This window comes from Mesoplodon densirostris, chromosome 18 (assembly GCF_025265405.1).
Source record: "Mesoplodon densirostris isolate mMesDen1 chromosome 18, mMesDen1 primary haplotype, whole genome shotgun sequence".
NCBI lineage: Eukaryota > Metazoa > Chordata > Mammalia > Artiodactyla > Ziphiidae > Mesoplodon > Mesoplodon densirostris.
In genome coordinates this window covers 54,872,955-55,014,528 of record NC_082678.1, presented here as the reverse complement: position 1 = coordinate 55,014,528, position 141,574 = coordinate 54,872,955, and the positions used below count along the sequence as shown (strand labels likewise).

Genomic DNA, 141,574 nt, shown 5'->3' with positions numbered 1-141,574 from the left:
TCTAATGTCTGTAGAAAATGTAGTAACAGTCCCTCTTTCATTGGGCCCCTTATACTCTCCCAACTTTTTTTTTTTTAACTAAAGTCCTTGCCTCTGACTTTTCTGGAAAGGTCAGGGATGGACCTCCTAGGCCTGTCAGTTCTCACTCCCTACTTCAAAATGTCTTGTGCTTGGGCTTCCCTGGTGGCGCAGTGGTTGGGAGTCCGCCTGCCGATGCAGGGGACACAGGATCGTGCCCCGATCCGGGAAGATCCCACATGCCACGGAGCGGCTGGGCACGTGAGCCATGGCCTCGGAGCCTGTGCTCTGCAACGGAAGAGGCCACAACAGTGAGAGGCCCGCGTACCGCAAAAAAAAAAAAAAAAAAAAAAAAAAAGTCTTGTGCTTTCTTTCCTCCTTCCCTCCTACCTTAAAGGAAGAATTGTCCCTGATTTTTCCCAGCCAAACTCTCCTCTTATGTGTCTGACTCCAAACCCACGTTGTAAACTCCTATCTCCTTCCCCTTCAGGGTTCCCACATCCCAGCACAACTCTGTTCTTGATCCTTCCCTCTTTCTGTATGATGGCCCATACTGCTGTCCAGCCCACGGTCCCTTGAGGCATCTCCAGCCTCAGCTCTGGATCTGAGAGTCCTTAGTATCAGAGTGACTTATTAGTGTAGAACATGGCATGGCTTTTCACTCGCTGGTATTTCTCTCATGCTTTTCCTTCCTACGGGTATGTTTCCCCCAGTCTTCCTGGAGAACATCTACTCAGTTCATGAGTAACTTCTTCTTTGAAGCCTGGTGAAATCAATCACTTCCTTGTTCTGCAGCTACTTGGACAGATACTGTGGATAAAAGTACCTGTTATGCTTGTTGCATGCATTTGGGATGTCTTTACTTCCCCCACTGACACTACAAGGTCCTTGGGGGGCAGGAACCATATCTGTTCATTTTTTTTTTCCTATTTTTTCTTGCTTTATTTTTCTCCTTTTCATTTTGGCACATTCTTTTTTTTAATCTGCAAAAATACTCAACAAAATACTAGCAATCCAAATCTAACAATACATTAAAAGGATCATACACCATGATCAAGTGGGATTTATCCCAGGGATGCAAGGATTCTTCAATATCCACAAATCAATCAGTGTGATACGCCACACAACAAATTGAAGAATACAAACCATATGAGCATCTCAACAGATGCAGAAAAAGCTTTTGACAAAATTCAGCACCATTTATGATAAAAACTCTCCAGAAAGTGGGCATCGAGGGAACCTACCTCAACATAATAAAGGCCATATATGACAAACCCACAGCAAACATCATTCTCAATGGTGGAAAACTGAAAGCATTTCCTCTAAGATCAGGAACATGTCTATTCATATGTATATTCTTAGTGCCTCATGCACTGTAGGTGCTCTAGATACGTCTGTCAACTGAATAGGGAACATTTGCATTGTATGAAGGTCGGGGGTTTCCACGTGGAACCACTCGCCCGTTTCCCCATCAGTGGCTCTTGTTCTGTCAGTCCCCCTGCCTTCCCTACAAGTGTGGAGCCACTGTGAGTCCTTGCTCTTCTCCTTGAATTACCAACTTTGCTCTGTTGCCTCTTCCTTCAGGCTGCCCCCTTTCCTTTTTCTTCCTTTCGGTCTCTCTTGTCTCCGTTAAATTTTGAAGCAGCATTGCCTACTCATGAACCACTATCTCTAAATCGATCCCTTGGCCCTAACAAGTACGAAGCACTGGGGAGACCACCAGAGCGGAGGACGAGGATGACATGATGATGGTGATGGTGATGGTAGCACATGGCTATTGGGTACTTGCTCTGTGCCAGGTTCTATCCCAAACACTTTAGATGCGACATGGTATTCAATCCTCACAATAACTCTATGAGGTGAGCACTGTTATTAGCCTAATTTTACTGATGAGGAAATTGAGACACAGAGAGATTAAGAAATTTGCCCACGATCACACAGTAAGCGGAAGACCAGGAGCCAGTCGTCTTGGCTGAGTCCAATCCAAACAGCTGGGAGCTCCCATTCCTTTGTAGGTTTCCTAATTACAGAATACTAATAATAACTTATCAGGTATTCAATATGGGCTAGGTACTGTACTAAGCACTTTAGATACATTGCTTTGCTTTAATCCCTTCCAGAAAATCTTGTAAATCTGGTATTATGCCTCACATTTCACAGATGAGGAAATAGAGGTTCAGAGGAAGTTAACTTGTTTAAGGTCACACAGCAAGTAAGATGCAGAGCTGGGACCTGAGCCCAGGTTTGTCTGACTCCAAAGTACACACTTGTAACCACAATATTCTTCTGCCTCTGCTAACACAGGATATCAGAATTGAAAGAGCCACCCTCAGAAGCTACCAGGCCCAGCCCAGTTTGAATGCTTCCAGGGCTGGGGAGCTCACTCCCTCCTGGGGCAGCCCATCTGTGGTTGGACAGTGCTGATTGCCAGAGAACTGTTTTTTTCTAAGGAGCCCAAGAAGTCGGCTTCCCTCAGTTCCCCCAGCCAGTGACCTCTAGAACTGCCCCCCCTCACCCCCTCAGGACAGATCCTGCGTTCCTCCAGCTTTGCCTGCGGAAAGATTGAGTCAAATCCTCTGGCCAGAGAGGGGCTGACCTGCCCAAGGTTGTGCAGTGGGGCTGGGGAGCCGGGGAAGTCACAGGCATCCCTGGGATGTACAAATGTTCTGGGTCTTTTATCTTAAGTGGTTTCTGATCTGTCTGGCTGAGTGATTGCCTGGAGCCACCCCGTTTAACATTCATGTAGATTCTGGGCTGGGCTGTTACAGGAGTAAATCACCCGTGCCTGCCTTCACCCCCCACCCGATCCCCAGCCCCCCAAGACAAGTGGCTCCCTGGTCTCCACGGCAACAGGCCCATCTGTTTTATACGGCTTCCCAGGCCAGGAGAAGTTCATTCTGTCCCAACTCTGCTAAGTTCTGGGCAGTGTGGGAAGAAGCAGGAAAAGGAGGGGGACGAGGTGGGGGGAGCGTGAGCCTGTGCAGTCCTTCTGATCCCGTTTAGAACAAGGCAGCCTGTCAGAGCTGGAAGAGCCCTCAGTGGCCCACCGGCCCAACACTCTCATGTGATATGTGAGAAACTGGCTTCAGAGAGGAAAATTGGTAGTCCACAGTGTATCAGTGACAGAGATGGGTCTAGTAGGCAACCAATAAACATTTCTTCAATGAATGAATCATAGACTCCTAAAGAGTTAGAGGCAGCCAACAGATTATGCCCAAATTCCCATCTAGTGCATGAAAATGTCTGGAAATCATACTCTACAACAGATGGTCATCCAAACTCTACTTGCGTGCTTGAACTGTGCTAAATCACTATCTGAGCTGCTTCCATTGCCGGGCACTTTGAATGTAGAAAACTCTTTTATACACTGAATGTAAGCCTGATCCCCTGTAAATTTACCCATTGGTTCAGATTCTGTCCTTTGGAGCCACAGAGATTCCAGTCCTTTACATGTATTGTCTTGTGTGACTAGCTCTGGGGTAGGTCTGAGAAACCATGATTCCCCAACTGACAGGGGTCTGGAGGGGTGAAGTAATTGACAAGAGCCAGGTTAAGAGCCCAGGTGTCCCGGTCCTTGGGTTGGGTGGGGGGCAGTTTTTTCTTATGTCCTCTGGGTGCTTTCCATTCTCCTCCCATTTGGGAGACAGGGGCTGGCCCAGCCCTTTTCTTGTCTGTACCATCTGGGGAGTTAGTTCCTGAGATGCCTCTTTTGCCTGGCCTGCCCCTCCCTGCCCAGACCTATTGTCTCTGTAAGGAAAGAAAGCAGTTCCTCTGCTCAACTTCAGGCCCAAGCTTTGTGGGTGGATGAAGACGGTGCCAGGCCCTGTCTCCCCAACCCAGCCATTGCCCCCCAGCTCCTCCATCACTCCTAGAATAGCCCTCATGATCCTAAATGGTGTGAAGGCTGGAGAAGTGAGGAAGGGTCAAAGTGTCTCTCATCTCCCTGCTGGTAGAGACTCTGCTCTTTAATTTTTGGAGGGCTACTAAGCCCCTCAAACATTTCCCTTTCCCTTCCTCAGTGTCCCTTAGTGCCTTGTATTTCCTGCAAGAAGCTCCAGGTGGGGGAGGGTCTTTGGGGTGGGCTTTTGGCACAGTGTCAAAAGGGTGGTGGCCTTGGCACAGAGGGCCAGAAGAATAGGAGTAGTTGGGGCAGGATGCAGAGTTAGTTAGGGCTGGGAAGGAGGCACTAGAAGGTGACCATTTTAATTCTTTCTTCCCACCTGTCTTAAATTCCACCCCTCACTTCTTACAATTACTCTGAGAAGCCCAGAACAGTAACAGACCATCCTTCCTAGGCCTCAAAATAAACAGACTGCCATTGGATGGATGGACACTTGGATTCCCTCTGCTTTAACTGGGAGCTTACTTTCTACTACAGGGGCTGTGGTTTAGCCAATCAGTGCAGGCATGCAAATGAGAGAATCCTGAGTAGCCTTTTCCCTGGCCATTCATCAGCTGAGCTAGAACCTTGGCTCTCTGATTGGTCCATCAGAAGACTGGGCTTGGGTGGTCAAGCTCAGTTAATTTCTTTAATTGTCCAGTGGGCAGGGGAGAGAACAAAAGCGTAGATCATTAGAAGAACACACACACACGCTTTCAGTTCACTGGAATGCATTGCATCAAAATTTTGCAACATGTTTGACTTCAAAGAATATTAATAATTAGAGACTTCTGGACTTCTCTGGTGGCGCAGTGGTGAAGAATCTGCCTGCCAATGTAGGGGACACGGGTTCAAGCCCTGGTTCGGGAAGATCCCACATGCTGTGGAGCAACTAATCCCGTGCGCCACAACTACTGAGCCTGCACTCTAGAGCCCGCGAGCCACAACTACGGAGCCCACGGTGCCACAACTACTGAAGCCCGCGCGCAACAAGCCCGTGCTCCGCAACAAGAGAAGCCAGCGCAACGAGAAGCCTGCGCACCGCAACGAAGAGTACCCCCACTCGCCGCAACGAGAGAAGGCCTGCGCGCAGCAACAAAGACCCAACACAGCCAAAAATAAATAAATAATATAAATAAATTTAACAACAACAAAAAAAATAGTGACTTTTGCTAGTTGGAGGATGTGAGTGTTTGGAGAGGGTTGAGAAAGGCAGACCGGGATGAACATGGGATGGATAGGGTAGCTACCTCCTTCCCTCTCTCCCCCTACCAGTTACACTTCACATTATATTTTGTCTCGTTTTTGATGGTGTCATACCCCTTTCCTTTGCCCCCTCCTCAGACATGTTCACCCCGAGCTCTTCAACATTTAGCACCAAGGCCTCTGGGCGTGCCTGGAGCAGGGTTCTGTGTGCACAGACCAACATGAAGATGGATTGTTCCCTGCAATAAATATCGACTGATTCATAAATCTGGTTGCCAGATTCGATCAAAGTCGCTGTCTGTATAATCCAAGAGTGGGAAGATGCCAGCTAATTCTGTGCTGGGCTGGCTGATTCCCAGTGGAAGATGTTGCATAAACGTCGGTGTGTCTCAGCTCTGTGCAACTTGGGGGCTGTGTGAGGGGTTGGGGAGAACAGATCCTTCCAGCTGAGGAGCCAAGTGGCAAAGACTAGAGTGAACCAAGGGTCAGAAGGTTCCTCAGGGCAGGACTGTGGCCCCTTCTCCCCAACTGTCTCCACGCCCCCTCCCCCCCAGCTTGAACCTGTCTCTACAGCAACCATAGTCGGGCTGAACATCTGGACGAAAAGCAGAATCAGCCAGCCCGTCACCCAGATGTTTCTAAATACCTAGAGCTTTGTACAGAGAAAAAACACCCTGACAATGAGGATTTTTCACTTTTCATCCAGATGTTGGATGTCAGGTAAATACAGCCTTGGGGGCTCTTCATTGCTCTTTCCTAGAACTTCCTTACTGACTCAGGTACCACAGCCCCTATGGGGAATTTACTAGAAGGGAAAAGGCAGTTGTTTTGCTGGCACATACCCTTTGGGTGCCGTTGGTCTGTGGCTGCCTGTTGACTCTGAATATGTTTTTCTAAAAACTTCTCTCTCATCTCTCTCTCTCTCTCTCTCTCTCTCTCACACACACACACACACACACACACACACACACACACACACACCCCTTAGTGTTGGTCTAGACCCTCCTGGTTGAATAGAAGCAGATGCTGCAGTGGAGAGAAACGAGGCTGTAATTACATGATAATTGGGACCACACGGTGGAAATTTCCTCCCTGCCCTGGCTGGCCTCCCACTGCCCTCACTTGCACACTCGTTCACAGTTGGGTAGTCTTACAGGTGCCTGGATGTGACCAGCGGTTGGTGTTTGCCACTTCCAAACATCCACCCAGACTGTGGCCCAGGTGATGCCCATTTCTGCCTTTGGAAAGTTTAAGACCTCATTCAAGGACGATGCATGTACACGCAAGGCACTGTTGGAAACTCCAGGAAGAGAGCAAAACAGACAAAATCCTTGCCCTCACAGAGTGTATGTGGGACAGACAAACACATACAGGCATCCATTAGGACAAAATATTTTATACTAGACGGCCAGAGGTATTAAATAGAGAAGGTGAGAACGGGAGGGTAGGCAACGGTGAGCTGACTTGCGATTCTAGGGAAGAGATGAGTCAACCGTGTGAGGTCTGGAGGAGGTGCAGGCAGAGGGACCTGCAGTTGCAAAGGCTCCGGGGCAGGACTGTGCCTGGGGTATTTCAGGAATAGTGAGGCGGCAGAGGTGGCTGGGGAAGAGCAAGGACCGAGGACAGAAGAGGGCATGAGGTCACTGAGGTCACAGGTCATACAGGGCCCTGACGGTCATCTCAAGACCGTGGGCTTTTACTTGGGTGAGCACCAGTCCCACGGAGAGTCCTCCTAAGACCCAAGCACTAAGGAGAGAGCAGCTTCATTTTTCTACTGCCGGAGGCTTCTCCTTCTCCCCCTCCTCCACCAGTGCAGGACTTCCTGGAATGGGGGCGGGTCCTTCCACGGCCCTGGCACAACTCGCTTCCATCTAAGTCTCCTTTGATGCCACCCACCCCCATGGTCCAGGGCCACACCCCTGTTCAGGTACAGGTGTACAGGTATCTTAGCCTTGGAATGGCCTTGGAATGGCTGGCCTGTCCACACAGGCAGGATCAGCCTCCAGGGGAAGAAAAGAAAGGCCTGATCCCAGGTGAGTGTCTGATCCGCTGATGCTGCCGGCTGGGGTCCACCCTGGTTGGCAACAAGGTCAGCCATCTGCTGATTTGCATGGCCCCAGGCACTCATGACAGACAGCATTTTTTTTTTTTTTTAATTAGTGGATGGAATGGCCCTCAGTCCTACTCTGGTCCTCTGCCCCTGGCTCCTTCCCAGCCTGTGGAACTTCAAAAAATCTAATCTGAGGGGCGTAATGGGAAGAGTGTGGGCTCTGGAGCCAGACAGCTTCTGATCCCAGATCTACCTTCTATCTGCTGTGTGACCTTGAACAAGTTGCTGGGTTCCTCTGAGCCTCAGTTTCCTCATCTGTAGAGTGGGTATAGTGGAATGGTGGCGGCCTCGCGGGATTGTTGCGAAGGCTGGATGTGACCGTGTGGGTGCAAAGGGCCTGGCACCTAGCAAGCCCGCAGTGAACCTCGAGCTCTATGATGACAGCAGCCAGAACAAAGGGTAGATCCTGGGATCCCGGCCTCACCTGGAGTGTCAGGGAAGCAGAGGCACCAGGGCCACTATTTCTTAGTGCCCGAGGCCCTGCTTGGGGGCCAGGGGGCTCTGGAGGCAGCTGTGTTCTAGCACTGCCCACCAGGCCCAGCCGCCAGCTCTGTGGTCACACAGCGATTGTCCTCATAATTGTTCTGGTCTGTGCTGGAGCTGGTTTGTCTTCTGCCTTCTCTCAGGTGATGCTGGCTGATCTAATTCCCTCCTGTCTTTCTCTTTAAGCACATAGTTGCTGCAAGTTAGAAAAAATGACCATCTGCAGCAGAGTGAAAATAGAGGAGTCCAGAGGAGGGGCATCAGGAGACCTGGGTCCTCAGCCCACCTGCACTCTGTGACCTTGGGCGGGTCGCCTCTCCTCCTGGGTCTGAGCAATCATTTTTGTAAAGGCAAGAGCTCGATCAGGATCAGGGGGTCCCTCTGGCTGGGAAAAAAAAAATCTATTCTGAGGATCAAAAAATAAATATATCAAACCCCAGTTCTAGTGCCAAAGTTGAAAGCTTCTCAGCTGTGAAAAGAGGATTTAAATTACCCTGTGTTTAAAAAAGAAGAGAGGGGAAAAATTTAATGGGGCTTAGAATGGAAAGTCCAAATCAGACCCTGCTCTACAGACAAAGGGGGTGAAGAGGGCGGGATTATTATCTTCAGCATCTGAGCATTTTGACTGTGAGCTCTACTTTAAAAGATTTTGCAGGTGTGGGAGGGGGTGGAAGAGTAACCCGCCCCTGAGAGTTTCAGATAAGGTGTTCAGAAGGGGGGGAGATGGGCCCCAGAATGGGAAACTTGGGAAGATGGGGGACTCAGGGGGAGTCTGGCCGAATAGGTCTGGTCTGAGGGTGTGGGGTTAGCTTGGAGGCTGGGCTGGCAAGGAGACATTTTCTCAGGCTAGAGGGGGAGTCAGCTTGGCTGCGGAAAAGCCTGGGTTTTCTCAGTGAGTTAGCCTCACTGTCCTGATTGGGTCTGCAGAATATGCAATTGCTTTTCCCCTATTCAGTTTGTTTGAACATCAGTGCAGGGTAAGGGGTAAGGATGTTGTGCCTGGGCAAACTGCGGCTGGGCAGGACCAAATCCGTGTGCGCTGGGGAAGAGCCCAGATAAACCAGGAATGAATCATTGGAAGAGGCCATGGGGGGAGAGGTGGGGTAGGGGCCCAACCCAAGATGTTGGGGGTAGGGGCTTTACCCAGCTGGGGGACTGGAGAAATCAAATAACTTGCTCTGGACCACAAAGGACAGAGATCTGTGGGCAGGTGTTCAGGCGGAGGGACAGCAAGAGCAAAGGCTGGCAGGTATAGGTCTGTTGGAGGATCAAGAAGGGGCCCAATGTCAACCGTTGTTCTAGGCTCACTGCTGGCTCTTAGAGACCCTGAGCCCTTAGACAGGACAGTCCTATGTCCAAAGAACTCCATCCCTTGTCGGCACAGCTGACTGGACCAGACGTAGAGCCCTGACCTATGCTGAGCCAATCAGAGCCCTGCTCCTGGGAATTTGAACCCTGAGAACTAGTCAGATGGACGGTGGTGAGCAGGTGAGGGGATAGGAAGCTCATCCCGGAAGCGGGAATTGGTGCCAGCCCACATTATGGAGCTATGGGTAGGCAGAGAAAGCCGGCGTGCTTGAGGAGCAGAAGGGAGCAGAGAGAAGCCTGGGGCCCCAAGAGGTGTCCTGTGTGCTTCCCTTAAACCCCCTTGAGTGAGTATGAGTAGCTTTATGTTCCTGACCATCAACAATCCCTGCATGGAGACCCCTGGCTTGCTGTAGGATGAGGTGTGTATGCTGGGAGGTGCCAGGTGTTAGAAAGTGAGCCTGAAGAGTTTGGGGCCAGGCTGGGCAGGGTTTAGAATGCTGGGCTGTGAGACCACAGATTACGTGTGTGTATATGTGTGTGTGTTTGTGTGTGTGTGTGTGAGAGAGAGAGAGAGAGAGAGAGAGAGAGAGAGAGAGAGAGACTGAAGTTTCTGAGCAGCCCTGGCAGCCCCAGTGTAGTGGAAGGGAAGTCCCTGAAGTTTACGCCCCGAGTGTCTCCAGACAGAGAGCCTCAAGGGCCAGGGGGCAGCTCAGACAGCCTTGCTGGGTGCTCCCTGCAGGGCCCGAGCCCAGATCACATGCATGAAGGGGGCACTTTCGGTCTGATTCCCTAGCAAACCACCTCCTTCCAGTACGGTCCGTCTCAGGTAGCTGCCCGCCCCACCCCAACCACACACCCAGTGGTCACCAGGCATCCACAGCTTCACCCCTGCCCAGCCCACAAAAATAAGACCCTTCTCCAGTCTCCAGCATGGTGGCCTCAAAGGAGCTCAGGATTTGGATTCTGACAAATCTGAGTTCAAGTGACGGCTCACACTTAGAGTGGTGTGACTTTGAGCAAGCCCTTGACCTCTCTCAGCCTCCCAGGGCCCTCATCTATAAGTCATGTTCGATGTACTTCTTCTTAGAGTTGCCATGAGGATTAAACGATACGGTGAATGTAAGAGGTCAGCGTACGCCTGGCACCTTGTACATATTCAGAGAACTTCCTTCCCTCCCTCCCCTTTCCTCCTTCAAGGGGGAGGTCTGGTCAGGCGGATGCAGCTCTCATTGCTGCCTTGTGAGGTCCAAGAGCGCAGGACCCTAATCCATCACGTTCACTCTCCCATCCCACGGAAAAGGGAGGGCCTGCCTTTTGCATCTGGCAAAGCTGGCTTCCATCCTGCTCAGTGCTGGCTCTGTGGCCCCAGGCAAGTTCACTGGGAGCCTCTATGACCTCAGCCTGGATATTAGGCTTCGACTTTCCAGGTGCTGAGAGTGAGTGATGCTGTGTATTCAAGGCCAAGCCCAGTGGCTTGGATCCGTGCTCCACAGAGGGGTTTAACTGGAATCGCAGTAGCAGCCCCTGGCTACAAACACCAGGGTGGCCCTGGTCTGCAGCTTAGAGCTGTGGCAGCCTCCAGCCTCCCTCCTCTGTCCCCCGTAGGGTGACAGGTGGGAGGGGGACCTGATAGCCCAAGTGGGAGAAGAGCCTGCCCCGGAGAAGATCAGATGGCCCTGAGCAGCATGCCCAGCCCACTCTCCAGCACCTGCCCCTCTTCTGGGAAAGAAAAGACCCAAAACAAACCTTGCTGTCATTAAGCAATTAAGTGGAAATCAAATAAGCCCAAGAACAGAAAAGCCAATTAATAAAGGAGCAACAAAAACTAACAGAATCATGGGGGCTGCGGGAAATACTGAGAAAACACAGACAGGGCCGGATGCTGGAGGCTGTTGGGAGAGGGCTGGGCTCTGGGCTGTGGCATCTGAATGCAGAGGAAGCCCTGCAGGCCCCTGAAGATGCTCTGACAGGGAGGATGCCCTTGTCCGATGGGGGAGACAGAGGCTGGCCCGTGGGAGCTCCCGGACTTATGGAGGAGACAAGGCCTCTGCCCTGGAAGTTAGGGATTTCAGTTTATTAAGCTGCTGTTATATTTCAGTGCTTGTGCTATGTATTCTTACACAATATTAATTCTTTTTTTTTTTTTTTCTTTTTGCGGTATGTGGGCCTCTCACTGTTGTGGCCTCTCCCGTTGCGGAGCACAGGCTCCGGATGCGCAGGCCCAGCGGCCATGGCTCACGGGCCCAGCCGCTCCGCGGCATATGGGATCCTCCCAGACCGGGGCACGAACCCGTATCCCCTGCATCGGCAGGCGGACTCTTAACCACTGCGCCACCAGGGAGGCCCCACAATATTAATTCTTGAAAAGTTCTTACTCTCAACTTGACCATCTCATTTGATGTAAAACCCAAAGTGCCCCCTATGGCCCACCAGGCCCTAGTGACTGTGACCCCCATTGCCTCTCCAAAGTCCTCACAACTTGCTTCCTTTCACCACCCTGGTGTCCTTGCCCACTCCTCACTCTCCAGGCACACTCCTGCCTCAGGGCCTTTGCATGTACTGTTCACATCTGCCTGGAATGTCCTTCTCTTGATATGCATTCACAGGCCTTGACCCATCCACTCACTTCATTCAGCTCAACTGTCACCTCTTCAGAGAGGCTTTTCTTGACCACTTTTCCTAAAATAACCTCTCACCCCACCCTTCAGTCCTTTTACCCTTCCCCTGCTTATTTTCCTCCATAACAATTATTCCCACCACCTGACATTTAATATATTGATTTGGTTCTTTTCTAGCTCTCTCCCACTAGGAAGTAAGTTCCATGAGAGGAAGTCCTTGCTTTATCCCCTGAACTTAGACTCATTGTATAGTAGGTGGTCCATGCATAGTTGTTGAATGAATGAGATAGCTGAAGCACAGAGAGGTTAAGTCACTTACTTAGGGTCATCCCAGCATTGAGGGGCAGAACAGTTTGTGAGCTGAGACCTCCTTACTCTCCAGCCCATGCCCTTTCGCCCTCAGTACGCTGCTTCCCTGGCTTCCGTGGCTGTTGGCATAATGTGGTAGGCAGACAATGGCCTCTCAGAGACATCCACATCCTAATCCCTGGAACCTGTTAATATGTTAGGTTACGTGGCAAAGGAGAATTAAGGTTGCAGGTGGAATTAAGATTGTTAATCAGCTGACCTTAAGGTAAGCAGGGTGTCTTGTATTGGGTTGGCCAAAAAGATCATTTGGGTTTTCCCGTAAGATGTTACAGAAAACCCAAATCAACTTTTTGGCCAACCCAATATTATCCAGGTGGGCCCCAAATAATCACAAGGGTCCTTAAATCTGGAAGAAGGCAGAAGAGGCAGAGAGGATGTGATGGCAAAAGCAAGGTTGGAACAATGCAGTGTGAGGGGCCACCAGCCAAGGAATGTGGGCCGCCTCCAGAAGCTGGAAAAGGCGAGGGAACAGATTCTCCTCTAGAGCCTTCAGAAGGAACACAGCCCTGCGGACACCTTGACCTTAGCCCAGCAAGACTCATTTCACACTTCTGGCCTCCAGAACTGTAGAGTAATACATATGTTTAAGCCACCAAGCTTGTGGTGCTGTGTTATTGCAGCAATAGGAAAAAAACACATACAGTGATCTCAGGGTGGGAGCCCAGCCACAGGACAGAGACAGAAGGGGTGGTGGGACCTGGGGGCAGCACAGTACACAGACCTTCAGTAAACCTGACCCCCTTTGGGTTTGGGGAAGGCAGCTGGGAGAAGGGGCTGCCTGGGCTGCGGTGGAGGGGAGGCCCAGCAGGAGGGCATCTCAAGCCTACATTCTTGATGATGATCCCCCTGCCAGGACTTGGGTGGGGTAGGACCTGGCTGGGTGGAGAGGTTTTTTCCAGAGCACCATGAAGACACACCACTGACCCACAGTCCCTGTGTCAGGGCAGGGCACTTTGCCCTCGTCCCATCTTCTCCATGCCTGCCTTTGGCTCACAAGTAAGCACACACATGCCCCCATGGGTACCAAGCTGTAATGGACCTTTGACTCTGGCCTGAGTGAGGCCTGAGGGATGGGCACTGTGTAAGGAAAGGGCCTGGGCTGGAGAGAGAGGCCAGCGAGGAAGGCAGGTGAGGGCAGCAAGGACAAACCCCTGGATCACTGCGAAAGTCACTCCCCAGTCTGGGACTTAATGCCTTGTTCACAGACATTAAACCTCCCCAGTTTGCCCCTCGGAGATTACCGCGTTGGTAGAGGGGACCTGACATGAAGACACTGGGTAGGAAGCAAGAGGCAAAATCACGTACTGATCACTCCAGAAGGTGAGGTGACCACACAAGGACTCAGGTCCTGGACGCAGCAGACAGACCTCAGCCCTGCTCCCACTGGCTGGGCGTCCTGGGGCAATGCAGCCTGAGCCCAGCTTCCGATGCCTCACCTAAAAAATGGGGATGGTAATTCAGGTCCACCTGCAATTCAGGAAGCCAACAATGTCAGAAAACTGAGTTTTGTTTCAAAACTCATTTGGTGAAAAATTTGACCTGATGTGAGGCTGTAACCAGAGAGTTATCACGCGATTAGCCGCAGATGCATGTCTCGGATTATGGGGTGCGCCCCTGGAGGCATCATGAAATAAACAGAACATGCACTGAACTCCTTTTCAAAAATCTGGTTCCAAGGATTCTTGAAAATCGATCTGAACCTGCAGCATCTACTCTGTGGGGCAGAAAAGAAGCAGTCCTTTTGTGGCTCCTGGGACTCAGTGGGCCCTCAATAAATGCCCAGATGACCCCTGTAAGGAGGCGGTGGTATTCTCATTTTACACATCAGAAGATAGAGGCTCAGAAAGGTTAAGTAACTTTCTCAGGGTCACCCAGCAGCTAAATGGCAGAGCTGCAGTCCTACAAAATTTACGATCTTAGACACTATGTAAGACACTCAATTATGCTGCCTATTGTCAGGTGACTTGTTTTTCCCAGAGCCAACCCAGAATGAGTTCTAGCCAGTGACTTGTGCACTGCCCGCCCCCCTTGGCCCTTGCCCCTACTGGACACAGGACTCAGGGAAAGGCCGGCTGGAGTCCTGGGCTCCTCTTCTTTGTCAATTTGACGCAGGTGGAGTTTGGGAAACCACAGCTACTGCATCCCTGGGTGACTGTGGCCTTGTGCTGAGAGCTGTTAAGTACCAGCACTGGGAAACAAGCTGCCATCCAGTAGCCTCTCCTCCCGTGGCCATGCTTACCAAGGCCTCCGGACATCGGAAGGTCAGGCTCCTGCTTCGTCACAGCTGGTGGGAGGGTGCAGCCTCCCTCTTTGTTATCTGGAGCTTGTGTGGGCTCTCCGTTTATGGAGTCAGAGAACTGTGGGGTCAGAGATGGCTGAATGGAGGTGCCTCAGCACCAACAGACCACCTTGGGCCATGTGAGCCCCGTCCCGTGACGCCAGGATCCCGGCTCTCTGGCACAGCTAGGCCACTATGTGTAGCGTGAACGGGGAGCTTGATGGCAGTGGGCAGTTCAAAGAGCCAGAGCAGCCCACACATGGATCACCACTGAGGAGCAAGGGGAGAGAAGGGTGCCTTGTACCCAGCAACACCCAGAGTGCCCCCAGAGTGCCCCTGGGCCCATCCCCGGAGACTGAATTGGGACCAGAAGGGATTGCGAATAAGCTGGGTGATGCAATCAGGATCTAAGAGCATCTCTGTTGATTGGAGCAAAGACCAGAATCTGACAAGATGAAGCTTAACAGGGACAAAGAGGACATCCTGCTTTGGGGGTCCCAAGAGCCAAGGCTGGGCCAGCAGGAGTGACAAAGACCTGGGGGTTTAGCAAGTAGTCAGCTGATACCAGGCAGCAGTGATTCTTTTTTTTTTAAATTGAAGTATAGTTGATTTACATTGTTGTGCTAATTTCTGCTGTACAGCAAAGTGACTCAGTTATACACATATATACATTCTTTTTTAGTATTCTTTTCCATTATGGCTTGTCTTAGGAGATTGGATATAGTTCCCTGTGCTATACAGTAGGACCTTGTTGTTTATCCATTCTATACGTAATAGTTTGCACCTGCTAATCCCAAACTCCCAGTCCGTCCCTCTCCCTCTTCACCTCCCCCTTGGCAACCACAAGTCTGTTATCTATGTCTGTGAGTCTGTTTCTGTTTTGTAGATAGGTTCATTTGTGCCATATTTTAGATTCCACATATAAGTAATGTCATATGGTATTTGCCTTTCTCTTTCTGATTTACTTCACTTAGTATGATAATCTCTAGTTGCATCCATGTTGCTGCAAATGGCATTATTTTGTTCTTTTTGATGGTGAGTAGTATTCCATTGTGTGTGTGTGTGTGTGTGTGTGTGTGTATCACATCTTCTTTATCCATTCATCTGTCAATGACATTAGGTTGTTTCCATGTCTTGGCTATTGTGAATAGTGCTGCTATTCATAGGGGTACATGTATCTTTTTGAATTATAATTTGGCCAGGTATATGCCCAGGATTGGGATTGCTGGATCATATGGCAGTTTTATTTTTAGGTTTATGAGGAACCTCCATACTGTTCTCCATAGTGGCTCAGGCAGCAGTAATGCTTTTTAAGGAGCTGGCAGGGAGAGGTACCTATACCCAAGCAGCTAACTTCTCCTGGGCTCTGTTCATACACAACAGCAGCCAAAATAAGGGGCAAGCTTGTTTTTCTCTGGGCAGGTCCAGTTCCACGTGAAGATTTAGGAAGGATATTGACAAGGTGGGCCAGTCCAGAGGTAGGCACAGGAGGGGCCTGGAAACCTATTTGAAAGGAGGGCCTGGGACTGACACTAGACATTGAGATTTAGAGTCAGGGATAGAAACTCCCTCTCTGAGAGGTCACCCAGTCTGTTTTTAGGCAGGGGGGAAACCTCAGGTCTAAAGGCTGGAGGGCATGGAAAACCATGAGGGACTCAAGCTAGAGACAAAGGAGAACTTTCTAAATCCATAGGAACACCAGTGCTAAGGTTTCACCTCCCTCAGGCTGCTGTTAAGAATAAGATGCGGGCTTCCCTCGTGGCATGGTGGTTGGGAGTCTGCCTGCCGATGCAGGGGACACGGGTTTGTGCCCCGGTCCAGGAGGATCCCACGTGCCGCAGAGCGGGTGGGCCCGTGAGCCATGGCTGCTGGGCCTGTGCGTCCGGAGCCTGTGCTCCGCAACGGGAGAGGCCACAGCAGTGAGAGGCCCGCGTACCGCAAAAAAAAAAAAAAAAAAAAAAAAAAAAGATGCTCTCCATGTGTAGGTGGGCTGACTCAGTGTGGGTCATTGGCCGAGGTGTGGCCCTCCCATGCCCAGGGTGTGGCTATGAGCTGGCACTGAGCCAGGAAGAGAGGAACACGGTGGGGAAGCGGGTGAAGAGCCAGGGACCCGCTCCAGACCGGCAGCCTCAGCTGGCTCCCAGGCCCGCAAGGGAGGAGGCGGGCAGGGCACTAGCAGGCACAGGCTCCCTGTTAATTACCCCTCAGCCTAATTAGTCCTCCAGCCTCCCCTCCCGCTGCTAGGAAAAGGCCTTTGTTTGCTGTCTGCATGTTTACCAAGCAAATGGTTTTTAAAAGCTTTCATAGACACAGAGAACCCATTTAGGAGGCTCGGTGGATAAAATTATTTATAGAGTTTAATGGTTATCGTTCTCATGCCTTTAGGAAATCAGGAGCCATGTGGGTGGTGGGTCTGGGGGGCCAGGCTGCCTCTGCCCTCCCTCCTCCTCTTCCTCTCTTCCGGACAGTCCTCTTGCTCCCGTCCTTTCTCTGCTTCTGTTTCTTCTGCACCTTTTCTGTCTTCCTTTTGAAATCACCCTTTAGCTCACTCTGTGTCTCCCCTCCTCCCTTCCCTTCTTCCTCTCTCTCTCTCTAGCTGTTAGATTCCCTGTTTTCTCACTGCCTGTCTTCCTCAAGGTCTATATTTGGATTTGTAGGTGTATCTCTGTCTTTCTCTCTGTGTGTTCTCTGTCTTGGTGAATCTCTCTGGCTCTCTGTCTTTTTCTCCGCTTCTGTCTTTGTCTCCATCTCTGTCTCTCTCTGTCTCTTCTCCATCTCTCTCTTTCTGTCATTTATCTCCCCCATCTCTTGGTCTCTGTCCCCGGCTTTTTCCCTCTCTCTTCATCTCTCCACCTGCATCCTGTGTACTTTGTCCAGACAACCGCATGGGCCCCAGGCATTGGTGGGCAGCTCATTTCCATAAGGGCCTTCCACACGTGTCTCCTACCCTAGTGCGAGAGCATCCAAGTGGCTGGTGGGTTGGGTTCCTGAGTGTCCTGGGCCCACTGCCTCCGCTGGGGCGGGTCCTCTCATGGGTCAATTTGTGTGTGGTCTTGAGGGTGGGACCCTCTTCTTCTCCCGCAGGGACAAGGCCCAGAGTGGAAGTGCCTGCCGCCCAAGGTCCCCCAGGGGTGGACGGGAGCAGAGAGAGGTGAGACTGGGAGCCAGTGCACCCTTCAGGCTGAGACCGTGAGACAGAGGGTAGGTCATAAGGGGGGTGTAAGGGACTCCCAAGGGTCAAGGATTCCAGAGGAAGCTCTTGGGAACTGGGTAGAACTTTGAGGTTCCTCTGAGATCAGGTCCGCGGAGGCCCACCCCAAGCAGGTCTCTAGCGACCTTCCCTCCAGCCTCTGATACAGACCTTCGGGGATAGGAAACTCCCTACCTGTTAGACAGCTGTGCCCAAGGAAGCATCTTCTCTACGGGGAGTCCCTCCTGACTGCGTCTGTGTGAGGAAGTTCTGGAAGTGGAGAGGCGACAGGCCCCTAACTCTGGCAGCACCTGGTCTGATGGGGAAGATGTGGACTCCACATGTGCAGTGTGTGTGGAGTCCTGGAAAGCGGTCTTTGGAGTGTGGAGACAGACATGCTGGCATGGGTCCTGATTAATATACTACTAACTGTGCGCCCTGGGCTAGTCACTTTGCCCTGAGGGCCCTGGTTTCTTCTTCTGGAAAATGGGATTGGCGATAACACACCTACGTCTCAGGGTTGACGACAATATGACATGGTGATGGAGAGCCCGAGCTTAGGGTACGGGTGGCTAATATGAATTAGCCCTGCGTCCTAATTCACATTCTCCCTACTTCTTAGCTGTGTGGTCTTGTGCAAGTTACTTGACCTCTCTGAGCCAGTTTCTTTCTCTATAAAATGGTGATAAAAAACAGTCCCTTATACCACTGATTTGTTGTGATAACAATTCAATGAGGTGCTGCATGCCTAATGCTTTGCTTGCACAAGTGACTGAACCTCTCTGTGCCTCAGTTTCCTTATCTGTAAAACGGGGATGATAATACTACTCACCTCCAATGGTGGTTGTGAGGACTGAATGAAATAGCACCTGTAAAGCATTCGGACCAGTGTCTGGTACAGAGCAAGCACCACATGAGAGTCGCCTATTGTAATTAGCACAGTCTTAGCCCATAACAGGGTATGACCTCATCCCTATGGACTCTGACAACCTCCTCCTACGCCCCTCCTTGAGCCCCAACATGTCCACCATGGGTGGTGGGGAGAGAGTGGGGCGGGGAAGTGGGACTGTCCTCTCCTGGGAAGATCTGGCTCCACTCTCCTGTTCATCCATCCATCCATCTTGCAGTCGAGCCTCCAAAAGCTCTTTAACGAGCCTCCAAGGGGGCTTTCAGATCATCTGCTTCCCGGGAGACCCGCTTGCATCTCGCAGCAGGGTGGTGCCCATAGCAGGAGGTGGAGGCCGGGTGGGAAAGCATCCTGAGCAGAGTGGCAGGTGGAGGGGTCTCCGCCTCCACACTCCCTGGCGGGGTTGCCTGGAGCTCTCAGCCTCGGTGCCAGGAGCAGCCTGCTGCCTACATGGCCCCGTTAACTACACCAAGGTAGACACAGCAAACTGGGCGCAGGACTCCTGGGACTTTGGTGGCTGGGCCTTTGCAGCCAGTATGATCCTTTGGCCCCACTGACTCATTAAATGGCCCTGTCCTTTTTCCTTCTGGGGAATTGATGAGGTGAATCCAAATTGGGGTGTGTGGGATCCCCAGTCCTTGCTTTCTGGCTTCGTACTTGAACTTAGATTTAGAGACATTTTGAACCTCCTTAACATCTGGATTTCAATTTGCCAGTTTATGGGATGGAATTAACAATGCTGACCCCACTTAGCCTTTTATGGGGGGATTAATAATTAATAACGACAATGATCGCAGCCGGCATTTATTCAGAACTTGCTGTGCACTCGGCCGTGTGCTGAGACTTCTCAGCGTGGTCCTAGTTCACGTTCACAGCCTCATGAAGTAGGGGCTCTTATGGTCGTGTCCTCGGTGTGGGAAAACGGACAGGGAACACCTCGGCATAAGGCCACTCAGAGAGTAACAGGTGTATGATGCGCTGCCCGCTGCTCTTTTCACTGACCCACACTGGGGCTCTAAAGACCCAGAGGTTTTGGTGAGGAAAACATGCCCATTTCCTCCCTGGGGAAGAGGCCCCAGTGTAAGGAAGTCTCCCCTGGGGGAGTGGCCGTTGAGGCAGATCAGCTGCCCAGGAGTCTGGGAGCCTTGCATCCCACGGGAGGATTTTTGGGCCAGGCTTGCTGGGCGGCTGGGGGTGGAAACATAGGGCCTCTCTGGTTCCTGAAGGCCCCATCTGAAGGCAGGGTCAGTTGGGAGATGAGTGACAGCAAGGCTGAGGCCTAGGGAAGGTGAGGGAGACCAGAAGGGGGAATCCTCCTGGTTGACTCTATTCTCAGAGCACCTGGCACATAGTAGGTGCTCGTTTAATGCTGCTTGAATGAATGTCTGACCGAGGAACCCAGCAAAAGATCTTGCACCCCGTTTTTCCAGAGCCCTCCTCTGTGAGCCCCATGGTCTGGGCACGACTGGGAAGAAGGCCCCTTTCTGCTCGGGAGGGAGCAACGAAGCCTTTCCACGCTTCTGTTAGCAAAAACTTAGTTAGTGAGAAGAATCTCTAGGACCCCTCCCTCCTCACCCCTGCCCGCCGCCATGCCCGATGACAAGGGAACAAGTAGCTGGGAGCAGCAGTGCTGGGGCCAGTCAGACATTTGGGGTCACACTCTTGCCACCAGGGGCACCCTGTCCCTAAACCCCCACCATCTTAGTTTCCAGATGCCAAGCTGGCCGCAGGAGTATTAAAGGATAGTTTATTTTGAATAAGTACCATCATGACTCTCCTACCGGAACAAAATGAACATGTGTCAAAGATTGTATTTAACTCATTAATTAGCTTCGGACCCCATGAGATGTTACAACCTGTTCAAAGGAGAATTCAAATGATCTCATGTATAGAGTCAAAGAAGGCGTCCTGAAATGAATTCACACAGAGTTGCGAAAACTGGCAAATCTAGTCTGTATCCACAGAACAACAATCAATGGCTCAATGGCGTTCCTCTGAACACAATTTGCATCTCTATGGGCAAGAATTATTTGCATTATTATCAGCTGGCATGTGAATGACAGCAGGGTATGGGTTTAGGGAAAGAGCTGAGAAGAGGGGCCCCGCATTTGCATGTCTGCATGGGCAGCCTCTGGGCTTGGCTGGTCCACTCCCAGTGAGGGGGCTTCACCTGCAGGGACTGTGAACTGCACACCTGTGCCCAACCCAGAAGCAGGCTGAATCGAGCGGGCAATCTGACACCTGCTTTTTTTTTTTTACTTTTTCTTTTCTAATTTCTTTTCTTTTTTTAAAATATCTTTATTGGAGTATAATTGCTCTACAATGGTGTGTTAGTTTCTGCTTTATAACAAAGTGAATCAGTTATACATATACATATGTTCCCATATCTCTTCCCTCTTGCGTCTCCCTCCCTCCCACCCTCCCTATCCCACCCCTCTAGGTGGTCACAAAGCACCGAGCTGATCTTCCTGTGCTATGCGGCTGCTTCCCACTAGCTATCTATTTTACATTTGGTAGTGTATATATGTCCATGCCACTCTCTCACTTTGTCACAGCTTACCCTTGCCCCTCCCCATATCCTCAAGTCCATGCTCTAGTAGGTCTGTGTCTTTATTCCCGTCTTACCCCTAGGTTCTTCATGACCTTTTTTTTTTTTCTTAGATTCCACATATATGTGTTTACCTGTTGGTGAGCAGTTCGTGACCTGAGCACTCTACGTGGAATAGTAAAATGATCTGTGCAGCGGCACCCCTGGCTGAGGAGGGTGCCCTCTGCATCACAGACAAAGCACACTAGAGGTGATGCAGGCAGCGAATGGAAGGCCGGATGTAGGAGGAGATGGAGAGAGGAGGAGCCTTGGGTGACAGGAGGTTGGCAGCCTCCTTAGCAGGTGGGTGGGGGTGGGGAAGGAAGGAAGGGAAGGTTTGCAGGGACTGAGGGGGAAGAGGAGGGAAAGGGAGAGCAGAGGGGAGAAACAGAGAGGTAGCTTGACATGGGAGCAAAGTCCCAGCCTGGAAACCCGGGGCTGGGGTCCCACACTCGGCTCTGGCTGCCTGGCCTTGGGGGTGGAGCCCTTCCGGGCCTCAGCTTCTTTCTGGTTAAGGGGGATGACACAAGAGGACCTGCATGGCACCATTAATTCTGACTTCTCTTGGGTCTGGCCACACTCGAGAGCTTGGTGCTCCCCAGACCTGTCATGCACCTCTGTGCCTCTGTGCCTTTGTCCATGTTGTTTCCTTTGCTTGGAAAGCCTTGCCTTCCTTGCCTGCCTGGCAAAGTCGTATTCATCCACCAAGGCCCGTCGTTGTTGGAACATCACCTCCCTTTAGCATTCAAGACTGTCCCAGGGGCTTCCCTGGTGGCGCAGTGGTTGAGAGTCCACCTGCCGATGCAGGGGACACAGGTTTGTGTCCCGGTCCGGGAAGATCCCACATGCCGCGGAGCGGCTGGGCCCGTGAGCCGAGGCCACTGAGCCTGCGTGTCCGGAGCCTGTGCTCCACAACGGGAGAGGCCACAACAGTGAGAGGCCCGCGTACCGCAAAACAAACAAACAAACAAAAAAGACTGTCCCAGGCGTTATGGACTGTTCCTCGTCCCTCCGCTGCGGTGATATAAGTAGCTTATCTTCACAAGCAAGGGACTTAAAGTCAGACAGACTGGGTCTAAACTCTGGCTCTGCCACCTCGTAGAGCAAGGATAGCCTCTACGTGCTCAAATCTCTAAAACGACATTGGGACCATTTCACTCAAGTAATGGCACCCACCTTCACAGTGCTGTGATGTTCCCAGGGGACGTACTTGCACATCTCTCAGCCCTGCCCCTGGAACCTGGGATGTGCTCAAAAAGTGTTGGCTGTTACTGTACACCTGTGAGGTATAGCACAGCGTTCTCGGGTCACTGGGGTCAGTTCTGTCCCGATGCCCCACTGAGCAGGTGTGTCTTACTCCCCTGTGTGTCACCCCTGCCTAGTGCAGCACCTGGACCTTAGCAGGCTGGCAGTGAATCCCCACTGGATGTAATGACTTTGGATGACATAAGTGGAGGGACAGGGAAGGACTGATAGAAGGAGAGAGACTTAGCCGGGCCAGGTGTGGAGGTCTGAGCTGCCAGGGATGGTGATACTTAGCTTGGGAGGGAGGGGAAGGGCCCCGCTAAGGCTGGCTGCTGGTAGGAGAGCTGGCATCTGGTTGGGAGCTTAGCCCTCAGGACAAGAACCCCCCGGACTTCCTCCAGGACACAGGAACTCTCCCGGGACGTCTCCGAGGACGGCTGGAGATTGGAGTTACGTGAGATTCAAGCCTCGGCTTCCTCTAAGGGCCAAGAAGAGAAACTTAACGTCTACCCCAGGCTGCTGCTGCTGGGAGGTGCTCTCTCCCTCCTCCTGGAGACGGGGATGCGGGCCAGGAGGGGAAGGAGCGCTACACTCGTCCTGTCCTAGTACTGCCTCAGAGAACTGAGGCACAGAGAAGGACAGCAACTTGGTTAAGGTCACACAGCAAGTGGGCCCACAGGTAAAATGCATCCTCTTGCGTGGTCTCATTTCACAATCACAGAGTCGTGGCAGGTAGGGAGGCCAGAGCTTATTCTTTCCATGTTATAGATGAGAAAGTGGACCTGGAGAAGGGATACACAAGCCCAGGTTAAAGAATGAATCAGCGTTGGAGCGGTGAGCTCAAGATCAAGACCCTCGCCCTGCCTTCTCTGTCTGGGTTGGGGGCTGCCCTCTCATACCCACAGTCGGGTGAGGAGACCGGGCTGGGGCTTTGTTCCAGGATAGCTTTTATCAATCTCTTTTTTTTTTTTTTTTTTTTTGCGGTACGCAGGCCTCTCACTGTTGTGGCCTCTCCGGTTGCGGAGCACAGGCTCCGGACGCACAGGCTCAGCGGCCATGGCTCACGGGCCTACCTAGCTGCTCCGCGGCATGTGGGATCTTCCCGGACTGGGGCACGAACCCGTGTCCCCTGCATCAGCAGGCGGACTCTCAACCACTGCGCCACCAGGGAAGCCCCAGGATAGCTTTTAGTCAAGTTTGGGAGCCTGGAGCCTGGTGATGGGAGGGACAGGGGCCTTACTCTCGGGGCTCAGGAAGGGGCACCTCAGCTTGCGGTGGCTGGCTTGGCAAGGTCCTGGACCCCCAGCCTGCTCTGGAAACGGAGGGGCCAGGGGCTGCCAGGCTAGTTGGCAGCGTGGCGGCCACTCCGGGAATGGAGAGAAGGTGGGATTTGGGAAGCGGCGTTGGGTGGTGCTCCAGCAGCCTGGACCTGCCCCTGGCAGTGCCCTCCTTGATGCCAGCTGCTCTGGGCCTGTCCTGCCACTACACAGGGTCCACCCTGGTGGCTGACTCCAAGCCCGGATGCTGCCGAGAGAAGCTGCCTCTTCACTACCCTTAGCCACATGCAGATGGGAACCAATCCAACAAATCACTCTGTGGGCCTCACCACAGTGAGGGGCCAGTGTGCCCCTCACTCCCCATTCTAGCTGCCTATCTGATCTGTCTGGCCTGGATGCAGAGGCTATAAGGCCAGGTGAGGATGGTCAACTCCAATTTTAAGAGGGTCCTGGACCTCTAAGCAAAGGGGGGAGGCATGGGGGTTGTGCAGGGACTAATATTTATTCAGCATCTATCTGTGCCATAGACTTAATTAATCCTCAGAAAAACTCTGCAAAGTAATTATCATTATTCCCAATGTACAGACCAGGAAACTGAGGCTCAGAGACAATAATTCACCTGGGCAACATTATAGAGCTTCTAGGTGGTGGAACCAGGTCTCAAATGCAGCCGTGAAGCACATCACTCTTTCTCCACTCCCCCACCCCTCAGTGGTGGGAGGTACAGAGGCAGAGACAAATGACCCCTAAAACATGACACATGCAATTACAGAAGTGTGAGGAAGGTGCCCTGGGAACTCAGGGGAAGGGGTTGAAAATTCAGATAGGAGACACCAGGGACGTTTTCGCAGAGGGGAGGCATTTGGAGTCGGGCTTCAGTGAATGAGCAGGGGCTTCTGTAGGTGGAAGAAAGAGCCAGAAGGGCTTCTCTGGCAGAGGGGGCAGCCGGAACAAAGGCTTGAGTGTCCGTCTAGAAAGTTTGGGCTAGATTCTGTAGGTTTTATCCCTCGTGGATGTGACTATTTGATTATCTCCTACCAATTTGTAAGCTCCATGAGGGCAGAGGGGACATCTGTTATTTACATTTCCTCCATTATCACCCTAAATCTTAGCACACCGAGGGCATACAACAGATGCTCAAGAAGTATTTGTCAGTCGAATGAGCAGTGCCTGTTTTAGCTCGGCACCTCAGGGCCCCTTGCTTTGCCCCTCCCTTCATGGGTCTCCAGCACACCCTGAACTTTCCACGTTTGAACTTGTCTCCTCTGTAAGGGATTTCTCCGCTGGCCCTCAGACAGCTGGAGCATCCTTTCAAAGGAAGCCCTGAGGCTGAGTCCCACCTGCCAGGCCAGGCTCCTGAACTATAGGAGGTGGAGGCTCCCCTGCAGCCCTGGCCTCCGTGCTCACTCCCTCCTCGGCCAGCCCATGCCTACCATCTGCAAGGCCCAGGGCAAGAGTGCAGAGGAGGCCCACATACCACACGTTTAAATACCAAAACGTTATTTATTCAGCTATTAGACTGGCAAATAAAATATGTTTTAGCCCCCTCCCCAGGCAAATACACCTTCCTAATGACAAAACTGAAAAGAATATATAGAGCTATGGTGGGAAATCCCAAAGAGTTTATTTATTACCGTGCATGTATGTCCCGGTGTCCCATTGGTGGGGGCCGATGTCTGGATGAGAAATAAAATAAAGACACATAACAGAAGCCAGATGCAAAAGCGATAATGCGTGATTCTGATGATGCGAAGTTCAAGAACAGGCGAAATGAACCTATGATGATAGAAATGAGAAAATCAGTTGCCCCTGGGATTGAAAGGATTGTGAAGGACCTGAGTGAGCTGATGAAGTTGTTTTATGTCTAGATTAGGGGGCTGGTAGTACGGGTGTTTACACTGATCCAAACTCATCCAACTGTATTCTTAAAATGAGGGCATTTCGCTGTATGTAAATCATACCTCAAATACAACCATAAAAGACTTGATAACATCAGAACCATGAGAAAATTAGAACAAATCAGTGTTAAAATCACGTAAAAAAAGATGTGCATCATGCTTAAATGATCACATATTTACTCCCTAAAATTTATCTTTTTTGCCATTATGTCAGCAAAATCACCAGTTGTGTTGTTATAATCAGGATTTTCATATAATTTGTGTTCTCTTGACAGTAATGATCTCAAGCAGCCCTGTCTGATAGAAATACGTGAGCCACGAATGTGAGTCACATATAGAATCTAGTCCATGTTTTAAAATGCAAAAATACGCAGGTGAAATTAATTTTAATAATATATTTATTCAATCCAAGGTGTCCAAACTGTTATTTAAACAGGTAAACAATATAAAACGTTATTAATGACATACTTTATGTTCCTTTTTTTCATATAAGGTCTCCAGAATTTTGTGTGGATTTTACACTTACAGCACATTTCTATTCAAACTGGCCACATTTCAAGTGCTCAATTGTCATATATAGATAATGGATACTCTATTGGACGGCTCAGCTAAAGAATTAAAAAATAAAATGCAATTTTATTCAAAGCGTACAAAATTCGAAAATATTTTCATTAAGCATTTAAGTTCAAATGATAGTAAAATATTTTAAAATGAACCCTTTTTCATATATGTTTCATCAAAGTATTAAAAATGATCTATTAAAATTAAAAGGTGCAATTCCCACTGTAATTAATGAGTATAAAATTAATAAAAATTATTTAACTAACCTGAAATTTTAAAAATATTTTGAAAAGTTATTTAAGTATTATTAAATATTTTTATTTAAAAAATTGTTCACACCTCTAGTGTTAAAAGTACAATTTTTTGTTAATGTAATGAATCAGTGTCATGCTTTTTACATCTAGACCTACATTTATACCATATGATTAATATGAATTGTTGAATGTAGCAAAATGTTCCTTAGCTGCTCTGTCAACTAGAGCAAACACTACAAATAAAAACTTGAGAATTGTGAGTACTTCCAGAACCGTTGATTGGAACAGTCAGACAGCTAGAAAAGGACACTTGGCATTGCTTGGAAAAGATACTTTGTTTTTCAAGAATCTTTTGCATTCATGCTATCTGAGAGCAAGGATTTGAAAAGCTAATTAACTCATCTTACCCAAGTGCTTCTGCGGCTCCTATGTGCCCCGTGTTCTCCATTCCATCCAGTGGAGCCATTTGTCGGCAGCATCAGGTCCCAGAAACATTCTTGGCATTCTGACTCTGTTGTCTTTTTTTTTTTTTTTTTTTTTTTTTTTTTTTTTTGCGGTACGCGGGCCTCTCACTGCTGTGGCCTCTCCCATTGCGGAGTACAGGTTCCGGTTGTGCAGGCTCAGCGGCCATAGCTCACGGGCCCAGCCGCTCCGCAGCACGTGGCATCCTCTCGGACCGGGGCATGAACCCGTGTCCCCTGCATCGGCAGGCGGACTCTCAACCACTACGCCACCAGGGAAGCCCTCTGTTGTCTTTTTATTCAGCAAACCCAGAGCAAAAGATGTGGAGACCCATTTCCCTGGAGCCTGAACAGTGTTAATTGTGAGAGCAGGGGTTTAGGATTAGGGGCTATACGTGCCAGCGCTGAACATAACAATCCTGAGTGACAAGAGATGCCCATGTGTTCTTTAAGGGGTGTGTGTGTGTGTGTGTGTGTGTGTGTGATACTTGAGTTCCAGCAGAGAGTTGCCTGGTTTTGTAAATAAAGTTGTATTGCTGCACAGCCGTGCCCACTTGTTCAGGTATTGTCTATGGCTGCTCTTGGGCTAAAAGATCAGAGTTGTTTTCACAGAGATCAGACCATACAGCCTGAAAGCCTGAAATATTTGCTACCTGCTGCTTTAAGACATTTGCCAACCAAGGGCAGGATCTTGCCTGGGTCTGAGTGGCTCCCCTCCTTGGGGCCTGTTGAACTGAGACCTTGGGTGCCATGGGGATTCCGTCTAGACTTCTGCTGCAGTTGCAAGCCCCTCAAAGGAGGAGATCTAGGGGGGTAGGAAGGTCCCCCGAAGCAGGTCCTCTAAGTTAAATTCTGAGGGCTTCAGTTGCAGACTGAGAGAATGGTCCTCTTCCCTTCCTCCCTTCTGCCAGCCCCTCCTCATCCTTTGTAAGGATAGCCATGAGGGAATTTCCCACAATCCTCTCCAGGAGCAGAGCTGGCACTAGGCTCTCTCTTCTGGCCCCAGTGTCCTGGACGGAGGTGGTAACTGCCAAGAGATCTTGGTGAGCTGGGGACCTTGTCTGCCTGGGCGAGCCCGAGTGTATGCCAGAGTGGCCGGAGATGGAGGGTAAGTAGATAAAGAGCAGAGTGTGGGCATGGCGGTGCCCACCCCTATTGCCTCCCTGGTCACAGTGGCATTTTGTTGGATTCTGCACCTGTCACTTCTACTAGGTGCATCATTCTTGGTCAGCCCCTTTGTGGCTATCCAGTGCTGGGCATCTGGTGGACCCACCATCAGGAGATGCGGTCTGCCAGGTTGGCATGTGCTCTTTGCTAGGCACAGGTCGGAGTTGCACAGATGAATGCAAACGGTCCATGCCCTCAAGTAGCTCACCCCCACGCCCGGGAGAGGCAGAGAGGCTGGCAGCTGGAGCCCTCACTCTGAGGAACAAGTGTATGATGCCTCGAGCAAGCACTCACTCTGATGGTTCCAAGCAGGACACCATAATTCAGCTTGGAGGGGTCAGGACGCTTCAGCAAAGAGGTGACAAATTGAGCTACTTGTTGAATGAAAGCGTGAACAGATGAGAACGAGAGCCTAATGCTGGGGCCGTGAACTCTAAAAATGTGAGAAGGGATTGCTTCTGAAGTTTTAAATGGAATTCATTTAAAATGTCCCTTGGCTGAAAGGGGGACAGGGGGAGAGGGCTGGAGGGAGATGGCTGCTGAGAACAGGAGGACCAAGGCCAAGGAGATGGAGCCTCCTGTCCAGGCTCTCACCCAGCATCCCTGCCCCCAACTGCTGGCCCAGGAACTCCTCGCTGCTGAGGAGAGAAGGATGAGCTGTCGCAGCTGGAGGACAAATCTCTTTTAATTTTGTTCTTCGGAGGAGGGGGTGGGCCAGCGTTGGAGCGAGAGATTGGCTCCGTGAGTAATGGTCCTGCCGGCTCCACTAACACCCCAGGTGAGGGATGAGGGAGAAACGCTCCCTCCCCTAACCTTTCCTTGGGCTTGCAGCCAGGGGACAGGGACTGCTCTGCCTGGGCGCACGGAAGCAGTGCGCCTCAAAGGGCTGAAGCTGGGGTCCTTAGGAACCATCTTACAAGGGCTTCTGAAGTAGTCTCCTTGGAGTTTTAAGGGGGAGTCCATGGGAGGGTCCTTAGGGGTTCACCACCCCTGCTGAGTAGTGTGTGAAATTTTGTATAAGTAGAAAAGCGCTGGGGGGAGGGTGCGTGGTTTTCATCAGCTTCTCTGAAGTGTCCGCACCCCCGACCCGGAGCTAAGATCTCCTGGATTCTTCCCTCTTGCTTAACAGATGGGGAGGGGAGGGACTCATCCAATGCCACATGGCAGATCTGTGGATCCTGGGGGCTCGGCTGGGTTGTCACCTCTCTACTGTCTCTATGGTCCAAGGTCCGGCTAAGAGGGGCACTGAATGAGAGAACCCAGTTCTCCCGGTCCTCCCTTGCACGCTCCTTCTCCTGGTGAAGGTCTGGGAGATAAGAGATGGGGGCAAGACCGGGAGGTTTAAGCAAAGTCTGGTGTATGTAGCTGCGTGGATGAGCTGCCCTCCCCGCTTCCCCAGGGGATCCTCGCGGTGGGGAGGGGGCGCGGACACTCAAGGAGGCAGATCAGAAGCATCTGCAAGGACCTCTCACCTGGGGCAGCCTAAGCCTTAACTCTGCAACACCCCCTCCGCCTGCAGCAAAGGACACCTACATGGGGCAGGGAGAGGGGAGGAGGGCAGCATCCCTGAGGGGCAGCATGACGATCAGATACAGATTAGAGGTGATTCTGAAGCCAAAGGCTGCAGTGGGGAGAGCTGGGCGGAGAGGCTGGGTAGGAGGGTGTCGTAGGGGTCCTGGTAGAAACGAGGGAGTGGGAAAATAGAAAGAGCCCTGGAGTTGGCCCTGTCCCTGCGGGTGACAAAGGAGCCAGCAGGGCCTCCCGATGGGGCTGAGAACTTTAAAAGTGTAGAAAGGGGGCCTCCCTGGTGGCGCAAGTGGTTGAGAGTCCGCCTGCCGATGCAGGGGATACGGGTTCGTGCCCCGGTCTGGGAGGATCCCATATGCCGCGGAGCGGCTGGGCCCGTGAGCCATGGCCGCTGAGCCTGCGCGTCCGGAGCCTGCGCGTCCGGAGCCTGCGCGTCCGGAGCCTGTGCTCCGCAACGGGGGAGGCCACAACAGTGAGAGGCCCGCATACCGCAAAAAAAAAAAAAAAAAAAAAAAAAAAAGTGTAGAAAGGGATTGCTTCTGAAGGTTCAGAATCAATCTAGCCCCAGTCCCTGCTTTGACTTCGTGTCACCGTGGGCAAGACTTGTGTTTCTATTGGTCTCAGTTTTCCCATCTGTTAAATGGAATACAACATTTGGAACCCATCTGTTAAATGAAATAATTATAGTTGCAGCCCGTCTTAGCAAGTGAGGCCTGGAGACAGGAGAGTGGGCATGAAAGCACTTTGGTGCCGAGAACAGATGTAGGGATCGTTGACAAGGACTTGAGAAAAGGTGGTACAGGAAGACATGATGGGGTGTGGGGGGAGGAGGAAGGGATGGGGCGGGCCAGGAGAAGGAAGGGTCAACCCCACTCGAAGTGTCTAGGTGTTTTCCTGGAAGCACAATATACTTGACAAGAGCATTTGATAGAACCTGCCAAGGGGTGGCCTCTGACCTGGGAGGGAAATGTTGAACTTTGGTTTTACGAGTGTTCTAGCTGAGTCCTTGATTACTCTGGAATGCAGATAACTCACTACAGGGAAAGCTGGGAGGATTAAGGCTCAGAAACGATATGGCTGTGCGTGGCAGAGGTAGATACAAGTTATTTGGTGACCTAAAGCCTACCTGAGATAGCTACTGAGCACTGAGAGATAAAGCTGGGAGGATCTGGGAAGCCTCCCTGGAGGAGATGACTTGTGAGCTGGTCACGGGTAGGATCCCGAGAGTAACACGAGGAGAGAAGCAGCCTAACACGGGAAGGCAGGGCTTCAGGAACGTGGGGGACCCTGGCCATTTCCCCTTGGATTATGAAATGGAATCGTGGTCCATCTCACTTTCTAACTTTTGGTTCTTGAAGGTGTGTGTGACTCCACCAAGGGTCCCACCCCGTAGGGCCACACTCAGGAGTCCTCCCAGCCTTGGGCACCCAAGGAAATGAATCCCGGCACTTCCTCCCGGCCTCCCAGCCCCCGCGGGAGGCCTGCTGAGCTAGGCTGGGCTCCAGGCTGCTCTCCGTGAGGCTCGCCTGTTTACCACTTTGCTGCAGAGCAGATGGATGACACAGAGGCCGCATTTTTCTCCCCTCGCTGCAGGAAAATGAATCTCACCAAGTGTTGCCGACACCATCCTACCAGGTTCCGCATCCATTGTGGACCGGGGCTGCTGACAGAGCACAGGCCCATCCCTCAGCCCGGCTCCGAGCCCAGGGGAGAGAGTGGAGACGAGATGAACATTTCGCATCCCTCTTTCCTCGGTGCCTCACCTCCTCTCCCCTCCAGATCCAACCACTCCGCCGAGCGGCCCCCGCAACACCCCCGGCCTAGGTCTTAACGGCACTTGGAAGCAGATGCTCCCTGACAGAGAGAAGATGGGGTTGTGATCAGGGGAGAGGTGGCGAGAAGGCATTGGATTTAGACCTGATAACTGACACCGTCTGAAAGCATGATGAGGGGCAGTCATTTCACCGCAATACCTGAAGGTCAAGTCTGCCTGGGAGTGAGGCAGCTGGGAAGATGGGACGGTGGTCGGGAGAACTGGATTCGAATCCCAGCTCCTTTATCAATGTACTCTAGGAATCTGGGCGAATCATTCCATTGCTCTGGGTCTTGTTTTCTTCCAAAATGGGAGTGGATTCCTTCCAGTGCTGGTAATGGGTCACGTGCTGGGAATTTAAAGACATGCTGGTAATATTCCAACATCTGTTGAGCACTTACTATGTGCCTTAAGACTGTGGGGAGAAGATCATCGATCTTCACATGAACCTTGGGAAGAGGCCCACTTCAGCCCCATTTTACAGACTGAGTAACTGAGATACTGATTTGAAGTGACTTGCAAGAAGTAAATGCCTAACCAAGATTCAAACCCACCCTGTTAATTCCAAAGTCCTTTCTTCTTACTAAATGATATGACTATCCCAGGACAAAGAGACTCTTGGGGGTCTGGACCTGAGGGGAATCTAGAGGAATAAATAATTGAAAGGAGGGATTTGAGAACCTCAAGAGAGCCGTTTGGGAAAGCATTTCCTTTCCTGGCCTCAGCTGACACCTAGCACAGCTCCATCGCTCATCGGGCCCCAGTCCTTCCTCATCCTTTTGCATCATAGCCGTCTTTCCAAGACCCAGTCTTCCTGGACCACTCTGTAGAAGTCTCCAGTGATGCACGTTGACCTTGGGATATAGTCCAAAGTCTTATTAGGCCATGTCTGCCTTCCCAGTTTGCTCACGTGCTCAGGGGGAGAACCCTGGTGAATTTCCAAAATCCCCAGGACCTTCTCTTGCTTCTGAGTCTTTGCTAGATTCTGAGTTTTCTCCCTTACCAGCACAAGTCCTCCTTAGGTTGTTTCCAGGAGAACGTTTTGACCTTCCTAATACCTTTTCTATCTATTTGGCCAGTTGGACTTTGTTCCTCCCCATGCTTCCATCCTACCCCCCGGGGAGACAGTCCAGGTAAGACAGTAGAACCTCTTTTCACAGGAGACTGAGTCACAGGTAGGGGTGAGCCTGAGCAGTCGAAGGTAGGGTTCTTCCAATCCGGTCTTTGAAGATAGCTCCTGCCATGCCTGCCTAGTGGCTGTGGGTTTGGGTGGGCCAGGAAATGCGGGAGTTGCCCACTGTATAGGTTGGGGACCAGCTGGGGCTGCCTTCCAGCCTCCGTGGGTCCCCAGTGGAGAAGAATCAAAGTTGTTGCCCTTTCCTTCCCTTCTAGCAGACGGCCCCAGAGTATAGAGCATCCCAAAGAGAATCACGTGCCAATTCATTTCCATTTAATCTGGGAATCCTTTGTGGGCCAGTTGGGGCTGGAGATTTGGTCCCATTTTATTTTGGTTGTGACCTCTACTCCCTGTTGAGATGAGTGGCTTCATTGACTGTAGAAATGCCCCCTTTAGGTGTGACCTGGGGAGAGGTTTCTGCTGGGACCCTACAGGGTGAAGGAGGGGTGCGTAGGGCCTGGAGTGATGACTTAAACTCTTCCCCATACCTACCTCAAGTTCATGTAGCATTTCAACAGGTCGTGGACTCCCTGAGCCCATCCACAAACCCCCAGCTAACAAGCCCGCTCTCAGGCTTGAATTCAGACCTCAGACCTGGTCCACCTCCCGTGAGCCGGGCCCTCCCTTCTCAGCGCCCCTTCTCCCCTGTGAGTTCCCCACCCTGCTCGCCCCACCCTTGCTGGGATCCTGGCTCCTTGCTGTTGCCGGCGGGCCTTCCATACCTGGGAGTACCCTCAGCTGCCTCCTACACCCAGGGCCACCCCAGGGTCAAGCTGCCCCTGGATGAACCTGGGATGCTGGATTGGAGGCTGGGAGGACGCCCGGAGCTTGTTACATTGAGTTACATTTCCACACTGGCAAGGAGACTCTCCTGGTGGCGGACCCTGGCCTGAGACAGTGCCTCATGGGACCACCTTGCTCCCTCTATCTGGGTGTCACGTGCAATAATTTATTTAATCCTCACGAGAACCCTCTGAAGTACATGCTGTTGAATCCCCATTTCATAGGCAGGGAACTGAATCAGGGTGGAGTCAGTTCCACTGCCTTCCATGCTAGGCCAGCTTGGCTAGGGTGCCCCCCAAGTCACCCGGGGTGCCCTTTCCTCCCAGCCAGCCTCAGCAGGGCTCTCTCCATCCACAGGTGTTGTAATAATCTCTCCAGGATCTCTGTCCCTTTCCTCCCAGAAATCTTCTTGGCTTCCATGCAGAGAATGTCAGCCCAGGAACCAGGGCACACCCTCTGAAGGAGGGCTTCTGGTTCTACCTCACCAGGCACAGGGCCCAGAACAAATCATTTCATTAGAGTTAATAACAAAGTCCCTTTAACTGCAAAGTGTTTCCAAATAGAAGGCCCTCCAGTCTGCTTTAATGAACAGGTAAGAATCTTTGTAATTAACTCAGCGATGGCTTGCATGTAAATGGGTATTCTTCAGAGTGCTGTGAGACTATTATTGTTTTAAGTACGGGGTAAATGTGCTCCTGACCCCTCCTTCCAACAAGCTTCTATACAAACCACCACCCCTGAAGGTTACTCACAGGATGGGCAGCTGCCCCTGTCTGCAGACACCCCGTGGGTACACTAGATCCCAGAGCGCCACCTGTCTTTATCCCACCCTCTCTGTGTTGGGTCCACCCATCCTTCACTCACAGCCCTGGACCTGGCCCCCAGCCCTGTGACCTCTGCCTTCCCTCCTGGCAGGTGGAGGGGCTGGGAGGGCTCTGCCCTATCATGTGATCAAGCACCAGCTGCCTCTGGTTATGACTGCACTGGGGCTGTTGGCTCCCACTGGCAGTGTACATGCGTATGTGTGTATGTGTGCATGTCGGGAGTGTGTGTGTGTGGGGGGGCATGCCCCTGCTTGTGCACACCTGTGAGGTTGGCAGGCGTGTGAATGAGTAGGGATGCTCGGAGAGAGTGCGTTTGTGATGCGCGCTCTGTGTGCGTGTAGGGAGTGTGTGCACACGTGCTCTATGTGCCCCGCCCACAAGAGCCCAGTTCCTCCTCTTCTAACAAAGGCAGCACTTTAATTGCTGGATGCATCTGGTGCTTTGTTGTGTCTGTTCCTGAAGCAAGGTTTGCTGGGGCGGAGGGTCACCCCGTGGCTCTGGCCTCCCTGGAGATTTTTCCTCAAGATGTTGCAGCTGCTGGAGCGTTCTCTCCTCGCCTCCTTTCCCTCTCTTCCCTCCCTGGGGGATGTGGTCCTTGCCCGGTGGGCTTAGCCACAGTCCAGCTCCCCTCCCCTGGGCCCGCCCCTTCCCTTGACAGAGAGCCATCTCACAGGGGATCTGGAATCTGGAATGGAGCCCGGAGGGGGCAGGGAACAGATTGTGGAAGAAGGACCCCGTGGGCAAGTGTGTGGGAGGGAGGAGGCCCTGGAACAGCATCCCAGCTTCTGTCAATGCTGATGAATTGCCTCCCATCAGGGGAGGGGTGGGCTTCACTCTCTGTGCCCCTTGGAGGGGCGGACTGTGTGCATCGAGGTGGCTGTAGGGTGTACGTGATAAGAAGGAGCAGAGAAAGGGGAGGCATGCAGGACCCCTCACTTGCTGCCTCCCACCGACGGCACCCTCCACCCTCCCTCCTCCCCGACGTGACTGGGGTGGGGGTTTGCAGGTGGAGTCCATTTCAGGGCCAGGGCTGGGCTGCTGGCTTTGGTGTAGAGTAGGAGCACAGGGGTCCACTCCCAGGACACTGCTCATTTTTCCTTTGCTCCCAATCGACTGTCCTAACTGGCAGGACCCCTCCTGATGGGAGAAGCTACAGGAAGCAGCCCCAGAGCCCCTGCCCCAGTACAAGTCATAGGAGGCCTGTTGGGAGCTTTTGCAGTGGAGGAGAAAGAAAATCATTCTAGAACTGCAGAAGGTCGGGAGGGAAAGGGCACCTCCAGCCCTTCTGTGAAGCCCAAAGAGGGCTGGGGGGCTGCCTGAGGTCACACAGGAAGAAGGCAGCAGAATTGGGACTCAAGCCCTTCTGATCTTGTTTTTCTTGGGAGCCCCATAGTGGCCTGCCCCATGGGGCTGGGAACTCCGCCAGGGGCCGAGGCCCCGTCTGTGCCTCGGGGAAGTCCTGGCAGGCACTTCGAGTTCTGTGTTTGAATCCACTTGATAGATGGGCTCACGGTTGGGCTCTGGATGGGGGCACAGAGGGTCCTCAGATAGCATCTGGTCCAGACCCCTCTTCTCACAGAGGAGGGCCAGAGACTCGTGCAAGGTCACACTGCAGCTGCGGGGGAGCCAGGGGACTGGAAGCCAAGCAGCTCTCTCCTAAGCAGCCCAAGGCTTCTCCAGGGTCACCTGAGGGAGGGTACCTTCCCCCACTTCCCACTCCTCTTAGCCGGGCCCCTGTGGGGCTCCATCCTCCAGCCACCGGGATAAATCCATCCCACCTCCTTACCCTCAACAGTTTGTTTCTGAATTCCTGGCCATCTGGTAGACCCTTCTGAATGCCTCCCCTCAACCCACCTACGGCCCTGGTCCAGGCTACCTTTCTGGATTAACTTCCCAGCTTCCACATTTACTTTACTTCTTCTGCTCTGTGGGCTAAGTGCATACCTAGGTTACTTTGCACTTATTAGCACCTGTTCGTATGTTTCACTGAATGCATGATGGCATTTCTTCGGGTGTGTCAGTCTCCCCCCTCAGACTGGAAGCTGCTATGGGACAGGGCCCAGTCCTCTTCCATCAGACTGGGAGCTCCCATGGAACAGAATCTGGGTCTCTTCCATCAGACTGGGAGGTCCCATGGAACAGAATCTGGGTCTCTTCCATCAGACTGGGAGGTCCCATGGAACAGAATCTGGGTCTCTTCCATCAGACTGAGAGCTCCCATGGAACAGAATCTGGGTCTCTTCCATCAGACTGGGAGCTCCCTGTGGGCAGAGGATCCACAAGCTGAACTTTCAAGCTCTGTCTTAGCCCTGAGACTCGCTGCTTCTCTGGCAGACACAGGGATGGTTACCGTTCCCATCCCCCCATGCTCCTTCCCTATGGATACCCACCCCCCACAATCTGGCAAAGTCCAAACTCATAGGAGCAGCTGCCACTGGCAGCATCAAGTAGAGGATGGCAGAGCTGGCAAAGCTTGGAGAACCGCTGAGGACCATTGAAACTGTTACCCGCCTCCTGCCCACAGCATCTCTAAGAGGGTGGAGGGTGGAAGGTATAAACTAGCAGGTCTGGACAGTGCCTTGGGCTTCACACCTGCAGACCTGAAAACCATTAAGACTGAGGGGGCCGTCTGGCCCTGGATTCTAGTTGAGGATCCTGGCTTGTTCTAGACATGGGCAGTGCCAGGCTCATGGCCACACAACTAGTCAATGGTAGAGAGAGAACCCCCACCGAGGCCCTGGACACCCAGCCCAGTGGGCTTGACACTGTCAGAATCATTCTCTGAACTCCCGGTCCCCACGGAGGAGGGCAGTGTGGCGCAGAGGGAAGATAGGAGACTTGAGCCAATGTAACCTGGGTATGAATCCTGGCGCCGCTATTTGTTTGCTGTGTGACATGAGACAAGTTACATAACTTCTGAGCCTCAGTTTTGTCATCTGTAAAATGGATATAATGATAGCACCTACCTTACTTGGTTATTGTGAAGACTCAGCGGAATGATGGATATAAAATGGTTAGCGTGGAGTGAGCTCTCAGGAAATGTTAGTGATGGCTATATAATCCTCCTGATTCCCCTGTGCTTGGCACCCTGACTGATCTATGATAAGGATTTAATAAACACTCACTGTGCTACCGTGGCCAGGGTGGGGGCCTAAGGGATGGCCTCAGCTTCCCAGTTTCTCTTGCTTGTACTCCAGAGGCTGAAGGGATGGCCAGTATCCCAAGGGAAACGGCAGGTGCAACTCACACCCACTTCCCTGTCTGTGCTGCCCGCTGTCCTAACAAGCCCAGCTCAACACCTTGCTCAGGAAAGCCCTGCTGGTTCTCTGCTCCAAAGGTGACCAAGAGAGGGTTGGATGGTTGTCTGTTGTGACAGTCAGCAGGGGGTGGAGCTTCTAGTAGGGGAGGGAGTGTGTTCCCTCTAAAAATGGGAGAGAGGCCATAGTGCTCACTCTGTTCCATCTGCACCCAACACTATCCATGGTCTATACCTTAAATGGGGGTCCCACAGCCTTGCCCCCATCACTTGAGCACATCAAATCCTTAGAGGCCCCTCTGTATGCCCCTCACACCTTCCGAACTCTCCAACATCATTTCCCTTCAGTTGCTAAGTTGCTTCAGGATGTAGCAGAAAGAGGGTAGGTTTGTAGCTGCCCGGAGGTTACTTCTAAGCTGGAGACCCTGGGCAGATTACCATCGCTCTCTGTGTGCCTGTCTCCTCATCTATAAAATAGGAGTTAGTAATTCCTATCTCCCTGGACTTTGGTGCAGTACAGGTGCTAAAACAGCACAGCCCCTTCAGAGAGGTCAGTGAATACTGTCTAGTAGCGGTGACTTCCATGTTTATACAAGTGAAGAAATGAGGGCCCAGAGCTGGTTCTGTGTTGGCTGAAGGTCACACAGCAAATGCACCGTCAGACCCCAGGAGTCCCTGCCAACCTGTCTTAGGAAATTTTATCCCTTTAAATGAGAGTTTCTTTTCCTGGCCCATATACTGTACTTCCCATGTTCTCAGCTTGGCTCCAAGTCTCTCCCTTTCTCCCTGAAGCCTTCTCTTAAGGGGGGCACAGTGCCTGGCACATAGTAGGTGCTTGTCAATATTTGTTGAAGACAGGTTTGTAGGCACGTCCTGGGTGGCGTGGGGGCGAAGCTGGGAGCCGCGCCGAGCACTGACTTCGGGCAGGGGACAGGCTCAAGGTGGCTTCTCCACACCCTGGCTCTGCCTTCGCCTGCTCCCCCGCTGTCGGAGAAATCTCATTTTGCCAGCAAGCTGATTCCTGGGCCTGGTTCCCTGGCGCTCCCTGAGCAGCTCTCTGTCAATAACTATTGTTTACAAGGTCCCTTGATGCGTTTTTGGGGCTGAAGACAAAGTTTTAAAGAGGACTTCAGCGCCAGGGCCATTCCAGGGGCCGTTAACTTAATGTCCCGCCTTGTTGCCTCCAACCTTCCTGCCTCTTGAACCGCGTGAGGGTCAGGTCTCGCCATTTCTAGCAATTGCTTCTGAGTTCTTGCCTTTGGACACGGGGTGAGGAATGAAGAGAAAGGGACACATTACAAGCCAGGGTGGCAGGCAGGGCTCTGGCCCTGCTGCTTGCTTCGCTGTGTGACTATCAACCAACTGCCCCCCCACCTCGGGGTCCTCGTTTCCCCGTTTGTGAAAGCATGGATGCTGACAACCACCATTAGGCCGGCTTCTGGGGTCTCCCCTGGAGCAGCGTGTTCTCTGAGGCTCGTTTGGGAAGGAGATCTTGGTGTCAGCGGCATCTGACATCCTCCCCTCATTCCCACGTGGGATAACACAGTTGGCAAATCCTGCAGTGAACGCTACTGGGTCCACCAGCTGTCTGTTGCCACTGTCCTTCTGCTGCATCCTCCTCCTAACTGGTCCCCTTGCCCCTCACACCCTTCCTTCCTTCACCCAGCAAGAGGGAAATGATCTGAACCTTGAGTCAAGCCTGATTCCCCAATCCATTTTGAACCCACCATACTCCCTCTGGCCTCCACTCTTCGGCGTATACATTTTGTGTGTTTCTCCATCATCAGGGACCCAAAGCCCAGGCACGGGGAAAGCATGTGCAGAGACAAGGCAGCAAAAGAAAGCCCCATGGTGTCACGTATGCAGCTTCTGGGCCTCCGCACCCACTATTCTCCCTTCCTGGAATGTCCTTGGCCTTGTCCTCAGCAAACTCAGTTTGAGTATGTCTCCCCCTCCCTTCTTTGTGCCCCACCAACCCAGGGCAAAGCTCTATCATCAATCATCCCAGGCGACCATGGCCAGGTGCTATGTTCATCTTCCCCCGCGGGGTTGGGGCTCCCTAGCAACAAGCCCACGGTTTTGCCTCCTCTTTTCCTGTCAGGAGCTGGCACACAGTAGGAGCTTAATGCGTTGAATAAATGAATTGCATTCACTTTCCAGCGTTCATACCAGCACCCCCGCTGTGCACACACACCCAAGCTGGGATGTTCCTCCTTCCTTGACACACACCTGTGTCCTCCTCATCTCAGATAAGTGGTGAGGTGGCAGACTATGGAAAATCCCCAAGTGAGGGATAACAGGGAAGCCATTGATAGTTTGCGTCTGAACTTGAGTTAGCAAATATTTGTTGAGCACTTGCCAATTCTGGGCACCACGGGTGATGAAAAGTGACTGAGGGCCCCCCTGCCCACCCCCTAGGGCCCTCTAGGAGGGCACCGTCAGAGCACATTTGAACAGCAGGTACCTGATGTCCTGCACACTCCAGGAGAGCCCTCACGCTCTGGCCTGCACGGTGTTCCAGCAGCTCCCGGCTTCCTTGCCGCTGAGCTACACTTATTCTCTGCTGCCAACACATCTTGGGCAGAGCTGGCCAATCTCAAGCCTTTCTTTCAGGCCCACATCTTACCTGAACATTAAGACCTGGATGCAACAAACTCCATTTACTGAGCATCTCTGTGTGCCAGGGTCTGTGCTGGGAACTTTGTCTGCTGCTGGGCACCGCGCACAGCACTTTACAGACACCATCTCATCTAATCCTCACGACAGCCCCGGGGCTGCCCCAATCGGTTGAGCAGAGGATCGTGACAGGCAGGCTTCCTTCTGTGGGGGGCGGGCAACAGCTATTTGGGGCAGGTGCCAACACAGCACTAGTCCTGCCCCTGGTCCCTTCTGGGGCAGATGCTGGTTGCTGTAGCCACCTGTCCAGGGCACTGGAGGCTGGCCAGGCAGCCTTGGCCGGGCTCTTCCTCCCCCTCAGGTCTCCTGTGGTCCCTGGGGCTGCTGCCTGTGCTGGGGAGAGGTCTCCCAGGGCCATGGGAGGCCATGAGGGGCGAGGGGTCAGCCCATGGCCCACCGAGCAGGGAGGAGCCCCCCAACAGCCATTGCCCTTTCCTGCCTGGCTTTCTGACTTGGAGACCCCCAGACTGTCTCCATCAGTCCCTGGAGAAGAGAGGCCTCCCTGGGAGGTGGTGATGGTGACGAGGAGGGATGCCCTCTGAGAGGTGGACTGAGGCGGAGGAGGAAACTGGAGTGAGCTCAGGTGTGCACACAACCCTCTCGCCTCTCTCCTTCTTTTCCTGTACCCTCCTGCCCTTCTCCTAGAGGAGGCATCTCTTTAGAAGGGCACATTTCTGGGTCAGCGAGTCCTCTATCCCCAGAGGTGAGCATGCCCCCAGCACCACAGGGTTTAAAGGGACCTGGATGTTGGAGGAGGAGCAGGACCGCAGGCGGCTCAGCCGTGCTTCCATCTCATGTCATTTAACGTGACCTCCGTGTGTGTGTGTGTGTGTGTGTGTGTGTGTGTGTGCATGCACGCGCCTGCACGCAAGGAAGAGACACAGAGAAGCCAGCCACCATGTACTGCCTGTTCTCCGGGAGCTGCTGCGCCCGCCCCACCCAGTCTGGTCGCCTCCATTTACTTAAGAAAAATCCGACACAGTGGTGGGTAGAACCCGAGAGAGGGGTGGCTGTGGGATGGGGTAGGGGAGCCGCGGGCTCCCTTCTGCCTTGCTCGTCCCAGGGTCCTTCCCAGCACTGCCTGGCGCCCTCTCCCCCTCCCACCTGATTCCACCTGGCAGGGGGGCGGGTGGCTGCCCCTGCAGAGAGGAAGGAGTGCTCAGCAGAGCAGGAGGGACGGCTAAGGCGTAGTGCTGATCTTGCTGAGGGGTGGGCACGAGGCACCCAGGGCTCCCGGGCACCCGGACCACAGTGCTCTGGGGTGGACCGAGGACTCCTCCCCCTGAGGGCCTGCCCACAGCCCTTGGGGGCACAGGATGGAGTCCTGAGATCTCAGAGAGGCGCCTGGCTTGGCCCCAGACCCCTCTGGAGAGTCAGCTCCCAGGTCCTGGGAAGGGACTGGGGGGCACCCAGAAGCCAGCAGATGCTACAAATATCCCCTGCCCCCCGAAATGTTCTTTCCACAGCAAAATCCTTGGCAGGGCAGGCAGCCGCCGCCTCCCCACCCTGCAGGACAGAAATCCCTGAATAGCGGTTTGAGAAAAGTCTTTGTGCAGCTTGTGACACAAGACCCCCCAGAGCCCCCCACACAGGGGGAAGCAGGGGACGTGGGGGGATGGGGCGGGGCAATGTGTGGACCCTCGGCCCAAGCTTGGCCTCCTTGTCCCCGTCTTGGGGGCTGTCTAAGACGGGAGGAGGGTTGGAAAGGGTGGAGCGAAGGCTGGGATTGCTCTCCTCTTAGCAAGCTCCAGGAGGAAGGCCCCTCCACCTCTGGGGGCGGAGGAGGGTAGGGTGCGAGGCAGGGAGGTGGCCGTCCGGGAGGAGCAAAGCTGCCGGGGGGCTGGAGCGTAAGATTCACTTCAGCCGGCCCGTGTCAAGTGTGAGCTGGGTCCCGGCTGCGTCCCACATGGAGCCCACGCCGTGGCGGGCAGGGGACGCACCTCTATGCCATGTCTTTGACTCCGCGCCTGTAACTGTGCAGGTCAGGGGGCGGGGTGGGCCGCGCGGTGCCCGCCGCCTCTGGGCAGCCCCATCCCAGGTCCTGTTCGTCCTCCTCGTCCTCCTCGCCGGCGGGCACCGAGTCGTAGGCCAGCCCCTCCGAGGGCAGCGCCGTGAAGGTGGTGAACTTGACCCGCTTGCGCTTGGAGGTGGGAGAGCTGGCGGGGTCTTCGGCCTGGTCCCGGGCCGAGCCGCCCGAGGAGCCGTCGCCCCGCCCGTGCACCTGGCTCTGGACGCTGCTCTGCGAGCTGCCGCTGCTGTGGTGGTCGCCGTGGCAGCAGGCGGGCACGGCCTCCAGCGGGTTGCTGGCGGGTGGCGACAGCTCCCCCTGTCCCCGCAGCGGCTGCCCGTTGCCCAGGAACACCCAGTGGTGAGAGTGGTCCATGCTGGTCTGGCCCTCGGGCGGGATGCGCTTGTGCCGGTAGCGCAGCACGAAGACGATGCAGTTGATGAGGAAGACCAGGATGGCGAGGCAGAAGACGCCCAGCAGCGCGTACATGCCGATCTCCAGGTCCGTCAGCCCCCTCGGCATCTGCAGGAAGCCGGTGGGCAGTGGCAGGAAATCTTCTGTGGGTGGCGCCGCCGGGCTGGCGGTGCCCGGGCCCACGGCCTCGGGCGGGGATCCGGCAGTGCCCGGTGCGCCAGCTCCCTGGGCCTCGTCCTCGCCCCCGCTGGGCCCTGGCTGGCTGGGGCCGGGGTAGTCGTAGGTGGGGTCCCCCTCTTCCCGCCCAAAGTGCACCCGTAGGCCTACAGGGGTCGTGGCCAGCACACTCTTGCGCTTGGTTTTCTGGCAGCTCTCGGCGATGGTGAGCTCCGCGCGGAGCAGCTCCCCGGCCCCCTCGGCCTCAGCCACCACCAGTGGGAAGGCCCGGTCCTGGGTCACTGTGGCCACGCGCTCGTCCAGACTGCTCACCAGCAGCCCATAGTCCTGGGGGCTGTAGAGGGAGAGTGGGGCCGTGGTACCGTCGCTGTAGGAGAGCCAGAGGCTCAGGAGGCCTTCCTGGAGGAGGAGGAGGAGAGGACAGGAATCAGAGATCTACTCCTGCTGGCTTCCCTGCTAGGTCCTGAGCTCTGCGAGGGCCAAGGCGCTCTGGCTCCCCGCTGTATTCCCAGTGCTGGAACAGTGCCTGGCAGGTGGTGGGTGCTCAGGAATGGTTATTTGAGGGAGAGTTCTCCCACTCAACTCAGTGCAGGGAGCTAAGGCCCCGCACTGCCCCGCGAACGTCCTTGTCCACTTCGCCCTTCTCCCCCGGGTGAGTTGATGGTAAATTCTGCCTTGGGTCCAACTCAGATCCCTTCTGCTGCAGGAGTCACACGGTATCTCCATGCCTGATCGCCCCCAGCAGACACGTGGAGACTGAGAACGCACATATACTCAACCCCAGCCTTGTCCTCTCTTTGTTAAACCTTCTGAGAGTTGACCTCCTTGCAGATGAAGAAGCAGGGCTCAGAGACAAGCAACTGGCCTGGGGTCACGGAGCAAGTTGGGGCCGAGGACTCCTGTGTCCTGACCTCTGGCTCGGTGCTCAGTGCCCACCTTCTCCCTCCCTGTGCCCCCCACCTGTAACTTTTCCACCTTTGTCCCATGGCCAGTGCCCTGGCGTGTCAGTGGGGGGCTATAGCTGGGGGTCCAGAGATGGGTGAGGGTATTTCCGGGGGGTGGAGGCAGAGGTGACGGGCCCTCTGAGAAATGCAGGAGTGGGAACCTTCAACAGGAGCATCTCACCATGGCAGGTGCAGGAAGTGAGACCTTGGCCAGACTCCCGGGCAGAAGGTGGGGCACAGGCCCAGTAGGGCAGGCGTACAGGGCACAAAGGGTAGATAGATCTTCCATGATCAAATCCCTAATCTGGGGGGCTCATGGCCAGAACCTGCAAGTCCTCCTTCCACACCCCAAGCCCCCAGGCTGGCCAGCTGGGCATCCAGTTACCTGCTTGAGGAAGCTGAGGGTCTGCTGGGCGGCCGTGGTGGCCAGGATGGTGTGGCTGCTCCCGGGGCTGGGCCGCAGGGAGAGGGCGAGGCTGGCCACCACCTGGGCCTGCAGCTGTGTGATGCTGACCTTCTCCTCTGTCACTGTCAGCAGCGTCTCCCCAAGCACGGACTCCGTCAGGGGGGAAACCACCTGAGGCAGGGTGGGGCGGGGATGGGTGAGAGCCAGGAGAGAAGGACACCCCGCCCCTCTCCAAATCCCCAACCAGGGAGGAATCTGAGTGCTGCTGGAAGGGAAGCCCAGGGGGTGGGGCAGATTGGGAGGCAGACTCCTGAGCTCTGCCTTAGGTCTGCAACCGGGAACCAGGGTCCAGAGGCCAAGCAATGGTCAAGGGCTCACAGGAGCCAGGTAGGAACACAGATGAGTGAGGTGGGTTGATTTTAAAGAAAACAACAGCCCTCCCGTAGAGTGATAAGTCACAATTGATGGTCAGCCTCAATGTCGGGGAGACAAAAGGGAGTGGTGGGTACTGGGGCAAATGGGAGAACTTGTGCTCATGTAAAAAAGGCAGCAGTACTGACTCCAGCTGATGATTGCCAGGCGGGAATGCAGACCCTGTGCTGCCAGATTCATATTTTCTAAAACCAGAAATTTACATTTTTTTAAAAATGAGAAACCTCCCCATTTTTAAATGGTTGGGTCAATCGTTTTACAAACAAAATATGTCTGCAGGCAGATTTCAGCCCATGGGTCACTATTTATAGTCTCTGAGATGGATGATATCTACCCAGGCACCCAGCTGTCAAGGAGGAAGGTCAAAGTTGAGTCCCTCAATCTCCAAAATTCCCTCTTCTGGCCTCTACGCTGGCTGGGCCCTCCCACCTCCTCCCCTCCTCAGCCACATCTCTCAGTGACCACACTGAGCCATGCAAGGTTCACAGAGGCTGATGAGGCTCGAGGCTTGGAGAGAGAAGCTTCGCCAAGGTTCCTGACCTTCGATGGTAGAATTTCAAGCAGAAGGGCAGGTGGGGGAAGAAAGTGTGTTTGCGGGGGCCCGTCTGGGGTTGCTCCCCGAGGCCGAGGCGCTGGAAATCCTGTCTTAGGAGCGTCTGTGTCAAGGCTCCCGGCACGCCCGCCCTGTGCTTACCTTGAAGGGGGTGGTGCCTGGCTCCAGCCCGGCCAGCGTGCTGCTGTCTACCATGCGTGCTACTCGGGGGTCACCCACCCGCATGAAGTCGCTGACCAGGTCGGTGACCTCCACCAGCCAGTCTGAGCCCAGCATGGTGACCACCTGGTCGGTGCCCTCCGCCGACGTCGTGTGGAACTGGGTGAAAACCTGCAGGGTGGCGTGCTGGTACTGCAGGGTGCAGCCACGGCTCGCGCTCTGCCTTCGCTCCTCCTCCTCCTCGTCCGCGTCCTCGCTCTCCCGGGCTGATCTGGGTGGGGGAGGCCAGGAGTCAGGGCTCCCCTCCCCGGCTCTGACCTGCACGAGTCCCTCCCTCCCTCTTGCCCCGCCAGCCCCTCCCCGGCTCCCGCTCCCATGGGTGGAAGGCTTTCCCTGGCCCACCCCTTCTGTCTCTGACAAGCTTGGAGCCCGAAGTCCCAGGTGTTCCTCTCCTAGAAAGGTACCTTCTTGACTCCCCACCCCACCTCGTGTCCCCTGCCTGGCTGCGCCCACACCTGTGAATAGCTGGCATCAAATCTTAGCAAACACTGGCTCTTTCTCAGCACTAAGCACTTGCTGGGCCCTGGGCTCAGCTCTAACTTGGATCAAAGGTGATCCTTGCTCAAGTGCCAGGAGGCCTAGCTGCGTCGTCGTGTCCTACAGCTGTGTGGCAGACGGAACTTGGATACTCAGCTGATGAGATTGCCAAGCAGAGTGTGGGAGGTGTGTCCTGGCTTCCTCTGGCTGCTCAGAGTAAAATGCAAGAGGAGACAGATAAATGGAGGGAGGAACTGGCAGGCAAAATGGAACCAGGACTTGACAGTTTGGGGAATTCTCAGCCTGTCCAGATTGCCAAAAATGAGAAAATCAGGAGATTCACCCAGGAGAGCGGGCTGTGGAGAGAGAGAAGGGTGTGGCCAGTGATTGGCTAGTGCTTCAGAAGGATTAAACCATCAGAATATTCATTCACATAGAGGGCTCTTTTACCCGTGTTAACTAATTTAGTCCTCACAGCAATCTGCTGAGCTAAGTGTTAACGTGCCCATTTTAGAGATGAGGAAACGGAGGCACAGTAGCCTAAGGTTACCCAGCTAGCAAACAGCAGTCAGGATTTCACCCCAAGCCATCTGGCTTCAGAGTTCACTATGTCCTTCACTACTCAAACCTCACTGGGAGCTGGCCTGAAATGCAGACTCACAGGCCCCATCCCAGTTTCACGGAATCAGAATCTGCATTTTAACACCATCTTTGGGCAAGTCGTGTGCAAGTTCAAGAGGCCCTGGTCTATGCGGGCTTGCTTTTCCAAATCTCCGCAGAACTGAACTGATCCCAACTCTCACTAGGCTGCCTGCTTCTCTCTCCAGCTCCGCCCCCCCTGCTCGTAGCTGCCTGTCACTCTGCCGCTCTTCTCTTCCCTGCTGGCTTCTCTCTCCAGCAGTGATGAGTGGGTGAGCGGGGTGTGCTGAGTACACATGGACCTGCCCCACAGATGGGCACCCAGGTGTGTGAGCCTGTATCCCAGCGAGGGAGCCCAGGGGGGGTCACCGTGTGCCTGGCTGATGTACTCATAAGTGTGCCCCTGGTGTGCCCAGGCTGGGGCACGCATGTACAGGTGTGTGAGCACCTGTGTGGGTGCTTCTGCTCCATTTTGTCTGCTGCTTGACTGCTCTTACCCTGTCTCCCTAGCCAACTCCTTTCCACTCATCCTTTAAGACTTAGCTCCTGAGTCACCTCTTCCAGGAAGCCTGCTTTGACTTCTTCTGGAGGAAGAGGTGGTTCTTTCCTTTGTGCCACTTGCTTCCCTGTACTCAGGGCTTCCTTCATCCACCACGCTCCATGGTATATATAAGACGGCTTCCTGATGGACCCAGAGCTCAGCTGGGTCAGGCTCTGGCCACATTTAACTGCTCCCCTCTCTGCCCCCATCCGTGCCTGGCACACAGTAGCTGCTCAATAAGTTTGTTGATTGCATAACCGACCTGCAGACTGTGTACACCTAGGGCCTTACACACACATGTAGATCAGACGTTGTGCCAGGGCTGTGTCACCCATGAGTATCCCCAGCATCCGCCATGTTTGGAGGGGCCGTACCTCCGGTCAGGAAGGATAGGTACCCTCCAGCCCTTCACTTGGCTGAGGCGGGCATCTGAGAGCTCAATGTGCAGGGGCAGCTTGGGTACCCAGACTGTCATTTCCAGGGGGGCATTGAGGACGTCGTAGCGGAAGGTGACCCTGGCGTTCATGGAACCGCGAGACTCCTTCCCGCTAACAAACACGTAGTCACAGCTGCTGGATACCTGGGGAGGGGGAGAGAGGTTGGTTGGCCTGTCTTGCCCTACAGGTCATCCTGTGGGGCAGTGTGAGGACTTCATTCTGACAAGGAAGGCCAGAAGTCCACTGGACAGAGAAAGTGCCAGTCACAGGGGGCTGAAGGGGAGGGGCTGGGTGGGAGAAGACCCCTAATTTAATTCCTCTGGGAGGTGTCAGCTTCCACTCCATTGCTCCAGAGATCACCTCTTAGTGGCTACCTTGGGAGGATTTTGCTCCCTGGCAAGGAGCCAGTGTGCCAATATTTTTGTAAGGGGCTGCTTTTGATGTGCCAGGCCACACCTTGGGGGAGTCTTCAGGCTGAGGGTCCCCAGCGCTGGCTTCCCTCCCCAGCATGACCGCCTGGGCTCTGGAGCATGTGTCTGATGGGTGGAGTCCTCCACAGTACACAGGGGTAGCCTGTCCTGAGCAGGACACTGGGGTGTGACTGGACGGGGAGGAGGTCAAGGTGGAGGGGGTGGGGAGAAGGGGCAAGCCCACAGCTCCTCCAAGGTGCCTCTGGCCCAGTGGTCCCAGGCAGATGGGCAGCTGGTTAATCTCCGGGAGGGGGCTGCTCTAGCCAGGGGTGGAACTGAGGGAAAGGGAGAGGAAATTTCAGGACCAGAGAACCCCAAGCACAGACAGGTGGACAACTGCCACCCACAGGTGCAGCTTTTGCAAATGCATGCCCACCTGGACACCACCTTGCATTCTTCACGGTTCCCCGGATGAGCATATGCTCACTGAACATATCTTGGTGGATAGCTGTGCCCACTCACAGAGATGTCCCTGCTAGTACTTCAGGGCAGATGCAACGGCTGTCGGTGTAAGTGCCCACGTACGCACCTGGCATACCTGGAGTGAATCCTGTGTGCAATGCATTTAGGTGCTCCTACTGGGACATGCCCCAGGGTGCACATCCTTGAGTTTGGAGGAGGGTCTATCAGGCAGTCTATGGGCTGATGACAACCTGAAGGCTCTCGTGGGGGTGGGGAGGGGCTGGGACTGTGGTTCATCTGTGCAGATGAGCCCCTGACGGTCCCAAACTCCTTCGAGCTCTCTTAGTCATCTCAGGGGGTGGGTGGAGAGGAGTGGGACAGTGGTTCTGCTAGAAATGTTCATTTCCCTGTTCGGAAGGCAGAGGATTCCAGCTGAAGGCTGGCAAATCCCATTTAGAAGGTTGGCAAACTCCCGAAAGAACCTGAGTGTATTTCGGTGAGAACGGAAACAAATTCCGTTTCGAATCTTTGCTAATTCCCTTTGGTATCTAAGCCACGGTGACTGCTCTGGTCCGCTCTGGGGTGGGGGTGTGGGAGTCTGGGTGGTAGAGGAAGGTGCTGGGTGAGGGCTCTTGGGAGCAGGCCCATTTCTCCCCGTCCCAGCCTGCCAGCAGTGGCAAGCCCCATGGGCCTGGCGAGGCTTCCAGTCCTCAGGAGGCCGTGGGTGTGTGGTACCAAGCCGTCTGCTCTGGCTCACTTGGGGGACATTCCTCCTGGATGGGGGGATGGAGGAGGTGAGCCTCGGGCTCCAGAGACCAGGAGGGATCCAGGGGAGAGAGAGAGAGAGAGAGAGCACACACTCCCAGAGAGGGAGAAGGACACCCACATCCCCACTCCCCCTGCTGAAGGATTTACAGGAACAGGAAACAGATTCTGTTGCCCAATCATTTGATTTTGGCACCAGCTGGAGGCTGGCACAGCACACAGCTCACCCATCTCAGAGGGACCAGGGCTGGATGCCCTCCTGCATCACTGCCCACCACACTGCCTCCTCCCCGCATCTCACCTCTGACCACTGTCCAAAGCCAGAGGAAATCTGGAGGCCCTCCTGGGGAGGTAGCAAACTGGGCCAATCAAGTCAGATCAACGTCCTGTTTGCTGGGCTGTGGAGGACCCACTGCCCAGAGGGGGCCTCTGGGGAGGAGCTCAGGGCAAGGCCTTTGGGAGGTGGAGGGCTGGGGTGGGTGCTCCTGGAGTAGGTCCTTTTACACAACCTTCACTCCTGGCCTAACTCATGAGCTTCTGGAGGCTTCCTCCCTGGGCTGGATCTCCTCCACCTGGTCACCAGCACCCAGGTTCAGGGCATGTCTCTGAGACCCCCCCAGGACCCCCTCCCCTATTGCTTTGCCTGGTGTCTGCCACACAGCAAGGGCTCAGTATGACTTGGGGATTGAATTCAAGTTGTCAATGCTGCTTTCTCCCTTCAGCCTGCCAGAAGGTCTCTTCCACATTTCTGCAGGAAGCCCTCCAGGACCTCCCCTTGCTCAGGCTGGACATGGGATGCTCTTCCCCTCACCCCCTGCCACTTCCCCTCCTCCTGCCTACCAAGGGGACCTGCCTGGGATGTGAATTCCCCTCTGGTTTGGGGTCCCACTCCCCTGGAAGGCCCGAGGCCTTCTTCCCAGGCTCCCCCACCTCCAGGAAGCTCACCTTGATGATGTCCTCATTGTCAGATTCGCATTCCACCAGGGCAGAGACATCTAGGACAAGGCCGGTCACCTCGATGGCGATGACCTTGACAGGGATGGCCACCGTCCGGCCAGTCAGGATGGCTGTGTTGATGATCTCTGTGTCCTGCAGGGAAGAGAGGAGGGCGGGGCTCTACTGAGCTGCTTGACGTCCCCTGCTCTCCCAGGACCACCAGCCAAGCCCCGGCAGCCCCCAGCTGTCCCCACTCCTCAGATGCGTATCCTTCCCGTGGGGACGTGGGCAGACAGATGCATCTACCTGGTCTCACGTGCCTTCTCAGACACTCTGCTCACTTGGACTCCCATGGTAGCCTTCAGGGTCTACCCCACTCTGCTGCTAGAAAACAATGCTTCCCCAATCCTCCACCATCCCCTCTCAACATCTTCCATGCTCCTCCGGACTCAGGGTAACATCCAGCACATTTGCCTGGCTATTCCATGTGCCCCTGGGCTGGTCCCAGACAATCATTCCACGGCACTCTTCCTAAACCCATAGCTCGTTTGAACAAACTATTCCCATTCCCATCACCACACCTTTGCCCAGGAGATCCTCTGCCTAAAGCACCTTCCTCATCTTCTCTGACTACTGTATGATCCCCTCCTCCATGGGACCTTCAAGGCTCCACTGCATGGTCACCTCATCCAGGAAGCCCCCCCCCACCCAAGTGGCCCCTCCACGGTGACTTCTCCCACCTCCGTGCCCCTCAGCAGCCGCCGTCCCACTCCAGCACCAGGTGCAGAGCTCACCTGCCTCCTGTGTGCACTCACCATGGCCAGGGGCAGGATGGCCTGCACATCCCGCTGGATGACCGTCAGCTCGGTGACAGCCCTCTCCAGGTCAGGCAGGGCACCGTGGCCGCGGTAGTCGATGTGCCACATGATCCTCCGCTTGACTGACTGGCTGGTGAAGTTCTCCATCTCAAAGTCCAGCTGCAGGATCTCCAGGGGCCCCTGGTCCTCCCTGCGCGGTGGGGGAAGGAAGGAAAGCCCAGGAGGAAGGGCTGGGAGCAGCTCAGGAGCTCCGAAACCCTCGCTGAGGACCCTAGCCCTCCTCAGTGGCCTTTCCCCGCGGCCCTCTGAGCCCTCCCCAGCCTGGCCTCCAGGGTCCCCAGAAAGTACGCCCCGGCCCTTCCGCCGGCCTGGCCTCCTCCGTCAAGAATTCCCCCACCCCTCCCCGGTGCTGTCCTGCAAAGAGGTGGGCAGAGGAGCCACCCTGGCTCACCAGAGGGGCAGCGGTGTGCCCTGGGCCCAGGACACATCCACGGTGGCTGTTGAATGCTTTGCCCCAGTCAGCAGCTCCGAGGTCACGTGCCACTGGCCACTCCGTGACTTGGTTCCTAGAAGGGTCACGCCCTTCTTGGCCTTCACTCTGGGACAAAGCAGGAAGAAGAAGAGGGAGGAGGTCAGCTTGGGGTCCAAGGGCTGCCCACGTGCCCACCATCCTTAGGCTGGGGCTGGGAGAAGGCGCGCAGGTGAGGAAGTTACCCTGAGTTCTAGACTCAAAGCCTGAAACGAATTTGGGGGATCTGGTATCATGTAGCTTCAACCTCTGGCCCTAGTGGAAGCTGTAGTCCCTTCTATTATATCTCTGCCAGGTCTTTACCTCACCTCTACTTGCATACCTTAGTGACAGGGGACTCACTACTTCTGCACACATCCCATTACATCTTTAGAAAGTCCCTAAAAGGAGAAACTTCTTCCCTGTATGTAGCTGAAATAGAACAGCCGTGGGTTCTGTTGGGGGAAGGGAGGACAACTCTCTTCCACCTGGGGAGGTGAGCAGGTGTCCTCTGAGTCTTCTTTTCTCCAGGCCTAAAATCTTCAGTTCCTCCGATTGTTGATCTTTTGCCATAGTTTCAAGTCGCCCATATCCTAGTCACCCTCCTCTGGACATTCTGAATACATAAGGTGTAGTGTCTTATACTAAATACAACACTTTAGCTCTAATTAACACTAACTAAAGCAGAATGATTATCACCTCCCGAATTCTACTTACTTTACTCCTTTTAACTCATATTCACATTCAGGTATTAATCGCTGAATTAGGTATGACTCTCTCCAGGAATACTTGAACTTTAAGGTAGTACATTCAGGACAGAAGGCAATACTTAAAGAAGTTGGAGGTTAATGGTGCTATTTCAGGTCCCATGTATAGTGCTTGGGTTGGTGGGGCCTTTCTTATATCCTCAGAATCACCCAACATGGCTCAAACCGTGGGTTGCTACTGTGAGACATCATTATATTTTGTGGGGATGTGATATGACTGAAGGCATTTCTGAATTTGTGAACTTATTCCTTCACAAAGAAAGAGCTAGGACTCCTGAAAAGATTTCTCCCCACTCCAGGATTAGACAAATGTCCTGACGGACACTCTCCTGTTCATCTGTTTTTTTTTTTTTTTCAGTACGCGGGCCTCTCACTGTTGTGGCCTCTCCCGTTGCGGAGCACAGGCTCCGACGCGCAGGCCCAGCGGCCATGGCTCACGGGCCCAGCCTCTCCGCGGCATGTGGGATCTTCCCGGACCGGGGCACGAACCCGTGTCCCCTGCATTGGCAGGCGGATTCTCAACCACTGTGCCACCAGGGAAGCCCTCCTGTTCATCTTTTGGCTCCCAGGCAAGGGGCTGCTCTCTGATCTCCATCTCTCCTCTTAGGCCTCAGTCTCCTCATCTGTAAACTAGGAGCGTTGCACCTGCTAATGTCTAAGGGCCCTTCCAGCCCCGATTCTATCATTCTGGATATCCGTGCTTGTGAAAATGGATGTTTCCTCTTCACCATGACACCACTTCTGTGAGGTAGGGAGGACAGGGCAGACATTTTCGTGGCCATCAGGCGGAGAACACCGAGGCTCAGATAAGTGAGCTGTCTTCCTGAAGCTGCTCAAGTGATAACTGGAAGAGCTGGGATTAGGATGCTGGATGGGCAGGTCTGGGCGAGCCCTCTACAAGGGGTCAGGTGTGCGTCTGACCTTGGAAGGGAAGCCAGACCCCCGCCCATACCCCCCTACCTGAGAGTGAAGTGCTCCACGCTGGGGCTGGAGGGAGAGGAGGAGTTGGGGGCCAGGTAGAGGAGGACGCTGAGCACGTCCCCGGGCTTGAGGGGCCGGTCGGGCAGGCGGATCATCAGGTTGCTGTCCAGCCTGTGCTCCTGCAGGGCCCTTCTGGGGGGCGGGCGGAACAGGCTGATGCTCCCGATGCGCAGCAGGGGGTGCTGGGTCGGGCTCTCGGCCCGGGCCCCGCCCCCGGGCCCGGCACCCCGCCGCGTGCCTCCACAGCCTCCCGACGCATCCGGGGCATGGAGAGTGTAGTAGAGCTCGGCTTGCTGACTCTCCCCTGTCGCCTCGGGCTCCAGCCCATCTGGAGACTTGCGGCGGGCAGTGGGTGGTGCGGCCGGGGCCGGGGGCCCGAACCAAGCCAGGGGCAGCTCGGCCCGCACGAGACAGGTGGCCAGACCCCCGCTGAGGCGGCAGGAGCTCTTGACCTCCCGGGCATCTCGGAAGACGTGCAGGCGGACGCAGGGCAGCCGCTCGGTGACGCCGAAGTCATCCCAGTCCCGGCCGGCCACGTAGAACAGCACCTGGGCCACGGGCTGCGAGGCAGGCACGCGGGGGTGGACGATGAAGGCTCGCACCTTCCAGCTGACCGTCAGGCACTCGGGGATGTCCAGGGTGCTGGACGGCTGCAGGAGCTCCCGGGCCACCACCTGGCTGGTGCTGAAGGGTCCCAGGGAGACATTGAGGACGGGCAGCTCCTTGGTCTGGAACACCACGAAGGGCTCGGAGCGCTGCAGGGAGCCGTTGGTGACCGTGGGAGGCGTGCGCCGTGCCTCCCGCAGGAAGAAGGCCAGCCGCGTGTGTGACAGGCGGTAGCTGACCGGCAGCACCGGGCTGGCCTGAGGCCCCGGAGGGCTGGGGCTGGCCGGGTGGGAGCGGCCAGAGGCTGGGGACAGACAGAAGAAAGATCCCAGAGTGGTCAGGAGAGGCTGTGCTGGGACTCCAGGGCACCCCAGCCTCCCACCCTTACGGAGGGCCATCCGCTCCCAGCCGAGCCCAGCTCAGCCCGGCTTTCCATCCTCCAGGCTCCAAGCCGGGCTCCAGCTTTGCTGGTGTGTTAATTGCCCTCTTGCTGCCGATTCATTTCTTTATCTGCGATGCAGGGGTAAAGCTAATGCCGGTACAAAGAGTCGTGAAGCTTTAAGGAGGTTTTATCCTCTGGCATCTTCATTTGTAAAATGGGTATAAAAATTGTTTCTGCCTCAAAGAGCTATTGTGGGGACTTACCAAAGTCACGTGCGTAGAGGGCTAAGAGCAAGTGTGATGCCGAGGCGGTAAGTCTTCACTGTTACCATTATTAAAGGTACAGTACAGATGTATTTAACGATTTAACATTGTTTATTAAAAGTAAACTATTATTCATGCGTTATTATGACAGGCAGTGGCTTATTTGACCCTCATCAAGCCTTTGAACCAGGTATTATTATGATCTCCATTGATTCACCCAGTTTTCTATCAGTAACTTCTCTTTTGGGAGAGCCTATTCTTACCTCTTACAAATGAAGGTGCCGGATGCTTAAATAACTTACCCAAGTCCCATGAGTGAAAGGGGCCAGCAGCTGGAGTTGAACCTGGGGCCACCTGGCTTTCAAACCCAAGTCACTACTCCTTTACTGCTCCACCTGCCTCAGCTGGTGCAGGGTCCCCAGGGATCCCACATCACCCCCCCCACCCCCTATATGTACTGCCCCACAAACACACACCGGGAAGTTGATCCTCATCCCCCAAACCCAAACGTGGGCCTTGGGGTCTCGGGCTTGACTTCTCCCTTCTCTCGGCCACTCACCCCATCCTCACAGGATTCCGCCAAGCTGTAGCAAGTCTACCTCTTGGCTCTCTGGTCTGTCCCCGGCTGCCCCTGACCTCCATCCCCAGGCCCCTGCTCCAGCTTTGGCTTCATTCCTGTCACTATGACAACATAACATAGTCTAAGTGGGTCTCACCTCTCCCCAGCTCTTCCCTTCCCTGGCATACCCTTCCCCCCTATAGCAGCCAGAGGGATTTGTTTCTCCCAGACATAGATGGGACCTTGTTGGCCCCTTACTCCCAGCTCAACACCTGTTGGACACTGTTAAGGAACAGGAAGGACCAAGATGGGGAGGTCTGAGCTTTGAGAACCAGTTCTGGATCTGCTGCTTAGAAAGCAGTTGGGTTGGCTGCTGTGCCCTGGCCCAGGTCATTACCCCAGATCCCACATGTGTGCCTGCAGCCAGCCTCCCTTCAGGGGGCAGGGACATGCTCTCAGAGACTCCAGTGGACCCCTGAGCCATGTTTCTCACCTTTAATGTTGTGTTGTCATTTGTCTTCGAGAATCAAGAAATCGCTCTATAATTTAGGTAACACAATGCAAACGTGTATTTTTAAAGACTCTCCCTTCTGCTTACAGAACTCACCTTGCGCCTGAGCGTGGCATTCAGGGCCCTCTACAATGAGCTCCAGGCTCCCCTTTCCCCAGTATTCCTCTTCCCAGGCTCCTTCTGCCAGCATAACTGGACAACTTCTGGCTTTAGCGCTGGCCGATGCTGCCTTACTGCCCCTTCTATGTTCATGCTGTGCCCTCTGCATTGGATTCTCTCCTATCCTATCTGCACACATCCAAATCCGAATCTTCCTCTAAGGCCCTGCTCAAATGCCACCTCCTCCACGAAGCCCTCCAAGATATGACCTCTACTCCTGGGAATTTCCTCAGAGCTTTGTCCTTCTCTGAGGGAACCTCTCATCCTACCTTGCGTGAGAGTTATCTATGAGGCCTTGCACTGAACAAGTCTTTAACAAATCACAGTTGATCTACACTGAGTGATTCACAGAGACCTCCGTCCCAAGGAGACTCCTAATCAGTGCTATGGTGGTTACTTGCCGCTTATGCATATTATCATGTTACCACCATCAATGAAACCTTGATGGTTCCGCAAATGTTCACACCCAATTCCTCATAAATGCGATGAACTAAAAATTCCCTGCCCTTGAGGCTCTGGTGTCTATGTCTGATGTTTTTAAATTTGTGGTTTAATTTTCTCATTTAACAAATGAGGCAATTGGCTTGGGGCACAACAAAGGCCCTGGGTCAAGTGTCCTAAGAGGAGTGGCACCTGGTCTGTGTGACTCCTTAGGGCCCCGCTTGAGCAGTCCTTAGGACCAGCTGGTCCCTGGTCCTCTAGGCAGCCCACGCTTTAACCATCAGACTGCTCCCTCTGTTCCCAGGAGAACTCTGTTCTCAGGCCACCCTTCACTAGACGTCCTGCAGCCCTGCAAGGTAAGCCAGCTGCCGATGATGGGGTAGAGATGGGCAGCCTGGTCCCAGATGAGAATAGGAGGCCGTTTGGAGAGACGGGAGCCTTTCCTGCTGCTGCATGGAATCCCTGCCCCACGGTTACCACTGGAGTTTCTGGGAAGGTGTCCCTGCTGCCGGGGCGAAGCTGGCCCAGGCACACATGTGGGGTCTGGGGTAATGACCTGGGCCAGAGCACAGCAGCCAACCAACTGCTTTCTAAGCAGCGGGAAGCAGGCAAACGGAGGCTTCAGGACTCAAGTTCAAGGCTTCTCCCTGCCATGCTCATGAGGCAACTTGCTTCCCATTTTGAGCCTCGGTTTCCATCTCTAAAATTGAGGAGGTGATATCAGCCCCCTCACAGGGATGTTGAGAGTAGCTGAAAGACCAAGGGGAGGAGGGGGCACTGCTACAGGTGGTGGGATGTCCAGGACCTGCAGGTACTGAGCTGAGATGAGGAGAGGCCACCGTGCTTGTCCTGCTGGGGTTGGAGAAGGGCACGCTGTCACTGAGCTGTAAGTGCTCAGGCCGGGTGGACAGGGTAGGGATGTGGACGTCAGAACCACCGGCCCTGTCTCGTTTACCATCCCCAGGAGACCCCAGAGGCTGCTAAGTGGCACTTAGTCCCCTTTGGTCCTCTCACCGTCCCAACCTCAGGCAGGGCCAGCCATCTGGACCCCTTGGAGGCACAGTGGGGCGGGGCCACCAGACAGACAGCAGACTCAGAGGGGCACGGAGAAAGGGATTGGAGAAACGTGCTCGCGTGCACCCTTCTGCCCTCAGATTTTTGTTGAATGAATGCAATTCTCTGAATGAGCTGCCCAGCACTCACTGGGATGCCATGGGCTAATGAAAGCGCCCTCCATGGGGCATCCCAGAGGAGACTGGATGGCCAGTCAGGGCAGGGTTGCTGGGCTGGGGGTCTTGATCCCCCTCAGCAACCTTGCAGATAAAGAGACTGAGTTTCTGAAGCAGGAAGCAACTTATATTAAGAGGGCAACTAGCATTTAGAAAAGGGAGCCAGAAAAGATGGTATTCGGGTACTACCATTTTTGTACTGATGTCATCGTGACACACAGCACCGCCCCCCATCACCACCCATGAATCATTCTATCCTCTGGGGCCCTGAGACCCCTCTGTGGGCTGAGCAGGGGCGGGGGTGTTCTTGAGACCCCAGCACTAATCTCAGCTCTATGGCTCAATTACTCTGGAGCCTAAAGGAAGTTGCTTGATGTCTCTGGGCCCCAGTTTTCCCAGGGAGGTAGGGGAGGCCCTGGAAGCCGTCTGGTGTGGTGGGGCTGCCGGGAGGAAGAGGAGACTGGGGGAGTTGCCAGCAGATCAAGTTTTTGGAGACACGATGTGTGAATGTGTGTGCACACGTGCGTGTGCTGAGCTGCACGCTGGCCGACATCTCACAAGGAGCTCTAAGCTCCGGGCATCACGGAGCGTGGAATGGGCTTGGGAAGGAAAAGCTGCTAGAAGGTTCCCTGAAGGAAGACGGATGGGGTAAGGGAGGGTCAACCCAGAGCCGAGCTCGGCCAGTTCCAGAGGTGAAGGAGGAGTGCTCCAGGGGTGCCGCTCGGGTGGACTTGCTGGCTTGGACCCGCCCCGCCTTGGAAACACACAACACAGCTCCCTCCAGTCTGAGGGGGGAGCGCGTGCGCACACACTCACACACTCATGCTCGTACACAGCCTGGCACACACCTGCTCGTCAGGCCCCCCACCAGGAAGCCCGTGACAGGGAGTTCGGAACCCCGGCTGCCCCCGGGCCTCTCACCTGCCCCACTCGGCTCTCTGGACCCCAGGCTCCACCTGCTGACTTCTGTTTCAGCACAGCTCACACTGTGGACCAGACTTAGTACTGCCTTCCTGTCAGCAGCCTCCCCTCTCCTGGGAGCAGTGGTCGGATTCTCCCTCCGTCTAGGTGGCCTTGGGCCGAAGGAAGCATTTGGGTCTGGCTTCCCTGCTCCTGTCTCCCTAGGGAAGGGGCTCTCCATGTCTCATGGTCAGCATGACGTGCCCCCCTTCCAAATTCATACGTCCAAGTCCTAACCCCCAGCACCTCCTAATGTGACTGTGTTTGGAGATGGGGGTCTTTAAAGAGGTAATTAAGTTAAAATGAGGTCATACGGGTGGGTCCTAATCCAATATGACTGGTGTCCTTAAATGAGGAGATTGGGACACAGACACACACAGTGGGGGAGACCATGTGAAGACACAGGGAGAAGGCGGCCGTCTACAAGCCAAGGAGAGAAGCCTCAGAAGGAACCCACCCTGCAGTCACCTTGATCTCAGACTCCCAGCCTCCAGAACTGTGAGAAAAGACATTTCTGTTGTTTTTGTAAAAGTCTCTGGGACTTCGCTATGGCAGCCCGAGCAGGTTAATAATAGATGGGGATGAGCTATTTCTGTCCCTCACAGCCTCAGTTTCCCCAGTAAGATGTGGAGATACCGTAGGGGGGTGGAGGAGGAAGACAGGCTGGGATCATGCAGCTTTTGTAGGCAGGGATAATGATGGAGGCTGAGGCGTTCCCAGCCCCTGCCCTGACTGTGGCTGGCATGTGACCCTTCCTAGCTGAGCAGAGCCAGCTCCTTCCTCCCTCAGCCCTGGAGGGCACATCTGGCTCTTAACAGCTTGGTAACTAAGGATGAGGTGTCTGTGGATGTAAGAGGTCTGAACTCCCATCTCCTCCACCTCCACCCATCCCCTCTCCCACCAGCTCCCCTGGGCCCTGAACCTGCCCACCTCAGGGACCCTTGGGAGCACCGTCCTGGGGCCACTTCAAGACTATGCTCAGCTGAGAGCCAGCAGGCTTCATCCTTCCCTTCTTGTTCCAGAACGAGACTAAGGCATGAAGAGAGGCTTCACTGGAGCTAAAGAAGGGCACTGGACCCACCAGCACCCAAGAGAAGATTTGCCCAGGAGGTGGGGTGTGGGAGTTCCCTCACCCTTCCATGCCCAGCTTAGGCATCACCTCCTCCCTGAAGCCCTCCTGGATACCTCCACTGCCACCACTGCTTTGTTCTGTCCAGCTCTGGCTCTGGCTGATCAGGAGCTTGGCCCTGGTATAAGTGATGCAAGTAATCAATCATCTGTCTCAGCCACTTCTGTGAATTTTTCCTGGGGGCAGGATGCTGGTCCATGGGCCCCTTTGTCTCTCAAGCCACCTCCAATCCAACACCAGAAGGCAGGTACTTGTTTATGTTTTTGTTTTTCCAGCTGGATTGGGATCTGGGCAGGCACTGGGTCTGGACCAGCTTTGCATAGTGCCCGGCGTGGCACATGGTCGGTGCTTAACAAATGTCAATTCTACCCTCTTATAAGGCTGGGGGCACCTGCTCAGGGCCATTGGCTGGAGAGAGGCCCTCCCTTTTCGTCTCAGGCTGGCCCTAGGTGTCTGGGAGTGCAGCAGGGGCCTTTGCCCAGCCCAGATAAGCTTCACACCTTCTCCCCAGGCACAGAGGCCAGCCCCTCTCCCCAAACTATAGAATAGATAAATGAATCTGTGTGAAGGCTAGGGCCAGGCAACCTGGGGGAGGGGGCGCCTCTGGCCACCTCCCTGCATCTAATCAAGATCAGATGCCTCCTGCTTCTATCTCTAATTGTCCCCAAATTAAAACTAATCGCTTGTAAATCAGAAAAAAATAAAAGATTATCATCAGCTTTGGTGAGTTTGAGGCTGAGGGGCACAGCAGGGCATGCCAGCAGGGCCAGAGGACACGGGGCTGTGCTGGGAGAGGGATTGGCCTGCTCACCTGTGTATGTGTGTGTGTGTGTGTGTGTGTGTGTGTGTAAGAGCCACACCCGAGGTCCAGTGCTTGGGGATCCTTCTGCTCTTACTCCTGAACTTGCCTGAATCTAAGAATCAGCCAGAGAAAACAAAAGAGCAATAGCAAACAGATTCTCGGGCTGGATCCAGGCAGACACAATCACAATGTCCGGGGAGAGACCTGGTAATCTGTGTTTATTAAGGATCCCAGGTGTTGATATTATCTTAGGAGTTTGGACCACACAGCGCTAAGCAGGAAGGGCTGGGAGATGCCGAAGGGGTCATGACCTGCATGGCATAACGTGGTGATGCTGACGGTGCAAGATGAAGCCCCCAGAGCCCAGAACAGTGCTGGGCACACACTGGTGCCAGTTCTACAAAGGGATGAATGAACGGGTGAGAGGAGGTGAGAGCCAGGTTTGATGCAGGTGGTGAGGATCCTAGTGAAATCGAGCAGGACCCTGGAGGGCCCTCCGGGGTACAAAAGCCTTTCCCTGTCCCCCATTTCTTGTCTGTAGGAAAAAGGCTTCGGTCTCCTAGGCCTTCCCAGAGTTCCACAGAGCAGGCACAAGCAGTTAGTGATTTGGACAATAGAGTCACAGGGCTCCTAACTCCTCCTGCAGGGGTGTAAATAACAATCTGATGCATACCTTTGAGTTGTTCGACTGAAACTAAGACCCCCACCCAGGTGGAGGGTGGTGCCTACATGCTGACCACAAGCACGTAGACCTCAGAATGGCTGGAACCAGAAGGTTGAGATTCTGGAAATATCACCCTGTTACCTCACCACCAACCAATCAGAAGAAGGTCCACAAGCTGGTCACGCATGCTCTGACCCTCTCCCCTGGCATCATCTTAAAAAACCCTCGCCTGAAAGCCATCGGGGAGTTCAGGTCTTTTGAGTACAAGCCGCTCGTTCTCCTTGCTTGGCTCTTGCAGTAAACCTTTCTCTGCTCCGAACTCCAATGTTTCTGTTTGTTTGGCCTCACTTGGCATCGGGGCACATGGACTTGGGTTTGACAGCACTGGGGGCCATGCGGTCCAGGATCAAGAGGCCAGGGATGGGCTATGCACAGTGACCGCTCCCAACCCAGACCTCCAGGCCCACAGGAGGGGTGTGACCTAGGGAGTACCCTCCCCTGGCCCAGGACAGTGGCAGTGGAGGCAACTCTCCACTGAGGACACTGAAGAGTTAGAATACGGCTCTCACTGGTAGGAGGGATGCTTGTGTTCCAGCCCTGCTCTTCCTTGGCTGATGGGTGGATCGGACCCAGGGCAAGCATGTCATTTCTGCACCCCAAGGCCCTGTTTCTCCATCAGCAAAGTGGGGAATTAGCAACCAATATACCAGTTACTCCGGAACGGGGTGCTGAAGTAGAAAAAAACTATGTCTGGAGAAAGGTTTTAGTTTTTAAATTAGTGATACCTGGTGTTAGTAAGGGTTTTAAGATATGGGGCGATCACATGACCTACTGTCGGAGGGTAACCTGGGCAAGCTTTCTAGAAGGCAATTTCAAAATATGCTTTAAAGGCCTTGAAACCATTCATGCTCCTTGCCCCAATAACTCTGCCTTTGGGAATCTAATAAGCAGAAATCGGCTCAAAGATTTATGTGGAAAGATATTCACCACAATGTTCTCTTTATTAGTAAAAAATTAGGAACAACCTAAATGTCCAAAGGCAGGGTATGGCTAAATAAAAGCAAATGGCTAAGCATGGAGGTTTCCAAAAATTTTTTACTCAGGTTGGAAAATGCTCCCAAAAAATATATATATATATATATTTTTGCGGTACGCGGGCCTCTCACTGTTGTGGCCTCTCCCGTTGCGGAGCACAGGCTCCGGACACGCAGGCTCAGCGGCCATGGCTCACGGGCCCAGCCGCTCCGCGGCATGTGGGATCCTCCCGGACCGGGGCACGAACTCGTGTCCCCTGCATCGGCAGGCGGACTCTCAACCACTGTGCCACCAGGGAAGCCCCCCAAAATAGTTTGAACTAAACAAAGGATGGTGAGAAACTGGCTACATGGCATGATATCAGTTTTTATGTAGACACTGGGAGGAAATACATCAAAATGCTATTGGTGGTTATCTCTGGGGGGGTGAGGATTATGTGTGATTGTTATTTTTTACTTTATGCTTTTATGTATTTCTAGTTGTCTGCAAAGAACACGTATTGCCTGTAAAATTAGAAAGAAAACAATAAATGTCATTAAAAATGAAGGAAAGTGTTTGAAGCTATTCCAAGAATTTAAAAAAAAAAGGAAATTTAAAAAAAAGAAAGAAAGGAAGAAAGAACCCGTGTGGTTTGGGAGCCACACAAATCATATACAAACCTCGGATCTGACACTTCTTAGCTGTGTGACCTTGGGCCAGTTACATAACCCCATCTGAGCCTCTACTTTCACACTTGTAAAATGAGAATAACAGAATCTATTTCATAGAGTTGTCATGACTAAATGAGCAAATTGCTTGGCGTAGTTCCTGGAACAGAGTCAGTGATCAGGGTTCATTCATTCATTCATTCATTCATCACTTATTGGTTATTTAGTGCTGAGAGGAGGGAAGCGCTGACCTGCTTTTCTCCAGCACTTCTTGGTGCATTGTTTAGCTCATGGTAGGTCCCCTGTCAAAGTCTGTTAAGTTAAATAGGACGAGTACAGAGGTGACAGGCACATGAAGCAGAATGTCCCAAGGACCTCGAAAGCAGCGCTGAGGCTGGAAGGAGGGCTAGTTGTTGAGGGCTGTGAAGAACCCAGACCATGAAGCTCTATGTGACCTTGAGCAGCTTCCTCCTCTCTCTGGGCCTCGGTTTCCCCATCTAGGAGAAGAGGCTGGTCCCTGCTCAGCCTGCCATATGTGACTTAGGGCTGGGCAGGGGCCAGGTGTGCAGGGAAGCCTGGTGGGTTCTAAAGCAGGCAGGGGCGGCTGGATAAAGGGGAGGTGACAGCTGGGCCCAGTGGTCCCAGACATGGCCCTCCCCCCGCCCCGCTAGGACAGGGCCTCTACCTACCGTTGAGCAGTTTGGATCTTGCACAAAAATGCTAAAACCCAGCCCCAGATCTGCTCACCAAGCCCGGCACCTCGTGTGGGGCTGCTTCTGTCTTTTTCCAAGCTAACAGAGATGTCGTATAGGCTGGTCCATACTGGCGTGTTCCCACCCAAGGCGGGACTGCGGTAATCCACCCCTTGGAGGAGGAGTCCAGCCGGTACTCCGCCCCTTGGAGGAGGAGTCCAGCCGGTACTCCGCCCCTTGGAGGAGGAGTCCAGCCGGTACTCCGCCCCTTGGAGGAGGTGTCCAGCCGGTACTCCGCCCCTTGGAGGAGGAGTCCAGCCGGTAATCCCCCCCCTTGGAGGAGGAGTCCAGCCGGTACTCCGCCCCTTGGAGGAGGAGTCCAGCCGGTACTCCGCCCCTTGGAGGAGGAGTCCAGCCGGTAATCCCCCCCCTTGGAGGAGGAGTCCAGCCTGTACTCCACCCCTTGGAGGAGGAGTCCAGCTGGTAATCCCCCCCTTGGAGGAGGAATCCAGCCTGTACTCCACCCCTTGGAGGAGGAGTCCAGCCGGTAATCCCCCCCTTGGAGGAGGAGTCCAGCCTGTAACCCACCCCTTGGAGGAGGAGTCCAGCCGGGGAGAGGGTGACTCCCGGACATCCGCCCCCTCCCTGAGCGCCACTGCATCTCCCTCCTCCCCCTGGCTCTGCTCTTTCCCAAAGCAGCTCCGGGCAGGGCTGCATGTCCCCCATCAACCCGGTCCTCTGGCCCCTGTGTCCCCAACACTGAGGGCCGCTGTGTGCCTGCAGCCTGGGCTGGGCTGCGGGCAGCAGGAACTGCAGGGGAGGACATCCAGCCAGTGAATATGTGAGAACTCCCTGCAGCGCGGGGGCGGGGTCAGGGCTGGCCACTGAAGGCTGCAGCCGTCCACAGCCCCCAGTGGCTCCTGCCGTCTCCTAGGAGGCTGTAAATCCTGGGAGGCAGCTTCCCCATACTGTCCCCATGCCCCACCCGGCTGGAGCACAACATTGGAATAAGTAAGCTGGGGGAGGGGCCAGCGGAGGGGTCCCCTTCCCCCACTTGGCCCTAAATTCCCTCCTGCCTGCTCACTGCCAGCAGCACTGGTGATTGGCCAGGTCATTTCCTCCTATCCGCCTGGGAACTCCCCATGTCTTAGCTAAAGGGATGGCAGGGTCCCTACTCCCACATTTTACCGATAAAGAAACTGAGGGTCTGGAAGGCTCCCGTCAGACTGGCTCTGCCAGTTATTAGCTGTGTGACCTTAAGCAAGTGGCTTAGCATCCTTCTACTGGGTTTCCTAAACTGTAAAAGGAGGTGATAGTGGCCCCTCTTTGAGAAGGTTGCTTTAAGAATGAAATGCTCATGTTATAAGATTACCTGCAAGGCACTTCAACCATGCCTGACACCCAGTCAGCCCTCTTTAAAGGTCAGCTGTTGTTTGGGTGTGATTACCACCATCATGAAACAGATCCCCACACAACCTCCTGAGTCATCCCTCTCCTGGCCATTCCTTTTGCTTCCTCAGCCTAAAATCCTTCCCTCCACTGGACCAGATGCTACGGCTCAGCTATGCCCCCTTGTCTTGTCTTGTCTTGGAGAACAAAGGAGGAAATCAGAGAGATGTAGGTGGAGGAAGAGAGGAGGGAAGGAGCAGATACTGGCGGATGCAAGAAGGAACTGAGCTCAGCTGACTTGGGAGCTAGGGATGCTTCCCGGGGTTCAAAGGAGGACCAGGGCACTGGAAGATCAGGCAGCCACGGGTCCCCAAGATGTTACTGCTGGGACAGCCCCGTGTGCTGGAAATGACCACCTAGTCTTGCTCCAGAGCACCTGGAAGGCCCCTGGGGTGGGGGTGGGGGGTTGGGGGAAGGCCTGCTGGGTACCCAGCAAGGTAGATCACAACCCACGGGAACAGGGCTCTCATTTCCCTGGTCATCCCAGGGGCACCTTCTTACCGTTCTGGAGCCTCGCTGCCAGACAGGGAGCCCGAGGAAAGGTCTCCTGGTCTTGAGAGACTGTTTGGGCTGGGGACCACTCCCTCCTCCTCCAGCTTCTGCTCTCGTGGGATCCTGTAAGCTACATGTGACACTGGGGTGCAGAGCCTCGGGGCCCGAGAGAGAGGGTGAGAAAGGGTAGCCCGGGAGGCGGTGATATAGACCTCTTGGGGGCGAGGACCTTGAGATGGACAACTCAGATGGTGTCCCTGGGCTGGAGGAGCCTGAGCTCAGAGGGAGGGCTCCTGACGGGGGCGGAAGCGTGGAGGGGGGCAGGAGAGGAGGGGCATCAGCTCCGGGGACAGAAGCTGTCCCTGCCCCTTCCAAGTGCACAGTGACCCTACCCTTGTAAGTTGTGAGCATGTGTCTGTCTGTTAGTCCGTCTGCATTTGTGATCTCAGGATCAGGACCAGAGGCTCAAACAGGCTCCTGAAGACAAGGAGGCCTTTATTTCCAGGCAAGCATCCCTCACCCCGGGAACATCTCTTTTATAATTTATTTCTGAAAATCTGGAGGGGCCTCATCTTCACCCCTGCCCCAGCAACAACCGGCAAGGCCAGGGCACACCCTTGGCCCCAGACCTCAGTCCGCCCAGCCTAATGGGCCAGATGTGAGGTCCCTTCTGTTATGCAGAAGGCTCAGGGCTCAGGGGGGGAGGGACAGGGTCTGGTTCATCTGCTGCCAGGTCTGCCGGTGGCTATGGGACCAGGGACAGAAGGCAGCTGTGGGAACAGCTCCTTGTCCCTGGTGGACAGATGGCCCTGCTCCCACAGCCCTCTTGGACCCCACCTTCACTCCCACACTCGCCTCTCATGGGGCCTGCTGCAAAGCCACCTGATGTGGTCTTTTGGGGAAGGGTCTTTTTGAGACAAAGGCCTGCCTTTGCCAGTCCAGTCCTCAGGCAAACAAGGGCCAGGGACCTCGGGCAGGGAAGAGGGGTGGACAGCAGCGGGGGATGGGCACCCTCCAAGGGAGTGGGTCTGAGGGAGGTCACCCTGTATAGGAGAACTGGCCCCTCCCCCAAGGACCTGGAAACCCGGGCTTGACCTACTCGGCTGACCTACCTAACCAGACCGCTGGTCAGGCTGCCAGGGAGGGCTTGAGGAGGGCGAGAGAAAGAGCAGAAATAGGCAAGGATGGGGGTGGGAACTGAGAGGTACAGAGGGAAAGGAAACAGGAGGGAAGAGTCGGGGTGGGGAGAGAGAGAGAGAGGAGGTAACCCCAGCCTGGTGGGTGGCGAGTGGGAGGCTGCGGGGGGGCCAGGCCCCCCAGGAACCCCTGTAAATGTGTACAGCCCAGCCTGGGAGCTGAGCGAGCTGCAGCGGGAGCAGCGGGGGAGGGGAGCGCGGGGGAGGGGCTGCTCTCTGAGTTACACTAAATGACTAATGTGCATTATCCTAATTATAGCGGAGCAAGCTGAGCCTTCCCACTGGCACAGCCGCCTGCATCTCCTAATAAACAATTAGCGGCAAACAACAGAAAAAGAAAGTGTGTGTGTGAGAGAGAGAGCGACGGGTGGGGGTGGGTTTTGAGCTGGGCTTTGCGGGGGGGGGGGGGTAGCTGGGGAACCACATCACTCTTCCAGCTCATTCCACCAGGTCAGGGGTCAGGGTTGCAGCAAACAGCAGGGCCCCAGAGGTATAGGGCAGGCCAGCTCATATTTAGAGGCTGCTTATGGGGTGCAGGCACTGGGCTGGATCCCACCTTCCCACCTTCCTCACAATAACCCTCCCAACTAGCATCCTTGTTTTTTTTTTTTTTTTTGCGGTACGCGGGCCTCTCACTGTTGTGGCCTCTCCCTTTGCGGAGCACAGGCTCCGGACGCGCAGGCCCAGCGGCCATGGCTCACAGGCCCAGCCGCTCCGTGGCATGTGGGATCTTCCGGGATCGGGGCACGAACCCGTGTCCTCTGCATCGGCAGGTGGACTCTCAACCACTGTGCCACCAGGGAAGCCCTAGCATCCCTGTTTTTGCCAATGAAGGAACCAAAGCTCAGAGAGGCTAAGGGGCTTGCCCAAGGACACACAGCTGGGGTTAGGCCCCGTCAGCCCTCCTGAGTTCCCTGAGCTCATTTATAAGGAGACTGGAAGCTGGGGACTGACTAGGCAATCAACTAAACTATGCTCCCAGATCAGCACTGGAGGTGGGCATGATTATGAAGGTAAGATTTTCTTGCTGGTCCACAGTGCGTTTTCTGTGAACCATCTCTGATGTTTTGACAACGGTCCAGAGACGGGAGCCTTCTTCCGATGCCCATTTTAACTGAGGCTTAGAGACAGGCAGATATTTGTTTGAGGTCTTGGAGGTGTAGTGGCAGCTTGAGGTTTGGAAGTGACTCCTGATCCTTGGGGTGGGGTGGGGTGGGGCCCCTCAGTCCTGGGCAAACTGGCACAGTTGTTCACCCTAGGATGGAGGCCAACCATCCCTCTCTCTGCCCACAGGGTGCTGATGGGCCCTGAAAGGAAGAACTGAAAGTGTGCAGGGGTGACTCTGAGGCCTGGGCTAGTTTCCCAGGCAGGGGGTGGGGGATGGGAGCCCCTGGAAGATGAGCTCTGCCTGCCCATTGGGGAGAGACTCAGAGGATCAAAATCACAGCCCTGGATTCAAGTTGCTTAATCTTTGAGCCTCGACTTCCTCATCCACAAAATGGGGCTAATGAACACAGGTGTCATGAAGAGTAAACGTGGGGATCCATGCAGAGAGCTTCACACAGACCCTGGCTCACAGGTGCCCCCCGTGTCCCCCGTGGAGCCCTCCCTGATCAGCCCTGTCCTGCCCTGCCCACCCCTCAAAGCCTAGGCCCTGTTGAAACTGGTTTCTCTTGGCATCACATTGATTGTCTAGTTGCTGCTCCGTTGGTATTTCTAACTCACTGCTGGACAGAGGTCTTCGAGACTCTGGTTCAAACCACCCACTTTACAGATGAGAAGACTGAGGTTCAGAGAGGAGAAAAGCCCTGCCCAAGGTCTCACCTCTCCCTCCTGCCCCCTTGCAGCCCATTCCTCTTGCCTGTGGGATGCTTGTTCCCATGAATGTTTCCTTCTTCCCACAGTGCTCTGCGCTACCTCTCCCCCCTCCCCAGCCCACACACCTGGGTCTGGGCGACTCCAGCCACCTGCCTTCCGTGCCTTCACACATGCTGTTCCCTCTGCCTGCTGTGCTGTTCCCCTCACACTCCACCTGGTAGGTGTCACTTCTCCTTTGACTTCTCCCAGGTGTCACCTCCTCCAAGAAGACGTCCTTGACCCTCCCCCAGTGCTGGGTTAGGCCCTGACTTCTGAGCTGCTCACATGCATCATTCTGTACTTTTTTTCTCTGTGCTGCCACCGTTGGTTTACAGAGTTTGCTTTCTCTTAGACAGAAGCCTTGCTGAGGGCAGGGAGCAGGCCTTTCACTGTGCAGCCTGACTGCCTAGTACAATAGTAGGGCTTGTAACTAACACTCAATAAAGATATTCAACAAATAAATATTTATTCAGCCCCTTCTCTGCTCAAGACCCTGCTGGGAGCTGCCAGGGAGACAGAGATAGAGAAGATGGTTTCTGCCCTTAAGGAATTTGCTGGCTAACAGGGAGACCAGACAAGTACATAAATAACCACATAAATAAAAGGTAGGAAGTGCTGTAAGGCTTTGGAGAAGAGTGGAGCTCCCCGGGTGTTTGAAGAAAAGCCAGATAACTACACAAGAAATGCTTGAGGAAGGTGGAGTGATGTGAGTGTAGGGTGTTGAAGAATGGGTGGAAATTCAACGGCTGCCTGGGTGTGATGGGGCCTAGGTGGGGGTCGGGGACCTTTCAGGTAGAGAGAACAGGGTGGCAAAGGGGCCAGGGGTTAAAGGCAGCTTTGGACTGAGTGGCATGTCACAGGGAGAGCTGAGACTGGATGGGCATCAGGGCACAAAGGGCTTCGAATGCCAGACGAAGGCATCTGTGGATTTTATCCCAGGGGTTTTCAAACTGTTTTCTGTGGAGCCCTGGGGCTCCATGGAAGTGTCTCAGGCCCAACAGGAGGAGGGTTCACAGCCATCCTGATCAGCTTTTGTAGTCACCTAGGCTTTTACACGAATAATAGCTCCTGTGCCTTTAAAAGTCTGCCCATTGTGCTATGGGCAATGGGGAGCCACTAGGGTTCTTGAGCAGGGGAGTGACGCCAGGAGGTGTCCTTGACACCTTGACAAGGTGGCCTTGTCTCCCTGCCCGCGCCCCCATACACACACACTACATACACTCAAGACTGTGGGGCAAAAGCAGGGGAGATGGATGAAGCTGCCGCTCTGAGGGGCTGATACATAGCGTGAGAAGCAAGTGCTGTAATTAATTTCCCTGAGCTTATGTTACCTCAACAACCTGGCAGGTCGGCCTGGGCTCTCTGCCCCAGGCTCAGCTCCTGGCATCCTAAGGTGCAGGGGCAGGAACCCCTGTCAGGCACCTCCCCCAGCTAAGCCCCGCCCCCACCTGACAGCCCTTTCTGCTCCCAGTCGCCTTCCTCTTCCTCCTTCCCCCATCCCCATCCCACTCCGCTTTAGCCCACCCCGTCCTCTGGCCTTGCCCAGCACCTGTTATGAGGTTATGCTGTGACAGCGGAGCAGCCGTAAGCCTTCTCCTCCAGCCCACGTGCAAAACGGAACACGGGATTCTCCCCAGACATCCCCCAAACTCCACACCTGGATCGCGCTTTCCCCACGTCTCACTGTGATTCGCACACCATTGAAAACGATCCTGAAATCCCACCTCTTCCAGGAAGTCTATCTGGGCTGCTATTAAAAAAATCTGAGCTGAGAATGATTCTGAATCCTCACTCAGGGGAAGAAGAGATCCATCATCGATGAATGATGTCTGCTGTGAGTGCCAGGTAGGAACTGTGGCTTCTGCATCACATCTTTATCGTCTTCACCCTCTTGATTCCCAGCATCAGATGGGGGTATCCAACTAGACATTTTTTTTGTGGTACATGGGCCTCTCACTGTCGTGGCCTCTCCCGTTGCGGAGCACAGACTCCGGACGCGCAGGCTCAGCGGTCATGGCTCACGGGCCCAGCCGCTCCCCGGCACGTGGGATCTTCCCGGACCGGGGCACGAACCCGTGTCCCCTGCATCGGCAGGCGGGCTCTCAACCACTGCGCCACCAGGGAAGCCCCAACTAGACATTTTTGAGGTCGCTACCGCCCTCAGATTCTGGAAGAGCCTGCACAAAAACAGAGGGTATCCTCTTCAATGCTGAGGCTACCTCCTCCCCCATCTCTGCTAAAAAGATCTGCATTAACTCTTCTGTGGTCTGATCACCCATAGCTGGGGTCTCGCTGCTGGTCCTCACTTCTGGGAGGAAGCAACGAGAAGACAGATAACAAGAGTCGCCTTCCCAGCAGTTCTTTGCTCACTCCAACTTGGGGGTAAAGTCCCACTTTGAAGGTCAAAGTTTTAACTTCAGGAGTGCAGACATGCCAAATGCTCATTCCATCTTGGGGTGTGCAATTAACAACAATAACAGCGACAGTACCATTCATGGAGCTCTTCCATGTGACAAGTGCTTTCTGTCCTCTACCTTCCATTCTTCCATGAGAGCATGTATCCATTATCCCAATTTTATGCAGAAGGATGCTACCGTCTAGCCATGTCTAAGGTCACAGATAACAGATGACAAATCTAGAATTCAAACCCACCATGGCATCCTGGGGAAGAGCTGTCTATTGCCCCTGAAAGGTTAAGTGTTCTTCCCAGGACAACCATGGATCCCCAACCTGTCACCTTGCACCCTTGCCTGCCTCCTCTTGTGGTCTGCAGCCCCTTAAGCATGTGGTCAGTGACTCTCATCTCTGTATCTCTAGTCCCCAACTGACACACAGTAAGGTTTCCCTAAATATTGATTGAATTAAGATCAGTGAACAGAATGACGGTGGAGATAGACTTGGAACTAAGAATGCATTGGTAATTTCTTGGGATCAGAGCTGCCCAGCAATAGAAGGGGCTGCCTTGTGTGGTATCCCCGTCCCCGAGAGGATCCCAGCCACCTGAGACTGATGATCTCCATCGAGGATGCTGCGCAGGGGCTTCTGTACAAGCAGAGGGTTGGCCTGGATGACCTTTCAACTGTGAGATTCTGTGAGGCTGCCGTCCTTAGGAATTGTCGTCTGCTGTGTGGAAGGCACGGGAAGAAAGAAGGAGGCAAGAAAGGGAGGAGAGAGGGAGGGGTGGGTGGGAGATGCCGAGCTGGGGAGAAGAGGGCCCCTGTGCTGTCCTTCAGGCAGGGCAGGTGTAGCCAGGGATGGCAGATGGGACTACGGCTAGAGAAAAATAGCCACATCTCTGCTCATTTGGAGAGGTCATGGGATTGGGGTGGCCCAGTCCCCGCCTCTTGCCAGGGGACACAAGCACAAACTTAGGGTATGAGGCTGGGTCCCATGGCTCCCCGGGCACCCCCTCCCAGGGACTGGGCCTCATAGAAGTTCCTGAGGATGGAGAAGCTGGGCCGAGAGGCAGAACCAATCTAGAACCCTGAGTATCCAGCTCTGCCCGGCCTCTGCTCTGTGACTTGGGCATGTCCTGTCTCCTCCCTGGGCCTCAGCTTCTATGCCTGTGGCCGCTCTGGCCCTTTCCACTTCTTACTGTGGACCACTCTCTTCCTGCATGGTAGACAGAATTAGCATCTCCATTCTTCTGGGCCCTGCCATAGTATGATGCAGCCACACCCCTGCCCTGGCCTGTGGTGGGTGGGGTCTACTTCCCCACTTCCTGATTCGGGGCTTGGTCATGGGGACTTTCTTGAGCCAATGAGATTTTAGCAAATGAAACACACATAGATGCTTGAAAGGTACTTGCAGAATTGGGCCTTTTCGCCAGGAGAAGAATAAGCCTCAAGTAGTGCCTGGTCCAAAGAAGATGCAAGAAACATGGACAGAAGGAATCAACCAGCAGCTTGGAGTCTTGCCAGCCAAGCCCAGTCCTGAACAGCCAAACCCCAGACACCTGCAGACTTGCAAGAAATAAATGCGCCATGTTTTACGCCACTGAATTTTGGGGCAGTATGTTATGCGGCATTATCATGGTCGTAGCTGACTAATAAATCTTTCCTGGATGCGTGGAATCCTGTGCTTTGAGGGGTTGTCTCAGCCCTTCTTCTGCTTGGAGATAAGGCCATAGCTTATTGGAGGCACGGGGCAGTTCCCCGCAGCCCAAGGGGGACAGCAGGATGGAGTCTGGCTGCTTTGAGGTTGGGGGTGTCTTTTGGGGAGGCTGGCTCAACAGGGCCTGCTCTGGATAACGAGGGAAGGGCTTCCATTGGCGCTGCTGACCCCACCACCGAGGTCAGGGTGCTGAGTACACCTGGCCTTCTTATTCCAAAAGGAGACACCTTTGCTGGGCTGAGCTTTGAAGAGCCACGTGCTTCTGGAGCTGTGCTGAGCCTCACTCATCATACGGTTCAGTTCTGAGGGCCGCAATTGCCTGTGTGAGAGTCAGGGACGAGGGACCAGAGTCTGCTCACTTAAGACTTCACGGCTGATTACATAAGGAAATACAAGCAGCTCTTCAGGCAGTGGGGGATAAGCACGTCCCTCTGAGTGCTGCCTTGGCATCTGCTGGCCCTCCAGGCTTGCCCTGGGACTCTGGGTAGCTGGGCTGTGGGCATTAGAAGTCTGCGGCTTAGCCTCCAGACTCAGATAAACCTGGCTTTGAATCCCAGGCCTGCTTCTTTCCAGCTGTGTGACCTTGGGCAAGTCGCTCACCCTCACTGCACCTCTGCCACCTCTCCTCTAAAGGGCCCACAACAGTAGTAGACATTCCACAGGGTTGCCATGAGGATGAATGCAAGTCCTGTGCGTGGTGCCTGGCACAGAAGTGATTGGTGATACAAGTGAGCAGGGCTATTAATAATAACTCATTCTCATTAGACTCAGGACTTTATCTTCCTCAAGATGCATTCATTCCTTTACTCGGTCCTTCCAAGGCTTTCCACGTGCCCGGCGGGGCACAGAGAGGTCACAGGTCGTGTCTGAGGGGGACGGATCCACAGGCAGCTGACTCAGATGCTGAGGGTGTGCAGAACCAGCACTATCATCCAGCCCCCTGCAGCTGCTTTGCTGTTTTGCACCAGCACTTCCGGAAAGATCTCCTGAGAGGTGGCTCTCATTTCTCTGCAGGTAGTTCACTTACTTCCCTCCCACTTGCTGCTTCCCCGTCTTCTGCCCTTGGCGTACATGATTCCAGTCACGAGACAGGTTAAGGCAGCCAACTGGTAGGGTCTGAAAGGGAAGCTCAGCTAATTGCATGGTGGGTGCTGGCCCTGCTCGTGCACGGCTCCCAGACTCTCTTCCCCCACGGACCTCTCCAGAAACGACTGCCCGGGCCGTGCCCTCCCTCTGTCCTGAGTGTTAGGCCCAGATTGGCTCCATGGGGATGAAGCCTGAGCTGCAGGGGACACTAGGGAACTCTGGGTCTTCCTCTTCCCTGCCGGTCTCCCAATGTGACAAGTGTCACCTGTTGGGAACGGAGATAGAGAGGGAGCACTCCGTTTCCCAGCCCCTTCCCCCTCCTCCCCCATCACCTCCAGGAGGACTCGTCAGAGGCCAGATGTAGGGTCCTATTGTAGGCCCTGCACTACTAGAGATGGGAAATTGAGGCCCACAGGAGAGAAGGGGCCTGTCCCAGCTCACACAGCTCAGGGTGAACAGAGCTGCGTGTCAGCCTGGGGATCGGGCCTCTGATTCAGTTCTCACCTAAACCGCTGCTGCCGCCGCCCCTTTTATGGGTGAGGCCAGGCCGGGGCACAGACTCACCACCTCTGCTCCAGAGACAGACAGGCCCTTGACTCACAGGGCCCGGCTTCCAGGCAGCACTCCTACCCCTGCTAGAAGACTGGCCTCTCCTTGGCTGGGAGGCCCAGCAGAGGCAGCTGGCTTCGTTCTGGAGACACCAATTTGGTCCCGCCTCCCTTTTCTCGTGGAAAGTGGAGCCTGATGGGGTAAGGGAGTGCTTTCCAAACTGTGTTCCTTGGAACCCCTTGGGGGCGTAGCAGCAGAGCTCCCCTGGGGCCGGAGCCCAGACTGAGCGCCTGGAGGAGACTGTAGAGTCCAAAGGATGCAGCAAGAGGGGTACTGGCCCAGGGCACCCAGTGCTGGGCTCAGGTCACTTCTCTTCCGCTAAACTGGTGCTTCCTCCTCCCTGGAGGACCCTCAATTGCTCATCTGCGGGAGGTTTAACCCCGCCGACCTGCCTTACGGGGCAGCTGCAGGGAGGACAGCTGTGCAGGCCCTCGGGCAGTGCCACGGCCGGCGCCACAGGTTCAGGAATGTCCCTGAACCCGGGGCTTGGGGACAGGGTGGGAGAGAGGCAGCCGTGTTGCCAGGGCACTGCCCCCTCCTTCCTTCCTTCCTTCCTCGGAGGCCCCAGAGCCATGACAGAGAAGGGACTTCAAGTCAACAAAGACAAATTGGCTTAATTGACCCAAATTAGCAGCAGGGAGGGCCCCAATGGCCCAGCTGCTGGTACATTTAATCACTGTCACCCCTGTGTGATCAGGGACAGCGCCCCTCCCCCAAGGCCGTTAGGGTCATCTCCCCTGTGAATGCCGCCTCTCTGGAGTCCTCCCTCAGCAGGAAGTAAGGCTGGGACTTCGGGGACAAAGACAGCCTTAGGCCAGAGGTCAGAGCACCCTGCAGAGCTGAGCCTGGCTTCAGGAGAGACAGCCTGATCTGGGAGGGGGGCAGCCCCGGGAGCTGGGGGCTCTTCCCAAGCCCCTCATTCTGAGCTCAATGGCCACCCCTTGGAGAGGGAGGGATCCACTGGGGCCAAATGACCAGCAAGGCTTCTCGGAAATGCTGCCCAGTTCCTGAGCTTTACAGAGGCTCACGGAAGGGAAGGTGCCCCCGGGCTCTGGACCGGCTTCTCTCCTCTCTTTCTGCTTTCCACCCTGATGACTGGGATGATGCTAGGGTGGTGATCAAATCAGGGTCTCCTGCAAACCCTTAGAAGGTTTAGAGCCAGAACCCTCCTTGGTTTCTGGTGACACCGTTACCAAGATTACTGTTGGCTGTTACTGCCAAAAAATCCTGTGCCGTGAGAAGGCAGGAAGGACACTCTCCCCCCACCCCACGAATCCCCTCCTGGTGTCTGCCTGCTCCTTGGTGGGGACCATCCCTCTCCCCTTCCCACAATACCCACTGGCAGCTGGGCCTGGGCCCAGGAGCTCCAGGTCAGCGGTCCTGTGACCTCAGGGCCTCCTGTGACCTCACCCCCTCTCCAGCTGCATCTCTATTTTTCCTGCTTGGAATCTTTGATCTGCCAGACCTGTCTTTGCATCCCCGACCAGGACCTGAGGCCATTCGAAAAGTACCCTCGCGCTCTGTGTGCTTCACTGACCCGTCCTGGCCCTGGCCGCACCCATGGCTCTGCCTGCCCTGATGCATCAGCCCTTCTCTGGGCTCTTCCCTCCTGCTTCTCTCCTCATCCACCACTCAGGCACCCCTCCCTCTGACCACGTTCCTCTTTTTGTCTCCATAAATGCTCCACTGGCTTCCATCTGGGTGCTGATATTACACAGTACAGACCCCCAAGGGTGGAGTCCGTGCTAGGTTCATTGAAAGCAGAACATTCTCTCTCGCTCCAACTTATAAATGGGCCACTTATCAAAAGTTCATTGAAAATTGGCTGTTAGGGGGTTTCCCTGGTGGCACAGTGGTTGAGAGTCCACCTGCCGATGCAGGGGACACGGGTTCGTGCCCCGATCCGGGAAGATCCCACATGCCGCGGAGCAGCTGGGCCCGTGAGCCATGGCCACTGAGCCTGCGCGTCCGGAGCCTGTGCTCCACAACGGGAGAGGCCACAGCAGTGAGAGGCCCGCGTACCGCAAAAATAAATAAATAAATAAATAAATAAAATTGGCTGTTCGAACTGGGAAACACATTTCCACACCTTTCTCTATAGAGACTATAATATCAATAGCAGTTACATTCCAGGCCAGCCCACCAAAGAGACGTTACCCATAATTAATTCCACAAATATTTATGGAGCACCTACTATGTGTATAATGAGACTGAATAGTGGTTCTAAGTGTGTTACCTTGAGTTCTGGGTCCTGAGACAGAGGACTGAGGGAGAGAAAGGGAACAAGAGAGAAAGTGAAAAGAAGTCTCCGTGCAAATCATTTAAAAATAGGCTAAGTCCAATCATCGAAACCTTTTCCACACTCCTCCTCCTTCCCAGGGCCCCTCTCCTCCGGGGCTTCCAAGTCTCCCCTCCCCACCGGGACTCCCAGCATTGGGGTGACCCCTCTAGGATCATCCTAATTCCAGGAAGCTTTATAGAATGCAGGTTCCCAGGCCCCTCCCCAGCCACACGAATCCAGAAGTTCTGGATGTGTCCTGAGAGGTGAATCTTACTCTATTCCCACACCCTCTACCATTTTGGGGGAGTTTTGCTCTAGCAGTGAGCCTCAATCATGGTTTCCCTTTAGAATCACCTGGGAGCCCAGACCACACCCCAGGCTAGGGAATCAAGAATCTCTGAGGCTGGGACCCAAGGCATCAGCATTTATTCAAAAAAAGATCCTGAATGTGTAGCCAAGATTGAGAACCACTGCCTGGGTTGTTCTATTTCTCACAAAGTTTTTCCTTCCCTGCCGCTGCACCCACAGATGACCAATCTCATACCTGCCCTCTCTCCCCACTCCCCTCCCCCTCTCTGTTTCTCCTTGGGACCCACGCTCGTGCCTCCACGGTGACACTCATTTCCATCTGCCTGGACTCGGACCAGGCAAGGGTCTGTGGGACCTGGGATGGCGAGTCCACATCTTGGGTCAATACAGTTTGGCTGAACGTGAATATCGGAGGCTGGGGGCCCTAGGCTGTGCTCCTGCAAAAGGGGCTGGACCAGACCGCCCTGCAGCTCTTCCCACTGTGGGGTTAGGAGCTCTGCAGGTCACCACTTCCCCACCCCATGGAAACCCTAAACTGCTGGGCCAGGGCCAGGTCCCACCCTGGGTCTCACAGGCTCCCGCTGAGCGCAGGCTCCCATCCCCAAGTTGGTGGAAGGTGATTTCACATTTGTAACACTTATTCACTTAACTGGGTTCCAATGAAATCGGAGAGGAAGTGGAGGGCGGTGTCTGTGTTTGTTCCCCTCCTTCCTTCTTCTGCACATCAAAGTGCAGGGAGGCTGACAAAGGGCTTTGTGGATCTGGAACAATCCCGCCTTCTGTACTGGGCTGGGCCTCACCTGCTGCTGAGCGGCTCTCATGCCTGCCTTTCTACTTGGGGGCTGGACTCATTCAAAGGTCCTGGGGGGTGCGGGCAAGAGCCAGTTCTTTTCACGGGCTTCCCCCGCAACTGGGAAACAGAGCGGGGTCTCAGGGAATCGGTGGCAGAAGTGAAGGGACCACCCCCCATCAACAGCACCACCCAGATTCCCCCAATGGCAGAGTGGCAGGGCCTCAGGGGTGGGCTAAGTGAACCCAGAGCTTGCCAGCTAGGCACACTGGGGGTCTCCAGGGCTGCCACGGGGTGAGAGGGTGGGACAGATAAGTCAGTGAGACACCGCTCTCCATTCAACCAGCAGCAGCTCTGCTTTGATCTGCATTATATATCATCTGGATTCTATATAACATATTTTGTATGCTATAATATATTATATAGTACATATATATTATGTATTTCTCTGGCCAAAAAAGAAAAAATAACAGAAAATCAGTGATTGAGTCCAATCCTATCACATCTCAGAAAGGGAAACTGAGACCCAGAAAGGGGAAGGGACTTGCTCAAGGCCACACCACCATTTTGGGGACTAGGTTGCTTGGATCGAGGTCTCCTGGCCCTGATCTCAGCCCCCAGTGGCCAGGAGATGGTGGAGCTCCATGGGCAGGAAGTGAGGAGGGGGCTGGACGGAAGGGTGAGCCAGGCTGGGGTCTTGTAGGAAGCACCTCCCTCCCACCTCTGGCCTCTGCTCTCCAAGAGGGACCCCTCTCTGGTCCACACTGAAAAGAGGCCAGGAGATCATGATGGTGACCAGGGGCTGAGGCTGGGTTCATGTCCACAGGGCCCTTTGGGTGGATGCCCTATCCCATGGAGAACCAGGCCATGTCTGGGGGCTCTGGTCACAGGGGTGAGTGCCTCAAAGGGGCCAAATCTATAGAAGGACACACGTCTGGTCAGCATCTGGAACACAGTAGGTATTGAGGAAAGCTGTGTAGAATGAATGAATGAATGAATGAATGAATGAATCAATAAAACAATCTCAGTTTAGGGATCAGGACCAAGATTTCTAATCCGGGGTGAAGGAGGTGAGGCCCTGTAAGGGAACTGGTTGCAGAACAAGGAAAGTTAGAATCAGAGGGGGCTGCTGAGTGCCCCCCGCAGCCCTGCCCAGAGAGAATCCCCTGACTGATGGGGCGGGCACAGTGTCTCCTGGGGAAGCCCGTAGTCTGATGAGAGAGGCCCAGTCTTCTCTGCAGGAGCCCCAGAGTGACGAGGGAGGCCCCGCTTCTCCTGGGACAGTCTGCAGTCTTGGGGCTAGGGAAAGGAAGGGAAGGATGTTGCTACCCGAGGGAGCTCCCTGTCTCATGGGGGATGCGCTTGACTTGGGCAGCCTCTTGCTTGAGAGAGGAGGCAAGGCTGGGTCTCAGAGGCAATGCACCCCTTCCTGGGTGTGGAGAGGGGCATGCGTCTGGGTGCCCAGCAGCAAGGACCTGGGAGCTGCGGCCAGGCAGGAGGAGAGCCATCGACATTCTGGTCAGGCAGCCAGTCGCTGAGTTATTATTATTTCTTTTTTTTTTGAGCTACTTAGAGCAATTTACAGAAATCATTTAGGGGCCGTTTAGGGAGAAGAGAAAAGATGAAGAGTTTTAAAGGCAGGGCCCAGGGATGGTTTTATGCAGATCGGCTTTGCAGGGATATGGAGAAGGAAGGAGACTCTGGATTCTGAAGGTTGTGGGTTGGGAGAGGGTTCTGGTCTGACATATCTGCCTGGGAGCCCCCCAGGCAACAGCCAGGGACTGAGGAAAAGGGATGGCTGGAGGGGGGGGGGCGGTGTATCTTGGGCAGAGACGGCTGAGATACATGAGGAAGAGGGAAGGAGGCACGGGTGGGTGAGCCAGCCGCCCTGCCTTGGTTTCCCCTTCTGTGATCGGGGCACCTGCATGGGTGAGTTGACCAGACTGGGATCAAGCTGATTGAGTGTGTCACTTCTTCTGATACTGGGGCCTGGAGGAGGGGCTTTGGGACCCAAAGCTCCACAGTCAGGAGATTAGGGCCCCGGGGGAGTGGAAGACATAGTCTCTCTGCCTCTTCTTCTTCTGTGACCTGAGCCAATCACTTCTCCTCTCTAAGCCTCAGTTTCCTCATCCACATAATGGGCATCATGATTATCAACTTCCCCGTGAGGATTACCTGTAATAAAGTCATAAAGTGCAGCCATTTTCAACTGCCAATGGCTCTAGATGCCTCAGTCATTGTGGGGAACAGTAGGACACTTCGAGATTGAGAACCTGACCTTCAAATACTCACATCTCCTGCCTACCACCCAGATAGAGAAGTCACGCTTCTAGGGCTGGACAAGGACAAAAGTGGCCTTCATTGGGCTGGTATCAGAAGCCCGAACGGGATGCATGGGGAATGCAGGACGGTGTATGTGTATGTGTGTGTGTGCATGGTGTGGAAGAGGAGAGGCGGGGGTCCTCGGGAGGGGAACGGAGGGAAAATGAGAAAACCAGTCATACATTTAGCAAAGTCTTCCCCACAGTTCACATTTCATGCTGTTTGGGATGTGATTATTGGAGATGGCATCTGGTTACTCCGTGTACACATCATGCCTGCTGGGCTCTTCCCCTGGATATGCCCCTGGGGAAGCTAACTAGGTGTTGGGGGGAGCCCCAATCTGTGACCAACCAGCTTCCTCCAGCAATAGTTGGCCACGCTGCCCCCAACCTCCAACACCCTCATGCAAAACCTCTGAAGACACAACAGCAAGCCCACTGGCCTGGGAGCAGGGACCTGAGTCTCAGGTCCGGCTCTGCCACGCCTGACTGCTGTGTGCTGGGCTAAGATGGTTCCCCTGTCTGGACTTTAATCTCCCCATCTTTCAGATAAGGATGGTTCCAGGATGAGAGGGGCCTGAAGCTCCCATCTACCTCCCCTAACTTTAAGTATCTCCCCTGACTGAGCGGCCCCTCTGTGCCACAGTCCAGGGAGAATTTCAGAGTGCAAACCAACGGGTGCCGATGGAGGGCTAGGGTGAGGGAAGAGGAGGGAGGCTGGGCCTCTATTAAAAATTGCGAGAGAGATCCTGTCTGTCTCAGTGCTCTCACTGGGCCACCTTCCCCCGTACTCCTGACCAGACAATTCCTGTCCCCACCCAAGGGGGTCAGAACTGGCTGTGAGCCACAGGCAAGTCCCTTCTGCTCTCTGGGCTTTAGCTGCTAAAATAATAAAGAAGCTCCAAATACTGAGCCGTATGCCACAGGCTCCCCATTTGCCATCCGGTCTTACAGAGGCAGAAACCAAGGAGTAGAAATGAGAGGTCAACTGATTAAATTTGTAAAATAAAAATAAATAAATAAATAAATAAAATAAAAAAAAAAAAAAAGAAAGAAATGAGAGGTCAGGCTGCTGCTACGTGGCAGGGCTGGTGCTCAGATTCGTCTCCCCGCTTGTCTGCCATGTGGTGGTACCTCTGATGACGTCTAATGGTCATTCCCCATCCCAAGAGCCCTCACTCCCAGGTCAGCTGCTGGAACAGCTTCCTTCAATACGGCTCCAATCTGCAAATTGCCCCCAGCCAAGTCAGTGTTGCTAGGTCCCTGCTTTGATCAAGCCACTCCCCCACTCCACAATACTCCACAGCTCCCCCGTGCTCCAGGGAGCACAGGGTCAAGGTTCTGAGAGGTCTTAAGAGATCATCCAGGTAACCCTGCATTTAGCCCCCTTGCCTGCTCTTCCCTCACAAGCAGCTGTGGCTCTTCCCATGCTGGACTCAGAGCTGGTAGGCCAGGGACAACGTTTGCCCTACGTTTCTGTCTTCCTCAGGGTCTCGGACACAGAGGGGATGCTGACTGATTAGTCTTAAGAGGCAGAATTCTTGAATCTGGGTTCAGGCTTTCTGCAGTGGCACCTCTTCCATGAAGTCTCCCCTGATTTCTCTAGCAGATACGAGATTCCTCCCTTCACAACTCTGTATCCCTTCCAACATGTCTATGGCATAATTGGATCACAATCTGTGGAGAAACAGCTCATCTCCCCAGGGCAACGCCTTAGAAGCTCCTCGTGGGACAGGCCCTGTATCTTCTTCATTTTCACACTTAACACAGTGTCTGGCATGTGCCGATAATATTAATAACAATAATACTGAGAACTATCATTTTCAGACACTCTGTGCCAGGCACTGTTCTCAATATCTGACTTGGAATAATGACTCAACTCATCTCAACAACCCTCTAAGTTGTTTTTTTTTTCGTGGTACGTGGGCCTCTCACTGTTGTGGCCTCTCCCGTTGCGGAGCACAGGCTCCAGACGCGCAGGCTCAGCGGCCATGGCTCATGGGCCCGGCCGCTCCGCGGCATGTGGGATCTTCCCAGACTGGAGCACGAACCCGTGTCCCCTGCATCGGCAGGCGGACTCTCAACCACTGCACCACCAGGGAAGCCCTAAGTTGGGTATTTTTATAATCATTTGCAGATGGGGAAACATGCATAGTGGTTAAGTAACTTGCCCAGAAATCACAAGGGGATGGACAAAGCCAGGCAGGTTGGTGTTAGAGCCGAGTGCAGGGAAAAGGTGAGGGTGGAGGAGAACTATGAACGTCAGGAGAGACCGAACAGTCTGCTGGCTCCAAAGGTGCCCAGCACAGGGCATGGCACATATTAGGTGCTCAGTTAGTAGAAGTGACTATTAAGATAACTAGAGGGCTTCCCTGGTGGCGCAGTGGTTAAGAGTCCGCCTGCCAATGCAGGGGACACGGGTTCAAGTGCTGGTCCGGGGGGATCCCACATGCCACGGAGCAACTAAGCCCGTGAGCCACAACTACTGAGCCTGCGTGCTGCAACTACTGAAGCCCATGTGCCTGGAGCCCGTGCTCCGCAGCAGGAGAGGCCACAGCAGTGAGAAGCCCACGCACCACAGCAAGGAGTAGCCCCTGCTCGCCACAACTGGAGAAAGCCTGCGCACAGCAAAGAAGACCCAACACAGCCAAAAATAAATAAAATAAATATATTTTTTAAAAAAAGATAACTAGATAGTTCAACAGCCGCTCAGACCCAGGTGGGTGGTCGGCGGGCGCTGGGTGGGGAAGGGCTTCCCAGGCAGGAGCGCTGCAGCCAAGTGGGGAGCTCAGGCCTCTGCACCAAGCCGGCCCCACTCCCACCCCAGCTTCTCACCCCGCCACCTCCCCCAGCTGCAGCTCCCTTTCCTCAGCATCTCAGACCTCTCATGAACGGGGGCTGGCGGTTGGCAGTTTTTCTCCTGTCGGGAACAGCCACAGAAAACTGAGATCATTTCTCTGCTGTGTTGGCAGCTGAGAAAATGGCAATTTTTCGTATTTCCAATCCAAGAGTTCCTTCCTATTGGACAAAGGCCCCACATGCCTGTCTCTCCCCAGAAGGGACAGGGCAGGGGAGACTGGGGTGACCCGGGGAGACTCAGGACAGGGCAGTGGGTCAGCTCGGGGCAGGTCACCTCGTTGGCTAAGAGGCATGGGCTGCAGTGGTCTTGCGGTGGCAGGGGGCCAGTCGTGGGAGGAAGGGGCCACCAGCTGAGCACTTGCAGACAAAAAACAGAGACAGGCAGAGAGGTCAAAGCAACAGGTAATCCGGAGTCGCTGTGGGACTTCTCAGAGATCCAGGCAGACTGGATTTTGCTGCAGCCCATTTTACGTACAGGAAGCTCGAGTCCATGGAAGAGGCCTGGGTGGCCACATAGCTAATTTGGCTGGGCGGGTCTGGAAGCCAGCCTTGCAAATCCTTGGGTGGTCTCTGCAGCAGTCTGCCCCCTGCACACCCTGGTCCTGCCTCCGATGGGGTGGCCGCGCGGTGGCATGGCCGCGCGGTGGCAGGAAAGACAGCCACAGCCAAGACTGTGCGGGGCAAGGAGCTAAAGAGAGCAGACAGAGGTCTCCTCTGTGGCACGGGGGGTGGGGTCCCTATCCCCACAGGTCTGGAGCTCCGCAAGCCTGCAGCTGCCAGCAGCTCAGGTCACTCTCACTCCAAACCCTGCGATGGCCATTTCACTCAGTTCACCAGTTAATCTTCTAGGGCCTCCCTTCCCCACTTAATCTCCCTGCACCCTTCCCAGCCTGCACTGTGCTCCAGTGCCTCTGGCCTCCTTGCTGTCTTGAATGGTCAAGCTCACCCCTGCCCTAGGACTGGTCCCAATGTGATATTCAGATATTCACTTAGTATGCTCCCTTGCCTCCTTCAAGTCTGCTTCATGATATTTAATCAAGTGAACATTCATTTTAATACTGCACAACCCCTCCCAACACACACACACACACACACACACACACACACACACACACGTGCGTGCGCTGGAATTCCCAATTCCCATACCCTACCTTTCTTTTATTTTCCTCAGCTCTTGTTGCCTTCTGACATATAATTTCCTTATTGTATGTGTTTATTATTTACTGTGGCCTCCTCTCTGCCCCCCGCAAGAATAAAGGCTCCACGAGTGCAGGGCTTTTTGCTGTATTCATGGATTAAGACCAAGTGCCTGGAACAGTGCCTGGCCCACAGTAGGCAATAACTGAATACTTGCTGAGAGACAGGGAAGCGGTCTATGTGTACATGTATGTGCACAAGTGTACGTTCAGCGACTCGTCTGACAAATTGTTAAATGCCTACTTTATTCCAGAGATCCCAATAGACACTGGGGGATACAGCACCGGGAAGAGGGCACACGACTTCCAGGTCCATTCAAGTTTAATGCCAGTGAGGGGGCCAGGCAGTGCAGTTTACAAAGAGGGCAAATCGGAAATGAGTGGCAGGGGTTGGTGGGTCTTTGTTTAACTCAGAATCAGGGCAGGCTTCCAGGAGGAAGATCCACTTGGGCCCAAAGGCTGAGTAGGAGACGGGGCAGAAAAGTGTTCTGGTCAGAGGGAACAGTATGTACAGAGGCTCTGACATGGAAAAGCACGTGACCCAGGTAAAGGACTGGAGAGATGAGTGCGGCCAGATGGGTGGGCCTCGCTCAGGTATGTGGGCATGTGGCTGTCGGTCCCCATCTGTGCTTATTCCCTGTGTGCATGAGACAGAGGGGTACGGCAAGAAGACCTCCGTATTCATGGTCAGAAAACCTGACCTCAAGAGCTGGTGTGGCCAGGTCTCCATTGAGCCTTAGCTTTACCCTCTGTAAAATGGGATGCTAGTTGCTGCCTTTACCTGGCGGTCACTGGTCTCCCAGTGACCAAATGAGATCATGGATCTAAACTCCAAAGAACTGCTGGGACCCTCGAGTGTACGGGTGAGTGCCCCTGACCGTGCGGGTGTGCATGTGAGTGCGCTGCACTGCCTGCTCCCACCGACACCTTTCTCCTGCCGTGACAAGTCTGCTGCGTCATCTGTACCAAGCCACCAAAAATACACTTGCTCCTGGCCCTGAGCCAGGCTCCCCACCAGTCTTGGGGGCCGGGGGAGGGTGGGTGGAGGCCTGCAAGGTGGGGTCCTACAACCTCTGGGCAAAGGCGGTCATCTTGTCTCTCACCATCGGCCCCTCAATGTGCAAGAGGACAAAGGCCACCTTGGAGGGCTGGGGCTGCGCCTCCCTCATCAGATTAGGGCCTCTCTGAAGATGGGCATGTCTCCCTTGTCATAGTGATCCCCAAGGGCAGGAACCAGTTCCCCTCCACCCCCTCTGTCCGGCAGAAAAGCAGAGAGATTGTCACTCAGCGTGACTCTGGCTGATTCTGTTTAAGGGCTGACCACCTCTGGGGCTGTGTTCCTGCGGAGGGGTTTGGGCTTGAGGGTGTCCTGGTTGCCTGTTCTCTCCCAGGGTTAAGGGCTCGCCCTGTAAGGTCTGATGCTGTCCAGACCTGGATCCTTGGATGGGGATGCCTCTGAGAACCTGGACCATTCTGAGTGTCATCCATTTATCCAGGTGATCCTGGGCACATCACTCTCCCAGCTCTGAGGATCCTGAGAGATGGGCTCAGGAAACAGAGAGAAGCTGAGAAATTCCTCTAGCACACGACCTGCCCACCGCCCTTCAGTTTGAGTTGAACAGGAAGTCACTCAAGAGAAGAGAGTAACCAGTTGCCCATTCTCATGGGCCAAAAAAGGTGTGGGTGAGAATGCAGCAGGAAGGATTCAAGTCTGATAAAAAGCAGAACTTTCCAAAGGCAGATAATTATCTAGATAATTTGGACCAAAAAGGGTTTTCTTCAATTATCTTTTCTACCCTTTTTTTCTTCTGCACTGAATTATTCATTCTTGCGTTCATTCATTTGTGCAACAAGCATTGAATAATCCAGGTAATTGCTTCCATTTTCCACTTCATCCTGCTGGGTTGTCTGACAGCCAGCAGGGCCTGGGGTGGTGGAGTGGAGGGGGGGACCTGGGGGGGGAGGCGGTGGGGGAGGAGTGGAGAGGGGCAAACTTGGCAGAGGAAAGGCGATAATGACTTCTGGACCCTCAGCCTATCTCCCAAGAGTGGCTTGTCCCCTCTGTTACCACACCGGCCTCACCTGTCTTAGTGCGTGCCCCGCCCCCTCCCCGGCAGCCCATTGGTCCTCCAGAGACTGATGCCGTAGCTGGCAGAGAGTCGGTGCTCCCCGATACACTGCCCGATCCTTGGGGACTGCTGGAGTATGGCACCGCCAGCTGAATTGATGATAAGGAGGCCCACTTTTCATTTAAAAAGACAGAGCAGGAAAATAGAAACATTAATTTATTTTCAAAAAAAAAAAAAAGCCACCCCACAACTGGTTCATTAATCTCTTATTAAAATTCTGTGCTGAGCACTGGCAAGGAAGCAGTAAGAAAGACCCTGGGGAGGGAACGGGGAGGAAGAATCATATCCATTTGCTAGCGTCTGTGGCTGGCCTCTGCGGAAGGAGCATGGGAGTGGGGCGGAGAGACAAGGGAGGCGACAAGAGGCTTCTCTGTGGCAGAACAAGTGAGCTGCAAGGGGGCTTGGCGGGCATCGCCTCCTCTCACTCTGCAGAGGAGGAAAACAAGACTTGGAGAGGGAGGTGACTGTCCTGTGGCTACGCAGCAAGCTGATGACAAAGTCAGGATTTGAACCTCTATATATGATGGATCCCAGGGACCCAGACTGCCTTGAGTTTCAGAATGGGGGCCTTTTTCTCATCTCCCCAGCTGGACTCCAAGCTCATGACAAGGAGCCGAAGATCAGGTTCTGAGCCCCTCCATGTGCCCTCTGTCGTGCTTGGCAAGGTTTATTAACACTACTGGTGACTGATTACCTTGACTGCTTGGGACCCGAGGCTAGCTTGAGGCCAGAGATCTTTGTATGAAGCCGAAGCCTCAGACAGAGGGGATGACAGAGGTGGTGGAATCTCTGCCGAGGGGCCTGGGGCAGAGTGCCGATCTAGGAAACCCCTTTGGGCCCTGGTGCTGGTCCTGGTTCCAGAATGAACTGTCAGGATGACCTTGGCCGGTCCCTTTCCTTCTCCGAGTGTCCATTTCCACATCCGCACAAAGGTTGGCTATGGAGGTTCTGTGATCTCTTTTAGTTTCGGTGTTGTGAACCGCCATCACTGTGGGTAGGGCAACAAAGAGAGACCACCCCGCCCCCTATCCCCTCTGCCCCAGGTTGGAGTTGGTGCCTCTCTGGTTCTCAGATTCTGCAGCATCACAAGCACTCACTACCGATCTCAGGCCTGGGGTCTATCACTTTCAGACAAGTCCCGAGGGAGGGCCAGGAGGTGCCCGGGTCCCGTCCTGGTGTCCCAAAGTGGCCTTCCGTCCTTCAGCCAAGCACTATCCTCAGAATGGATTCCAATACAGCTCATTTTCTGCCACCAAGTTTATAACACATCCCCACCTACTGGTCTTAAACATTAACAAGGCTGTGTTGTGGCATAGGGCTCCAGGTGGCCAGGAAGATGGGTGTGTGTAGAGGGGGAAAGGGGAAGCATCACTCCTCACTCCCCATAGTGAGGGAGCCTCCCAAGGCCAGCATTGACCCTGTCCTCCTGCTGTGTCCTCCCTCCATCTCCAAAGGAGCCCAGAACTTGGGTAATCGGTGGGGTGGGGAGAGCACGGACACAACCCGGAAGAGAAGCCAGGCTGGTGACCACAATGGTGAGGACACAAGCATTTGAGATCACGTATTCGGAGCATCATGGGACACTACATTCACATCCGTGTTACAACACGTCACCCCAGACACGTATACCCTGTACGGGCCACTCGAGGGGTATGGCCACTTGCTCTCTTCCTGGTGTCTCTGTCTGTCTCCTCCCCCTCCCCTCTTCTGCCTCACGCCCCAGAGCTCCCTTTTCAACTGACACTGTGAGGGCACCCAACAGAGCTTTCTTCACACCCCATTCATTTCTTTTGAGTGCCTACTATGTGTCAAGCACTGGAGAGTGGGGCAAAACCGAAGAAGACATGGCTCTTGCCCTAAATGCAAGTGTGTGGGGATCAGGAGGGTTACATGTATAGATACGCCCATAAATATGCCCACACATACCCTTCACACACACACTGATGTCCCTGAGGAGTGCTGGGAAGGCAGCATGAAGGGCCAAGGCAGCACAGGAAAGAGACCAATTACTTCTGTTGGGGTTTAGGAGCTGCTGATGAGCAGCCAAGGGGTAATCTAGGCAGACTCCCTGGAGGAGGTGATGTTTCAGTTGGGCTTTGATGGCAAGGTAAGGATTTCTGGAGGCAAGGTATTCCAGATGAAGGGGCTGGTGGGTGCAAAAGCAGGAAGGCAGGAAGGTGAAAAGAGCGATATCTCATAAGATGCACGGAGGATGGAGGGGGGCAGTACCACAGAAGTGAAGATGTAGATTGAGACAAGATCCCAGAGGGCCTTGTATGTTGAGGGGCAAAGAGTATATCCTTGATCCTACAGGCAGTGGGGAGCCAGTGAAGGATACTGAGTAGGAAGCTGACATAATCAGTCCTCTAACAGGTTAAACAACCACCATGCCTTGCTAAACTCCTATCCAAACTAAAAATGGAGCAGAACAGCTCTCCAGAGACCAGATGCAGGAAAGTGGCCTTCTCAGATGGTTTCTGGCAGAAGCCTTGAGACTGACAGCAGTGTAGGGGCTGCGACCCCAGAGGCTGAGCTGGGCCCTGAAAGGTAGTGGGGCTCCGTTCACACATGGCATCTGCCCAGCTGTCCTGGCAGAGAGTGAGAAGGGGAGGGATGGGCCAGGGGCCACACTGTTGGGGAAGATGGGGAACATGAGGGAGGCAGCCCGAGGTCAGCCTGCCCGATGGCGCCAGAGTCAGAAACCCAGGCTCTTTGGCTCCCGGTCTGGCTGTGTGGTCAGAGCCCTGTGGCCTCGGTAGCCTGCCAGGCACGAAAAAGTGCAACTGTACCCCCGCTCCAGCATCTTTGAAGAGCCCAGAAAACCCTACCAAGAGTTAGCTTGAAATGAGACTTAATCCATGTACCCTTTTCCTGATAAAGGCATGGTTTGGGTGCATGTGTGTGTTAGGTATTCCTGAAGGGGAAACCCAGGCAAGATGGTATTTTTGCGGGAGGAACTTCTTTGGCCTTATCCATCTGGGGGGGGTCCCCAAGCTTTAAGCATCTGCTGGTACTCTTCCCTAAGGAAGGGGAGTCTGAGGCATGGGCTGGGGATTCAGGGAAGAAACTTAGACAGGGAGACAGACAATCAGGAGGGGGAAATGCCTGCCCAGTGAGGGACCCATGCTCCACCTCCTCAAATAGTTTCCTTCTAATCACCAGCCATTCCTGGGCCCTGGGTGTCCCGAGCACTGTGCTAAGCACTGGCTGTGTGGGGGACAGAGAAGAATAAGCCCACCACCTGCCTCCACCACTCCAGGACTAACTGGGTACACAGAAGACACCGATATCTAAGGAGGAGAGGAGGCAGACTTATTCCGAGAGAAGCAATGCTAGGACAGCAAGGCCCTACTGGGGCTGGGTTTTAGGACGCCGACAAGATTCTGGCAGGTGAGGGAGGGGAAAGAATCCTTCATTGGAGGCTGAGGGGTCAGAAAGGCGGGCCGTCGGAACCCAATAAGAGTGCCTGAGCTGCCTGGAGGTGAGGCCATGGCTGGGCTTTTGGAAGGGAACTCTGGGAGCAAGACGCAGGGGATGGGGGCAGAACCACGCCTAGACCCAGGCCTGAGCTGGGTTTCCTCCTGCTGTGCCCCCAAACCCCCTGCTCGCTGGGTCCGGGTCTCAAGCCTAGCCCTTGCAGTTCCAGTGCGCAGACATCCAGAGTCCCGTCTCCCCACCTCCTCCCCACCCTCAGTCTTGCACACGGAGCCCGAGATTTCTGGGTCCCAGCAGCATTCCCCCTGCCTATTCTGATAAAGAACTGAGGTTGGCTGTGCCTGGTGAAATGAACGCAAAACAGCCCCCCAACCCCGAGCCACCACCTCGCTGAAGCCGGGGAGAACCAATCTACTCAGAGGGAGGTCAGCCTGTTCCCCACCCCATCCTAGCCTCAGGACCCTAGCTTCCCAGAGCCCATTCTTCTCCTTATTCTTTCAACCTTGAGAAAGCGCCTTGGTCTGGGTGAGAGAGGCCGCTGGTTAGAGACCTTGGGCGCGCTCACGGCCCGCCTGGGCAGGCTCCTAGGGACCGGGCAGACGTGGGCAAAAGCTGAGCAGGGTACATGCAAGGTCCTCCGTCAGCGCGGAGAGCCCACTGCCCCCTCCATCCTAGCCCCTCTCCAGGCTGTCCAGGCTCACCCCTCGGCGTGGGGCAGCCAAGTCCCCCATCGCTTGCTGGCTGGGGAACTATGTGCCCGCTCCGCTCGTTTCCCGTTGGGAGGGGGCAGAGAGCTTCTCTTTCTCCATTCTCCCCTCCCCCGCCCCCAGCTCTCTCCCTCCCCTCTCGGTCAGCGCCCCTCGCCTCCTGGAGCGCCTCCAGCTTGCGGAAGGCCCGCTGCAGCCTCCTCCCGTCGGATCGGAGTTCCCACTCTGGGGGGCTGTTCCGCGACCCTAGGTCCCCCACCCACATCCCTGTTGTCCCACTGCCAAAGCGCGCCAACCCCGGCTCCCACCCCCTTTACCGCGGAGCCCGGGGCGAGCCTGGGGAGCAGACGCAACAGATTGCAGAACGCGAGAGCGCGGAGCCCGCTCCCTCCGCCCGCCGCCCAGACCCCCGCCCTCTGGCTCGGCTAAGCCGGCCATTTAGATGCAGCTCACAGGACGGCGGGCAGGCGATCCCCAGGCCCCTGTCCACTTCCCTTCTCCAGGACCGCCGCAGGAAGCGAGGCAGCGGGCGGCGCGACCCCGCACCGGCCTGCGCGCCAGAGGCGGGCGTAGGCACGATCCCCGCGGTCCCCAGCGCCCTCAGCCCCGCCGGCTGCCGGGCTGGGAGTGGCAGGAGGGGCGGCCCGGACGCGATCCAGCGGATCCCTCGGGTCCCTTTAGATTTCCGTGGGCGGACACGCCCCCAGACTCCCGGGTTTGGACCCTGCTCTCTAACCAGGAGGAGGTTGGAGTGATACCCCCTCTCGTCCTTTTCCGGGGCCGGATTCGGTCCCCAGGGCGGGCCTCGCAGCCTCCGCTCCCGCCAAAGGGTTTGGGGGCTGGAGGTAACTCGAGCTGCCGCCCGAGATGCTAAGCTGGGAGCGGCGGCTGCGAGCCCTGGGGTGGAGGTTCTCCTTCTCCAGGCTCCTCTCTGCCCCCTCCAGCGGCTCCCGCCGCATCTTCACTCCCGCGTCCGCGCCGCGATACTCACCGTGGGCGAGCAGCGCCGAGAGGCAGAGCAGGGCGGCGCCGCCGCGGCCCGGCATCCCTGGGGCCATGGCCGAGGAGGGAGCAGGAGGGGGCCGAGGGGGCAACGGTCGACGACGACTTGGCCCCAGGCTGGGCTTGGTCACATCCAACTTCGGGTGGCCGTGGCGTCCGGCTGTCTCTGCTGAGGCTCTGGGGGCCAGGGAGTGCAATTCGGGGACACTTTGAGGGGAGGGGGCGTCCCGGGCGCCGCCGGCTACACCCTCGGAACTGGTGGGGTCGCAGCACCAGGCGGGAGGAGCCTCCACCTCCCGGCTGGTGCCCCCTGCAGGATCTGTGCGGCTAGGGGGGAGCCGCACGTGCGCTCCTGGGGCCGGGTGGCCACTGGCGTCTCGCGGGTTGCCTAGGACCAAGTGTCCGTTTCCACAGCCCCGCGGCCCAGCTCGAATCGGAACTCGTTCGAGGGTGCAGATTTCCGATGCAAACCCCAGTTTCTTCGGTTTCGGTAGTAACCCCACATGGATAGCGCGGCTTCCTTCCTCTGAGCGCCCTGCAGCAGCAGCTCCAGCATAAAAATCCCAGGTTAGGTGCAAATGAATGATTTCTTTCGCAGAGAAAGAGAAAACCCAGGCAACTTTAATCCATCTGGAGAAGGAAAAGTTTCCGTGCAGTGATGAGACCGGCGACGCGGGTCGCCACGACCCGAGGCAACGCCCGGACCGAATGCCCGAGATGGGCAGCCCGCGGCTTGTCCCCTCGCCGAGCTCCCTGCTTGGCTCCAGCGCGTTATCTCCAGTCTCGATCAGGGCCCGGGCTCCACAGAGGCAGGCTCAGCGCCGCCTGCCTGGGCAGCGGCACCGCGGCTGGCGCGAGGGTGGAGCGGCCGGAACGGGCTGCCCCATGGAGATGGGGTTTGGAGAAGCGAGTGAGCGGGAAACCCGGCTATTGCGCCTGACCCCAGCCCTTCCTGCCCCGTGCGCCGACTCCAGCCTCCTGGCCGTGAGCGTCGTAGGATGGAGAGGGGCTCGGCCAGCCCGCGGCAGCCCCGGGTCTCCCCCCTCTCCTCCCTGGTCTCGCTGTCTCAGCAGAGGGCCACGCTGCTCCGCCTCGCTCCTCGCCTTTCCCGGGGGAACCTGCACAAACCTTGAACTTTTCCGGGGTTCAGAGTCTCCGATGTTTCCTCCTCCCCGCCGCCCCCGCCCTGCCCCCGGATGCCCGATGTCTCGGTGCAGCCGGGCATCTGCTCGCTCGCTCTCTCTCTCTCTCGGAGTCAGTTTGGGTGAGCGGAGCGCCGCGCCTGCCTGGGCTGCGGGCGGCGAGACCCGGGCGCCACGCCAGGGGCCGGGGCACCGGGCGCCCGCGCAGCCCGCGGCCAGGGAGGCGGCAGCTGGTGCCTACGGGGCCGAGTGGAGAGGAGGTGCCAGCAGGGTGGCCGGCTCCCCATGGACGAGTGTGAGGGGAGAAGAAGAATCAAGGAGCAAAAAGGAAGAGGAGGTGGGGGGAGCCACAGTTGCACGAAGCCGCCGCCGCCGCCTCCTCGGCGATCGCGCCGGCTGCTCCGCCGTAAATGACTCGAGAGAAACACACACACTCGCGCTCGCCCGCCCTCCTCCCTCGTCCGGGATTCAGCGCCCACCCCGGCAGTAGCGGGCGCGGAGCCTGGCGCGCTCGCTCCCTTCCCCTCCCCTCCCCGATTCCCCGTGGTCACGTGGCCCCGGAGCGCGCGGCCCACGACTCGCGCGCCACGGAGACGCCCCCCCACCCCTGCCTCGCGCCCCAGCTCCCCCTTCCCTGTCCACGTGTCCATTCCGCATTCCCAGCCTGGGAGCGCGCGCGTCTCCTTAATGAGACTTGGGCAAGGGCCGACCTCACGATTCCGCTAACCCCTGTTTCATGTTTTATTTTTCCTCCTCAGAGCAGGCTAGCGCTGGGGCCCCAGTGGGGCCGGCCGGCTGCGGCGGCCGCATTTCCCCCCGGGAAGACGCCACCGCAGCCACTGTTGTCCCTTTTCAAAGGATGCTCTCTCCTCGCCGGGCGCCAGAGGTGTTTTACAGTCTCTCGGACAGGCGCGCATAGAGGGTACTCTATCCCCACCGCCAGAGTCTGCGTGGGGCTCTACGGAGCCCTGGGTGGGAATCAGCCGAGCTGTCGCGCCCAGCCCCTCTCGGGCCGCGCCGGAGCTCGCTGGCTCAGCTCCGTTTGGGGATGGGTCTGGGACGCAGCTCCTGGAAAACCTGTCCGCTGCTGGGGGTGGAGGGACACGGAGAGGAGGGGACATGCCTTCCTACAAGTTGCTTTGCCAGCCTTTAAAGGGACATGGGGGTGGGGGTGGGGGTGGGGGTGGGGAACTGTCCTCTTGCACACTCACCCAGGCACCTGCTGCCGAGGGGGAGGGGTGGGGGGTGGCGTTCCTTCCCACCATCAGGCCCGTTCCATTCGAGCGCAACCCAGATCAGACCAGACGAGTCAACCGTCAACTGTCAGCCAGGCATTGGATCAATAGAAATGATTTTATAGCATCGTTGGGTATCACGCCCCAACCCGCAAGGACCGGCTCTGAATCCCACTCTACTCTGGAGGAAGAGGGTCTTCAATCCTATGGACATAGCTCGTATGGCGGGGGTGTGTGTGGATCTTCACGGTCACCGCCCACCGCCCCCCATATCTCTTCACTCAACCAGACAGAGTGTGGGAAGAGGTAGGTCAGAGCAAGGCCAGCTGGGGCGCTTCGTCTCTGTCCCTCATCTGCCTGTCTCGGTCCTAGAACTCTCGACACTGTGAGTTTCCTTTTCATCTAGAAAAGGGACATTTTCTTTTTGGAAAATGGGCTTGGAGCCTTCCCGGAAGCCTCCCTCCTCCCCAGCTGCTGGCTGTTGCCGCCTCAGCTTGGCATGGGGGCCTGCGGAGAGCGGCTCTCGCCCCTCCCCATACCCCACGTCTGTCTGGATCCCGGAGGTGCAGCGTGGGGAGGGCTGGCCGGGCTCCTGGCGGCCCTGGGGATGGAAGGTGCTGGAGTCGTCAAGGAAGATGATTCTCATTAGGCCCCTAATGCCTGATGGCAATTGGCGTCACCCAAGGGCTTATTCACCATCCCACTGAGAGGCGAGCCAGCCTCTGTGTGGGAGAAAGAAACCACCTCCTGAGACTGGCCCGGCGTAGGGGGGGCGTCCAGGAGGAGGAGGACGGAAGCAGGGAGGTCTCCTACCTCTGCCCACCTCCCCACAAGGAAGGGGCATAGGGCTTGTAAAGAGTAAATCCAGAGGACAGACACAAGTTTGCTTTTTGGAGCTGAGGACCCACTGCTCCGGTGATGTGGGTCAGCGATTTCAGCCCACTCTCCCAGCTTCCTCTGGAGACTGGGCCCAGTGTTCCGGTTCTTCTCTCTACCCCTGCCCCCATAACCCAGAGCCCTTAGGTAATAGGAATCCAGTCTCCCTTTGCCCACTCAGTTTCCCCTCCTCCCTCCCTCTCTTCCCTCTCCCTCCCTTTCACAATATGGTGAATATTTCTGATATCACAGCCACTGCTCACCACGGTGAGCAAGACCGACGTGGCCTGTCCTCGTGGAGCTTCCATTCTAGAGGGGAAGACAGACACTAAGCTTGTGATGATTACAAGCTGTGATAAGTTGTGATAAGTATGTGGCATAAAAATGCATGCATTTTTGCTCATCTTTTTTTTTAGAAGGTCATTTACAGAACGCTGTACATATTAACATTTTTTTTGATGTTGGAGTTTATTAATTAATTAATTATTTTTTTTTGCTGTGTTGGGTCTTCGTTTCTGTGTGAGGGTTTTCTCTAGTTGCAGCAAGCAGGGGCCACTCTTCATCGCGGTGCGCGGGGCTCTCACTATCGCGGCCTTTCTTGTCGCGGAGCACAGGCTCCAGACGTGCAGGCTCAGTAGTTGTGGCTCACGGGCCCAGTCGCTCTGCGGCATGTGGGATCCTCCCAGACCAGGGCTCGAACCCGTGTCCCCATCAACAGGCAGGTTCTCAACCACTGCACCACCAGGGAAGCCCCTATTTTTGCTCATCTTATGGAGGAGACTGAGACCCAGAGTCAGGAAGGGTTGGGGGGTGGGAGCAGCCTGCTATCATTAGGGAATATGTAATTTCAGCCTCAGATTCTTCCGGTACCTTCTATGTGGATCCACCCTCATGGGCCCTGGAACAACCCCAGCCTTCTGCCAGGCAGCCGGGCAGAGGTTGGGCCCTTTTCCCTGCATGGATGCCCATCAGGGACCCACACAGAAACTGCCTGACCTGCCACGATGGTGGACCTGGTGACATCTGCCCCTGTTTTTCAGGACCCCTGCCCACAGAAGAAGATAGGACAAGTCAATGTGGGCCTTCACTAAGGGGAGCTCACTGTTCATGTGTGTGTGGGGTGCTCCTGGGATCCCCCTGGAATCCTAGTCTGGCTCAGATGGGGAGGGGTTCAGAGATTCGTAAGGTTCCTGGCAGAGGAAAAGGGAGGCCTTCCTAGAGGAGGTGAGCTTTGAGCTGCGCTGAAGGAAAGACAAGTTGGTGTGGGCCAGGGGAGGAGGGAGAAGAGAGAGGGGAGGAGGCTGTTACAGAAAGAGGGAGCAGCTTTTATAAGGGCACAGCGTCAGGGGGGATACAGTGTGATCAGGAAACGGCAGGCTGGAGCGTGGCGAGCTGGGAAGGGGGGGCACTGGGGAGGGATGCTGGAGAGGCAAGTGGGCACATGGCCTCTGCCCACAAAGGTATATGCCTGTGATGACATGCACTCCCAGGGTTATTATGTTCAGTTACACACAACTTCACATGTACATGGTCACAGACTCGGAGATGCTTGTAAATCATCTTATCAGCTTATGCGTGCGCACAGACACACACACACACACACACACACAAACCCTTTGCAAAATGAGTTGGCCCCTGTTTAGGGTCTTTCTACTCTCATTTCCCTAGAACACTCCACCTTGAGTTCCTCGGCAGGCAGCACGCTCTCTCCAACCCTCACCCTCTGCCAAACCCTGATCTAGGCGTCCCCCATCCCTCCTCCCTCTGGCACACAGGGACAGTAAGCTAGGACCACCCCCGGGCATGCAGCCAAGGGAGGATTTGGACTCAGGCCATGCTGGCTGAGCTGTGCTCTCCCATCCTTTCCTCCCCACCCCCAACAGAGCTTCACTTAATTCCAGGGCAGAGCTCTGATCAAATGTGAAGCAGAGAAGTAGAGAACCAGAGCCAGAGAGAGAGAAAAACACAAAGTGAGCAAGCGCGCGCTTTTTGCCACAGCCCAGCAGCTAAATGGCAGTCAACTCATGACGTTCCTACAACTTACTTAACTCCTCTCTCATTAGCCAACTTGGCTGCCAGGTACAGGTGGAAGAGGAAGAACCAGGGGTCCAACTTCTCCCCAGAGCCTCCCCAACTGTCGCCTGCAAGCCCACAGAGCCTTCGAGCCAGCTCCGCCTGGCTCCTGGGGTTGGCAGTGCCCGGGATTCTTGCTTTGGGTAGAGACTGCCCAAAGCTGCTGGGGAAGATGAGAGGGGAGCCACGAAAGGGGAGGAAGCCCTTACACCACAGATTTGTATGATCTTCAGAGGCCATCCAGGAAATCCATGAGTGTTACAGGTGGGAATGAGACCAGAGCAGTGGGTGATTTGCTTGACTTCACAGAGGGAACTCATTTCAGAGCTGGGATCAAAATCCAGGTTCTCCCTCCTGCTCCCTTAACATGGGAATCCTTGCTTTAATTTCCCACCCCCCCTCCCAAATCTGATTCTCAGTTTCTTCCTGTCTCACTCTTGCTATAAAACCATCTATGGCTACCTACTGCCTATAGGATTAATTCCCGATTCTTCAGATTTGCATTTATTGCTTGATACATACCTTTTCCCCCCTTGGCCACTCTCCCCCAAACAGGCCGTACATTTTTCTGCCTTGGTGCCTTTTGCCTGTGGTTGTCTCTGCTTGGAATACCTGTTCCTCCTTCCTCACTTCCTTATGGAGCGTTTTCTGCAAAGCCTTATTCATCACTCCAGAGGGAATTAATCACTGTCTGCCTTGTAGTTGGAATTCACCCGCTCTCTTAGCTTCTCCTTATAAAATCCTTAAGGACAAAGATTATGTCTTACTCATCTTTCAGTCTCCCTCAACATTGAACACAGTCCCATACATATCTTAAGTGTTTAATAACTGTTTACTGAATGAACGAACAAATGAACAAACGAATGAATGAATGAATGAAGGGCAGAAAAGGCAATAGTTCGGACACCAATGTCCTGCAGTGTCTCCCTATCCATTACCTTTTTGAATCTCCACTATAATCCTGAGCAGTAGGTAAATATTATCTCCACTTAGTGATGAGGAAGCTGAGGCTCAGAGAGGCAAAGGAACTTGCTCAAAGTCACACAGCTTGAAAGTGAGAGAGCTGGGATTTGATTCTGTCTGCCCGTAAAGCCTGTGTTCGTTTCACCTGCTCAGAGCACGTAGGATTAAAAATGCCCTCTCAAGATGATCTCCCCAGGACTCCTTAAGTCCACCTTGGAATCCAGCAGCAGGGGACACTCAAAGAGAGTCTGGGGCCACCGTAGTGTTTTCCTCACTTGGAGATTCCGCCCCCCACCCCATCCTCAGGCTAAGTGAAAGCATCTTTGTTTCCACCTCCCCGTCTGTCTCTCAGAATCTCATGGACAGTTACCACGGGCTGTCTATAGGTGATTCGGAGTCTAATTCCTGGAGCCAAACACCCTGGGTTCAAATCCCAGCTCTGCTGTCTACTATCTATGTGACCTTGGGCAACTTACTTAACATCTCCTGTCCAGTTCCTCAGCTCTAAAATGAGGATAGTGATAGTACCTATCTGGCAGTGTTGCAAAGTACGTGGGAGCAGTAACTGGCGAGTACTCTGTGTGTGTTTTGTATCATTATTTTCAGTATCATGTTCTTCCCTGGGAGGCAAACCCCAAAGGGTTTGCCTTCTCCTTTCTCTTTCTGTGAAGAATGGTTTTTTCTGTGTGTTCTTGATGGGCCCCCTAAACTTCCTAGGCATCCTATGTAAGATAAGCAAGCAAAACTGGGCAGGGAGAACAGCTCCAAGGAAAGCCAAATCAAAGTGACTTTTGTGGTGGCAAATGCTTAATAATAACTTTACAAATCCAGTTGAATTACTATGAATAAAAACCCTCTTTTTTTTTTTTTTTTTGTACGAATACCGCTCCCGTCTCCCAGAGAGCACACAGCTACAACCCTGAAATCCACCCAAAAGAATCATTACTGAGAAAACAAGCTAAAAATAACCCCAAAGGGAGCAGTGCCAGCACAGAAGCAGTTCCTTGGAGGTGGGAGCGTCCAAGGAAACTCTTCTGTTGCTTCTGGGGTAATAGAGTCTAATTTTAAATCTGGAGTTGCTTTGGGTGGTGGGTCCTGGCCCCCGACCCCGCAGTCTAAGCCTCTAGGTCATATTCAGTAAACTTCCTGGGCATCTGGCCTTGCGCCATCTGCTGGTGCCCAAGGAGGGCTGCGGTAGGTTGGGGCCCCCCTCCTGGTCCCACCGCTGGGTCGGTTACTCCCTGGTGGGACCTGGGCTCCTTTCCCCTCTCGAGGGCCAGGCTTCCGGAGCTCGCTGGGCTGCTTCTCTGCCCGGTCCTGTGAGTTAGCCTGCCCTGGAGGCCGCTGCCTTCCGCTGTGGGTCCCCGTGTGCCAAGACACTCTGCTAGGTGCTTCACATACACAGCCTCCCCACCTTCTCCTCAAGGCAGGTCCTGTTTTCCAGGTAAAGAAAGGAGGCTCAGAGAGGCTGAGTCACTGGTTCAAGGACGCACAGGAAGGAAAGCATAGAGTTAGAATTTGAACTCAGGTCAAGTCTGCCTGATGTCAAAGATCCTTTGGGCAGCCCTGAATTGAGGGGCTCTCCATCCCCAGGGCCCACAAGGTGGAGGTCCCGGGGGGATGTTCATGTGACAGAAACCGCATTTGCCCTTTAGAATGAGTTTCCCAAGGCAGGTGCCGTGTCTGCCCTTGAAGTCTGGGAGCAGGGCTCGGCGGGTGGAGGGCAGGTCCCCTGGGCAGGGACTGTATCTCTCAGGCTGGGCTTTCCACAAGGCAGGGCTATGTTCCCCCCACCCCCACATCAGAAAGGAGGTTCCCAAGGGCAGACCTCCCTGCTTAGTCTGGGACTTGCCCCAACAAGACTGTCATCAGGCCGGGAGAGGCCCCGGGGCAGGACCCCTCTCTCCCCTCTCGAACTGGGGGCTGCTTTATAGAAGGGCGGAAGCTGCCGCATGAGACGAGAGCACCCCACGCGGGGGCCCCACCCTCCTTGAATTAAGTCCCATCAGACGCTGTCCTTGGTCTCCCATCCCCCCACTTGCCACTTCCCTGGGATTCCAGAGTTCCCGGCTGGCCGGCTGGCTGGTGACAGCCCAACCAATGGGAAGCGCAGAGGCATAAACATGGGGCTCTCCTTGGCAGGGGCCAAGCTGTTTTTCTCCTCCTGGGGAGATGAATGCTTGTCCCTGGGAAGGATGACAGCTTTTCTTCCTGAAAGGGCCGCAGTTCCTCTTGACTGAAATGTGTCCCTGTCGTGATGCGGCTGTCTCCAGGGGGTGCGGCAGTTCTGCTCCCCCCTTGCCTGGCCTGTAGGCTCTGCCCGTCTAGAGAAGATAGATGACGTTATTTCAAGCCGAGATGATGCAACCAGGGTCAGAGTGAAGTGTTGAATTGGAATGTCAGGGGCCGTGGCCTGGCTCTGCTGGGATGATTGATTTCCCGGTAGTGCTTGTCAAAGGAGCAGCCACGGCGGGGAAGGAGGTGCGGGGGAGTCTGCCAGTGACCCTGGGGAGGCCAGGGTGGTGGGAGGCTGCCAGCCCCTGTCTATGTCTTCAGGGAGGAGGACACCCAATGGGCTTCTGCCTACTGCAAAGGGGAAACTGAGGCACAAGGAGAGAGGGTGACATGGTGGGAAGCATTATGGGGATGAAGATGCCAGAGCTTCAAACCTCAGCCTTCATTTCTGGCTGACAGCTCTGTTTCCCTCCTGCTCTCCATCCCTTCTGGTCCCTTCCCTGTGCTGAGAGGAGGGCCGTGGGAGAGGGCATGGTTGTCCCAGGACACAGATAGGACACAGCCCATCCTACAGCCTCCCATCACCCCACTGGCTCCAGCCTGCTGAGGACTGGCAGGGTGGCAACTGAGTTTAGAAGCCATTGACCCTCACCTGTGCTGGGCAGGAAACTCTTCTCATCGCTTCCAGAGACTGAGGTCACTTCCTTGTGGGGAAACTGAGGCAGGGAGCTGGGTTTGGTGCCAAAACATGAGCATCCCTCTTCTGCCCCACATGGTCCTGTCCCAGGGGTTGAGGAAGAGCTGGGGGTGGGCAGCGGGCTGGGCCCTGTCCATCTTACCTCCCGTCTTGGAAAGCTGACTGCAGGCCGGTGGGGAATGGAAGGAGGCCAAGGCAGGAGAAATGGGAGGTGTTCCCGGGTATAAAGCGCTGCGGTGAGCGTGCTCCCTCTCCTTGCCTGGGCGTAGGAGTGAGTCGAGGGAAAGAACAGTCTGGGGAGGTGCTGGGGAAGGGGGGCCAAGGCTGCAGAGAGAGAGGGGACACACAGGCTTGGGCTAGAGTGGCGACAGCCGGGCAGGGACTGGAGGAGATGGGAAGGCTGGAGCCTGGATCTACAGTTTGGAGTGACTTAAAGGAGAAGGTGGGATTGGAGGGGGTTGCTCTCTCCAGAGAATACCTGCTGTTTTTTTTTTTTTTTTTTTTTTTGCTGTACGCGGGCCTCTCACTGCTGTGGCCTCTCCCGTTGCGGAGCACAGGCTCCGGACGCACAGGCTCCGTGGCCATGGCTCGCGGGCCCAGCCGCTCCACGGCATGTGGAATCTTCCCAGATGGGGCACGAACCCGTGTCCCCTGCATCGGCAGGTGGACTCTCAACCACTGCGCCACCAGGGAAGCCCGTACCTGCTGTTTTTCATCTCAGCCTCAGAAGGCTGAATCCAAGACATTACGTTTGGTGGCTGTCAACACGATCACCACCATCACCACCGTGATCACCAGAGTCACTCTCATCCCAGCTCTCATCACCACCATCCTCACTGTCACCGTCATCACTACCATCACCATCATCCCCATACCCGTCACCACGTTCATGACCGTTATCATCACCACTTGCACCATCACCATTATCAGCATCATCGCAACTCTCATCAACACCATCACTACGGCCACCGTCATCACAATATAATCAGCCCCATCACCATCATCACCCTCATTACCATCATCATCACCACTTTCACCAGCATTACTCTCATCACCACCATCACCATCATCGCCCCTGTCACCATCCACATCAAGGGCCATCATCATCATCCGTCATTGTCCTTGTCCTGCCCTCCATTCCTGCCTGATGCTTTACAGTTCATTTCAAAGCACTTCCATATCCTTCCTCTAATAAACAATTAATCAGAGGCTGGTGAAGCAGACAGGGTTGCTCTGATGATCTCCATTTCACAGCAGAGGCAACTGAGGCTCAGTGATGGTAAGTGACATGCCCAAGGCTCAACAGCATGCTCACGGACAGGCTATCCCTAGAACTGGGTTCTGTCCACTGGCTCCAAGCTCTCCCTGCCCCTGCCTTGCTGCTGTAGAATCATCATGGTCCTGTCTCTCCTGTGCTTCCTCTTCCTGCTTGCTATCAACGTGAACTGGGGAGGAAGACTCTAGCTTTGTTACAAGAGAGGCTTTGGCCACAATAGTACAAGCCCAGGTGTCTGCCCAGGGTCACCTCCCTTCCCCTTGTCAGGCTCCAGTTTCCTCATTTCCATAAGTATATTTTGGGCCTGATGAAATCTATGGGCTCTTTCTACCCTGCTAGTCTGTGATGGTGCTGCAGAAAAAAGTCATCGAAACAGAGGGAGAGATAGAAAAAGACAGTGAAATGGAGACATAGACACATAAAGACCAAGACAGAGACCCAGAGAGACCAAGGAAGACCTAGCTGAAAAATCCAGGGATATACAGAAATAGAGACAGAGACAGAAAGCAGGAAAGCAACCAAGAACATGTCGGAGGAGATGTAAGAGGCCAAAGCCCAGGAGGAAAAGCAGGATGGAACGGCTACTTCTCTGCCTGGTGGTCTCTCCGCCTGCCCCCTGCCCTGTTTCAGAGTGAGAACTGCCTAAAGAAGGGACAGCCAGTGCCACCTCGAGGTGCTTCTGGAAGGCTGTGTCTGTGAGGGAAGCTCCTGGGTGTTCCTGTGTCTGTGTGCACGTCCCCGCGTGTGGAGTTTCGGGTGGTGGAAGTCTTCTGTTTGGATACTGGGAAGGATGCCGGAACTCCCACCATGGCTTTGTACCTCTTTACAGCCTGGCCCTTGCGGCAGCAAGATGCTGATTTGGCTGCCACTGCCCTTGTCACGTTAAGTCCGGAAAAATGGGATGCAGCGGAAGTGGGGTGGCAGGTTCAGGCTGCGTTCATAAGGGAGCTGGTGGGGGGGCTTGTAGGGGCTCCCCATGCCCTCTCAGAGGCTTGGGGATGGCTTCTTCCCTCCTGTAAGGCTCCCACGTCAGTTCTCAGCCACAGAGGTTCTGCTACCCTGGACTGGAGGCTGGGCTCAAGCTCAGCTTGTGGACACGCTGCTGAGTGTCCCCCAGCCTCTACCCAGCCAAGTCCTCATCGGGGCCATGACTCACATCTTCCCATCATCGGTTTCATTCACAAATCTAGCACTGTCACTTCCCTTTTTGGAAGCTCTCTACGGCTTCCCATGGCCCGCAGAGTCCAAGTGCTTGGAATTGCTGCAGCACTTGGAAGTGTCTGGGCTGCTCATTCCTGCCTCCACCCACGTCAGTCTCGTCTCTGCAAAGCCCCACTGAAGGAACAGACACAGGACCCCCTAGGTTTCAGCTGGCCGTACCTGGGGCGGACCTAACTCAAGGGCAGGCCACCCCAGGCTGCAGGGGACTGGAGAGCGTTGAAAGGGGCCAGAAATATGAGGCAGAAACAGAGTGTGAAGGGGTCACGGCAGGCACAGGCTAGGAGGAGGCTTGGGTGGCCCCGGGCTCTGCTAGGGGATCCCCAGATAGCTCCAGCTCCCAGGCGAGACCACCTGTCTCACGTGTTTCCTACTAGCAACGCCCCCGTTGGTGGAGGGAGGGACCCAGCAAGGCAACACGTGAGTGACCCTGCTTGTCTGCACCCTCGTTTCCCCCACTCGCTCCTTTCCTCCAGTTTTGCACCTAATGCTTTAGCCACAGAGGGCTGTGTTCTTTGAATGCCTCATGCTGTTTAACACTGCGCTATTCCCTTTGCCTGGAACACCCCCTGCCAGATAGTCCCAGGACACTCATCCCTCAGCCTGTCTCTCCTAGGAAGTTTTATTGGCCATCCCCTGCCTTGCCTGCAAAGTCGGTCACACCTTTGCCTGCCCAGCGTGCCCCTACAATTGCCCTGTGGTGCTTGGTCCCGGTCTGTCTACCCCTTTAGACTGAAAACTTGCCAGGGGCGGAGACCATGTCTTTCATCTCAGCAACCCCAGCTCCTGGCATGGGGCCTGGCATGCAGGCAGCATTAGAGCCGTGTTGACCGAATGAATAGCTTCGAAAGTTCCTGCATGGACAGCGGGAATGTGGGAGGAAGACCAGGCTGGGGTGGGCTGGGGACAGACAGTGAGTGAGGTTGGCAGGTTTCACTGGGGCTGTCTGGGGACTCGGACATGGGGGTGCCCAGGACAAAAAGGGCATATGAGCCTGGAGCTCGGGAGACAGCATAGAGAGAGAAGGTAAGGAAGCTAAGCAGGGATGGGCTTGCATGGCTACCTGAGCTGGGGGTTTCCCAGCTTCTGTGGAGGTCCTTCTGTGGAGGTCAAGATGCTCAAGATCGGGTATCTGTGCTGCTTGGAACGCCTTTCTCCCTCTCCAGTCCCCAGGTTTCAGTGATGACTGTTTTCCTCATGAATGAGCAAACAGACCAGTCACTGAGGTTTCCTTTGGATCACCCTCTGCCGGGTAGCCAGCATCGCCCTTTCTCCTTCCATGGGGTCTGGTACCACCGACGGGGAATGGGTCAGCCTCACTACAAAGCATGATGGGGCTGTGGAAACCCATGACAGCAGGGGGAATACATGGGCAGGGGGATGGTGCAAAGCCAGGCTCAGAGGCTGGAGCCAGGGTGGAGGATGGGTCTTTCCAGAACCTTCGTCCTTGGGAGAATCTGCCACCATTTTTCGAGTGCCCTCTATGTCCCAGGCAGGGTGGCAGGCACAGTATAGGTGCTGTCTTCATGCCATTCTTTCTGGCAGGGAGTTTGCCCTGCGTTTCAGATGAGGAAAGTGATACTCACAGAGCATCACTGATATAACAGTCCTGCATCCACACAGCGCCAGCATCCAAATCCAGGCCTCTGGGACTCCATAGCCCATGTCCTTCTGGAAAGTCACCGGGAGGGAATGAGTCACAGGCCTGGGCCTGCTTTACCACAGAGGCTGGATCTCCCCCAGGAGCTGTGGGTGCAGGGCGCAGCCCACCCTGGCCTTGTCACAGCTGCTCCCTCCTTCCACCTGTCGTCACCATCAGAACCGCTATCCAGTTATTTCCAGCGTCCCCATCTACGTGGTAGGATTGCATTGCCTGGTCCCCTCGCATGGGGCTCTGTGTTTGTTCTGACTCCTGACTTGTGAGCAGAATTGACCCCTGTCACTTCCAGGCCAAGCACTTAATTGCCAGAGTGAGACCTAGAGCTCTCTTTTCCTGCAAGTAGAGTGACTGGCAACAGGAGAGATGGTAGCTGCCCTATCAGTCTCGTCCAGGGATGACCAAGAGCATAGCCGTCTGCTGACTGGTGATGGATATTAATGGGAGCAAGAAATAATGTGGTTTCAACCAGTGAGATTTGAGGGCTATTTGTTACTACGGTGTAACGTGACCCATCCTGCCTGAGACATACCTTTTGCTCATTGCTGTAAAAAGGCATGTAGGCCAGTTTGCTTCCAAGGCACCTGTTGGTCCTGGGGTGTCGCTCCCTAAGCACTTCTTAGAAAGACCTCAGGATATGTGGACATTCCCACCAAAGTTAAATTGAGAGTCTGAATCTGAGAGCCAAGATTTCTGGGAGCTTCCTACCTCCCTGACGCTGCCATCAATGTCTATAGATGGTTCTATAGTTTGCAAAGACTATTCATGCTCATGAATATGCTCAATCTCTCCGAGGGAGATACAGCATTCCCATGTCACAGATGGCAAACTGGGTGCCAGAGAGGTTAAGGAACTTGGCCAGGCCATGGGTTATTTGAGTCCCAGACCAGGGGGTGGAATCTAGGCTCTTGGCTCCAGTCCCCTTGGGTTTCCCACACCTTGGGCCAAGAGTAAGGCTGAGATTCTTAGGAAAGAAAGTAAACCGGAAAAGAGGTCTTGACAGTCGGTAAGAAAGGTCCCTGCCGATGGAGAGAGTGGGAGTCACAGGGAGAAACCGCGCTATCGCTCAAGGGGCCTGCAGTTCATGTGGAGGGTGGCTGGGAGGTAAGTGGGCAAGATGGCAGGGCAGGGCTTACTTAACTCTGCAACGACCTCCTGCTTTACCCTTACCGTGCAACTTGGGGCAAGTTACTCAACAATTCTGTGCCTCAGTTTCTGCAACTGCGAAGTGAAGATAATAACAGGGCCTCTCTCCTATGCTTGTTGTGGGCACTGACTGGGATAATATAGGTTGAAAGTACTTAGAACAGTACCTGGCTCTCATAAGTGCAAAATAAGTATCTGCTGTTATGTCGTCATCATCACCGTCATCCCCACCGCCATATTTGTCATCAGTCTTATGACTTTGGACAAGTCATTTCCACTCTCTGGGCCTCATCTTCCTTATGAAATAGGGACAGTAATTATATATGTGACCTCTGTGATAATTATAGGTAGAGTTTGCTGAGTGTTCGCCATGTGTTTGGTACCATTCTAAGTTCATGAATTCATTGAATTATTACACACCCCCCTCCAAGAGCAGCTCATAAATGGCAGAAGTGGGATTCTAACCCATGCCATCTGATTCCAGAGTAAGTCTTTTAACCACTATGTTATAAACATTATTCTTACCGTATAAAGCCTCCCAGAGGATGGTGAGTTGCCTGGGTAAGACAGTATGTGACTTTGCAGGACGTATCTAGGGCCTTTGATAAATAAACTGCATTTGTGATGATGTCAAAAGAATGTGAGTCCGTAAGTGTTCAGTGCCCGTGCGCGTGTGCCTATACTTGTGTGTGTAAGTGACATGTTCTTTAAAGTCTACTTTGGTCCCTGGGAGGGCTCATGTATACGTTTTGTGTATGTGGCTGGTCCACCTGTGATATTGTTTCATCTATGATGACTGGTCTCTGTGTGTTTAAGCCGTAGGTACATTTGTGGGTGTGATGCCTCGTGAACTGAGTGTGTGCATGTGTTACTGTGTGAGCTGTATGGGCCACTGTGGATGTATTTGTAATGCTATGTGAGCTGTGTGGTCTGGTTGTGTACGTGATACAGTGGGGCTGGTGTGTGTGTGTGTGTGTGTGCGTGTGTGTAATCGTGTACCCGCACACAGGGTTCTGGTGAGTGCAGGCGTGTGTGCCAGTGGGCTGAGTGCCCTGTGCGTGTCTCTGAGAGCCAGAAGGCCGCTGCAGCGTGGGCTGGGGGAGCTGTGTGTTGGAGGGTTTAAACAGGCTTCCTGGCTGGCCTAGATCCAGCTCTCCCCTCCCAGCCTTTGCAAGCACAGCCTAGCAGACGGGCTGAGTTTTTATACTTATGAAAACAGCCCTCTAAATATTTACCTGCCAGCCTGGAGGAATGGTCTGCTTCCCTCCCCTGCCTTCCCTCCGCAAGCGGAGTCCCGAGTGTGAGCCCAGCTCCCCTGACGCTCGGCCCCTCCCCGGGGCTGAGCTCTGCAAGCGGCCCCTGCTGCCCCCCACAAGGCCAGGAGGAGGGCACGGAGAGGCTGAAAGCAGCCCAGTTCTGACGCTGGGTCGACTCTAACCCATCGGCACATCCCTCGTATCTGCCTTCACATCCACTCAAGTGAACAGACGTGCTCTTTTACACACGCACGGCTGTTCACCGTTCGGCTCACCTGACTCATGCTCAGGAGCCCTGAACTCACAGCCTCACCCCTTTACACTCACTCGGGTACCTCCAGCCCTCCACCTCACTGTGATTTTATCCTCGCTCTTTTCCTCGGCCCAGCCCGTTCCCATCAATTCAGGCTTCTCCTCTCCTTCCCTCACCAGCTCCCACCCTGCCCAGCCTCCTCCCACCCCACTGACCCCGATCCAGGACGCCTTCCTCAGGGCCTGGAGGTCCTTGTGTGGCCAACGCGAAACTCTGTCCATGGTCCTGAACCGTCACCCCACGAGGGTAACCCCCCCTTCCATACTGGGTCATAGGTGGGAACTCTTACCCCAAAATTTTCAGAAATTCTGAACTGGGTGAAAAGAGTCAATAGTGGGAGAACTAAGATTGCATTTCCATTCATGCGTGCACACAGACAATCTCAGAGATAAAAGAGAGACAAAATAGAGACAAAGAGGGACCGAGAGAGACAGAAAAGGACATTCAGAGACAGAGAAGACACACACACACACACACACACACACACACACACACACACAGAGCGAGGCAGGCAGATAGGAGAAGCCACTGGAAAGTCAGAAATGCTGAGAGATTTCCAGAGAGGAAAAAAAAATGGCTTCTGTTTTGACATCACTTTCAAATAATCTTACTTACTAAGAAGGCACATTATTTTCCTCTGGGAAGCTGGGGGAGTACATGCTCCCTGATTCTATCTGCTGAAACAACAACTAATTAAGGGCAACCCTCAGATGTTGCAACTCCCTGCCGGGGCTGATTCATTTAAAAGGAGAGGCTGGTGGAATCTTGTGCCCAGATTTAAGATCCGTGATGGGACCCCAGTGCCCTCCTTAATCCAGGGCTGGTGTCCTGGCAGGTCACTGTCTTCCTGTGCTGTCCAGATCTGCTAATACCCCCCCTGCCCCGGCTGAACAGGGTTTTTACGGTCAGACATCATCTGGAGGAAGCAGCTGGAAACAGGCAGACCCTCTGCCGGCTGCCAGGGTCACTTTCCTCCTTCCTCGATTATCAGGCACCTTTCTTGTTCTGGTCACTCTGCTAGGTGCAGGGATCCCACTCAAGCCTCACAATCACCGTGGGAGGTGGTGGTTATTCCCATTTTACACAAGGGGCAGCTCTAGAGGCCCAGAGACGTTAAGTAACTTGCCCAAAAGGTCCGGCAGCTCATAAATGGCTCAGCCAGGAGTCAGGCCCCCTCTTGAAGCCTGGGTGTGTAACATCTTTCCCTGGCAGCTTCCCGAGGGTGGCATTGGTGGTTGTGATAGTGCGAGTTTCAAAGCTACCAGTCCTGGAGGTGGCCCTCGGGCTTCCCACGTGTTCTTCTGGCCGGATCCAGCTGGGGCCTCCTCAGCCCGGCTGCCCATTCTTGGGTCCTGGGAAAGGGTCCCCAGGGGTACTCAAGTCAGGAGAGGGGGGTGGCTGTAGCAGCCCAGTCTGGGCAGGCCGAGTGGGTTCAGCCAACCTCGAAATGCCATGGCCTCTGGCTGCAGGCGCGGGTGCCCCTGTCGACAGCAGCAGAGCCAGCTTGGCAGGGCGGGAACCTGGCTAATGACCATGTTTATAGCTCAAAGCATTATTAGCTTTTAGGAGCTCTCAGCCCTCGCTTGTTGTCTACAGCTAAGCTTATTGATTGAGTGACTTGATGTTTTTGCTTATTAAGTGCCCGGAGTGTAGGCAGATTTGGGCCAGCCTTGGCTGGGGGGAGGAATATGTGAGTGGAGGGGAGGCTGTTTGTCTGGACACACACTCCAGCCCTGCTCATTTGTGCAGCCCTGCTCAGGTGTTGGGGTGATGGGCGCATGTGCGTGTGCCTGCAGGCACGTGTTTCTGAGTTTGGTTTTAGGAGAGGGAACCTTGGTTTCTGCACCTAGCGATCACAGCGCTGCCCTGGGGGTGCTGGGATTTGGATTTGGGAGGCCTGACTTTGAATCCTGGCCTTATCTTTCCAGTAGCTCTGAGCTTGGGCTTCCTTCTCTGGAAAATGGGGATTAAAATAATACCAGCTCTGCCTACCTTTGAGACGGAGAGTTAATGCGATACAGCAGTTTGCAAACTGTAAAGTGCTGCACACATGCCTGGGAGTGTAACTATTATAACTCTTGGAGCTGAGCTGTGATGCCATAGTCAGGTTTATGTGTGGGAGACAGGTGGTGGAGTGGAAAAGGAACAAGAAGGGGAACCCCAGGGGACTGCTGGGAACCCCAGTTCTGAGGAAGCTGGACCAGCCTTTGCAGCTGATATTTTAGGAGACCACGGCAATTGGGCACCAGAAGACCTGGGTTCCAGGTCCGGCTCTGCCATCAAGGTGCTGTGCAGCCTCAGGAAAGTTGCTTTCCTTCTCTGGGCTTTTACCTTTTTCAAAAGAGGGGCTTTAAGCTCCGTCGTCTCTAAGGCTCTTTTCATCTCTGCCTTTTTATACACATAGGAATAGAGTGGACACTGGTGTGTCACGACTCTCTGTGTTCGACATATCCTGTGTAGATTTCACTGTGCATGTCCATAGGGTTCAAATGCCCCTGAGCTAGTGTGTGTTGTCAAGTTAACAACCCCCTGCCCACCCCTAGCTTCTGGACACATAGGTGCCAGCCCATTTGCTTCTTGTTAAGGCAGAAGAGCTGGGAAACCAGCTGCCTTGCTGGACTCCAGCAGCTAATGGGGAAAGCCCATTTTAACAGCTGATAACAAGATGGATCCATTAAAAGAACAAATTAACTGAAAATCCAAAGATTACTTTTGTTCTGCTAGTGAAGGGCTGTGGAATGCCAGCTCCATTTGTTAAATGAGCACTCCAGCCCCTGGTTTCCCCAGGCGTGGCTGCTGTCAGGACAAGACTGCCTGGCTGCCCTTAACCCCCTCACCCCCGTTCTCCTCCTAGGAAAGGGCTTCCTGTCCCCATTCAAAGCACCGTGCACAGCTATCTCAATGAATGCCTCCCTCATCCTCTGCCCCTGGCTGGAGGAAGCCCAGAACCCCTCCCTCTGTGCTCTGAGCACCCCAGGGCTTGGCTGAATGGAGGTGGAGGCCGAGGCTGGCCTTCCCTGACACATATTTCAGCTCTGCCTGGTTTTCCTTTTTCATTCTGGTCTCTGTTAGGGCAGCACCTTTTTGTGGATCACTTGGTTGTCCATCCGTTCATTCACACATTTAACCAACGTGTTTTGAAGACCTACTGTGTGCCAGATGGCATGCTGGGCCCAGTCTCTGCCCTAGAAGAAGGGGAAGCAGAGGTGAACCCTGCCATGCCCTGCAGAGGGCCCTGCAGAGTAGGAGGGCAGCGGAGGAGGGAGGGATCGGTCCTGCTCTGGGAGGCCACAGAAGAAGTGGCATCTGAGCAGCATCTTGAAGCATCAGGGGAGTTTTTCAGGTAGTGAAGGCCTCTATGCCGGGGGACAAGAATGAGCATGACATGCCTAGACCTTATTTAGAAGTAGGACCTGGCTGAGGGCCTTGCACACAATAGATGCTCAATTAATGTTTATGGGAAAATGAAGTGCTTATTAAGTGTCCATTATGGACCAGGCATTTTGCAGGTGCTGAAATGGTAGTCTCAGTTTCCTCATCTGTGAAATGGGAATAATAATGTTACCTCCCAAGGAGAGAAGATAACAGATGTGCTTTTGCATGTGCTGTTTCTCTGGTCTGGAATGTCCTTTCTATTGTACAGTCTCATTACAGAAAATGCTCACTCATCCCTCAAAGCTCTGCTAAATGTGCTCTGCCTGGGGAAGTTTCCACCAAGTCTCCTTGGGGAGGACGAGTCCCTGCCTCTCTGGGTTCTTGTGCATTTCCTCAATTGGAAGATGCCATGGACTGTGAGATGCACCATCGATTTCATAATAGCTCTGGGGGGAAAAGAAACCCTGCTGTAACTGTACATATCTACATTTCAGAATTGTGCAGATGTTTTCGAGAAATGCCTTTTAGAAACAGGGATATGCAGTAGCTCCTGCTCTCATGGCCTGAGGGCCACAAGGATTGACTTCATTCGTTTACTCAATCAATCAATCAATCAACCAATATTTATGGAGATCTGTTCTAGGCACTGAGATGAAGCAGTGAATAAAAGCAGGTCTCTAACCTCATGTGGCTTATATTCCATTGGGAGAAACAAATAGTAAATAAATAACCAAATAAAAATCTAATCTAAATCATTTAAGAGGAAGGTCACGGTAAGAGCTTTGAAGAAATATAAAGCAGGATGAAGGATGGAGAGGGATCAGGGGTGGCTCTTTTTTTTTTTTTTTTTTTTTTCTTTTTGTGGTATGCGGGCCTCTCACTGTTGTGGCCTCTCCCGTTGCGGAGCACAGGCTCCGGATGCGCAGGCCCAGCGGCCATGGCTCATGGGCCCAGCCGCTCCGCGGCATATGGGATCCTCCCAGACCGGGGCACGAACCCGTATCCCCTGCATCGGCAGGCGGACTCTCAACCACTGCGCCACCAGGGAGGCCCAGGGGTGGCTCTTTTAGCGAGGGTGATCAGGGAAGCCCTCTCTGAGGAGAGGGCATTTGTGTAGAGACTTGAGTGGAGGGAGGGAGTGAACTGTGTGGGTATTTGGGGAGGAACGTTCCGGGCAGAGGGTACAGTGAGTGCTAAGGTCTTGTGGTGGGACCATTCTTGGCATGTTTGAAGAAAGATGGGGGTTACGTGTGGCTGGAGGGACATGAGGGAGAGGCAGTGCCGGTACCCGAGGTCAGTGTGGTCGACCATGCCCTGAGACAAGGGAAGGTTTGGGCTTTTTATCCTAAGTGTGATGGGAAATGCGATATGTTTGCCTATGGGACTGCTGTGCACCTCAGGGCAATGAGATTGTCAGCTCTCTGCGTGCAGAGAGACCAGCATATAATAAAGGATTGTTGAATGAATATTGGAGGGCTGCGAGCAGTCCCCTCCCTGGGCTGATGGGTCTGGGTGGGATCTCAGTGTCCTGGAGGGAGTGTGGGTGAGGCCAGAAGCAGCTGGAAGGACCCACCTGCGGAAATGCGCCAGGCTCCAGCGTGCAGAGCCAGTGCGGGGGGGGGGGGCAGTTCCACTGGCGGCCCCTGTCCCAGTCACTTCTGCACCCCCCATGGTGTATAGACGCACAGCTGGTACAGACCAGGTACAGGCCAAGTATCTGTTAAAAAAGTGGTAATGGAAGCATAAAGCTGTTATTGATCTGCGATGCTTGCCAGCTCAAAAGGCCTCTCATGTGTGTCTTCTTATTCAACCCATACCTCCAACCCAGCTGGTTCTCTTTTTACAGCTGAGGAAACTGAGGCACAGAGAGGGCTGGGAAGTTGCATGCAACTGGAACAATCACGGTAACCCATCTCTGCCTGGAGTCAGGACGCCTGGACTCTGTTCCCAGCTCAGCCACCAACTTGCTGGGTGACCTTGGGCAAGTCAACAGGTCTCAGTTTCCAAGACTGTCAAACGAAGAGGTTGACTGAGATGTTTCTTGAAGGCTTACTCCAGCTTCGATGCTGTAGGAGTCAAAACGTTGCCTTCCAGAGGGGACACTGGGCAAGTCACAGCAGCAGGCTGGACTGAAGGCAGATGTCTGGAAGAACATCTCCTGTAGAAATTGCAGCCTCTGCAGCAAGGAGCCCCTAAGGTTCTGGATTTTGCCTCTGCTTCAGTCACATCTTCCCCAGGATGGTGGCCTTGTGTTGTGGGCTCGCTCGGTCTGGCTGACTCAGACGTGCACCGCCCATCTTCCCTGTAGAGTTTGCAGGCACTGGGACAAGTGGCTCTTTTCTCCCCGAGAGGTGTTTGCAGCAGACCCGGTACCTCTGCCAGGCATGTCGCTGCTCCCGTCCTCAGCAGCACTGCTGTCCTGCTCAACCACCCACGACACCTGGGGGTCCCCCCTCCTCCCTCGCACATTTAGTTGCCATGACCCTTTGCCCACCATCCTTGACCCTTCCCTGTGGATGTGTCCCGGTCCCTCCGCCTCCCTGCGGTTGCCTGGTCCAGGCCATCACTTCCTCTCACCAGGATCACTGCGGCAGCCTCCTAACCACTCTGCCTGGCCCCAGGCTCCCTCACCTCACGTTGTGGCCAGAGTGAGCTTTCCAAACTGCAATTCCGGTCATGTCCTTGCTGGGCTTAAAATCCTTCAGTAACTTCCCTTTGCCCTCAGGATAAAGTCCAAACTCTTCAGCACGCTCACATAGGCCTCACAATCTGGGCCCTGCCAACGTCTGCCCTCATCCCCCCACCCCTCCCTCCCTCTCTCCCTCCCTCCTCGTCTTCCAGCTCTAATTCTGTTCTCCAGTTTCACGGAACTTTCCTCAGTTCTCCAAACTTGCCACATCCTCTCTTGCTTCCCCGCCTTTGCGCATGCTGTTCTTTTGTCTGGAACACTATTCTCAGGTCAGTGTCACCTCCCAACCCTGCCCTCTCTCCCCCAATCTTAACACTTAATTACCCTCAGGACTCGGCTTCAAGAAACCTCCTCCTGGAAGCCCCTGTGAATCCCGCCCTCCATCCCTTTGGGCGCGCTCTCTCTCAGCGTGCATCAGACAGACCAGAATCATCTATCGGTTTCCTGTCCCCTTGGCAGGGAGCCCCTAGACAGCAGAGATCTCGCTCACCTGCATCCCCAGGTGCTGTAGGTACAGTAGATATTTGAAGGGGGTAAAAAACCCGAGGCAATTAATAAATGGAAGGGGAAGCATTCAGTCGCATTCATCCATCCATTTGTTTATTCTGCAAATATTTGCTGACTGTCTGGGGAAGCAGAACTGAGTATGACAAGCAAGGTCCTGCCATATGGAGCCGATGTGCCTCCAGGCAGGGGGATGAATATTGTCTCTTTTACAGCTCTGAGGTTTGGGAACTTAGATATTTTCTCTGCCTGGACCATTGAAGAAATCCTTTTGGGTTAAGAGAGCAACACACGCGCTAGGGTTGAGGTTGATGCTGGGGCCAGACCTGGACCTGCCCGTTTCCCTGCAGTCGCCTTTCTGTCCCTCCGGAGGGCATCCTAGCCCTGAAGGGAGATCCGTCCCCTTCTCCTGGCTGCACCCTTCCTCTCCCACCCCCTCTTCTCCCCCAGCTGTTCTGTTTCCCACCAGGAAGCTTAACTTAGGCCTCCCGGTTGGGCTTTTAATTTGGATTTATTGCCGGCCATGACTGTATGTTAAACAAACTCCAGGCGATTATTAAAAACATGATTATCACGGTTTATTGTCTCGCTAGGTCTGCGGTGGGTGTTCTGGGGCTGAGAGCCAGCCAAGCCTCTCGGATACAGAGGAGTGAAGACCCCCAGAGAGGGTCCGCTCTGATTTCTGGCCTTGTCACACCTCTTAGGGGGTAGGGGTGGAGGGATACTTCAGAAGGAGGACAGAGACCCTGGGGAGGGGCGGTGACGTGGCAGAAAGTGCACTAACCTGGGACCTGGGAAACCTCGTGCCAGTTTGACCCATGGCTTCTTTGGGCTTCAGTGTCTTCTTGTGAAAACTTGAGAATTGAACCAGATGACCCAGTGCTCTGAGAGCTGAAGTCCAAGTATCCGTTGGGGTTGGAGAAACTTCACTTTGTTCCACAGAAAGACCCAAGCCAGGCTGCTGACAAGGCACACATAATTCAGAATAGTCCATCATGGGCACTGGCTGAAGATCCGCCCAACACAGTTATCCTGACCTGGGGAGTATTCTCCTGCGTCAGGCAGGCTGCCTACTTGCTACAAGGTCACCTCTGGTTTGGGAGGGACATAGCCACCCACAGGCATCAGCAAGGTGAGGCCAGTGGAGAAGGGGGAGGCTCCTGGCCTGGGAGCCAGGACCCTGGGCTCTAGTCACAGCTCTGCCATTGACTGGCCAATGGCCTTGGGCAAGTCATTTGTTCACTCAGGGCCTCAGTTTCCTTGTCTGTAAAATTAAGGGGTAGATTGTTCAATGATTTGCAAGCTTTAAAACATGAATGGTGCACTTTTTTTTTTTTTTCCAAAAGAGCATCTCCTATAGAAACTAAAGATTGAAGGCTGATGAGGGAGGGAGCTTGGAAGCCAGGAGCAGAGAGCCTAACCCATGGCCTCTCCCTTGCCCCAGCACCTGCCCCGTCTGGGACACTATGCCAGCAGTTCTCAAATGCCTTCCTTGACAGCCAGCTGGGATGCTACCCACTTGGCTTCCCATGGAGAGTGGGGTCCCACCGTTGCCCCATGGATCCTCACCGCCTCCTGTGAAACTGGAGGGCAGACAGGAGTACTCCCACTCTGGGGAAGGTGCAGCCCACACTGCTGAAGGGAGGGTGCCCAGAGCCGGGGTCAAGCATCCTTGGGTGCCCAGGGTACCTCCTTTGTCTCAGCCCCACTCCACTGAGCGAGCGAGCCAGGGCCGGCGGAGCCCTAGTGCAGCTCATTCCTGCCCAGCCTGCCGGCCCGCTGGCCTCCTCCCTCATTTCACCTCCACTTGGCTCCTTAGGCAAATGCTTGGGCCAATCCCAAGCCTGATGAATCTTTGATGAATTCTGAGTAAAGGCATTTTAAAAAATTCAGAAAGGTAGGGAGGTGTTGAGGTGCAGGAAGGTGAGATGATTCTGCTCCCCGCCTGTCCTTCTCCCCTTGTCGGTCGGCTAACGAAGCCTGAGCCCTGGAGTGTGGGGCTAGGGACAGGGCGGGACACAGCCGAGCCACCCAGACCAAGAGAACCTGCAAAACAAGGCCAGCACCCTGGAGAAGGCTTCTGTTAGCCTTTCTAATTGAAACAGAGGTAAATTCTAGAACCGAAGGATATTAGAGATGGAAAAAGCTTAGAAATAACCGTCTTAAGTCAACATGCCTGCACTGAATGGAGGTAGGAAATGGAGTCTCAGAGAGGAGAGATACATGCCCAAGTCAGGCCCAAAGTGGTCAAGGCAGGCCTGGAACTCAGATCCCTGTCTCCTGGTACAGTGCTGAGCCCACAGGTTACCTCTGGACCCAAGTGCCTGAGACAGGCTTCCTGACCCCCATTCAGAGCTTTGCATTTCAGTCCTTCCACAGAGCCATCTTCAGGATGTGCAGGATCCAGGGGACAGCTTGGTCATTCACCAGTGAGAACTGGAAGGGCAGAGACTCAGGGAAGAGGGAACAGACTAGGACAGCTCTACCCCCTGCTGCTGATAACCGGTCAACCCCTACTCTTGTCCCCCCAAGTCCTCAAGGCTTAGAGGAACTGGGTCTCTTTCTCCTGCTCTGTTTCTCCCCGAACCCTTCAGGTTGCCTTTCTGTGGCTTAATTTCCTCTTTGCATCTCCTCACAGTGGCTCAATAGCCCAGCCTCGTCTAGCTGAATCCATGTCCAGACTGGTTCAGAGTCTTCCCAGCTGGCAGCTGGATAGAGAGGAGCTGACATGGAGTCACTGTCAGGGTTCCAATTCTGGCCCTACCACTCCCTAGCTGTGTGACTGTAGACAAGTTACCGAACCTCTCTGAGCACTTTTCCTGAGGATTAAATGAGGCAAGATGGCTGAAAGCCTAGCATGGTGGAGGCACACGGTGGGTTCCATACAGATTGATGGTATTTCTTTCACCTTCTAAAATCTGATCTCCAAGTTCTAAGAAAGTCAGGACATTTCCCACATCTTTCTTCACCATCCTCCTTGGATGCTCACCGGGTTTGATATCCTTAGAAATCCCCCTAACATGAAGGCAGAGAGGGCTGCCACACTGCATAGCTTTGGGGGGGCATTTTTATTATTGAACATGCAAATGGCAACCCCTGGAGGTGAGCGCAATCTCTGTGGTTCTGTGTAGTGTTGCCCTTGGCAGGGAGGCAGGGATGGAAAAACCTGCATCCTTGAGTTCTCAGATGGAGAGCTCTACTGAGTTTGTTTTTCTTCTGCTAAAGTTCCATTCCCTTCTCTTGGCAGCGATACCTGTTATCTTGTCTGGCTCGCTGTGTATTTTGAACTTTACTCCCAGAACTGAGATTTCAACTTGATTCCCATAATTTAGACTTCAGCTTTTTGAACAACTTCTCCCTTCACTGGTGTGTCCTGCTTTGATTTCCAAGCACGTAAGAGTCTAGAGACACATTTTTTGGGTCTATTTCAATTGCTCATTCATAGGACTTGTAAATATAAAGGACGCCCATAAACTGAGAGATGCTGCGTATTGGCCTCAGAAACAATACATTTTATATCAGAACCTGAAGAATAAGCCCTAAATCAAGCACCTGGGTTTGCACCCTCCAGGTCCTCAAATCCAAAGAGAGATTCTGCATGTGCTTCAAGGGGTATCTGGGGGATCACAGAGTATGGAACACAGAGCCCAGTTTTAAACTCATATTTATATTTGGAACCCTACCACTTCCACCCTAGCTGTGTGACCTTGGACGTGTCACACAACCTCTCAGGGTCTCAACTTCCTTTTCAGCAAAATGAGGCTAATAATACCCAGCCACTTCACAGGGCTGTGGGACAGTGACTTGATGTTTGTGGAATGACAGCCATTGTCAATACCCTGAGACGTTAATTCTTGTCCTGGTCCCTCTCCCTGCCCATATCACAGAAGAGAAAGTAGAAGCTCAGAGAGGTTAAGTTGTATTTGCCAAAGATCACTGAGACAGCTGGGATTCACACCCACACTTCCCCGACTCTGAAGTTCAGAATTCATCTCCTAGCCCAGCTTTGTTGTAAGCATGTTTTCTTTTGGTGTGTGTGCTAAAATATACATAACATAAAATTTACCATTTTAAATGTACAGTTCAGTGGCGTCAAGTACACTCACAGTGTTGTACAACCATCACCACCATCCATCTCCAGAGATTTTCCATCTTCCCAAACTGAAACTCCATACCTATTAAACAATAACTCTGTACTCCCATCTCCCTCCGGCCCCTGGCAACCACTATTCTATTTTCTGTCTCTATGAATTTGACTACTCTCGGAATCTTGAGTAAATGGAAACATACAGTATTTATCCTTTTGGGACTGGCTTATTTCACTTAGTATAATGTCCTCAAGGTTCATCCATGTTGTATCCAATATCAAGACTGAATTCTATTCCGCTATATGTATATACTATGTTTTGTTTATATAAGGATGCATTTTTAATGCATGTAAGGAACCTGGTACATGCTAGGTACAAGTCCTATGATATTGTCATTGTTGGTACTTATTATTATTCTACTTGACTGTTATAAACATTTGCTATAAAATTCAATTCTTCAATGACTTAGTAATAGTAATGACAGTAAGAAATATCCACCAAATAGAGAAGTCCATTCTTTTACCCCATGTCAGGATTTCCCTGGTCCAGAGAGCTCAAATTCTGGTGTGCCTCAGAGCCACAAGGGCAGTTTGGTAACTGTCTCAGTGTCTATATTCTCAATAAGCTCCCTGAGTTCTGATATGCACTAAATCCTAAGCACTATTATCCTGGTCTTTGAATCTTTCACTGGCGGTATCTGGAAAGATGCCACAAAGCCAAGGTCAGGAGGATGCGAGGGCAGAGGAACGGAAGCACTGGTGTTTCTGAGCAGCTTCTCTGAGAACACAGGCTCTGGCTTTGTGACGACCCTGTTCTGACTTTCCTGTGTTGGACAAGCTTTCTAGCCCTTTCTGGGAAAGTGCCTGAAATGACCTATTCAGACCTGCCTTTGGAACTCAGGCAGACAGCTGTGTCCCTCTCACCTCTGCTTTCCTGGTGGGTTAGGATGGGATTTTTGGCTCAAGACTGGAATAAATAAGAGCTTTGGTGAGCAGGGGTTCTTTGTTTATAACCTGCTGCTATGGACTGAATGTTTGTGTCCCCCAGACCCCCAGATTCACACATAGAAGCCCTAATCCCCAGTTTGTTGGTATTAGGAGGTGGGGCCACTGAGAGGTAATCAGGTCATGAGGGTGGAGCCCTTATGATGGAGTTAGTGCCCTTAAAAAAGGGACGGAAGGCAAATGATCTCCTTGTCTGTCTGTCTGTCTGTCTCTCTCTCTCTCTGTCTGTCTTTCTCTCTCTTGGCCATGTAAGGATACCATATGAAATTAAGGCAGGAAATCAATCCTGGCTGACACAGGGAATGCATTGGCATCTTCAGCATCCCTTTGGTCAAACTCAGTACAACCAGGGGACCCAGAGCAGAGCAGAGAGAGAGAGATTTTAAGGGGCAAATGGAAGGCATCTGGTGCACTGGGTTCTGCCTTTCCATCTGCCTGGAATTCCTTCCACTCACTCTCTCTTTCTGGGCTGGCACCATCCTACTGATCCTTGAGGACTCAGTCCAAAGTCACCTCCTCTGGGAAGGCTTCCCTGATCTCTGCAGGCAGAGTTGGATACTCCTGCCCTAGGAAGCTTACTGTTGTATCATTGTATCAATTGCATGATTGTGATTGAGACCTTTGCTCATTCATCCCATCACCCAGGGTCTTTTTTTGGAGCAGGGAGGAGGCTGGAAACCTCAGGTAGATTTATTCATATTATAAAGATATAGCTAAATAGTACACCACAGCATTTTTATAAAATGATTGCATTTTCAGTCTAGGGATCATGTTCTGATTAAGAATCCTGTCATTTATTGTGAGGCACATCCCAGATTTAGGCTGTAGTTTGTTGAATTGGTCTAGGGATCACCCAGACATTTCAAATGGAATAAGATTTTGAGTGACTAAAATAAGATGTCACAAAATGCAGAATTCAGCATAATGCCTTGCATAATTTCCTTCCCACTGTCTTGTTTTCCTTGTAGCCTTAAGGTCAGATGTCCTGGATAATATTCTGGCCATGAGCAGCTATATTCTTAGGGAAAAAAATTATTGTGTCACTTTAAAGTTAATAGTTGTGAAAAAGAAAAAAAGAGAGCTAAAGTCCACTTGCTTATTATTCAAAATGATGATTCTCCCAAATCTTGTCATGTTCTGTAAATCTCATTCTAAATTCTATTCTGTGACTTTTTCACTGCCCAGGGACATGACATTGGCAGAAACTAGTAAATGGAGCCAAAAAAAGTCAAAAGATTGATGCCTGTTGATGTAGCTTAAAATGCCCCTAAAGCAGCAGTCTCCAATCTTTGTGACACCAGGGACCAGTTTGGTGGAAGACAATTTTTCTATGGACCAGTGATGCGGCACAGGGGTGGGAATAGTTCAGGTGGTCATGCAAGTGATGGGGAGCGGCAGATGAAGCTTCCCTGGCTTTCTGCTCACCTCCTGCTGTGTGGCCGGGTTCCTAACAGTTGGGTACCGGTCCATGGCCCAGGGGTTGGGGACCCCTACCCTAAAGAATGTACATTGCTGCAGCCACTGAGGAAAACAGTATGGAGGTTCCTCAAAAAACTAGAAATAGAGTTGCCATATCATCCAGCAATCCCACTCCTGGGCATATATCCAGACAAAACAATAATTCAAAAAGATACATGCAGGGGCCTCCCTGGTGGCGCAAGTGGTTGAGAGTCCGCCTGCCGATGCAGGGGATACGGGTTCGTGCCCCGGTCTGGGAGGATCCCATATGCCGCGGAGCGGCTGGGCCCGTGAGCCATGGCCCGTGAGCCATGGCCGCTGAGCCTGCGCGTCCGGAGCCTGCGCGTCCGGAGCCTGTGCTCCGCAACGGGGGAGGCCACAACAGTGAGAGGCCCGCATACTGCAAAAAAAAAAAAAAAAAAAAAAAAAAAAAAAAAAAAAAAAGATACATGCACCCCTATGTTCATAGCGGCACTAATCACAATAGCCAAGACATGTAAGCAACCTAAATGTCCATCGACAGATGAATGGATAAAGAAGATGTGGTACATATATACAGTGGAATATTACTCAGCCATAAAAAAGAATGAAATAATGCCATTTTGCTGCAACATGATGAATGTAAAGATGTCATACTAAGTGAAGTAAGTCAGAAAGAGAAAACCAAATACCATATTACTTATTTGTAGAATCTAAAATGTGACACAAATGAACTTATCTATGAAAAAAAAACAAACTCACAGACACAGAGAACAGACTTGTGGTTGCCAAGGGGGAGGGGAGGGGAGGGAGGGATAGACTGGGAGTTTGGGATTAACAGATGCAAACTGTTGTATATAGAATGGATACACAACAAGGTCCTACTGTATAGCACATGGAACTATATTCAATACCCTGTGATATTGGAAGAGAATATGAAAAAAATGTATTTATATGTATAACTGAATCACTTTGCTGTACCGCAGAAATTAACACAGCACAGTAAATCAACTATACTTCAATAAAATAAATTAACCCCCACCCCCACCCCCTCCGCCAAAATGCCCCTAAAGCACCTGGGATTATCTGTTGGGTACTCCCTCAATTCAGAGTCCATATCCTTTCTATATTATATACAATCAGTTCTAAATGTCCCCTGAATGCCAATTTTGACCACTCAAGAGTTATTTCAGCAGATATTTATAAAAAACCTATTATGTGTCAGGTACTGCGTAGATGTGAGTGGCGCCCCCAGGAGTTACAAGTAGGAATAGCACAAACCTGAGTCTAGCGGGCAGGGTGGGGGAATACTTGGACCAAGGGTTGGGCTCTATCTGTGGACGACTTCCTCTTCTTCCTCTTCTCCTTCTCCCTCTCTCTCTCCTTCCTTCCTCTTCCTCTTCTCTCTCTCTCTTTTTTTTTTTTTGTAAATAAACGTTTGATTATAAACCTTTGATTTTGGAATACTTTTAGATTCATAGGAAAGTTGAAAATACAGCACAGAGAGTTCCCATATATTCCTCACCTAGTTTTAGGGTCTCCTCTTGAGAACCACTCAGAGAGGAATTTCTCTCAGGTCCCGGCATCAGGATTGCTTATGCATGTCCAGAGTTATTCCCATGCTTTATTTTAAGGAGCACTGTGATTGTACAACTCTGAGGATTTCTCCTTTTGCATTGACTACTAGGAAGCTCACAGGCAAATTTGTGGCTCGATTCTAGCAAGAGTGTGGACCTTTTGGTAGACATTTTGGGTATTAGCTTCACCCTTGCTTTCACCTTCTTCCACCTACATGATATTCCTTGCCTTGTTTGCTTCATTTTCACTTTGTTTTTCTGTATGGAGCTTTGTTGGCCTCTTCAAATCATTTTTGGAATGAGGTGGAGGCATATATAACTGGATAAACAGACCATTTCCTCTGTGTTCCCAAAGTGCCAGGCTTCTATTCTCGCATTTGTCGTGTTTTATTATGATAGCTTGTTTATGTGTTTGACACCCCCAGTGGGCTGTGACTGCCACCTGGCTTCCCTGCAGCTGGAGTCCTGTGCATGAAGGAGCACCCCAGGATGGGCTGTTGCCTGAATCCCTTTTTTCAGACCCTGAGTCTACTACTGCCATCCCACCCCTGCCCTACGTGGGCATCCCCACCCCTGCACATGCTCAGAAGCGACCTTAGCATTTCTTGGAGTCTGTCCTGCCCTGGTGGATATCCCGTATGCACCACTGTGAGGCGTGGGCAGACACAGCTTGTCAATATTCAGAGCGGAAGACATACCAGCGTGCACCCACAGTCAGAAGATGGTGGCCTGAGAAGATGCAAAGGAAATTAGGGGTGCAGGCTGTTTCCTCTTCCTCCTCCTCCTCCGCTTCGGGGTGGCACCTCTCCCCTCCCCCCCAACCATCCTGGAGATAGGTTGGAGAGGCCATGTATGACCAATAGAATCACAGGATCACAGGTTGTTGGCTCAAAATTACTCATGTCTCACCCAGAAACTCAACTTGGGCCGTTCTCTTACCCAACTTTCCTCCATTCTACATAATTTCATTGTGTAGAAGGAGCAACTGAAGCCCAGAAAGGGAGAGTGATTTCTTCAAGGTCACACAGCAAATTCGAGGCAGATCTGTTCTCTCCTTGGAGGAGGGGGCAGTGAGTTCTGTTCTTTGTGACCATCAGGCGGAAGCTGAGCTGGTTGGGGGCATTTCAGGGGGCAGAAGAGCTATCTGAGTGCCCTGGAGGCAGCCACCCACGAAGCTGGCCAATCATTCTGGGTCAACCCCTCCTCTCTGCCCCACCCCCAATTCCAGGAGGAATTGTGTAGACTCCAAAGGTTTTCTCTGATGGAGGAAAAATAATGGTAAAGGGGAAGTTTGGGATTGGGTGGAGGGAAAAGTGGGTCAGAGAATGGCCCCAGTGACTTCCTGGGAGAAAGAGGTGAGGTGGGAGAAAGAGACTAGAAAATGTAGAATAAGCATGGCAAACTCTAATGCTTGCAGGGATGCTGGGGGCTGCGGGGTGGGGGTGGGCAGGGAACTTGGGTCCTCGTCCTGAATGTGTGCTGGCTGCTCGGCGCTGCTGCTGTCAGGGGGATGAGGCTGCCAAGTTGCAAATATTTCCATTTTTTCCCAAGAAAATGTGAAAACCTGATGTTTGTGTGAAATCCAGATTTTTCATATGTTGACAACAAATTCAAAAATTTATAAGGGCTTCCCTGGTGGCGCAGTGGTTGAGAGTCCACCTGCCGATACAGGGGACACAGATTGGTGCCCCGGTCCGGGAAGATCCCACGTGCTGCCGAGCGGCTGGGCCCGTGAGCCATGGCCGCTGAGCCTGCGCGTCCGGAGCCTGTGCTCCACAACGGGAGAGGCCACAACAGTGAGAGGCCCCCGTACCGAAAAAAAAAAAAAAATTAAAAGCTCTGTGTGACTACAACGTATAGATTTTATTTGGATTCAAACAAAACACCTGCAAAAAAGACATTTTTGAGATAATTAGGGAAATTTAAATTTATAAGAAGTACTGGAGGCTAATAAGGAATTATTCTTCATTTTGTTAAGGTGATAATGGTTGTGTGGTTGTGTTTTCAAAAAGGTCTCATCTGCTAGAGAGATGTACTGAAGTATTTATGGATGAAATAATATGATGTCTAGATTTGCTTTAAAATACCTCCAAAAAAAGGTGTGTGGGGGGAATAGATGACATGGGATTGGTAAAGCAGTGATAGTTGCTGAAACTGGGTGATGGGTTCATGTGGGTTCATTGTACTAGTCTCTGCTTCAGGGTGTGTTTTAAATGTCCTTGAAATAGAAACACTCTCTTTGGGCTGAACACAATCTGTCGGTGGGCTGGATGTGGCTTAGACCCCCATTTTAAACCTCTCATCTAGGACTTTCTCTTATACATAAGCCACAGAATACTCAGGGGTGAAGAAACCCTAGAGATTGCATAGGTCTGGAGTTGGCAAACTACATCCTGGGGGCCAAATCTGGTTTGCCACCTGGGTTTTTTTGTCAATAAAGTTTTATTGGAACACAGCCACGTCCACTTGTTTTCATATTGTCTGTGACTGCGCTGGTGCTGTGATAGCAGAGTTGAGGAGATGCAATTGAAACTGTATATCTCAAAGAATCTAAGATATTGACTATCTTTTCCTTTTATGGAAGAAGTCTGTTGACCACCGATCCAGGTCAACAGCCATCCATCTTTAGCCCTGAGGCCCTCGTGCTGCATTTTCCAAGCCCAAGGCTAACTTGGGGTTGGAGGGAAAGTGAGCCTGCTGATGGGGTGGGGAGCAGGAGACCCGGGCAAACGGATCTCAGGGATGGAATTCGGGCAGCCGGGTAAAACGAGAACGCTGAGTGAATGTTAGGTGTTCAACAAATCTTAATTCCACCAATCCATCCATCCTTCCCTCATCCGCTGTTAGTCTGTCTTTTGTTTTCCCCAACCCCAAATGCCCTACATTTGGTCTATATGGTTAGTAGTTTGGCTTGCTGGCTATATATTCTCTCAGCAAGTTTTTTTGTTTTTGTTTTTAGACCGTGTTCTTCAAACTTTAATATGTAGACAGATTCTTATTCAGTAGGCCCGAGGAAGAAGCTCCCAGGGGATCTTTGTCACACTTTTAACATCAAGGGTGTAAAAAATATTGAGCAGAGTCTCAACACTACTGACATGTTGAGCCAGCTCCCTCTTTGTTATGGCCTGTCCTGTGCACTGTAGGATGTTTAACAGCATCCCTGGCCTTTTACTCACCTGTGACAAGCCCTTAGGTTGTGACAACCAAAAGTGTCTCTAGACATTGCCAAATGGTCCACTCCCAGTTGAGAGCCATTGCGGTAGAGAATAATTGATCCACAGGCAAGTGCAGGGTTCACACAACTGTCTATAAATAGTTCCATCAATTGCCACATGCACTCAGGCATCTAGTGTTAATGTTCTGACATCTAGTATCCATGTTGTGATGATGATGACGACGATGATGATGATGACGACGACGATGATGATGATGACGACGATGATGACAACGATGATGATGATGATGATGATGACAATGACGATGATGATGACGACGACGATGATGACGATGATGACGATGATGATGATGATGATGATGATGACGATGACAATGATGATGATGATGATAGCTCCCACAGATCCCTATGCCCAGAGCCTGGTCTTAGCTTTTCCACCTCCTTAGGGCTCCAAAGCTCCTGCTTACCTTCTTCATGCTTCCATTCTCCTGATATTCCTACCAGGGCACCTTTGTGAAGACGAACCATCACTTAGAGTACACATGGTGCTGTCACTGCTGTAACCCACATAGAAGGGCAGGTGTTATTACCTTTGCTCTGCAGTTAAGAAAACTGAAGCTCTTCGAGGCGAACTGAACCGTCCTGTGTCACAGGACATCTTGGACCCAGAGCTGGGGTGCTAGCTGAGATGTCACAGCTCTCCCTGGGAGGGGATAGATCCAGTCATTCTCCCCTAGAGGGTGAGAGGTTGCCATCCCTTCCCTTTCCTCCTATTCACTGGGTCAGGGGTCACTGGAATAGTAGTGGCTGGCATTGACAGAGTACCATTGAAAGCATTTTACAAATATTAATCTACTATTCCCTTGTGACAACACCTTGATGATAATATAGAGGGGGAAACTGAGGCACAGAGAGAATTAAATAGCATCCCCAAGGTCATGGAGCTCATAAATGGGAGAGTAAGTGTTCAACCCAGGCAGGCTGGCTCCAGAAGCTATGTGCTGTATCGCCTGTTGTGACCTGGATATAGAACCTGAGGTCCCTGCGTCCCAGGCTGTCATTTGTCAGCATGGAGTCCAAGGAGATCATCATCGGTTGCCAGAGACACACCCGTGATGAGGCCCCTCTGCCCAGCGTGGCTGCAGCTGCCCCCAGACAAGGCGTAACCCCACTGGCACATCTCCTGCCACTCCAGCCTGGCGGGAGACAGCTCCTCTATGCCAGTCTTCAAGGCTTACTCAGGTACTGTGACTGCGTGACAGATTCACAAGCTTTTTAGCTTTGTAATGAATGTTCCGGCTTCCTCTGGTGGGAACCATCCCACCCAAGGATGATGGGGAACGGAGAGAGTCAGGGGAGCCTCCTTCAAAAGCCTGTAGTCGTTGTCAGAAAGCGAAGAGAACACACCTGTGCTGGCAGAGAGACCGCAGATGCCAGCTGGCTGCGGGGCTTCTGCTAAGGAGAGCGAACAGGCAAGAGAGTATTTGATTTTCATTTAGAGCTTGAATCCCAGCTCAGCCACTCTCCAGCTGTGTGACTTTGGGCAACTGATGTGACCTCTCTGAGCGTCAGTTTCTTTGTCTGTAAAATGGGGGTGCTAACACCCAACTGAAATGCTGTTGTTAAGATGAGAAAATCCATGGGAGGTGCTGGGCAGGTCACAGGCATTGAATAACAGGAAGCTGTTTTTATAAGGAGATGGAGGCTATAGAAGTCCCATTAGCTGGGCACTCGTAGGTTGGTGGTCTTCTTGAGAAGGTTGGAAATCATGTCAGGCAGCCCTGCTGGGTTTGTCTATTTGAGATCCCCTTCTTGGGGAAAGAGCTCTCCATCTCTCCTTTGGGGAATTTCCCTTCTCCCATCCCATGTAGTGTCAAACCCAGCACCTGCCTGGCTACAGAGAATGGCCAAGAAGTGGGCATAGGCCCAAGTCAGGCCTATCAGAGTCCACCCTGGGATTTTACATACAGATTTTTACATACAGATTTTACATACAGGGGGAGAAGACTCTTTCCCTGTCCTCTGAGATTATTAAACTGGGTTTATTGAAACCTCGAAATATTTGAGGCATGGCACCTTCTTCCCTGTCCCACCTAGCCAGCCCCACCGAGAAGCCAGTCTCCAGAAGGAAAAGACCACACAGAGGCACACAGATTTATGTGAGAGAGAAATGCTGACCTGGTGACCTCATTTTCAATGCTTCCCATCCCCTGATCCAGACTTCTCCTTTCAATGAGCCAATAAAGTCTCCTTTTAAGTTCAGCTATCATGAGTTGGTCTTTATAACTTTCAGCCATAAGAAGCCTGGCTACTACAAAGAGGTACTCTCAGAGACTTGGGCTGACCTGGAGTGGGCATCCAGCTAAAGTTGTGTGGGTCCAAAGTCAGAAGAGGCTGTTTGGGGATAAATTTCCCATTCTGTGGTTCCTTTCGTTTTATCGATTACTTACATCTTGCATGTCTTTTTATCTTACAGCCTTTTAGAGCCTCCTATCATGTTTGAGGGAGCCTTAGGTAGTCAGGGCTGGAATGCTATACCTAGATGGGCCTTGTTCAGTGGCCTTATCTACAAATACTGGACATCCAGCAGGACACACGTGGTCTGAGCTGTAACCCTGGTGCCAAGAAATCAGCGGATTCGTGATTTGGATGTGGGTTTCCAAGCACTCCTGAGCAGTGCAGCTGTACGAGATGCTGGGAGTGTAAACAAAAAATAGTCGTGAAGTGCAGCTAAGCCAAGAGGTGGCCCCCGGTCATGTCCTGAGGACGAGCCAGTGAAGTGCTAGGTGGGGCTCCTAGCAGGCCCCCTCGGTGCCTGGGGTGAACTTGGTGGGAGAAATCATCACTATGCAAATGAGGTATAAATTGGGGTGAAGAACTTGGCCTTAGATTCAGGTCGAGATCCATAGGGTGAATTTAGGCAAAGTGTTAGGAAAAGTTGGAGTTGTTCAGGACCCCGACATATTAATAAAGGGAAAAGGGAACTACTCTTTTTTCCACTACTTGCCAGACACCATACTAGATACATTATAAACATCATCTTAGTTCAACTGGTAAGGACAGCTCTGGGCCTCATACACTGCCAGTGGAATTGTAAAGCAGTGCCGTGCTTCGGAGAACAGCCTCTGATGCCTCCAATGATTAAACAGAGAATTCCTGTATGACCCAGGGATCCCATTCCTAAGTATACACCCAAGGGAAATGAAAACGTATGTCCAAGTGAAGACTTGTGTACCAATATTTATACTGCATTATTCATGATAGCCCAGAAGTGGAAACAACCCAAAGGTTCACCAGCTGATGAAGGGATAAAGAAAAGGTAGTATATAAGCACACAATGGAATCTTATTAGGCAAAAAGAAACGAAGCACTGATACATGCTACAGAATTGGTGACCCTTGATGCTACACGAAAGAAGCTGGTCACAAAAGACCGTATAGTGTATGATTCCATTTATATGAAATGTCTAGAATAGGCAAATCTATATAGAGACAGAAAGTAGATTAGTGGTTGCCTAAGGCTGGGGGAGGGGAGACAGTTGATGGCTAAGGGGTGGGGAGTTTTTTGGGGGGAAGTTCATGAGAACATTCTAAAATCAATGGTGGAAATGGCAGAGCACGTCGGTGAATGTGCTAAAAGCTACTGAATTATATACTTTAAATGGGTAAAGTGTATGGTATGTGGATTACCTCTCAATAGAACTGTTAAAAAATTCAAAGTGTTTTTCTTAGAGAAGTAAGCAGCGAGAAATAGAAGTGGGGCAGGGGTTGCTGTCTTTTGTAAAAGTCTTGTATAATGATTTGATGCTTAACCTATGTTACGTGGAATAAAAGAAAAATTAAACTAAAAATCACGCACTAATCCTAAAAAAAGGAACAACCCTGTAGTGTATTGCTGATTCTATCTTACAGAGGGATAAGCTTAGATTCAGAGAGGGATGGATGTTTTACTCATGATCCAATTGCTAATGAGTGGAGAGGTAAGACTGGAACTCGTGTCAGTTTGATTCCTACTGTTTAACCATCACTAGGGGCCGGAGTAAAGAAGATCAGCTCGCTGCTCTTTTTTTTTTTTTTTTTTTAACATCTTTATGGGAGTATAATTGCTTTACAATGGTGTGGTAGTTTCTGCTTTATAACAAAGTGAATCAGTTATACATATACATATGTTCCCATATCTCTTCCCTTTTGCATCTCCCTCCCTCCCACCCTCCCTATCCCACCCCTCTAGGTGGTCACAACAGCTCGCTGCTCTTGAAAAGCATCCTCTTTGGGGGATTCTGCATGGGCCATGGATGGATGAGGTTGACCTCGTCCCATCTCGCCAACCCACATGATATAAGAAATGGCACCTGTGTGGATGAAAGGCTCCATGCTTTACTTCCAAGATTGGTGCAGGAAAGAGGGGCCAGCAGGGAAGCAGACCTGCAGGGACCTTCATTTCATCTTGTTTCAAAGGTTTCCTTTCTGATTTCTGCCATTGCCACCCTGCTGGCTTCGGGGGGATGCTGAGACTTCAGTAACACTCTAGCCCCACCCTGGACAAATGGCCCTTCCCTTTACACCCCATAACAGAGCCGAGGAGAGAGCAGGTGATCTTTCATAAAGGCTGTGGAAAGCAGGGGTGAAGAGGAGATGGACTCAGCTGCTTGAACTTGAGCAAGTCACTTCACTGTTCTGAGCCTCAGTTTTCTCATCTGTACAAGGCGTTAAGAAGGCTCAGATTACAGGATCATGAAGACTTAGTAAAGAACACAGGTAAAGTGTGATTGTGGGCCCCTGATGTCCTTATGTCCTTTTGCCTGCAGGGCTGGATCCTGGGGAATAAGAGATGGAGGTCAAGGCATCTCCATATTTTGGCCCCTAAGCTCATCCTCTTCACATGTCTAACCTTATTTTTGCAGGAGTAGTTCCTGTGTATCATTTCCCAGAAATGGTTTGGGTACCATCTCACCTGGGTCAAGTGAAGGCCCTCAGGAGCTGGCTCCAGCCCCTAAGTACTTCCCAGCTGTGGCTTTTCACGGGGCTGCCATGCATGGCTGCATCTTCCCCACCCTGAGACTGGGGTCCGCAGGTACAATGCAGGCTTGCTCACTGGTCCTTCCTTACTGGCCAACATTGTGCCTACCTTGCAGTAGAACCTTAAGAAATAGATCAAGGACGGGAAGGAGAACGTCAAAGCTGAAAGAAACCTCAGAGGACATCCAATCCAGTAATTCTCAGTTTATTTTTAACCTCAAAACCCTTTCTTCAAAGAGAAGGTTTATGCAGAGGTCCGGTCTCTCTATAGATGAAAGCTGAGCTGTTCTGACCACAGTGGGGGTAGAGCCAGGCCTCCTCCTTGTTCGGTCTTTCCTTTCCAGCCATCTCTGTGGAACCCTTACGACTGCAGGGAGTGGAGTTTGAAATTCACTGATCACATCTCAGCTGCCCGTTTCACAGATGGGAAAACTAAAGCTCAGAAAGGAGGAGTGGATGGTGACTTGCTCAGAGTCACGGAGGGTGCAGTGCTGGGTTTGCAACTGGGCTTCTAGCTCCCGGGCTGTCTCCCTTGCTATACAAATCTCCCAGCACCCCAACCTTAGAGTGCAGTTTGAGAGCTGCAGGTGTTTCTAAAAGCCTTTTTCTTTGCAGCAGTGCTGACTGCCCTGGACTCTTCACAGAGCAGCTTTTCTATCATGATCATGTTAATCATTAACCGGGGGAAAGCACTGGGGTGAAGGAGAAAGGCAGAGGTTTGGGAACTTGCCAGCATAAGTCAGGCTTTATCATCATCATACTAAACTGACACGACTCCCACCTCTTCCAAGGAGCAGTTCCTCCCAGGCTGAAGGGGTCTATTCCTCTTCCATTCTCTTTAACCCCTTCCTCCTGGCCTGCCTGCCTTTCTTACCTGTCTCCCTTTTAGTCAGCCATTCACAATGCAAGATGCAATGGGCCTTTGGTGATTTAGTTGTTTCTTGATTTAAAAAGCAACCACTGTATCCAGGCCCCTAAGGCGTGGAGCTCCCACTGATGAAAGACCCAGACTCAGCCTTCCAGGAGCCAAGACCCAGGGAGAGACTTGGAAAGCAGCGGGTTATATGATACTGGGCTTGTTGCTCCAAACCAAGGCAGCTGGGGAGTTTGCCTATGCATTATCGTTACGCAAACCACGTTTTTCCAGCCCCAAATCAGGACACCCGGCAAGAACTCACGTACCTAAAGAGACAACAGAATGTGGAATATTTGAAATTATGATGGTCACCAAAAATCTGGGTGATTTGGGTGTTTTAACTATAATATCAATCTCAATTTACCTGACATCAAAGTTAAGTATGTGGTGAATATATACTCAGGTATCTTTAAAGCCTCTGCCTTTTAACCAGACAACACTCAGAATCTTTCCTTTGCTTTCTTCCTTCGTAAGAATGGGGGAAAACTTAACCCCTTTTTAAAGCAAATAGAATTGAGTTTTAGTCTTCACAAGACCCACAGCTGATTTCTTGCACTTGTGACAGTTTTTGTGTGTATGTGTGTGTTTCTGACGGCTACAGCTGTCCCCCTGGGAACAGGGCTCTGTATGGGTGTCTGGCTTCTTCACTGCCAAGACAGGAAGTTCCTTGAGAGCAGGAACAGAGTCTTATTTATATTTATTTTTCTAATCCCTCTGGTACCCAGTACAGCCCTTGGAATGAGGGAAGGCTTAACCAGGCCTTGCTGAATTGAATTATTGAGTAGACAAGCTTGTGACGGGAAACAAACAAACAAAAGAACCAACCCCCTATGATTCAGTGCTGTTCAACCTGTCACTTGCACAGTAAATCCCCAGCTCCCTCAGAGGGATGGTGAAGGGGACGCACAGACAGGGAGAAAGAAGGATGTGCCAGGCACTGCGCTGGGCACACCTGGTCTCCCTCATCCCTCCCCGCATCCCTGGGAGGGAAGGGCTCCTACTATCTTGTCACAGATGAGGAGACGGGCTCAGGGAGGTCCAGGCTCACCAGGTGCAGAGCTGGGCTGGTGCCCACAGCCTGCCTGTCCCCAGTGCACGGTTTTCCTCCCAGACAGCACTCAATCAATGTTGTCATGCCTCCTCTCTTCCATGGTCCCTCACAGTTCCTGGAAACAGGCTGCAACCCCCTGACCTGCTGATCAGGTGAAAACAGTGGCTATGGAAACAACAGTTGTTATGACCTTGGCAGTGGCTTTGATCTCTGTATTGGTCCCAAGTTTCTGAAAGATGGCAATGTAAAGATCTGACCCAGAGCCTTTCAACCATCAAGACCTCTTTTTTTTTTTTTTTTTTGCGGTACACGGGCCTCTCACTGTTGCGGCCTCTCCTGTTGTGGAGCACAGGCTCCGGACGCGCAGGCTCAGCGGCCATGGCTCACGGGCCCAGCCGCTCCGCGGCACGTGGGATCTTCCCAAACCGGGGCACGAACCCGCGTTCCCTGCATCGGCAGGCGGACTCTCAACCACTGCGCCACCAGGGAAGCCCCAAGACCTCTTTCAGTGGAAAAATGTTTTGGGTTATAGGAAAGGATTTTGTTTCTTTGAACTTCTCTCTGTGTACAGCGTCTGGCACATGGTGTGTCCTCAGTTCTTAGTTGTTGAAAGATGAAGGAAGGAGGCCTGGATTGAATGACTGAATTGTCCTGGCTCAGGTGTTTCTCACCTTTCCTTTCTTTGGAGAACAGAAGCCCAGCCTGTGACGGCCTGATCTCAAAGCGACCCTAAAGGCCAAAAAGAAACAGAGAAAGAAAGAAAGAGAGTAGGCAGGAAGGAAGAAAGAAGAGGGGAAAAGACCAGCTCTCCCTAATTCCTCTGCCCTCTTCTCCATGTATATTTTCTGGAAATAAAAGTTTACCCTGTGGGCTACTCTTTGCTACTTAAAGTGTGGTCGATGGACCAGCAGCATCAGCATTACCTGGGAGCCTGTTAGAAATGCAGAATCTCAGGCCCCTCCCCACTCCTACTGAAAATCAGAATTTGCATTTAGCAAGATCTTCAGGAGACTTGTGTGCACATTAACTGTTGAGAAGCACTGGACTAGAGGACAAGGCTACTGTAGGAAGATTGTCTGTTCCTTTAAGAGGGTAGTCAAGGGGCTTCCCTGGTGGCGCAGCGGTTGAGAGTCCGCCTGCCGATGCAGGGGACGCGGGTTCGTACCCTGGTCCGGGAAGATCCCACATGCCGCGGAGTGGCTGGGCCCGTGAGCCATGGCCGCTGAGTCTGCGCGTCCGGAGCCTGTGCTCCGCAACGGGAGAGGCCACAACAGTGAGAGGCCTGAGTACCCAAAAAAAAAAAAAAAAAAAAGAAGGTAGTCAGATGCCTTCCACATCAAGGGAAAGGACTTGGAGGGGTTTTAATGCACAAACTTCCGGAATGGAGAGAGATGATATCGTGGGAGGAGACTAATAGTCATCACCATCGCCATCGCCATTTTATTGAGCCTTGACTACACGCAGAACACTTGACATTCATGATCTCATTTTATCCCCACATCGACCCTATCAAGGATCTGTCATCATTATTCCTATTTCAGAGATGAGAAACTTCAGGTTGTGGTGACAATGCAACTGGCCAAGGTGACACAGGGAGATCTGAGTTCTGACTCTCCTCCGGCCTTGGCCAAACTACTTTGGTCTCCAGGCTAGCCTGCTCCCTGCCTTCAAACCAGAGAGAACAAAGCCCAGAGCCTTCTAGGAAGCAGGCAAGAGAAGAATAGCAAATACACAAGACTGCAATGTCCTTTGGAGTTGAGATGTCCTATTTCCAACGCAACAGAATCATTTAACTGATAAACATGGAAGCCGTGTCAAGATGGCAGTAAATTGCCTTGCTATCAAGCTAGGCCTTTGTGTTGTGTTCAAAAGAAACTAATTAAAGGAATTTTTCTTTAAAGTTTATTTGACCCAGACATTTCCACATCGGCCTAGGAAGCCAATTCGGTTTGAAAACTTGGTGTGAAGCTTGAATTATTAACGCATGCATGAAAAATGATACTGCATATTTGCTTTAGCACATTTTGGGGATGGGGGAGGATTAAATGTATCTCTGGAGGATTTGGCCAGGGATGGGGGTGAGGGAGGGTAAGAGCAGAGAAGGATGTGAGTGTGGGCCAATGCTTGTAAAACATATATCATAAAACTTGGCGCTTCATAGGAACTTCAGCGTTCAAATGACTGAGACAAATTTTAAAGAGAATTTTTCACAGCTAATACATAAAACATGGTCCTCGTAGTCTTCCTCTTTAAACAGCTTTGTTAAATAGTCAGTTGAATGACATCTCCCTTGCTGCTGTGAACTCATTAGGGAATTGTATTTATATAAGGAATTTCGCCTGATCATCTCGAACTGCTTAGAAAACATCAGTCCGTTCACCCTCTTGGCACCCTAGTGGGAGTCATATCAACACTTCTGGCTTATTTCTACTCCCTTGGTGCTGGAGTGGCTCTGTGAAAAGTGGACTTGGCAGAACCAGAGTCCCAGCTAGCACCTTCCAGGATAGCTGGCACAGGGCTGACTCTCGCTGGCCAGGTTGCTGGGATCCAAGAAGATGTGTGTACGATCGGGGCTGCTGCAGCTCCTGCCATCACACACACCCCCCCACTCAAGTATACATTGAGCTGATGTGGAAACTCCAACAAGGAGGGAAGCTGGTGTCTAAATAATGATGGTAACGATACGAGTTGCTAAGATGTGTTGCTTAAGGTGTGAGAGGCACCCTGTAAAACACGTGGCGTAGGTAGCCAAGTAAATCTTTGCCTTCGAGGGGCTTCTAGTGTTAACCTTATAGCATCGATGAGGACATTGAGGTCTAGAGAGGTTAATTCACTGGCTCAAACCCACAATTGTCTCATTCAGTCCACACTTGTACCCACCACTATGATAGACCAAAGGACACTCAAAGAGGGAGTTTGATAGAGGGAGAAGATGGAGTGTGAAACATTTTATATGCATAGATACATATATATATTCAACATGTGCATTCATAAATGCCTCCAGCCTTGCTCCCTCTCATTCAGTCTTCAGCAATGAAGCAGAAATAGTGTTCTTTTTCCCCTTAAAATTGTCTGTATCCGATTATGTGAAGCAGCTAGCGTGGTGGCTGGCATGCAGTGGACAATCAATGGTGTTGCTTCTCTTTTCCACTTAGAGTCCACATACACATGCTGACACTCCCTGATTTCACGAATCAATATATTCCTTGAAATCATGCTTGGAGGAGAATCCTGAGAACATGGATTGGGCAGGACTATTGCAGTCATCAGTTTAAACACGGTTAGCCATACCAGCACAAACCATTAGAAGCTGAGGTAAGGTAAAAAGGAAGGAAGTAGAGGAGATTATTAGGTAGCGTGGAATGAAAAGAGAGGTGGGTGAGCAGCAGAGTGGCGAAAGTGAGGACTAATCTGATATTCTGCTGTGGGAATGCTGGCGGGGCTGATGCTGAGAAGAAAAATCACTATGGCCCCAGGGCTCCCATGTACAGTTGTGCAGGCTGCGCACTGCAAAACTCCTGGGGGTGCTACTTTCACCCACCCTTCTGAGAATGGCAGCCCTGAGCAGTGTGATGCACAGTGAGTATGGCCATAGGCAAGGGCCTTGCAAGCATCCTTCACTGAGCTCTAAAAAGAGTAGAAGCATGTGTTGTGGGGAAGTGGAGAAAATACGGGGCAGATTGGGACTGGTTGGGTTAAGGGGATCAGAGAGGGATTTTTAAGCTGGGCCTTGCTGGTTGAGTAGAATTTCAACAAGTGGAAAATGGCAGGGGGTGAGGGGAAATCCAGGTGGCTTATTTTTATTCATCTTTGAGACTGAACTCATCTTGGGGATGAGTTCCGACACCTCCTACAGCACTGGGCTTACGGTATTCTAACTTTTACCACACTTTTCTGAAACGGTTCATTCATGTCTGTCGACTCCCATGGTGCCTCCACTACACTGCGAGCTCCTCAAAAACAGGAAGTACGCCTTTCACTCTCATATGCAGGGTATAGCACGGGTGCTGGCGCGAAATAGGTCCCAGCACATAGTAGGTGCTGAGTGAACCGAGTAACAAATGTATGAATGAGTGAAGCTTCTGCAGCAGGGACGCTGATGGAGGCAGGTGGCTGGTTTGCAGCTGAGAGGTGCTAACATCCCCAGAAGGGGTAGTGGACCAGGGTGAGAATGGGCCGACTCAGGGGACCGCTGGGCTGTGGGGTGGTGGAGAGAGTTGAGAGGAAACGGAGTGATGTCAGCCACCCGGTACGGAGCTGGGGCCTCTGCTCACGAACCCGACACACAGCCCGGGGCTCGGAGCCAGGTAACAAGCTCCTGCCCGGGGCCCTGAGCCTCATTTGAAGGCTGATGAGTTTTTAACAGCATTTGCTCCCCCGAGGGTCAGGATTCAGGATGTGCCTCTCTCCAGCAGGGCAGAGAAGGGGCTGGGAGACAAACAGCTTTTACCAGATTGAAAAATTAATATGTGAAGCAAAGCCAATGCTGCTGGGTGCTCCCAGGCATAGAAAGGCCAGAGAGCCAGTGACGCTTGATGGTTGACTGGCAGGTAAGGCCAGTCCTCCAGGGCCAGAGGCAAGGGCTCCCTTGCTCTCCAGCCCCTGCTTGGAGAAACCTTCCCAAGGCGCAATACAGGTTTGTTCCTTGAGGTCAGAGAGGTGCCGACACCTGCTCTCTTCCCCTCACTCTGGAGATCAGATCCTCAGGGCGATGCTCCTTCTATGGTCTCCTCTTGCCCTGAACCTAAATCCCATCCACTCTAGATCTGGGCAGGATCCTAAGTAGGTGCTGTAGAGGCAGTGTAGACCATGGGAAAAGCAGGTGTTGGGAGGTAAACACACCTTTGTTCAAATTCTGGCTTGCCAGTTCCTAGCTTTGTGACCAGAGGCAAGTCACTTAACCTCTCTGAGTTTCTGCCACAAAGGGATAATGAGTCTTTTTCATAGAGATGTGTGGATTCAGTGGGCTACCTGTCATCCGTCAAATGCCTGGCACGCAGTAGGTTCCCAATAAATTACAACGGTTTTAAATGGGTCATAGCCTCCGTGTACTCTTAGCCTAGCTTAGCCCTGCCCCCATTTGCTGTCTGTGAAGCCCTCTGCACCCCTACAATGACTGCTTACTCCAGGAGCCCGGATCTGCCTCTGCCTGTGAGGAGGAACCCCTCCTCACGGCTCAACAATCCAGTTTTGCTCTTCTGGCCCCAATGATCCACACTGGACCCGACAGTAACTAGCAGCTGGGAGCACAAGCTGTGGAATCAGCTGGTCTTTTTGTTCTCTCAGTGCCTCGGTTTCCTCCTCTGTACCCTGGTAGGGTCGCATACGGCCTCTGACCTGTGCGCTCATCTGTAGGAGGGCAGAGAGCCACTTGGCCAGGAGTAGGTGGGTGCCAGCATGTCCCAAGCACCCGCTTGGGTGCCCTCGTTTCTCTGGGATTCAGAGGGGCTAAGGGGCTGAGTGACATCATGGGGTAAGCAAGAGGGAGGTGGGCTGGGTCTGTCTGATTTCCAGCTGTGGTCTCTCACCTCCCCCAAACCCCCACTCCCGAGGTCCTCAGAGGGGCGGGAACCAGTTAGAGATGCCCAATTCGCCAGTTATCTCCTTGTCTTAGCTTCCTCCCTCTGCTTTTCACACATCCTATAGGTCTCTCCCCGAGGAAGGCCCGATTTTGAGCTCAAAGGCCCTATCGAGGCATCAGGAGCAGCTCTGTTCCCCCCACCCCACCATATTAGCCGCCGTTTTCTCCCCTCCTATCTCGGTAAAACCCTGCCGATGCTCCCTAGCCTCCTTTGCCAGCATTATCGCTCTCGCCAGCTCTCTCTCTCCCTGGAAGGCTGGATGCTTCGCTGAGCCCCGCTGCCTGTGCAGTACAGTCACCTCGTTACACGAACATGGTCCTTGCATTAAGCCAGTGCCCCCTCCCAGGGGTCCAAGGTGCCTGTTGGGGTTCATCTCAGCCCTCCTCTCTAGGCTCCACAGGGAAGGCAAGGGCGAGAGGAGCATCTTCCCATTTCACAAATGGGGAGACTGAGGCAAGAGGCACCTGGGCTCTCCTCCTCTGCCAGGCGCCCAGAGCTCTCTCGGGGACCCCGTGCCTGCCCTCCCCAGGCCTGCCTCAGCCTTACTGGTCCCTGTGCTCCTCCCCGCAGCTTGACTCTCCAGGGAGCCTTAACTCCTCCCACTGGGCTTCCGCTCTGCCTTCAGGCAAACCCTGACAAATCTCCGCTTCCTCTGCTGCTCCACGAGCTTGCAGAGCTTTCTTCTGGTGCCCCGCCACCTGCCCCACCTGAGGTTAGTGACCCTGGATTAGGGGAATCCCACACATTGCCCAAGGGGCTACTTAGTGCTTTAGTACTTAACTGGGGTACGATTCTGGGAGCTTTGGAAATTACAGGTCAGTGTGTCAGCGTGTGTGCACACGGTTGTTTCAGGGGGAGGGTCCACAGCTCTAACAGAATCTCAAAGGGGTAGGAGCCACTGCACCAGCCTGGGAGTGATGGGGGTCACCTGGGCCACCAGAGACCTGGTTACCTGCAAAGGCACACAGAGGGTAGCACTGTCTTGTCTGGGGCTCTTTGGCCTCTGGGAAGGGAGCTCTGTCTGGCTCTGCTGGCTCTTACACTCCACCTCCAGCCCCCATGCTGCCCAGACAGCTGCGATCTGCTTCTCTCAGGGACTAGATGCTGGCACACAGGTTGGCTTCTCCCCTGTGAAGTTAACTCTTCCTCATCTAGACGCCCTGGCACTGAACCATTTCCGGGTCCTGGTCTCGCCTCTGAAACTGGTGCTACTCAGTGTGTGGTCTCTGGACCAGTCTGTTAGGCAGGACTGCCTTAGACTTTATCTAGGCAGTTCCTTTTGTCTCCCCAACTGCCCCTTTTCCCTCTGTGTCCACCTGTTGGAATCCTGTCCATCCTTCAGGGCCCAGCTGCAATGCCACTTCCTCCAGGAAGTCTCCCTGGGTGGGAGCTGTCCTTCTGACTTTTCCTAGTACTGGCTTCTTCCTTTGTTGACAGTCCTCTCCAGACTTATCATGGGTTAGAAGCCGATGGGTGTTCTTGGTGCCCAGCAGTGCTGGGCACATAGGAGGAGCTCAGGAAATGCCTGGTGTGTGCTTGGTCACACCCAGTGAGGAAGAACTTATTCTCACACTCAGTGGTGCATGTCTTCAACAAGTGTGTACTAGGTGTTATGCTGGGGACAAAACAATGAAAGGTACAAAGCTGTCACCCTTCCAGAGCTCCTAGCTGAGGGAGGGAAACAGCATGAGAACAGGTACCGACCAAGGAGTGGGTGATAACGAGGGTGCTGGGGGTGGATGGTGCCCTGAGAGCATGTTGCGGGTGTTGGGAAAGGACTCTCACAGGAAGTGGGCTCCAGGTAAGACCTGGAAGTGGAGTTAGCCAGGGTTGTTGAGGAGGAACCAGGACACTGGGCCAAAGGGAGAGCACATGTGAGATATGGGGGCACGCCATGGTCCAGAGCTCAAGGCGTTTCAGATGCAGACGCTGTGGGAGGAGGAGGGGAAAGACCTGAGCCCCGAAGTAGGCAGGGCCGGTCCTGGAGGGGTCCTGGCAAGTCACTGTAAAGAACTTGGACTTCATAATAACGGCAGACAATGGGGAGCTGTTCTGGTTACTCTTGCCTGTGTAACAAATTACGCCAAAGTGTAGTGGTGTCAAACACCCATTTATTATGTCATGGGTTCTGGGGATCAGTCGTTGGGTCAGGGCACAGCGGGGATGGCTCTTCTCTGCTCCGTGACGTCTGGGGCCTCAGCTGGACAGCTTGAAGGCCGGAGGTTGGACTCTGTCTGGCAGGTGATGCTGGTGGTCATCTGGGGCTCTCAGTTCCTCTTCGCATGGGCCTCTCCATGTGGGCTGGTGATTGAAAGTGCCTGGCAGAGTGGACTCGAGGCCAGACCTTGCGTCTAACTGTGTCTGGAGCTCCCCTATATGTGTTGTTGCCTGTCCTACCCTCCTCCTCCTATAAATCCTGGCTGAGAGTCACCTCCCCTGGGAAGCCCTCCCTGATTTCTCTGGGTAAGGCTGCCCATAGGCTTTCTGTGCCTGGAGTCATTTGTCTCATCGCCTGTCTCCCCTACTAGCCTGGGACCTCCTTGAGGACAGGGATACCATCTTAGGTCTGATTCCCCACTGCCTGGTATACAGAAGGTGCTTGACAAATGTTTGTTGAATTGTAAACGAACCATGAGAAGGTTGTCTAGCTCCTTCCTGGCAGGGTTGGAGTGGCGGTGGCTATTGGCTTATCTTTGCTGAATCTGCCTTTTCAAAGCTACCTTCTACCCATCTCCTCTCTAAGCTCATTTGGATCAAATATTCCTACCTATCATGGAGCCTCCTTCCACACCAAGTGCTTCCACCCCCGTCCCCCTCAACTTATTCTCTGCAAAGCAGCTAGATGGATCTGTACCAGATGTAATCAGATCACGGCCCTCCCCAGCTCAGAACCTACCCACTGTAAAATCCACACGCTTTACCCCCACGGTCTACAGCCTGCAAAGCCCTGTGGGGTCTTCTGCCACCTTCTCTAACTGCATTTCCTAATGCCCCAACCCCACATCCCAGTGACACCAGACTGGCTTGCTTTCTGCCTGACATGCTAAGCTGCTTCCCACCTCAGGACCTTGCACTGCTGTTCCACCTGCCTGGCATGCTTTTCCTTCATGTCCTAAATTGACTTCTCCTCCTTATCACCGAGACCTCCGCTCCAAGGCCACTTCCTCAGACTTCCCCAAAACCCTTTGCTTCAGTTGTGTCCTCACTCTAATCGCTCTCTCTTCTAGCACCCTTTCAATTTTCTTCAGAGCCATTATGATCTGAAACAGTCTAGTTTCTCCATGTGTTTACCTTGGCATTCCTGGTCTCCTTCACCAGAAGGAAAGCTTGCTCAGGGCAGGGTCTTGTCTTCATGATGGCTAGGTAGAGCATTCAGAACAAGGCCTGGCATGTACATATTTGTTGAAAAAAATGAATGGAGACCCATTGTACAGATGGGAAAATCTAGGCACAAGCAGCCTGCCGACCGAGGAATCTGACTCTGGGCTTCCAGTCCTGCTCGCCTCTCCCTGTTGGGGCTTCCCTTCTTCCCTCCCCCGTCCCCCCCAGCCCCACCCCACTCTTCCCTCCTTCCTCTCCTGGGCTGGGAAGGGTTGTTGAGCTGGAGAATGCAGGCAGGCAGCCACAGAACCATTCCAAGAAGTGAGAGAGATCCTGGTCCAGGGGGAGAATTAAACTCCCAGCTTCAGTGGGAGGTGAGAGAGAGGCGGTTGTCTGAGCCAGCAAGGAGAGGGAGGGAGGCTCCTCTCCTGGGGTTGTCGATGGATCAGATGCAGAACCGCAGATTACGCTCTGTGCAGGCTCCGGTGCCTGCAGCGTGCAGAGCAGCTGGGCCCCAGGAGGAAAGATGCTTACCAAGGAGGAGTAGGATGGCTTGTTGGCTCGCTCCCGCCCCGGGATTTATGGTGCTGCCTTTGAATGGGAGTCTCTGACGGAGATATATGGGCCTGCTTATCTGCCGGGAGTGGGCCCTCCCCACGGACCTGAGCAGCTACTGCTGTAGCCACCGTGAGGGAGATGGCAGGAGATCTATGGCTCTTTCTCCTGGCTCGAATTCCTCTATTCTCCGGCCAATGGGCCAACAACCATTTAGCCAGGAGAGAAAGGCCCTGACCAGCTTGGTCCCTGTGCTTGGTGTCTGAGAAGGATGACGCTAGCCAGTTCTCTCCCGCTGGCTGCTCTCAGCGGTGGCCCTGAGTGGATGGACACCACCAACAGTAAATCCTGAGATGGACCAAACGTAGAGGTCCAGGAGGGAGGGGCATGGGGGGGGTGGTTGGGACAGGGGGCTCATGTGTCTTGAGGACCTTTCCTAAGCACCAGGCATATGCCACATGCCACAGATGCCACCTACGCCCTCGGCAGCCCAGAGAATGGACATCACCAGCTCTTTC

General features: G+C 53.4%; 1 protein-coding gene across 1 annotated transcript; it reads right to left on the bottom strand.

Annotated features, from left to right (window-relative positions):
- Nucleotides 1-40,783: 40,783 nt before the first annotated feature.
- On the bottom strand, nt 40,784-91,837 carry TMEM132E (transmembrane protein 132E). Its single transcript, XM_060082564.1, has 9 exons — nt 90,667-91,837; nt 52,747-53,677; nt 50,963-51,109; nt 50,509-50,701; nt 49,703-49,846; nt 47,058-47,263; nt 44,949-45,237; nt 43,802-43,993; nt 40,784-42,871 (listed from the first exon to the last, which is right to left on the bottom strand). The coding sequence occupies exons 1-9, from the start codon at nt 90,731-90,733 to the stop codon at nt 41,816-41,818; spliced, it is 3,225 nt and encodes a 1,074-aa protein (XP_059938547.1). The 5' UTR covers nt 90,734-91,837; the 3' UTR covers nt 40,784-41,815.
- Nucleotides 91,838-141,574: the final 49,737 nt, after the last annotated feature.

Bases quoted from the DNA above. Each gene is read 5' to 3' on its own strand.
- TMEM132E (XM_060082564.1), bottom strand. From the start codon at position 90,733: ATGGCCCCAGGGATGCCGGGCCGCGGCGGCGCCGCCCTGCTCTGCCTC. The intron at 47,264-49,702 runs GTGAGCTTCCTG...CCCCCTCCCCAG, and splicing joins ACAATGAGGACATCATCAAG to GTATCCAGCAGCTGTGACTA. The intron at 42,872-43,801 runs GTAACTGGATGC...CTCCTCCTCCAG, and splicing joins CCCTCAGCTTCCTCAAGCAG to GAAGGCCTCCTGAGCCTCTG.